Source organism: Equus quagga, chromosome 1, assembly GCF_021613505.1.
Source record: "Equus quagga isolate Etosha38 chromosome 1, UCLA_HA_Equagga_1.0, whole genome shotgun sequence".
Taxonomy (NCBI): domain Eukaryota; kingdom Metazoa; phylum Chordata; class Mammalia; order Perissodactyla; family Equidae; genus Equus; species Equus quagga.
In genome coordinates this window covers 71,192,511-71,336,689 of record NC_060267.1, presented here as the reverse complement: position 1 = coordinate 71,336,689, position 144,179 = coordinate 71,192,511, and positions in this window count along the sequence as shown.

Below are 144,179 nucleotides of genomic sequence, written 5' to 3'. Positions count from 1 at the left end.
CCAAAAGGAGACTCTCTATCTGAAACCACCACAGGCAGCTTGGTTTCTGGCTGAGGACAGGCTGGGGCGGGCAGAGCCGGAACTCAGATCTGAAACCATCCTATGGAAGAACCTAGCTCTTTTGGTGAGAGGTTCAGAGAGGGAGACCCAAGAGTGAGATCCTGAGGCAGCCCTCAACATGGCTCAAGGAGTGGAAATGTTCTAACATCTCTTTAGGAACACGGCTATGGCTTTCAGAAGCCATGAGCCAAAGGGTAGCACTGGGTCTGCCTGAAAAATCCACGGGAACCTGAAAAGAACCATCCACAGTGACACGAGAGCTTCACAAAGGGGTGGGGGACAAGATAAAAGGACAAAAATCTATAGCATTCTTGCATGTTAGCAAGAAACAGCTGTGAAAGTGTAAAGGGGCAAAGGAATCGATTTATAATACATAAAAATTTGGGATGAGCTTAAGAAGGTCAAATGAAGATACAAATTGTGATTGGGAGAAAATAAAAAGGAAATGAAAATTAAGGGGCCCATATTGTGGCAGGCCTTGTGTTTCACACCCCTTCCCTCCTTTCATTAGAATGAGACCCTCTGAGGTAAGCCTTATGATTCCGTGTGGTTCAGTGGGGACTAAGGCTCCAAGTGGTTAAATAACCCAGACAAGCTGGCAGGTGGCAGGACAGGATTCCTACCCAGGGATGGTCCAATTGGGAAGCCCAGATCTTTCCACCCAACTACCCCACTCAGAAGAAATAACTCACGTTCAGTCTATACTCACCCACCCAATAATGGCTATAGATCTGAAATGGGCCTTAACTCAAATATCAAATTTTCACCTTGTAGTACTTGGAAATGAATCTAAAGTTCATAGGAAATATAAATGCGTAAGAACACACACTAAAAAGAAAAAGCTGGAAAAATAAGCAATAATAGAAGAAGCAGACCTAACTAGGAGTTAAAGCAAATCACAAAGCAGTAATAATAGAAATTTACCATACTCAAAGAGTAATGAGCACGAATTTTCATAACAGAAAAAAGTACATAAGATTATCTGGTATATAATCAAGTAAGCTTCAAAACTAATTGAGATAATTAACTCATTTAATCAGTTATTTTATATAACTGGATCACAATTTGGAAATAAATTAATTTAGATTACACTTTATATGATATGAGAAAATAAGCCCCCGTTGGATTAGAAAGTAAACTATTAAAATAAGCCAGAGAAATAACAGAAGTAAAACAGAATATTTAACCACAATTTTGGAGGAATGTGTATTTGCTAAATAGCAAATACTAGCATAACTTTCAAAGGAATAAAAAATTCAACTCTATAACAGCTTCTCTTCAATAAGATGTAACTCTACTCAGTAAAAACAAATGTCGCTAAAGTAAAAGGAAAGCTATTTCTAAAACTATGGCACAGACGGTTTAATTTAATTTCTATACTGTATAGATCACCAGTACAATTAGGACCCCAGAGGGTAATGGGTAAATCTCAATTAGCACAAGGACAGTCCTACAGAGGAAATAAATGCCTTTCAACCTCAGAAAATAAAAATGTAAGGAAACACCACTGGATACATATTTTCTGACGGCACTGTGTTTTGGTTTTGTTCTTTTGGTAAACAGTATAATAACATACAACAAAATTCTTAACACTGCTTGTGCTCTTTGGGCCAGTAAATGTATCCTAGAAATTTATCCAAAGAAGAGAATCCAAAAGCATCAAAATCTATACACACAAAGATGTTCTTTGCAACATCACGTAAATGAGTGAAAAAGAAAAAAATAGAATCACTCATATTAAGGACCAACAAAAGTGAAATGTGAAATGGTTGTAATATAGTGGCTGGATGGACTATCAGCCGACATTATAAGATGATGTAACAACAACATCGTGTGGGGAAAGGAGTGTTCACAGGATGAATGTGGACTGAGGTTGCAAGCACACCCACACGCATGCAAATGGAAGAGGGCTGGCAGAGGCCACAGGTAATGGAAAGTTTAACGAAAGAGGAATATGATGAATGTTTTCCATACTTTGAACTCCCCTCACTATTGTTCTAATGAAGCTTTAGCCATATCTTAAAATCTGGTTGAAGCAAGGCATTGCTGAGCGCCCATGGGTCACCTGACAACGTGCTGGGACCTGACTGCCCAGGACAGGCAGTCCACCTCCAACACAAGTGAGAGCATTGCTCTGGGACTCAGTCCCTATTAGCAAACGTGTCCGCATTAGTTTCCTAGGGTTGCTGTGACAGAGGGCCACAAACTGAGTGGCTTTAACAATGGAAATTTACTCTCTGACAATTCTGGAGGCTAGAAGGCTAAAATCAAGGGGTCAGCAGGACCAGGACCCTCTGGACTCTGAATAGAATCCTTCCTTGCCTCTTCCTGGCTTCTGGTGGTGGCCAACAATCCTGGGTGTTCCTTCGCTTTCAGCTGCATCTCTTCAATCTCCACCTCTGTCGTCACACAGTATTCTCTCTTCACGTCTTCACATTGTCTTCTTATAAGGACACCAGTCGTTTTGGACTAAGGGCCCACCCTAATCCAGTATGACTTTATCTTACCTTGACTAATTGCATCCACAATGACCTTATTTCCAAAAAAGGTCACATTCCGTGAGGTACTGGGAGTAAGGACTTCGATATATCTTTTTTGAGGACACAATTCAATAGTGTCTAAGCTCATGAACTTCCAAATCTGACCTGGCCCATCTCCAAAAGAACCCACATGCTTATGAGCCTTATTCCTTCCATTCTCTCAATTCTCCTTCCATCGGTGTGATATAAGCAGGAAGTAGGGCAATAAAAACTAAATTGGGGGTCACCATTTTGCACCCAACCACAAACACTCCTTTCTGGAATTATCTTGGGAGGAAGATCTGAGGATTGACTTAAGTAATGACCTCAAGGAGGGTTTTCAAAGGAGCTCTCTGGCTTAGGGGTGGATGGCTATAGAGTTCTAAGCTGCTCTGTTAGTCTCTCATTTCTCTGGCCTCAGCAACATTTAAATAAAGTGAGCATGGGATTCACCCAAGATTTATCGCTACTGTGACTGGTTTCTGTCACCCTTAGCTTTGGGGACTTTGGAGGCCACCGTGTGGGGCAAAAGGCAGCAAGGAGTCCTCACCATGTGGCCTAGCATCAGCAGAAGCAGAGTAGAGGGTACCCTCAGGTTCTGAAAGCCTAGAAGTGTTCAGCAGAAATACAGAATTGTTTAGAGCTGACTCAAATCAATACTAGAGGCAAGTCCAAATGTTCTAGATAAGCTTTAAAAGGCTTCTAGAAGCAGATTCTTGAGCTCTGATGGAAATAAATTTCTTGCACTGTCATCTGTGTAGTTTCCCTTTACTGAGAAGATGAAGTTCAAACACTTGCGTGCCGTCATGGTTCATCCTCCACCGACCCCTCCAGCCTCAGATTTTACTCATACCTGGGTACTAGCTTGACTTTTCCTAAGCAGACCTTCTGACGCAGCACATCCATCACTTCGTACATGTGCTCCTTCCTGCCAGACGCTTCTCTGGCTTCTATGCCTCCAGGAGGGAGCTGCTGAAGCCCTGAGATTCTAAGGCCCCCGCTCCAATGCCGGTTCAACGAGCCCTCCGCTACACTTGCCAATGATCCTTTTCTCCATTCGTTTATTAAGTCCATTAACATGAAGTCAGCCATTGAATATTTATGTATGTGTTTATTTATTTGTGCCAGGCTCCCTCTGAAGGTTCTAGGGAAGAATTCTTCCTGCCTCTTCCTAGCTTCTGGCATTGCAGGCAACCCTTGGCATTCTTGGGCCTGCAGCTATATCCTCCGGTCTCTGCCTCTCACGTTGAGTGGCATTCTCCTCGCCCTTCTGTATGTCTTGGTTTCTCTGTGTCTCTATGTTCCATCTCCCTCTCCTTTCTTTTATAAAGATACCAGCCACTGGGTTAGGGGCCACTCTAATTCAGTAGGACTTCATCTTAAGTTTTTTTTTATTGAGGTGTAATTGACATACTACTGAATATTTATTGACTGCGGACAATGTGTCAGGGACTGTGCGTAACATGCGAAGATGAGTGGATGGGTGGATGGTTTATTCTGTGGACTCTCAGGCAGGGAGGAGTTTGGGCTTGTGGATAAAGAGTTAGAGGTTCGACTGGAGCTCTGTGGAACTGGAAGAAGGGGCAGTTACAGATCCAGCACACACCACAACAGGCGGCATTTGGGAGCCCCGTGTCATGACCGCAGTATGGCTCTCCATCCCAGGTCAGCCTTCCCTCTCCGTGTGGCCTGCAGCAGCCTGCCTATGAGAGGCTCCCTTTGGGGTGGGAGTTCTCCCACCTCAATGGGGAGTCCGGGAACAGAAGGCATTCCTGGGCCCAGCCTGTCCCCATCTGCGGCAGTGGCCAAACCAGATGGCCTGAAGAGGAACACAAAACCTCCGAGAGCAGCCTCCCCATCCTCCCTTGGGAAGCCCCGAATCCCTTCCAGAGGGATGCAGGAGCGCCCAGGGCCCTGCCTTTGCCATCTAGCAAGTGTCACTTCTTGCCTGAGGAGACAGGTTCCATTTCCTGAGCCCGGTTCTACATTGGAGAAATATCCCAACTTCAAAAGCCCCAGGGAAAGTTACTCATCCCTGGTCCTTTCAGGCCCATCTGTGCTTCTGTTAGGTTAGAACTTTTATTTCCTCCTGGCTCCTCTATTTTTGATTGCATATACTTCCTCTATTTGCTGCCCCCATGGTCCAGGCCACCCCCGACATATCACTTCCACAAGAGAAACAAGCAGAGGTAAGTGAACCACTTCTTCCTCGGTTCTCCCTCAGAGCTCTGCCCTCCCCTCCACCACTGCAAAAGCCATAGCTCACGGGGACTGCCGATTTCCCTGTCTCTCTGCCCCCTTGGACTGTGAGCTTCCCAGTGCAGGGACCCTGCTGCTCCGTCTCTGTCCCCTAAGCAGAGCCTGGTGCGTAGCACGTATAAGCACTGACTGCATGAAAAGAACAAACTGAAAGTTGGTTATGCCTATGTGTTCTGATACCTCCCTTGAATTCTCACTTACAGTCGCTCTGGGTGAATACAAATGGAAAAGGTACGGCCTACAATCCGTTGCTGTTCTCCTCAAGCTGCAGAATTTTCCCTTTCCAGACCTGTGTTCAGATGAACAAACTGTTGCACGAGAAATAAATGAATGAATGAGTGAATCACAGAAAGGCGAGACTGGACCGTCTCTTAGAGATCAGCTCAAACAACCTTCAGTGAGTAGTGGAGGGTCACTGAGACCCGAGGTCTGGCAGGGAGTCCCTGGCAGATTCAGGAGGAAAGTGTAAATCTCCAGATTCTCAGGCGCGGTGCCTCTTTTTATTCAAATCTCTGTGCAAAGACGTCCAGCCCATAGACGGTTGGGGTGGCGGGGGCATCCTCTAGCTAGATGCTCAGCTAGCGCTTCCCCACCTCCCCACCCAGGAGCTTGGCGGTGCCCAGGCGTACCACTGATGCTATCCAGGATGCTGCAATTTCCCGATACAATCAAATAATGTTTGCAAAGGACATCTGAAAAAATGTCAGGAGCACATGCACGAACGAATGCACGGCGCTCTGTCTTGCCAGCCTCTCAGCTTCCCTTGCCTAGGGCCACCCCGAGTCGGTGCTTCCTCCTGCCCAAGGAGGCAGAGAGAAACCTGAAGTTCCTGCGGGGAGTTGGGCCACAAATGCAGGAGGAACGCTTTCCTCACTGATATTTCAAGACTATTTCACAATCGCCAAACCACTGGCCACATGCAATCTCTGGCTGAGAAGCAAAAAGTGCAAGTTTGGATTGTGTGTGTAAGTGTATTAAAACACAAATAATAAGGTTTGAAGGAAACTCAGACAGCCAACAGAATTCCCTGTAATAGCAGTGTGGGTTTTGGCCAAAGGAATATGTTTGGGGCAGAGAGAAGAGATGCTGATTGAAGTCAAGAGCCATTTGTTAGATCGCCAGATACAAAAACAAAAAAATCTCCCCAAAGCAAGCACAAAATCTGATATACAGACACAGAATTATGTTTCTCAAACACAAGCAAATAAATGTTGAATTAAAAGGAAAACTGGAAATAGCATTGTTTTTACCCTCAGCATTTAACATTTTGGGGTGCTATGATATCACAAATTGAAAGATCAAAAACAAAGATTTTACCAAGATAATGAGACCAAAAATTAACAAGATTTTTGTTTGTTCATTTGCTTGTTTTTTTTTTTAAATTCTTTGCTAAAGGAATAGAGAGAACAGTATACTTCCAAGGTAGGCTTGCCAAAAGAAAACACAAGCCACTCAGATAAATTTGAATTTCAGATATACAATAAATACTTTTCGAGCATAAGTATGTCTGAAATTGAAATTTATCTGTGTGGCCTGTACTTTTACTTGCTAAATCTGGCAATCTACCATCAAGTTTCCAGCCGGTAAGCACGAGTACTTTATTCTGGAAGACTACGACCATCTCTGTATCTCTTTCAATCTTTCCCACAGAGTCAGGCCTAGAAGCTGATCTAGTCCAATGTCCTTATTTTACAGATAAGAAAACTGAGGTCAGAGAGAGGAAGTGACTTACTCAAGGTCACATGAAGATTCAGTGGTTCACCCTGGACACAAACCCAGTCTCTTTGTCCCAGTTTGGTTTGCCACAAAGACAGAAGCTCAAGGTACCGTAGGGACATCTACAGAGGTCCATCCAAAGTTCCAAGCACTCCAGGATCAAGCAGATGTAAAAATAAGCTATCTAAGGTCCTCAGGCTCATTCACTTCGAAATGTTAGGTGAAAAGCTGAAGAATCGTGAATTTCAGCACTTTTTAAATGCCCAGAACCTATGACTAAAATGAAATTGCATATAAAATCCAGTGTATAAAATAAATTAGAACTAAAACTGCTATGCTTGAATCAGGTTTAGGGTGGCAGCCCACATGGCCCTTCCTGTGTCTGCTAAAGCATCCCAAAATTATGTTGGTGGATTCTCTTGAGTTCCATCAAGGGCCATGGAATAACCATTAGTGCCATGGAGCAAGCACACGCTTTGGATTCCGAAACTTCACCACCACCAACCTTGAGTCAAACACTAACTTCTCTGAGTCTCAATTTCCTCATCACTCAAATAGAAAAAACAACAATTACTAATACCAAGATGGCATTGCATGCGCTAACGTATACGTACGTGCCTTGGATGCTGTAGGGCACTGTACCAGAAGGAGGGCATCCAGGTGTTTGTTTTTATGTAGATGAAAGAAGATCTAGTAGAAAACTGGGTAGACTATTCGTTAGCTCTATTTTTGCTCTACTTATCAGTTCATTCCTTTGGTATCTTCTATTATTACTCCTCTTGAGATCTTAGGGATGATTCTGACGGGTGCGCTGTGGCTCTTGATAATGGATTCTAAAGTTCTGAGCTGTCAGATTATGACCACAATGTCTGTGAAGCCTGGCCAGGGAAACAAAGGCTATGGTGAATCTTTGGCCTTTCCAGGCAGTTGAGACCACATTCCCTGCCCAGAAACCTCAGTTGCTATAACCCCTCAACCCTCCAGTATCTCAGGTGATTTTGTGAGAAGTCCAAAGCTCTTGGTTTCTCGGAAGACATTGGATGTCCTAAGAACATCTGGTTCATATGTATCACAAAGCCTGGGTCCACATAGAAGGGCACCCTCTGACCAGTCTGTCAAGGATGGACTCACCCAGAGCTATGTCCAATGGTGCTGTGCTTGCTGCAATACACTCCCTCCCCAGACCATCGTCTGGCCATGCACGTTTTCCACTGACCCATAGTGAGATCTCTTGGACGTTATCCTTCTTCATTTCAACTCAACATTTGTCATTCTAGAACATTCTAGGTTCTAGTCCCTTGCTTCCTAAGAACACAACCTTAAGGAAACCTTGAGAAACAGAAACCCAGAGGAGCCGGCTCGGACTAGGAAGGTAAAATATTTGTGTATCCTCAGGCAAGTCAAGTCTTCTCTTTGCGCTTTGGTTTCTATGAAAGAGTACAGAATTGCCTACCTCACTTGGCGACTGAGAAGCTAACAATGATGGGCATATTCAGAATGATCTGTAAAACACTATTCAGATGTCAGCTTTTGTATTTCTACTGGCATTTGGGGCTTTAATCAATTCTATATTCTCCCATCCTAAAGCCTAGTAGAAAGTAATTGATTGATAAATACTTGGTTCTCATTAAAGTGAACTCCTGGTACCAGTAAGATTAAAATATTTACAGTAATACACAAAAAGATTGACATTTCAAATTTTATGCCTGTTGATGCTTTGAATAATGAGATCTGCTCTTCCTGCAATAGTGGGCATATTTTTCCAAATGAAAGGTTTACTAGGTCAGAGTTCCTTCTTTGGTGCTGGTTTTCTAGTGCAAGAGAGAAAAACATAAAGGACTGTTCTTCATTTGGCAGCAGAAGTGATGAGGAGATGACCAGGATAGCTGAGTCCCCAATGCAAGTGTGAGGAGGTAGAAATGTGCATGAATTTGCTTCTTCTCAATAGATCCAATAGCTAGGGCTTTGTCAGACTGAGAATGAAAAGAAATGAATCTAGAAGCCTCTACTGAAAATCCTTTGCCCTGGCCCCTGAAGTCTTAAATCCCTTACATATGAGGAATCCTTGAGTGTTTTTCTCAGAGGCATGTTTACATTTGAGGATAAGTATAAATAAGGCTATAATGCTGTTTAGAATTTTCCAGTTACCAGAAAGTGCAAAGATCTGCTCTCGCTAGACGTGTAGACTTGTAGACATGGGATGGATGAGTTCACGAGGAAATTTTGAGGCAGGGCCACATGAGATGACTACTTACAAATTCCTCGAATTTTGAGGTTGAAGAACTGGACTCAAAAAATTTATCTTCTTTAACAAAAAGTAAAGGGGCGTTTATGAGAACAAGTTGTGAAAGAAAGGGCGAGATAAAGAATGTGGAGAAAACTTAGTCTTATGAAAGTACTTCCATTTCAGATTCTTAGACTGTGCTAATGGAGTCTATATCCCAGGACCTAGTTCCATCCCGCAGTCCTGTCTGAGTGTCACCTCATCCTCTCCAGAGAGGCCAGGCTTATCTTGTCAAAAGGACGCTAGACCTCTTAGAGTTGAAAGCTGTCTAGGACTGCCATTAGCCATGTCGCCTCTATGCTTTCGAGTTTGGGAGTTTGGACAGAATTCTCCTATCCATGATTTCATTTCCTCCTCTCTGTCACCCTAGGAATGAATATTGTCACATTTGTACCTCATAGCCCCGATAAGAAGACCAGCCATAGCCTGCCTGCACAAGAAGGGGAAAAACTATTTGCAATTATGAAATAATATTTAAACTACTTAGGATAAACGGAGTGAAGAAATTTCCTGTCACATTTTTGCTTTTGGAAAACAGCATTTCCAGAGAATAAGCAGAACTAAAACTAAATATTAATTGCCTAATAACCACGGTTTTAACTGGATGGAATTTTATGAGGTGCCCAAATTGGACATGCCATGTTTCTAGGTGAAAGGACAGAAAATTGCCATTTTGATTGTTTTTCTCAATAGATTCTAGTCCTTTCATTAATCTTTATTAATGGGATGGGTAGGAAATGGAAAGCAAATCTAAAAGGATGCGTAAATTGCTCAGAATTAGAGAAATGTGACATGTAAATAAAAGTTCCCCCACTACTCACCCCAACCCCTACCCAAGTCTGTCTTGTTTAGGGAATAGAGTCATTTTTCTCCATTAAGCCAGCTCTATCGAAAATGTCAGCATGGAAATGGAGCCACTGTGGGCAAGCCCACAGTGTAAGAGCTTGCAAATAAATTGCTGTGATCTGAGCCATTTCTACTGAGGATAGAATGAAGAGGCTGTGCTGGTTGCTTGGCACCCACGTGGGTACACACTCGTGACATGGACTTCCCTGGAACTCTAGCATAACCGAAGTGCTTATCCACCCCGTCGTTTCATAGATAAGGAAATAGGGGTTGAGAGAGTGAATGGCCTTAACTGGGCATAGCAGCTCTGGGGCCAGAATCAACGGCTGTATTTCCAGCTCAGACTGTAGTGTGGTTTAGGGGGTGTGTGTGTATGTGTGTGTTGAGGTGAGCAGCCAGGGCCAGAAAAGAATTCTTTGGGAGGTGAAACTTATCTGTGTCTCCAATGGTAAGCAGAAGTTACAAAGGTAGGGCAGAGTGAGGGGTCAGAAATTTACTGAAAGAGAAGAGTTACAAAGTGTGAGAAGTCTGGTGTGGAAGGGACTGTGGGAAGTTCAGTTTGTCTGTGGAAGTGGGTGGAGATTGGAGAGAAATGGGCAGGAGCCGGATTGAGACCCTCACAGTCATTAACTCCCTCCACCTACTCTGTGCAGATACTGGCTCCTAGGGAGTATGGTCGAATCCCCACCAGCTGTCCATCACACTGGGATCACACCCGCTCTCTGGGTGTCCCCTGCCTCCTGAGCACCAGCACTTCTCAGATCTCTATCTCCATCTAGACTGGATCTTCCCCTTGAGGGCCCTGCCCACCTCTCTCCATCCGCTCTTCCACAAGAATAGGACAGGTTACCAGACATAGAAGGAAATGGGGACGGAGGCATTGGGGAGACAGGCAGTGAGAGGAGGAGAGCTGTGCATTCCCGCTCCTTTAAGAGTCATGCCCTGGGAGAGTGGTCCTAGCAGATATGCGACCCCTTCCACCCTTCAGGGATTTATTCATAGTTTCAAAAGAGTAGAAACCAAGGGGATCACAGGAGCTTCAGGCCTGCCATGGCTGACTTGTGGAGCAGGGCTGAAGTTTATGGGGTTTCTTTGCAGGGCTTGTCTCCTGCTCCTATCCAGCCCCTAAATACTGCCCTCCACCTCAACCCCAAGGCAAGCAGGATGGTCAGACCTCACCCAGGCATCAGTATTTGGTGCCTGTATCATTGTGGTTGGGCTGCTGGTGAAAGATACAAGGAGTTCTCTGGAGCTGACGGCTGCTCCCCACTCCAGATGGCGCCCCCTTGTAGACGTGGTCTTCAGAAATAGACCCATCCTTTCGACTTCGGAAACAGCAGCACTGTGTTTACTCACTGTCATTGATAATTTGAAATTTTTGGGTGGAGGGCATTTGATTGCTTTGGGGAAAACAAAGAGTTACAAAAAGGCTGCAATTGGATTGATTTCACCTTTTCTGGAGTTGGCTAGTACTGGCTCACGAGAGCGGAATATGAACATCTCTTCTCAACTCTGTGGTCAATGATGTCAACTTGGTGGCTTGAAGTCAGCTACCGTGGGAGTATTTGCCCTATGAGTAGTGGCACATACTTCAGATCATTTTTTTGGACTCGGGGGAAGGGCATGGCTTGGGGTAGGATTTGGCTGACCAGCCCACCGCTGGTTTCGTCTCACTCCTGGGAAGAACCACACAAAGCCAACACTGAGCAGAAAACTAACCTCCTTGCACAGATAAAGTGCAGAATTCCAGTATTTTGGAATGGCCTGAAAAGCGAGAAACATCACACCTCTAACAAGCTCTCCCCTCACAACTTTGGAACAGACATCATTTTTCTTTTTCCTCCGTGATAGAGATTCTTTTCAGAGGACAAGAGCAAGACCTGAATCTGGAAGCAGAAGGCACAGGTTTTAAGTCCGAGCCTCACCATTCATTAGGTACATGCGCTCTTGGGTTAGTCTTTGAGCCTCAGTTTCCACATCTCTAAAGCGAGGTTGACAAACTACTTCCCAACCCGATCATGAAGACTGAACAAAACAACAGGCATTAAATATAGAGCACTGGGCAAACATCAGATTGTAAGATGAATAACAGAGGTTAGAAAATGTGGGGACCATCTTGCCAACTAAACGAAGAGTTCCTCTCTTCCTTCGAGGAGAATCCCAACCCTCCATGTGGGTTTAACGTTGCTCCAGTATTGACCTGGCACTTTCATCTGCATGAGCCATTGTGGTCGGTGCCCACTCAGCATGAGAGCTGTGAAACAATCCTGGGCAGGTGGGGGAGACTTCGTTGGCTTCCTTTGCCCTCTCCGCTGGTGGTGCCAGTGATGACTCCCTAAGGAGCTGTCACAGCCGGATGTTGGCAGGCATGACAGCTCTAGAAACTTTTCCAGCTGTAACATCTTTGATCACTGGGAATTCTCGAGACTCGTGAGGAAGCGAATCTCATTAACTGTGCTGTAAGCACGCTTTCTTCCTCTAAGATCTCTGGAGAGAGGATTGTCTGTTGCTGGGAGTCCTAAAAGAATGAATCCTAGCAGAAGGTCTGAGGGCAGCGTTCTGGTTATTATTGCTGCATAACAAATTACTCCAACACTGAAGTGGCTTAAAATAACCATTTTAGCATACTCTCAGATTCTATGGGCTGGGGTTTGAAAAGGGAAGAGACTTAACCCTGTTCCCCAATGTCTAAAGCTTCAGCCGGGAAAAACTCAAAGGTTGGGGTGACTCAGCAGCCAAGGACTAGAATCATCTGGAAGCATCTTGACTCACATGTCTAACTGTTGGCAGGGACCTCAGCTGGGGCTATCAGCCCAGAGAGCCTACACACGTCCTCTCCATGCGGCCTGGGCTTCCCCATAGCATGGCAGCCTCAGGGTTCTTAAACATCCACTCAGGGCTCCAAAGGCAAATGTCCCAGCTTCCAAGATGGAGCCCACCTCACTTCCCAGTCCCACCTTTTTATGACCTGGCCTCAGAAGTCACTCAGCGTCACTTCTGCAGCATTCTATTCCTTCCGAGCAAGTTGGGAGCCCTGCCCAGATTCAAGGGGAGGGGAATTATGTCCCACACTTGATGGGAAAGTGGCAAGGTAATAATAGAAAAGCGTGTGGAGTAGGAGGTAATGTTGGTGCCATCCTTGGAAAATACAACTTGTCCCAGGTAGCAATAGAGCGTTCTCACTCAGCGACTTCACCTTCCCTTCTGTGTAATGTGGACAGCTACAGCTTGATGTCTGCCCTCGGTCTTGACTGGGTTCTGCTCCTCTCCAAGCCCAAGGCTGGGTCAGGTCCATCACTCCTTTGTGATGTTCCCATTGAAAGGATTTTGCAAGCAGCTCAGGGGCCAAAGCCGTGACCTGTTCGTCTGGAATCTTCCATCTACATGCTGCTCTTGGCACAGAATGGAGCCCAGAAATAGTTATTGGATAGGAATTATTAAGTTAGTCAGATCTTATGGAATATAATAATAATTTTAATAAACCCTTCTATAGTGCTCCTTATGTGCCAGGTACTGCTCTAAATGTTTTAGGGAAGTTAACTCATTTAATTCCTTAAGGAGCTTAGAAGGGGGGCTGGTGTTATCCCCATTTTACAGATCAGGAAGCTGAGGCACAGGCCTCAGTGACTGGCCCAAGATCACTCAGCTAACAAGTGGCAAAGCCAAGATTTGGACCCCAGCCTGCCCTTCATCCGCTATGCCATACAGCCTCCCAGGGTACGGGGAGCCCTTGTCCCACTAACAGGCTGTCGAGGCTCCCCCTGTGATTCTGCCACCTCTTTGGGCACCAACAAGTTCTTGCCCCTTTCTGGGTGTCCATGTCTTCATCAGTAGCTCAAAGGGGCTGTCCCAGATTTCTCAGGGCCTCCAGGCCTGCTAGGCGCTATGTCTTCACAGGGGGACTAAATCGAAAGCTGATTTATGATAAGAAGCTTTCATGGTCCTCTAGAAAGAGCTTAATGGGGACTCGCAAAAGTTACTGAGGACCCAAAGTCCTGGGACAAAAAGCTGTAAACGAGAATACAGCATTCATTTCAGGAATGTATGCTGAGCACCGACTGGCGCCAGATGCAATGTTCGCAGGGGGATATGACAGCGAGTAAGAGATGCACAGGCCCGCCGTCACGGAGCTAAGAGCCGGGGGATAAGGGTGGGGACAGGGACCCACTGACCAGAACGGGGAATTACAGGGGAGACTGAGTATGATACTTGGGGTGCCAAGAGCCAGCATAGCCACGGGACCTAGCTTTGAGAGGAAGCTCAGAAGTGACAGGATTCTCAATTTGTGAGCCTGGCCAGCCCTGAGACTGTTTCCCAGGACTGCTCAGAGCACCGCCCAAGAGGGAATCAGCTGAGACACGACTTTGGTCCACGTTGTCTTTTCTTGACACCAACTGCTTGCCTGGCCTACACTCACTGCCCGGCCAGCAAAGAGAACGAGGGCAAATGACCCCCAGTGAGATTCTGATCCCTCCCTCATTTCAATAGTGCAGAACGTGGTGGAATGTGTGGAAGCGTTTCTTCCCTCAGAATGGCCATCGCCAGCCAGGTGCTTGTCCACTTAAAAAGGGACGAAGGACGAGCAAGAAGGCCTGGCAACATGGGCCTGCAGTGGAGAAGCAACGGGCCAGGAAGAAGCTACAAATTGGAGCCTCCAGCCCGAGCTGCCTGCGGTTGGCTCTGATGGGGCTGACTGCCCCGTCAAAAGCCAGCGCACAGGAGACTTGGTGAAAGCTAAATGCCTTCCATTTGTTCCGCCCAGCAGGGCGATTAGGAGCACACGGAAAGAATTTGGGTGTCAGATTTTTATCCCCAAAGCCTCACTCAGATAGCATATTTTGCTTACATAGCAATCTGCTTCTGATAGGATTTCCCTCCCATTTTTAAAACTCTTCTGCTTCAAGGCTTGCAGGAGCAAAGCTCTGATTTCTTTTTCTTCATCTCTTCTCTCTTCCGCCTTTGCAACAATGGTGGCACCATTTTCTCAGCTCCTGCTAGGCGGAGACCCCTCCCTGCCCTCAGTTCTTCTGAACAACACTTTTTGAGATCAGTATCACCATGCTCCCTCATAAATGAGGCTGTACCAGTTCAGAGAGGCAAAGTCACTGACCCAAGTTCACACAGCGGGGTGGTGGCAGACTCAGGGGGTGTGAAGCCACAGGCCCCACCCTGCCATGCTGCCTCCCACCCCAGTAAGTGCTACAGAAACTCTAAGTCGCTAGAATCCTGGCATTTCACCCAAGCTGCTTCAATTTATCATTCCTACGCTTAATCACTCACTACAGATGTGTTAACCTTGGTTTGGGAGCATTTTCAAGTAGTTTTGTAAGCTTCTCTAAAACATTTTAAATTTTCCCTTTAATTTTTCTGAGTTTCACACGGAGTCAGAGTTTTGTTGTTGTTTAATATATAGCGGGGTTTGGGATTATCCTCTTGTCGTTTTATTTGGTATCACTGAGAACTTGCCACATCTACTTCAAGGGAATAAAATGATACCAGAATAGATTTATGGAAAATGAAAACAGGAACTGGCGAAGTCGGCGCTATTTCACAATTGTTTGCTAAAGGAGTTTGCAACACTCGAATCGAGTTGCTTTATTATTTTTTTGTTGTTGTTATTCTGTTTCAAATGAATGATTAGTCTGAATTTAAAACATTTGGAACTTGCTGGAGTGCCAGGTACCCAGCCGGGAGGAGGAAAAGGAAAACTGAAAAATCCAAGGATTAGAAACTTGCATCTGACTTGAAGCCGGCTCTGCTCCCATTTCCCCTAAATTGGGAAGCTGATTTCTCTGTAACCTCAACAAGCTGGAGCTGCCTCTTTAGAGAACAGAAAGAACAATATCCCCTTTTAAAGAGAAGCTGCTCCTGCTGTGGTTTAGGGGCTACCCCTCTGCTTCATAGTCTGTGGACGGACCCTGGTGAGCCTTTGAAATGTCTCTGAACCTCAGTGTCATCATCGTGAGTCCACACTACGTTTACCAGAGACTGACCTGCCCCACGTGAGACAAGTAGGCGAAAGAGGTTTTTTTTTTTCTTTTTCGAGGAAGATTAGCCCTGAGCTAACATCTGCCAATCGTCCTCTTTCTGCACGTTCAAATGAAAGTTTCAACAGAACTAATTTTAATCAGATCCCAGCAAATGTAGCCTCTATGATAAGACTTCATTTCTAAGATTCCAGGAATTTGTGATGACTCAGTCAAGGGTTTGGCTTGAAATGACCTTTGATACTAAAGGGGAAAAAATAGACTCGCTTTGTCATTCATTCAACAAACCTTGAGTGCCTTTTACAAAGAAGCTTAAACAGAAGCCTTCAGATAAGGAGGAACTTAAGCATTTTAGAAGCACTATTTACACAGGCTTTTCACATGGTAAATAATTCATTTACTAGGAATGGGTGGGAAACTGCTCTGCAAACAGTTAAGGCTATAGAACCTGAGAGGCTCACTTTATCCATCATTTTGGCCTCTTCCTTACAGCGGATCCTGGAGATCTCTCTCGTTCATCTTTGACTGCCTAAGTTAGGCCTGCATGAAGAGTTTAAAATTGTCAAGAACATTTTAAAGTCATACACTCTATTCATTTGTGGCATCTATTTTGGTGTAGACTTTCTCCAGTTCTTCGGAAGCAGTAAGATTTTGCAGTTCCCGGAGTGAAGGCCTTCTCCGCGAGGGTGCCTGGAGGCAAGGATTCACCCGCTTTGCAAAGATCTGAAGCTTCCTGGAGGGTCTCAGTTGGACCTGCTGGGGCTGAATTATCTTAACACGTTAGGTGCCCGAGCAGCCTGCCCACCCTGATTTGTTCCACCCACAGCCCACACAGGCCCTGGCTTTTTAGGGGATATTTGGAGGTCCCGGGCCACCTGAGGCTTCCTGTCCTCACCTGGGCTTCTCCTCATCCGTCTGCTTCCTGGGTGAGGGTGGAGATACACCTAGAGGAGCGTCCTAGCAAGTGGGTGCTGAGGTAGGCTGCTCCTCAGAGGGGTACCCCGGAGTTCGGGAAAAAGCTCTTCCTTGAAAGGCCCCTGGGAACTGGGGTGACCAGGACATAAAGAGGATGCACAGTTTTCTAAGCTTTTGCCAAGAGGCAGTGGGCTGCAGAAGAAAAAGAGCACAGGCCTTTGGGATTATAAAGCAAGGTGCTTCCACCGAGCTCTCATTTCACTTAATCTCTGGAAGCCTCAGTTGCCTCATCTGTAAAATGGGGATATTAATAACTCTGACAGGTTTATTGGGAAGACTAAATCAAGTAACTACTGTCTGTAAAGAAACAAGGACTATATCTGTGCAGAATAGTGGGCCTAAAAATGTGGTTACCACCAGGCCCATGACAGGCTCAGTCGTAAATGATGATGCAAGCCTGGGGCAGCATGAGCTGGCTAGTATCTTCCGAAGCAGTGGGGACAATGGGAGACAACCCGCTGCCCGGGAAGCTTCCTGCCCTGGCCTTTTTCTGTACCTCCCTGCCTATCTTCCCCACTCTGCAGCTTATTCCAGGCACTGTCTGCCTCCCACACTGGGAATCTTCTCCGTGTTTTCATTCTGCCATCCTTGCCAAGTCTTTGTCCAAAGGTCATCAGACAAGGGCCCTGCCATCGTTCTCAGTGAGCACTCCTCACGTCTCACCCTCTCTCCTGGGCTACAATCCTGCCTCTTCTCTGGGCTCCCTGCCTCTGACCCTTCTCCCCACCGACACCCTCCATCTCTACAAACCACAGATCTTATCAAGCCTCCCCTTTATAATCTCTGGAATGCGGTGCATGTACCCAGTGAGGTGGTGAGGCTGATCCACTGAGTACAGACAGACAAATGTTAGAACTTTATTTACGCACATTTCATATCTCATTCATTTTCACTTCTATCCGTGTGTTTTATAACATATTTTGAGCCAACACTTACTGAGTACTTCGCACATGCTGAGTCCCATTGTACTTATTCTGTTAGCTCAAACGATCATCACGACCACCCTGGGTTACCACCCGCATTTTAAAGATGAGGAAACTGACGCAGAGCTATGTCAGGTCACAGCCACTAAATGGCTGAACTTCTGCTCTAAGAATTATTCCAGTATCATCATACATGTGCATAATTTGTAATTAAATAAACATGCACAAATTGGAACTGAATGCTTGAAATAATTTTTTGCTATGGTTGTACAATTTTAAAAGTTTGGATTCAATCTATACGCTTGATCTTGGCTTCCCAGAGCTGTTATGATCTGGCTCCTGCCTACCTCTGCCCTCTTCTTTCTAGAGGCTTCTGCCCATTCCAGAAACACAAGGCTTCAGGCCTCCAGACCTCTGCTGGCCTGTTTTGTCTCTGACCAGCATGACCTTCCCTCAGGACCTGTCAGCACAGGTGAGAGTTGGACCGTAGGGGAAAATTTGTGCTTTCATGGGAAACCCTGTGTTGTCTACAGAGAAACCTGCTTATCTGATTGATTCTATGGGACCTATTTTACAACCCTGGAAATTGTAGATAACCGATAGCAAGGCAAAATAATTCTTGTTTGTGGACATGTAAATTCTGTCCTATCTACAGAGGTTCCATTGACTTTTCTCGCGACCGTGAAAGAAGCTGATTTTGCCTCTATTTGCATATTCATTTCAATATTCCCCATCTGTACACGTGCCAGTCCTTTGGACTCTCCTTTGAATTGGTTGTACTATCTGCCTGCTCCCCTCACTGATCGATGAATTAAATGAAAGCTTTAGCACATGTCTCTTTTCTATCTGTTTGAGAGTCACGATGTTGTCCTTGTTTGAAAATAATCATTTAGTACAAGTCAGGTCTGACCCAGAGCCCGTGCTCTTTACTCTCATCTCATTCACTCAAACTTTCACTGAATGCCTGTTTAGTGCAGGCCCTGTGGGGAGTGCATGGGATCAGGGATGAGTCAAACATGGTCCCTGCTACCCAGTGACTCCAAGTCAGGCTAATCGGGGAGGCATGACGACACAGACAAAAACTGTGGAGTCAAAGTGAGGAGTCCCCAGCCTCAATTGGGAACACAGAGAAAGTTTCCCAAGAATCAAGGTAATAATTAATAGAACAAGTTAATCCCATTACAACAAATACTAGAATTCTATCCAAAAACATTGGACAAAATATAATTTTATGTTGAACATTACTTGGATTAAGTGAAGTAAACCTTGGTTTCTCTGGTTTCTCATGAGATGTGTTAGTGATGCTATTTGGCTTGCACTGTACTTCAAATAATACTGTACTTGAAATAATACTGTATCCTTTTCCAAAGTCCATAGTTCCATATTCCCAAATCCCATGTACAGGGCTGATTAGCTGGAGTTATTCAAACAATAGTCAGTCATCAAACAGCCATCCCCATGAAAAGGAAGATACACATCTACACAACAATGACCATGCAGCTTTCCTGACACCTGACAAAAGGAATGAGAGCATGTGTGAATCTGAAATCAAAACTAAGACATACACATGTTTAACTGAGCTTTGGATTGGTTATCCATGTGCAAGTATGTCTTTCCACCAAGTCAACTGATTTCATTCATCTTTGTATTCCAAGTGACTTACCCAATTCATTCATTCATTCATTCATTCATCCAGCATTCATTCATTCTCAAATCTCCACTGAATGCCTGCTTGGATCTATAGGAATCTGAGGGGGTAAATGATGAGAAAGACTCAGTTTTTGTCCTCGAAAGGCTCATAGCCTGTGGACAGGGATGAGGGTGGGCCCATGTGAAATACTCATAATGCAATTTAATTCGTGTTATGATATAGGTTATATTCAAAGTGCCGTGAGAACAGAGGCGATAGTGATAACTTATGAGAAAGGAGATATTGTGAGGAGGCAGAGAAGTTTCCATCAGAAGGAAGACACAGGCTAGGTTGGACTAGAAAAATCCAAAATGCCAGCTCCCTCCCATCTTCAGGAGCATGTGTGTCGAGAGCGTTGTTAAAGGGTAATTTTCAAAAAGCAAAAAACATGACTTTCCTACAAATATAAAACAAACAGTGTCAAAGATTTCACTGAACTCTTTAATAAGCTGTTAAAACCAATTCAAATGAGAATTTACAGAGCTAGATGTCTGTGGGCAATTTAAAAAATTTAAGAATAAGATTCCAGACTTGACATAAAACTGGTCAATAAACAGTAACCTTTGGGTTATTGACAGAGGGGATCCTGACCACGTTATACTTATCCCTGGGTTCAGGAAGCTGGGTGAACGTCCCACTGGAGACTGCCTGCCTTGGGACTCGAGTCAAGCTTGAATAATCCTGGCGGGAAGCTGTTTAGATGATAAATGGTCTTATCCATTCGTGTTCTTTTCCTTCTTCCTGTATTTTACTCGAGGGGTGTAACGGAAATTTGTAGGAAGGAAAGAAGTATTTCAGCATTTGGTATTCAGGGAAGAAGAGCACATCCTATTTTAAGGTCCGTGGTGTCGTGGCGTCATAAAAATAATCCGCAACTTGGAAGTAGGCAAAAGAACATCCTGGGTTTTCTTTCAGTGAAGTTCTGGTCTTTGGCTTCTTGGCTGTCTGTTGACTAGGCTAGTTTAAATTCTGTAAGTGCCGAGGTTAGCTCGTAGATTTTTTTTTTTTTTGGTAGGCATGCAAAATTTCTGACTGTATTAATCTCACATAGTTCACGCTACAGTGACCTTAGTGGTGTTTCACCAGCAGTGGGTTTGCCCAGTTTGGGGTTTTTCCGAGTCAACTGCAGCAGCCGCGGCAGGACCAACAGAACAAGCTGATTTGCCAGATCTCACTGAGGTTCTCTCTCCCCAGAGCTTTGAGGAGGTTCAGACCAGCACAGGATGAGAAAGAGACTGGTGTTTTTAGGAAACAAAAAGAAGTTTGCTACTACAGACAAGTAGTTTTGGGCATAGGGACGATGGGGCAAAGTGGTATGAAGAAGTCTGTGAGTTGTGTTAAGGAGCATGTAGATTCCTGATTCTGGATTCGAATGAAAGGCAAAGGATGACCTCAGAGGGGTTTAAGCCAGACAGAGACATGGTCCTCTCTGCATGTCAGCGTGACTGCTCTGAAAGATTGGAGTCAGGAGACTCAACAGCAGGCACGGGAATTATTCAGAACTGGATGAAGAGGGCTTGGGTATTTTAGAGAAAGATGGAAGTGGCGGAATTCGCAGAGTTGGTAACCAATTCTTGTGAGGAGTGACAGAAAAGAAGAGTTGAGAATCTCTCTTAGTATTCGATCTGAGTGTCTGCGAAGAAGGTCGTGCCATTTTTTAAAAAATAGGAGCAGCTTTAGGAAAAAGGGTTGAAGATGGTGAATTTAGTCCTAGATATAGTGAGCTCCGAGTAGGGGCTGAGGAAACTCAATGAACTGGATGGATTCAGGGGGTCCACTGGGTCTCTGTTTTCCATCATGAGCCTGCACAACTGCACATGGGAATAACGTGTCCCCTCGGAAGTATTTATAGAAGCAACACAACCTAAGGCTCACGTCACCACAATTCCGGCAGAATGTGAAGCTTCCAGCTTCCTTTTAGTCAGTTCTTCATGAGGATTTGAATACTTGCTGCATGTCCGGCATGTGCCGGGATGCCGAGGTTACTCAGACGTATTCTTTGTCCACTGAAAGTCTATAGTATCCAAGAAGTTAGCAATATCAGAAGAGCATGGAGGGTGGAGGGGAGCACGAGAGTCACAGAGAGGAGCCCACCCACCTCCTAGCTGTAGGAAGCCACTCTCTCCAGGGGCACGAGGTCAGCTGGCCACAGGGTTTATGAGCTGCCTTCATCTAATAAGTCACTCATAGGAGGAAGGGGAGAAAGTAACTAAAAATAAAGCGGTTACTGATCTGAGTATTTTGCAACGTTCTTTGGATCATTTTAAGGAACAAGTCCCTGTATTCTTGCAGGAAGAACTTAGAAATCAGCAGCCATAGATGATTTGAATCATAAAATGTTTAAGACATGAACCAGGCTTCTAGAAATCCTTCAGCCTTTACTTCTCCTTAAAGGAAAGAGAGAACTTAATTTTCCTTTTCCCTTCTGCCTTCTCTCTCTGTCCCCCCTCCCCCCAAGTCTCCCTCTCATCTTCTTTTCTCTCTGTCTCCCTCTCATCTTCTCTTTTCTGTCTCTCCTCTTTCTTTCTCTCTGGAACACAGGTACTAAGGATTAAATTAATTCGATCCCATAATATCACCAAAGGTACAGGTTCAGGTACAAGGTCTCAAACCTTCTAAAGGCTGCATATCTTTTCCAAAAGCCCTTATTGGAGGGAGGTGAGACTCCCCAATTATCCATCTTTCAATCTCTCAAAGGCTGCCCCATCCATGGAGACTCCTCCCAAGTGGACATGATCCTCCTTCCTTGAAGCTTACATAGAGCCTGTCCTGCATCTCTCTTTCTTCTCTGCTTCTTATATAACCTGCAAGGACAGTCAGGTTCACTGCTGCCTCCCTAGGGCATCATTCCAGGAATGCAGCAGGTGCTCAATAGTTTTTGATGGATGTAGGAATTTGTCACCAAATCGTCAACACCCATCACCATGCTGACCACCTGGTGGGCTCTCAATAGAATGAACGCATGAGCATAAACTCATCTTTTCTCTCTGATTAACAGGTATTAGGAACTGGATGAGTCATGACTGTATGGTTCTCTTTCCTTCCCCCCTCCCCCCCCAACCCCCCCCCCCCCAGCCTAGTTCAGCATTTTGTAAATGGATAGTCCTAGGCATATACTTTAAAAAATTATTTTGATGAGGAACTTTCACATAAATCTAAAATTATTCCAAAATACAAATTGATTCTAAAAATTAATTTGATTTTCCTTTGGAAATATTTTTCTACCAGTTAACCACCAGAACACTTGGGAAGTTTTTATAGCTGTTTCCATTGAGAACTCTGCTTTTTATTTAACAATTTACGTATATTTATTTGAAAAACATTTATATAGCACTCATCATGTACCAAGAACCATTCTGGGTCCTTTATAAATGTAACTCGTTGAATCCTCATAACAGCTCTGGAGTATGGTTATAGGTAGTAGTAGTCTCTTTTCACAAATGAAAATGAGGCATAGAGAAACTAGATAATAGGTAGTCATCAGAAGGCCCAAAACAGCATAAAGTCTGGTCTTAAGATGGCACTCCTTTCCTGGAACTTCTTTTCTCATGAGTTAAGAGATGGTCTTGTCCATACTGAACAATGCAGGATATGAGGGTCAGTCCCTGGAGGTCCCTTGACCAAAGGCAATACCACACGGCTCAGAGAGTAAGTCCACCGGGTTTGCTTTCCACGGACGAAAGAATGATCTCTCTTTCCATCAGTCTGCTCCTGAAGCCAGCTTCGTGTCCATCCTTAGCTGCTTAGCCCAGGTCAAAGTCAAGCCAGGCTGACAGTCAAGTCACCGCTTTATTCTCATTAGTCTGGGCAAGAGCCTAATTCATCTTCACACCACATATATTATATCTTTTTCCAGCTTTCTGAGTCGGCTCATCCATTCCCAAATGTTTTCACTACTCCTTTTATGCTGACCACTCTCCCCAATTTCTGTCTCCAAACTTCTCTCCTGACATCTAGTTCTGCACTTTCCCATGCCCTGTTTTACAGATGAGAACACCGTCCCCTTGGTCACCCAAGCTGCCTTCATGGCCTTCTCTCTCACCTCCTGCACCAACCCAACTCTCCTATCACATCCTCCCACCTTGACATTACTAGGTCGCAGAGAAGTTGCTTCTGGGTCTACACTGACTGTCAAGGTCATGGATTCTTCATGCCATAAGCTTGTTTTCAAATCTGATCTAAAATGAATCTGTACAACTTTTCTCAAAATTTGCTTTTTGATTGACAAACATTTACATAAACTGAACTGCACAGATCTTGTGTATAATTAGATGAGTTTTAAGAAATACAGAGTCATGAAATATACACATCAATCAAGAATTAGAACATTACCATCAGCCTGGAATGTTCCCTCAGGCCTCTTCCAGTCAGTCCCCGTCTCTCCTCTTATAGACAACTGTTGTCCCACTGTCTCTCACCAAAGATTCAACTTGCGACCTTCAATTTCATGTAAATGGAATCATACAGTATTGCTTTCTTTTTGTCTGGCTTCTTTCAATCAAAATGTTTTTGAGATTAATCTTTCTTGTTTCTTATATCATTACTTTATTCTTTTTTATTCCTGAGTAGTATTCCATTGTATGAAGATACCATAGTTTGTTTATCCATTCTCCTGTTGATGGACATTTGAGTTGTTTCCAGTTCTGTGCTACTATGAATAAAGCCACTGAAAAAATTCTTTTATAAGTCTTTTGTGAACATATGTTTTTGCTTCTCTTAGGTAAATATCCTTTCCAAGTGTCTGATTTTGCTACCACCAACTTATCAAACTCATTTTGCGTGTTACATGTTTTCAGTGTCTCTCTACTGGCACGAAGTCCCAGACCAAGTTTTTAAGAACCACCCTCACAAGAAATCTATGAAAGAGCCAGAATTAACACCAACACTCAGAGGAGTAAAGGGACTGGCTGAAGGTTGTCGCCCAAGGGACAAACAAAACTGGAAGACAGAGTTTCTAATCCCAGGCCTATCTCATTTGTTTTTGAGAAGAGTAATGCTGCCAGTAGTATGTGTATTTGGGAGCATCCCAATCCCGTTCTTGGAAGAGCCTTCAAGTTAGCCTACTTTTCTTTCCCCCAAGCATCTCAGGGCCCTCAGTCTAGCCCAAAAGTTGAGAGTCCACAAAGGGCAGAAACCTCAAGTCCAATACCCATTTTCCTGCGTCATCCTCTTGCTACTCCTGGCAAATAAATATTAACTGGCCTCCTCAGGATATTCCAGCATTCTCTATTCTGTGATAACCCTGCCTTGGAGGAGAGGGTATAGATATATAGATGTTTGAGCCATTGAAATGTAATTCACCTGGTGCTGGAGTCAATTCAGCGAAAACTTTTGAGTGTCTGTTTTATACTAGATGCAGGGCACACAACAATGCCAAAGGTCCAATCTTGAGTTTCAGAGAACTGACAGCCTAGTGAATGTAGATGGATTAGTACATACTGCAAACAAAAGAGGCCTTGGCACCAGCTGTTAATTGTGGGGTAAGACTCCCTTTCTAGAGGAGTTGAGACTGGAAGTTTTCTTCGAGGTGGTAGCGTTTGTGATAATCCTTGAAAGTTGACATACTAGACTTCGATACTTGGAAATGGAATAGCGTGAGCAAAGTCTCAGAGATGGAAGAATGCAATTCAGATGAGGACAGTGACCAGCAGAGTGTGGTTGGAGTCCAAGGCCCATTCAAGGCAATAGTGAAAGAGAGGGTGGGGAGGTTGGCTGATTGGGATCAGGTCACTGAGGGCCCCCAAGGCCAGGCTCCATAGAGTTTGACCTTTCCTGATGGGAACCGGTAAACAGATCACGTTTAGGAAGATGCTGGAGAATTGAGAAGACGGACTGTGGAGGAGGAGAAAAAGAAGAGCAAGGAGCCAAAAAGAAGAGCCATCTGACGACAGATGATGCAGGCCTAGATGCAGGGCGGGGACAGCGGGGGAAAAGGCACAAAGTGAGAGACTTTGCAGAGAAAGTGATGTCTTCATGGACAATGTCAGCAGAGCAGAAAAGAATGGGGCAGCCCTAGGGAGAGAAGTACTCACCATGGAAAGTGGTGACATGGGACAAGCTTGAGATAAGCGGTGATGGAGACGTGGCCAGGGCTCGCTTTAGGGGAAGTGGTACATGCATGGGAGGTGAGTACACTTCACCATGGGGCCCAAAGCAAGCAGGCCTGACAAGGTTGGCAATAATGTTGTTTGTTTGGTTTTGGTTTTGTTTTTTAAAGTCTGTGTTGGGCAAACAGCATCGCAGACTCCTGGGAGCAAAAACAAAGGCAATGTCTCTTAAGGTTTAATCACTTCCTACAACAAAAATTAAAATTGGGAGAGCGTATTCCTTCCCTCCTCAGATCCTCTTCTAGAGGAAAGGGTACCTAGAGCTGGGGAACTGGGAGACCTGAGTGCTGGCGTTGCCACTTAATGAGACCTTGAGTAACTCATTTGTGACATTCCCTGTGGCCCTTGGTTTCCTTCATCATTGTCATACCTGCCTTACTATTCTCACAGACTTGTTTGAAGATCAAAGGATAATGCAAACGAATGAAGTTTCAGAAAGTATAGTATGGAGTGCTTTTCAAATATAAGATGCTCCTTCTTGTTGTATGCTGTCTGCCACTGTCTGGCAGGAAGGGAGAGTTAATAAGGTGACCATCCCTTTACACCTGCACCTTTGTTGCTAGTGCTGTGGCATTGATTCCGACCCTAGCGACACTTCCTCTCACCTTCTGGTACTCCAGCAGACAATGCTCCACTGTTATTCACAGGGTTTTCATGGCCAATTTTTTGCAAGTGGGTGGCCAGTTCCCTCTTCCTAGTCTGTCTTACTCTGGAAGCTCCAATGAAACCTGTCCACCATGGATGACCCTGCTGGTATTTGAAATACCAGTGGCAGAGCTTTCAGCATCACGGCAACAAGCAGCCACTACAGTATGACAACAGACAGATGGGTGGAGTGGTTCCCAGATCAGGAAAAGAACCCAGGCTGCGGCAGTGGGAGTGCCGATCTTAAACACTAGACCACCAGGGCGGCTACACCAGCACCTAGAAAAGGTAAAAACATCACTGGCGAGATCTTGTTTGGCCCAAGAAAATTGAAATGCATAGTATCTGTTGACCCAAAAGCATGACACATTTTATAGTACATTTCTAAGTAGCAATTTTCCACAAAAAAGAACAATGTCCCTTGGCTTGAGGGTTTTTAGTAAGACCTATTTATTTTTCCCTCTTAAAGAACTTCTAAGGATTTCTGGAAACACCAAATTATCGTTGAATCCTTTCATTTCCTACTAATTATCCACAAAAGTACTTCTGACTAATATAATAGGCTGTAACTTTCTGAGAAACGTTGAGCATTCATTTGGACGAATGCTTCCGGAAGGAGCATGGGACATGGGACATGAGGCGAAAGGGCGTTCGTAGGCTTCCCATCCCGCCATCATGTAGAGGCTCCCACCTAAAGGGGCATTCTGATGGAAAGAGGCTTTTTTACAAAAGGGGCAAACATCTCATGGGGAAAGAAAACCAGACCATGTGCTGGGGCTGGAAAGTTCTCGACTTCATCTGTCACACGCACTGTAGAGCACATACACTATCCCACCATCACCACCCCTGAAAAGACCCTGTGGCCCATTCACATGGGAACTAAACCAGGTTCCTGCGTTCCAGGCATTCACAGAGTTTCTCGGGGTTATTGCCAAGCAAGCCGTTGACCATTTATTTCTGCTCGAAAGAGCCTTAGTTCTGGGAACTTCCGGTTCGATTTCATTTTCAATCAACAAGGAGGTGACTTCATTGCTTCAACATCCGATCAATAAGATTATTCTGCCACTTTGTGCCAGACGCACTGTCCTAGGCCCTGGGGAGTCAGGCTAGATACAGTCGCTGCCTCATGGTGCCTACAGCCCAGCCTATTAAATTGGCTGGGTTCAAGAGCAAGACGGGATCATTGAGAATCCTTTCTATTTTCACATTTCACACTTTCCGAATGCCGCAGGTCTAGCAGGTTTGTTTCCATTTGTTTGTTTGTTTGTTTTTCAAATTCGTCTTGACTACTTTGCCAACTCAGAATGAAATAAGCAATTGAGATAGAATCAGGTTGACTTGACCCATGTGTACAGAGAAGCTGAACAATTAGAGCTCCCAAAATCTGAACGGGAGCCAGGAGGTTCTGTTCTGCTGCCTATCGTGGTCAGACGAACCTAAACCCTCCAGAAATCTAACTACCCTTCGCCAGCTCAGCAGAGGCTTCAGGTTACAACACATGGGAAGGCAGAGCACAAATAATTCTACGATAAAAAATGTTTGGTGAGAGATGAGAAAGAAACGTTTTAAGTGAACGTTGGGCAAAGCCTCCCAAACCCATGTGAAGGATACACAGGAGAATCCTTCTCAAGGTTGAATTGGTGACCAGACCCATTTTACCCTCCCTCGGAAAAACTGGCATTGATTAGTGCGTGTGACTGCATGAGCTATTTGGAGCTTTAGTTTTTATTCCAAGAAACTGGCAGCGTCTCTCACCACTGATCTCCCCAAATTGATGGATGGTAGCAATTACGGAGAGTTATTTATGTAATGTGTGGTAATAGCAGCACACGTCGGCTGTCACTTTGACCCAGACAGCCCCTTGCCCAATTATAAAGAAACCCTATCACAGAGCTGCCTTCAACAAGGGGCCAGAGAAAGAAAAAAAAATCTCTTCACCCCACCTCTCAAGGAAATAGAAACTTCGGAGGCCTTACAGAAAATAATGCCTCTTTGGTAGGAAAACTTAACAGTATGGTTCAATATTAATTTGTTGTGGTGGTTTAGCAGTCCATCTGGGCATTTATTCCTGCCTGTTCTTGTAGCAAACAAAGATTATTAACTTAAAGACTAAACCCCATTCTTTCACTCAATGTTTATGCTTAAGGACTCGACTGTGTGTTAAGTACAAAGTGTCGGTCTCGTCCCTAGAGGGATGCAAAGATGAACTACAGCTCCTGTGCTCCGGAAGCCAGGTGCCTGGCGTCTTTAAGATGAGAACAGAAATAATAACCATAATAATCACAGCTGTCACTTATTGAGCACCTGCTGGGTACCACGCATTGCACTAGGTGCTTTAACACACGCTCCCTTCTGACCCTGGGATCGGATCGTCTCCTCTCTGCCCTCTCGCCTTTAATCATCGAGTTCTGTACTTTCCTTGAGCGTGGGGTGTGCTCCTGCCTAGGGGTCTTGCGCTGATTCCCCTATCTGGACTTGTCTTCGCCCAGAGGTCCATGTCTCACTCCCTCACCTCATTTAGGTTTCTGCTCAAACATCCTTTTATTTAGCAGGCCTTCCCCGACCGCCCCAGATGGACCAGCAGCATCTGCATCCTTACCCCACTTACTTGTCTTTAGAGCACATGTCCCTCCTGACAAATTACAGATCCCTTTGAAATTGACCTGGAACCAGATAGTGGTGACAGTTGCACAACATTGTGATATCATAAAAACCACTGAATTGCATATTTTAAAAGGGTAAATGTTATAGTATGTGAATTATATCACAATACATCTGTTTAATAAAATTATAGAATGAAAATCATTTATTGTCTCTTTCTTCCCCTCTAGGAGGCAAAAGCAGCACTTCGCTCTCTCCCCAGTTTTATTCTTGAGGCTTAGAGAAGCATTGAGCACAGAATAGTCATTCAATGAATATTTGCTGAATGAATACATGAGAAGGAACCTTGAAAATTAAAAAAAGCATTGATTTGCCACAAGGATGTTAGAATTTTTTATTCCATCGATGATCAGTTTCTTCTGGAAGTCAGATCGGGATAACTTCTGGCAGTTTGTCTGCCTCTCAAAGAATTAGTTGGGCTTTTAGGTGGCTTTTCTTTTTCTTCTTTTTTTTTCAGTCAGTTACAATGTTATCAAACTGAGAAGTAAAAAGAACACTTAACCGATAGGCATTTCTAAATTCGCACACTAGCTCTGCCAATTACAGTGTGTGACCTCGATGAAATAACTTCTTCTTCTTGAACCTCAGTTTCCACATCTGTAAAATGGGGATCATAATATCCCACTGAGTTTTATGAGTATTGAATAACAGAATATACACAGAATATTTTAGGAGCTTCTGGCTGTATAATAAGGAGCCAAGAAATGTTATCATAGCTGCCAGAGCAGTAGTGACAGACCTTGAGAATCTCAAATTTAATCTGAAGGTGCAATAGCCTCAAAAAAAAAATCCTGCTTCTCAGGTAGTGTGAACCTGGATTTCAAATCAACAAGAAAACGCCATGATTGCATGATTGCCCTTGAACTGCGTGTCTAGTTAATCCCCGCCTCGCCTCCCATCTTCATGAATGCAGACCTCTCTGCTTCCATACAGTGGGCATTGCTCAGCACAGAAGAATGGAGTGAGTGTTGGCTTTCCAGTCAGACAGAGCCAGGTTTGAACCTGAGGTCCGCCTAATTGTAACCTTGAGCAAGAAGCTTGATCGGTCCAATCCTCAATTTCCTTGTTCATTCGAGAGGAATTATATGCAACTCTCTCTCTCTCTTTCCCTCTCTCTGGTTGAGTCAAAGTGAAATGAAGTAACAGACATGCAAACACAGTGCACAATCCTAATAATATATATGCCTTCTATTCCCTACCCTTGCTCTCTGGATGTCAGCTTTAAGAACTATTCAGAAATGCTTTCTTTCATTCATCCATTCAATCATTCAATATTTAATGAGTATCTATTCTGTGTGAGATGCTTGGCTTGGAGGAAACAAGGGTTTATAAGACAGATGTGATCATTCAATCACTCCCCTTGCAGAGCAGAGTCTGCAAGTCTCAGGCGAAAGAACCTTCTACCCTGCCCTTGGGGCACATCCCGAGAGGAGCCCAGGACCCAGGCTCTGTATGAGTAAGCAGCCCACTTGTCCTGCCTCTTAATCCCTCTCCATGGTACCAGAACTCTAGGAGTTTGAATTCCTAGAAGCAGGAACCTTTAGCCACAGCCCCCTGGTGACACAAATGAACTAAGGCCAACCATCTCTCTAGCTCCCCAGAGTTTTGGATTCCTTGAAAAGACAAAATCTGGTCCCGGGCCCCAAAGGCCAGTGGTCCAAGAAGCTGGGCTGCCCTTAGGCAGAGCCCCAGTCTCAGGCAGCATCAAAGGAACACCAGATTAATCATCCACACGTGGAAATAGTATCCAGCTATTATTAGAATGACAAAGAACCCCTGTGGATGTTCAACATTTCAGTGGACTTTCTGTGCAACACTGAGGTTTTCATTTAAAGAGGAGTTTTTCCTTCTTCCGTGGACCAATAGCCTCACTGGAGACAGAGGTATTAATCTTCCTGGGTAATAAGGTGATTAAAGCTTGAAGTAGAATGGGCAGAATTGGACTCCCTGACTCTCCTTGTAAAAAGTGCTGTGCAAATATCAGGGCACTTTTATTGCTTGCCCGTAATCACAGTTTGATGGGAGGAACACATCCCTCCTTCCAGGAGTTGCTGCCTGCCCTGTGCTTGGGAAAGAAACAGAGCCCACCCCCAGTCCTTGTCATCAGCTTTGACAGTGTGTCCTTTAAAGATGACTCTTCAGGCTGTCACAAATTTCCACTGCTAGGTAACATCCGGAGCCTATAAATTTAGATGCTTAGAGCTGTGAGGGTTTATGCTCTCACTGTCTGGATATAACATTTGCCACGTGGATCAATTTCTCTCTTAAAAACATCAGATTCTTTCGTATCTAAAACAAATTCTTTTACAATGTATCATCACATACACTATCTCATTTAATTTTTATAACAATCCTGTGAGATAGGTATACTCCTTTTTATAGAGGAAGAAACCAAAATTTAGGAATTTTATAAGGAATAAAGTCGAATGCAAATCTAGGTCCTCAGATTTCAAATCCAGTATTTATCATCTACTCCACAACTTTCCTGCAACATTTTCCTGGAGCCTTCTTGGAAATTAAATATATGCAATAAATAAACTCATATATGATTGCTCTTACTTTATGGGCAATAATGAGAAACCAAGGTACACCTTAGCCATGCTGCAGCAGAGGACAAAACTCACTCCTTTTCTCTGCCTAGCCCTTTTGCCCTAATCCTGAAGATTTAAAGCGGTTTTAATGAATTGAACCTTCTTTGGAATGCTCAACCTCCATCTGAAAAATCTGTATTGATTCTGCGATTCTGTTTTCAGCATTTGTAAGTGAATCACTGCAAGGCCAAGAGAGATCCCTGGGGAGGGAAATGATCTGGGGCTCCCAACCACAGCCAGAACCGCTTATGAAAGGCGGGCTTTCTTGAGGAGTGCCCATGGGGCCAGCCAAGTTCCATTGTAGCATAAGAGCACATACACACACGTTTTCTCTTTCTTCATGGTTTTAGGCAATAGGGAGGTTCTGAAGAGTTGCTTGAAATCACATGTTCATCAAGTCACTCAATACATAGTTGTAACGGGGAAAATCTTTTGGGGGAAATAGATAATCATCTTTTTCTCCCCTCCTCACTCCACGCTTCTTTCTGTGCGATTTTTCCACTATTCACATCTGTTCCCATTCTGAAATCTCTCTCTTTACCTATTGGCTCCTGAATTTCCTAGATTGCATGGTTATAGAAGAATGAAACAGAGGACTTTTAAGTTGCTGCATTCCTGGTTCGGACAGTTAGACCAGGTCTACACGTTCAGGAAGCCAATATTTGTATGCCCTCCCCGGGATTCAGCCCAGAGAAGAGCGGCACCCACAAAGCTCAAAGCTGATGGACAGCAGAGATCAGGCACCCCATAATCTGACCGTCTAACCCAAAATGCAAAGTATGTGGGAGAGTCTGGAGGAATCTGCTGGAGAGTGGGTTTATTGACAGCCCCTGTGAACACTCCTTTTCTTCCTACTTCCTAAATGCACCATGGTCAAGGCTCAGAAGCAAGGATTAAGGAAAACACTTTCAAGGAGGAGAAGGAAATGCCATGCCCACTGCTACCCCAGTGCCTCACTTTATGACTAAGGAGCGTAATCAGATGCCCAACAAGCCCAGCGCCAGTGACTGAAAGGTTGTGATGGCCTTTGGCTCCTACAGAGTTCCGGCGTTCCTGAAGCCCCCAGCTGTCCCCTGGAAACTTCAGAGTAAGTGTGGCATGGGGCTGAGGACACAGGCTCAGAATCGAATTGCCTCAGTCTGAATTCCAACTCCACCTCTTATTAGCTACCTGACCTTGAGAGTAATAACAGTGTCAACCTCACAGGGTTGTGAAGATTGCATGAATTAACATGTGTAAAGTATTTGGAAGAGTCCCCAGGACATAGTAAGTATTTCATAAACATGAGCAGACTGAAGTGGAGCAATTCTGAGGAAGCTGGGGTGGAGCCCACAGCCTTGTCTGTTGGGATTTTCCTCCTTGTCCCTCTCTAAGAGGCCCAGCCCCCAAACTGAGTCTTCTCTTAGAAGAGTCATTTGCTTGGGTTAATCACCCACTGGGAAGTCCTTTGTAGGGGGCTGGGGGGACGGCTTTCTAAATCCCTACTCGGTTTTCACCCTTGCAAATTCCCTCATGCCATATTCTACACCTAACTGTGGCCTCCTTTCCCGCTCCCATCACCTGATCCTATTTACTGAGAAGTGAATGTAGCTTTCTTCATTTTCCAACCTGAAACTACTATCATTTAATTTTGTTCAGATAGTCCAGGACCGTGGTGATGAAAAACAGAAAGCATTTCAGTAATACTGCATTTCTTTTTACTAAGAAAACAAAATGCAACATGCACACACTTGTCTTTATTTAAAACCTCTTCCATAGCGTATCTGAAATCTGTGACAGCTTTTCCTGCTCAATATTTAAAACCAGCTTAATCCTCCTTTTAAAGGAAAGCTTCCCTAAGCACCAGCAATTCACCACCAGAGTCAAAATGAGGGAAGATGTGGAAATAGCTCCAACCAGCAACAAGTCCTCTCAACATATGTGTGCTACTCAGCATAGTGTAGCAAAAAGAACACGGATTGAAAACCAAAAGACTTGGACTTTTCAGGTCATTGTTTCCAAATTTATAATTTGCTGTGTGACATTGGATATGGAACTTTGTCTCTCTGGAACTCAGCTTTTCAGCTTCAAAACAAGGCACTTAAACTGGAACATTGGTCCTTCCTTCCTTCCATCCTTCTTTTTTCCTCTTCTTTTTTCCCTCTTTTCATTTTCCTCCTCTCCTTTCCATTCTTCTCCTTTTTCTTCTTCTTCTCTCTTTCTTCCTTTTTTTTCCTTTCTTTCAAGCAATAGAAGCCACCACTGCCATTAAATGAAATCTCATCCAGTTGGCCAACATGTTAGACATGAAGTGGCGTTGCTTTTCCTGACGCTCCCCTCATTGGTCTCCTCTTTGCCTTCAGGAGTGCCTCTGCTAGCAGCCTGGGTCTCCTCAGAACCTAGTTTTAAAAAAAGAAAAGAAAAACACTGAATTAAGGGATGAGAAACCATACTGTACTGTGCAAAGTGCAGGTGCTTTGGAATAAGACAGACCTCAGTCCAAATCCTCCTCATGTCCTCTCTTACCAGAGTGTGGCTATGGAAGAGTCCTTTTACATGAGCTGCTCCTTGAACCCTCATTTCTTCATCTGTAAAATGGGAATAACAATATCTACTGAATAAGCTTACTGTGAGGATTAAATGGAAGAATGTCTGTATTAAAGGGTGAGTTAAATTTCTAGCATGTAATAGAACTCAGTAAATATTAACCTATTGTTATTGCTGGGAAAACTGAAGGTTCCACCCGACACCTGTAGTCCTGTTATAATTACTAACAGCACATCATTTCACTCTTAAAAGGTCCTGATTTGGACAATAAATCATATGCCTATTTATGACCATCTCCTAAAGTCATCTCTCCAGTTTTGATTCTGGGGCTTTCAAAACATGCATGAGTCTGTTGGTTGGGTCTTAGAATCCCACAAAGGGCCACAGACAACTTCTTAACGTTAAAGCACTTGAATGCGGTTGGTGTCATTGCAGAGGAAGGTAGGCAGCTCACAGACATAGAGGAAATGTTTAATGCTTTCTCACTTCACCAGGGAAGAAGTCCCCTCAACCCAATAACTGGCAAATTCCACAGGCAAACCCAACTGGACTCGGGATGGACAAGAGTATTGAAGAAATCCAGCTCCGCAGGAAAGCCAGCGTTTGCTCATGTTAAGAGGACCCATGTTTGGAGTAAGCAATTCCTCATTCATTTCGTGTCTCCTGCAATCCCGGTGTTCCTTTCCTTGTCGAACACAGGCATGCACAATTCACTCACACTGTTGGGAAATGAAACACTTGAACTGTAAACTCAGAGCTGGGAATAAGGGAACACTGATCTTAGAGTGTATTCTGACACCAAGAAAATGTGAGTGTCTGAGTGGGCATTGTGTGTTTCTGTGTACTTTGTGGCTATAATCAAGCAAATCCATCAGGAGCCAACAAACGCTGGTGGACTCTTTTTAGAGTTAGTGATTCTGTTTGAAACCATTGGCTTATTTGCAGGACTGACTAGTCTCGTCATTAAAAGCTAACCACTTCACAATCGGATTTAGCCTTCTACATCAGCCTTGAGAACAAGAGGGCAATCACAAGCATCACTTATCACTTTGGCAGGCTCAGCAAACAGCACTTGGGAGTGTTAACAGCCCTTAATAAGGACTCTCACTGCTGTTACTTAAACAAACAGGCATTAAGATGAGGAAGACAATGGGTGGCCCATCTCCATATTGACTGATGGTTATCGGTCTTGGCCTCAGCTGACTTTGTGCACATTCCACCCAGCACTTCCTGGTGAGAGCTAGTGGGATTTGCCACCTGGAAATAGAGGCCTTACTGTTTAAACCCCAAATTGAAATGCGTGGTTGTCAATAGATGTTGTGCCACTTTCAAATTTTAGAGGTAATTTGGAGGTGGAATTGGGATATTTAAATATTGCCATTTCTGGAATATTTTCATGGCATAGCATCAGTGGGGCAGAAAGTTCAGAAAAATCAATGACCCATAGTAACTGTATCTGTGAACAGCTACTCATCTTCCTAGGAGGGGGAGGAAGGGCTTGTGTTGGTGGAAGGGGCTGGTGGGCAAGACAAAGGTTTTCCTGCAAATGACCAAGCTGTTTTACAGCTGGATCTGCTCTCAAAGCTGGCCTGCTGTTAGCTCTGTTTTAAATGACCTGGAGTTCAACAGGGGTGATTAAAACTGTCCACTCTCTCCTTTTTGTCTACAACTGATAAAACCCCACCCATTCTCCGAGGTCCACCTCAAATATCACCACCTCCCTGAGGAAGTTTTTTTCTTTCCGCCCTTTCCTAACTCCAGGGGGAAGTTCTCTTTTCCCCTCTAAATTGCCACAAAACAAACCTCAGCTGCCATGAGTCACTTGAGTGGCTTGTTAAATGCAGGTACCTCTACTCCAGTGACTAGAAATCCACCTGCATATTTGAATTGCCTGGGGCCCGCTGTCTTAAAATGCCCTCCAGGTGATTCCTATATGCAGATGAAGTTGAGAACCACTGCTCTTCTCCAAAGAGATTCCGATTCTGTTCTCTACCTGGGTAGGGTCTGAGAGAATTTCAATTCTTAACCAGCATCCTGGGGCAGGGGATTCCGGTTCACACTGGAGAAATACCACGATGCCCCTTGGATTCTAAATGGGGCCTGATAAGTCACAGATTAATATTGCCTTATAAGGAGCATACATCCTGGAAACTGAGGGATCCTTTTGTTTTCTAAGCATTCCGATGCCATTTACATATACAGGATTGGAGGTAAACGCTGTGGCAGCGATCAGTTGTTCTACTTCATGAAAAAGAGAAAGAGTGGGGGAGGTGGGATGGAGGAAACTGAGGCCAACAAGGCTGGAAAGGGGAAAGCCCCAAACCCATGACTCTGGCCCGTGGCCGTGTCCTAGAACCAACTGTGAGGGATGAACATTTTGCGGGAGAATGTTGTAAATTGTTTGCTCCAAGATGTTCAGAACAATCCCCCTCCTCCCTCTCGCCTTGGAAATCTTGAGTAAAGAGGTGCTGGAAGCCTTCTCCACATTGGCAAGGGCGGAAACAAGGAGATGAGCTGGAGAAGCAGAGAAAGAGGATGAAGGAGAGCTCACATCTGGCTTACACGTGTGGGCCTCATTTCCTAACGCAGCCTGCTACACAGAACAGGTGTTCAACAAGTATTTGTGAAACAAATGAAATAACTACTGGGAAAAAGCTCAGAAGGAAGACCACGGTTCCTGCCACCGCAGAGGACCGACAAGGGTAGAAAGAGAAACGAAGTGGCCTTTTCCTTATCGGTTTGCAAAGGCAAATGCTGACCTTCTCCACTTCAAGCTAACACAGTACACAAGTGTCTGCCCAGCAAAAGCAGGCAAACTTGAAGCTCATTGAGTCAAAGAACTATCCATGTGACAGCTTGGCTTTTGGGTGTTTGACCATTGTTACTATTTTGGAAAGTTTCGGTTAAAAACATTAAAGAAGGCATTCAAAATACACAGGGAAATACCACATGCCACCTATCCTGATGTGCACGGCATTGATCTAAAAGTGAGTAGGGGCGTCCATATGACACCCAGCTGGTTGAGTGGAATTTTGCCCTGAGTCTCGTCTGTTCTAAGGCAAAGTCACAGACAGAGCCTTGGGGTTCTACTTACAGTTCAGGTTCACACAGCTCGGCAGCAACTCTTCTCTTCTGCAAGTTTTTTACTTTGCTTAGAAATTATACATATTTCTGAACCAACAGAGTTCTCTTTTATGTCTTGAGAAACAACTGTCCTTTTACTAGCACTGCCTTATAGGGAGACCTAACGAAGAACCAGGAGCGAGGACTTTCTTTCTCCAGGGCTCTTGAGGTGGGTGGATAGCCTTTGCTTTTGTCTGCCCAGGATCCTTACTGCCTTTGGAGAACTCTTTTCTTCATTCTGTGTCATCCCAGCAGAGGTACCAGTCTCCACATCTACCAGCATCCTCTTCCTGATCACAGGGTAGGTCATGTGACTCCAGATTAGCCGATCTGAGTGCTCCGTGCCTCTAGCAACAGTGATTGGTCCAGGTGTATTTGTCTATTCTAAGCAAGGCCAATCAAAGTCTTGCCTGGATAGATAAATGGACACTGGAAGATAATATAATGGAAAACATGTGAATCTGGAGCTGCAGGTCCCCAAAGCCTGTCCATAAGATAGAGCCAATACCCAGAAAGACACTGAGCTAAGGGGCTAAGAGAGGCTGGGCCCTGGTGTCATGGTGGAAACTCCTGAATCCAGCTGTACCTGAAGGTAGACCATCCTTGGACTTGCCAGATACACAATATTTCATTTGTTTGTTTGCTCGTTTATGCTTAAGTTTGGTTTCTATAATTTACAATGGAAAATGTTGCAATGAATGTAAATGGATATGAAATGTTTGTATTCAAGTAACCTTCATGAAGCAAAACGGAATCATCACTGCAGTTATTAACTGAACACCCATCCGCAGTCAACACTTGTACCAGGACGGTAAGTGTATATCTCATTTGAACTGCTCACGTAACAGATGAAGACATCGCAGACTGAGAGAGGATGCTTGAAGTTGACAAAAATCACTGAGCTCATCAATGAGAGGTGGGGATCCTAATCCACAGCTCAGTTTACATTCATTGCTGTTTGTGCTCCCAAAGGAGGAGTGTAGAGGGCAGCCTAACTATTTGCCGTTAGCAACTCTTCTGTGCCTATTTAGTTAACAGAATGCCAGCACTTCCCTGGAAGCTTAGCCCTCAGCACAGTTCCTTTTGTCCTTCCCAAGGCTCTGAGCTTCCAGTCCAGGCTCCTGAGGGAGGCAGAGCCCAGCTCGTAAACCCAGTGGCAAGGCCTCCCTCCCTACTGGTCAGCTGGGCTGCCCGTACCACGTGCCAGGCAATTGGAAGAGGCCTGCTCTGCCATTAGCACTTGCTGGCTGAAAGGTAAGTGGGGACAAACACCAAGACCGTGAGTTTCATCCAGGACCAGCCACTTTCTTCATCCGCAGGGAGCCTGTCCAGCCTTTGCTAAAGAGGGGAGCCGAGGAGTGAGATGACTGATACATTGGAAACAGGATGTGAGCATATCCAAGCTCATCCTCTGCCCCCATATTTGACTAACTTTGCTCATCTTCCTACTCCCTCTCCTACTTCCCCTTGGAAGTGGCAGGGGAATAATAATAGCCTCAGAAATGCAGCCCAGAGGCCCATTAATGAAGGTTGCCCTTATTTGAATGTCAATTCTCATTCCCAGCTGTGAAAAATGCATGGCTTCCCTTATGTAAATTCCCACTCCAAGTTTTGAAAAATACATGGGTATAGCTCTACCATTCATTGCCTCGGTGACTTTGGGCAACTTTCGTAGTCTCTCTGAGCCTCACTTTCCTCTTCTGAAAATGGGAATGATGCCACCTACCTAAAGGTATCACAAGAATTGCGCACGGTGCGTGCCACGACTGCTCCTGATGTGGTGCATGTGGCAGATGCTCCAAAATGGTAAATATTGGCAGGGTTTCCCAAGAGTGGTCACGAGAACAAATTTAATCCTGGCTCCTCTGCCTTTTCTTGAGTTGCTGCCTATTAAATAACCAACTTCTTCCAAATGGGGAAGGAAGTGAGAAAAGGCTTTCCCATTTTCCGTATTTCAGGACTACTGAATCCCCACGGATAATCCCTGGCCACAGTTGGATAGATGGAGCAGAGTTATCCTAAGGCCACAGAATTACTACCCAGCCTGATAAACAACTGTGTGAACGACCGTGGTGCTAAAGTTAACTGTGGGCTAGTCGCAAGTGCTATGGTGATACAGGAAATGTCTTGGAAAGCACGTGTGGCGGTCTTGGGTTTCAGGTACTGCCCCTCCACCTCCAACTGAAAACACAGGAGTTGGGTGCAGTGGATGAGAAGGAGACGAGAGGTTCCAAACACTTCCTAAGTTCACAGCCATTTTTGCTGCTCCACCTATGCTGTCAAGGCCCAGGAGGGTACCCCACACATCCACCTCTGGGATGGAGGGGTCACCCAGGCTCTAGACAATCACGCGGGCACTCAACCTCAGGGCAAAGCCTGCTCTAGGACTACTCCGCTGTTCCTTGTGTGGACCAGGAGGGTGGGGTCCTGGGAAGAGGGGTCCCCTCTATGAATATTTCTGTCAAAGCAGAAGTGCCAAGCATCAGGCATCAACTTTCAATCCTTAATATATGCTATGAACCTCCCAGGGATCTTGTTAAAATGCAGATTCCCATTCAGCAGGTCTGGGGCGGGCCTGAGACTCTGCATTTCTAACAAACTGCCAGGTGACGCTGATGCTGCCAGCCCAGCAACCACATTTTGAATAGCAAGGCCCTAGGGCGTGGGAAGTTCACAGTAAATGTTTGCTAAGTAATTAGTAATAGATAAATTGATGAATGAAGACAGAAGTGAATAAAACAGGGGGAAAAGGCCAAACTGGGGTTAGAGACTAAGGCTCAGAGTCCCATACTTGAAATTTATCCCCCGACACGTTCCTTTTGGTTCTTTTTGCTCTGTCTCCCTCTCCTTGGTGACAGGGCATAGAGAGATCAATGTCACTGCCTCTTGTGTACTCTCTGAGCCTCAGCGTCCAAAGCTATACAGTGGGAATGACACTGTCTATCTTACAGTTGTTGCAAGGACTCAGTGGACCATAAGAGGAGCTCAAGAAATGGTGGCTATTGACTATTATTCACATGAATTAACCTGAAGCGATAACAATGTCTTCTCCTCCATGTAGAAAGAACAGGGGGTAGAAATATTGCTTGTTTATCTATGTGCTGGCACTGCCCTGAAGTGTTGGAGGTCCATAGCGTTATGCCAATTTCATAGATGGGGAAACTGAGCCCCTTAGAACTTAGAAAGAATAAGTCACTTTTATCCAAGGTCACAAAGCTGAGGAAATGGGTCTGATTCCAAAGCCACACTCTTTCCCCACCATCCTTCCTCCCCTGACTATGGGCACCACGCCCCACCTGAACACAGTGCTCCACAGTCCGAGGCGCTGGGTATTAGCTGTCAAGGCTCCAATTCCTTCCTTGGCGGTGAAGCAGGCAGCCTGTTTACACGACACGGGGCTGGGATGGCAAAGTCCTCAGTGCCTGTTTGTCTGCTTTTGCCTTCTCCTCTCACTCAGACCTTGAGTGAGTCAGTTCTGGTCAAGTCCAAGGACAATCTGTGCCGAGCTCACTCTCCAACTTACCGGGAAGGTGTCTGAAGCCCTGAAGGTCACTGGGTGAAAGTGTCAAAGCAGACAGACAGATGACCTCTCGCCTCCTTGCAGGAGGGAGCTGTTTGCTGAGCAAAGGGTTCAAGGGCATCCTCTCCAAGTCTCAAACAGACCTGAATCACTGCCCCCGCTTTCCAACCACAGATGTTTTCTTGCTCATAGCCAGCTTCCAAAGGGGGCAGGATCTGCCCGGTTGAGCTCTAGAAGAGACTGGGAGGAAAGAAATGTGAATGTGACATGTTGTTTTTGCCACTATAAACCAGACTCCCTGGTCCCTAGCCCAAACCTGCCTCATGTTCCCCCTCCTATGGCAGAGATGGCTAACCGCTCCCCAGAGATTCCTGCTCCCCTTCCATGGAGTGGAATTGTCACTGGGATGTGGCTGCCTTGTCAGTGATCCCACTTCCCAGCACCCTTTGCTTCTTGGGGAGTCATGTGACTGCTTCTCACCAATGAGCAGAAGTGATGTGTGTCCCTCCTGGGCTGAGGCGTGTCTTCTGAACCATCTCTTTCCTCATCCTAAAGAGAAAGAAGCCACAGATAAAAGTCATTTGGGTCCCTGACTCACCGTGTAGAAGGCTTCCTGATGACCAAGAACACCCACATAGATGGCTTGGTGAGGGAGAAATAAAGCTTTATTATTTTGAAGCCACTGAAACTTTCAGATTTGTTTGTTACAGCAATTAACATGTGTTAGCACATTCCAGGGTTGAGATAGCTGCATAAACTCTGATTGGACCCTTGGCACTGTGTGCACAACACTGTGCTCAGAACTTCATCATCAGAATCTCATGGAAACCTCAGGTGATTCTGGCAGATAATCACCATCCCCATTTTAAACTGTAGAAATCTTGGTTCTGAGCTATGAAATTATTTGTTCTGGGTCATATAGCTAAGAAGTGGCAGACATAGGATTCAAACAAATTTCTGTCTGACGATAGATGCAAGAAGCCTTCCCTTTTGCCACTCTAGACAAAATAGAGGTCCATCAGAAAGAGCATCTTTTCATTGTCGGCCCTGGGCAAGAGTCCACAATCTGAACTCGTTTATTGGTGGATTCCTGTTTTACAGACCCCATCCCAGGTCTGGGGAAGATGAGGACGGGAAGGAAGAGTGAAAATCGATTCCTCATCGCTCTTATCTGCCAGCCATGGGACAAAGGGAGCCCTCAGAGGGATAGAAATACCCTTCCCAAACCCTCTCACCTCAGCCTGGTACAGACCCCGAAAAGCAGCAGCAAACTTGGTTGAAGTCCCTTTGGAGCGGAATATAATTTTTTAAAGTGAATCTTAAACTTGCAGTTGGCAGGCCATAGTGAAATAGAGTTCCAGTGAATTTCCCAACTGAGGTGACTCAAAACTATTTAAACTAAAATTTGCAAATGTGGCCAAATTGTGAAGTGTGAATTATGCTGTAGTGAGATTCGATCCAGGCTCCCCGAGGACAGCTCTAGAGGACACTTATGACACTGGCAATAATGTTGTACTCAAGTGGAAAAAATAATAAGCTTGGAGTAAGAAGCTGGGGGTCCAAGACCTGACTCCCTGGCTTATGTGTCTGGAGCAAGACACAACCTTTCAGAACCACAGCTTCCTGTTTCTGAAAAAGAGTGTAGGCGTGGGGAAGAGGTTATCTTATCTCCTTCACAATGTTTTCAGGAGACTTCTGTATCTTTTTCTTCTTAATGCTCAGCATCTTCAGGCCTCAGCATCTTGTACCTGAACTATCGCAATAGGCCGCTGGAGTGGGGAGAAAGTGGTTCCAGCGCCTTCTGCTCCTCCTCGTTCCTCATTGTACCCAGTGAGATCGCCCTCCTGCTTGAACCCATCAAGAGTTCCCTACCATCGTCAGGATAAAATCCAAGCTCATTAGACTGCCATTGCAAGTATTCCATGATATAACCCTGACCGTTTCTATCGTATATTCTTTTACTCTGATTCTTCATCCTACACTTGACCCCAGTGACACTTCCTCATACATCTTCCTGCCATTCACTGCTTTCAACTCCCCTGATATGCTCTTCCCTGTCCTATTTGTTACAAGTTCAAACCTTCTCCATCTTTCAAGGCTGGCGTCAGTACAACCTCTTCTAGAAAGCCTTTCCTGGTGTCAGCAACTGTTCCAGCTCCCTCTTCTGAGCTCAGGCAGCAGGATTTATTAGGCCTTGATTTCTTTGAAACTTGTTGATTCATTATTTGATTCTATTTCTTATCTCCCCGCCCATCTCCTTAGAAAATGAACACCACCTGCTTCATCTATACATTCTCCAGCACCAAGAATTGCGCCTGATACAAGGTTGGCATTTGGTAAGTTTACTATGTTAATTCAAAATCATAAGTCAAGGAAAGATTCAGAAAAGGTAGTTGATAAGAGGGAATAAGAGTAAGACATAGTGAAGTAAAAAGTCAACCCTGACACTCATGGCTGAACACAGGAAAAGGTTCCCTCTTGCTCTATTCAGAGTCTCTCATGGGTTAGGCATCCCCCCAGAGCAGCACTTCTCCAGCCAGTGATGCGGGGATCAAGCCTCCTTCCATCCTTCAAGGGTCTCTGCCATCACAAATGCTTTGCTTCAAGTTGTGTAGATATGGTTGCGAGATCATGGAAGTCTGCACAGGACATTTTATGGCCATGCTGGAATTGATGTACATTCTTCCTACTTGAAGTATTGCCAGTGAAACCAACAGCACTGGCATCATCTGAGAGTTTGTTGAAATGCGGAATCATGGGCCCCTACCCCAGACCTGCTCAGTCAGGGTCTGCCATTTTAACAAGATCCCCAGGTGGTGGAGTGCGCGTATTACAGTGTGAGAAATACTAGTGGACATCACTTCTGCCCATGTTCAATTGGCAAGAACTCAGCCATAAGGCCCAAACTAACTGTAAGGGGGGCTGGAAAAATTTATCCTACCCCGATGCCTAGAAAGAGGACATGGGTTTTGCTAGCCATAGACGTGGCCACAAGCAGCGTAAGATGGAATAGATCCATTCCTACTTTCAGGTCAACCAAGTCATATAGTAACTTTGTCCCTTGGTTACCTGCTCAGCAATAACAGAGGATGGAGTGTCTACGCATGGTTGAATAAGGGTCAGGCTGTTTCAAGATGGCAGAAACCAGCAAAAGGGCAGGGACTTCCGATATATCTGTAGAGAGGTGGAAGCCAGGTGAAAAGGCACGTTTAAAAAACCTTTCAACCAATGAAGTTGAAAGAATATTTAAACAGTTAATGTACTCTGAAGAAAAGAGCTTTCCCCTGCTCCCACCAATGGTCATCCAGCCAGTGCAAAGGCCTTAAGCAGCCACAGTAGCAATCTGGAACAATCCATTGTTCGTTTTCTGTGAAGTTTTGACCTATTAAATCCAACTGTTTTCACCGTTTCCATTGGTCGTTGTTTCTGGCTCTCATTAGTTGAAATTTATTTTAATTATCCTGTGACTACTTTTTCCAGAATACAAGGATTTGCGGTTCACATATTTTCATCTTTTCTTTATGACTGGTTAATTAGCCACCACTGAGTGGGGGATGAGGAGTGGAGGAAAGTTTTAAAAGTCCTTTTTCATGTAAATGTGTAGACCCCTTAACAAGAAAACTCAGAGGTCCTTTGAAATATTTGTGCTTGATGGCGTTTTACTTGGGAAATACTGTTAAGCCAGCTCTGATCTTAAGTTGTAAATCATTTCATTAAGATAAAAAAGAGGGGCCGGCCCGGTGGCACAGTGGTTAAGTGTGCATGTCCTGCTTCAGCGGCCCGGGGTTTGCCAGTTCGGATCCCGGGTGTGGACATGGCACCGCTTGGCAAGCCATGCTGCGGCAGGCGTCCCACATATAAAGTAGAGGAAGATGGGCATGGATGCTAGCTCAGGGCCAGTCTTCCTCAGCAAAAAGAGGGGGATTGGCAGCAGATGTTAGCTCAGGGCTGATCTTCCTCAAAAAATAAAAGTAATAAAAAGAAGAAAGAAAAGAAAAGAAAACGTAGTATTTCATAATATGGATTAGCTTCATCTTGCCTGTGCCAGACACGGGAAAATTCAACCCCAAAGTAATCAAAATCTCCCCATCAACACCGCACATCTGACTTTTATAGCAGAACATCCCTTGTCCAAATATATTGTACTTTTATTTTTGCGCCACAGGGAAATAAATGATTTAGAGACTCAATAGGAAAAGAGAATAAATCCTTAAAAGGTATGTATTGTGGAAAGCATTTCTAGTGCTGAGTATAAATTGGCATTTCATGTCCACTCATATGATTTAATATCAGGAGTCAGTGTGCTGTTGCATAATTCACTTGTGAGCTGCGAGAGCGAATGCGTAATATACATGTGTATGCCATCAGTCATGGGATAATTTCTGCATTTTTTAAGGGCTGTAGGGCTGTGCGTCTTTTCTCTTCCTTTTGCTTTCATCTGAGGCTACGCCGCCTCTCTTAACGAACCACCTCTCTTATGGCTTCAACAACCAGGCTGCTAACTTCCAAGTCTTTCTCTCCAGTATTCCCCTTGGACTTGAGCTTCATGCTTATGGAACCAATGCAATGTTGGACACCTCTATTTCCAGAAGGACCCCAAATTTTCCTGTCCTAAAACTGACTCACCGTCTTGTCCCAAAACTTCTTATTCCTTCTTGTATTGTCTAAGAAAGTATTCAAATACTGGCTGAATTATCAAGGGAGAGAAAGATTCATTCTTTGTTTTCCGCATTTTTACTTCCACAGAGTTAATATGATCCTTTATATACCCCACCTCATCCCTCCAAAAAAACTTGAAGTGACTTAAAAAAGATTTCCGATACAACGAGCATGGTCAGAGAAATCACGGGAATGGCAAAATAGTTAGAAAAGTTGAATGCAGCCAGAGGAAGACTGATGCCCAGTACTCGCTAGCAGAAGTTGGACACAAATTTGGTTCTGAATTTGCTGAAAGCTACAGCAAAGTGGGAAACATTTATCAAGAATGTGTGAGTCATAGCGTCAGATTCGAGTCAAGTCAGCTGTTCGAGAGGAGCGTGATTTATTACAGAACAGAAGAAATGCCAGCAAACGCGGGTGGTATGGACTTTCATCCAGGATGACTGAGACCAAATGAAACCTCCTTTGTTACATATCTTGTCTATTTAACAACTAGGTAATTGACAATGGACTAAGGTAAATACCTTAGTGAATACCTAAGTGAACCTTTGCTTGGGGACTGTCTGAAAAAGAGTGGAAGTAGGCAAAGAACCGCCTCATCTCCACCACCTTCTCTGCTTCTCTGTGATGCTAGGGAGCCTCCTAAAAATGAAATGGTAGTTCGATATAAAGTACATTTCACTGAATCAGGGGCCTTCGTGGTCTGGCTTCAATGTCATCTCTTGCCTTGTGGTCTTCACACCGTCAATGCTGCATCCCTTGCTGCTCCCCAAACAGACAGCAGACTCACCCCTCAAGCCTTGGCTTGTGCTGTTTCCCCTACAAAGCATATTCTTACCCCAGTTCTCTGTCTCGGATTCCCATCCATTCCAGACAACACAAAACCCATTTCTTCTGTAAACTTTTCCCCAACTTCACAACTGGTCGAGAACCTCCTTTAGGCTCCTATACCACATATGTGTCCCTTGGCCACAGCATTGATCCACAGTGTACCAAGATTTCCTAAGTGGCTGCTTCCACATGTTAACAAGTTCATATTTATTGAGTGCTTACTATGTATGAAGCACTGAGCTAGATGCCCTAATAAATGTCATTTTCCTTGAGTCTTGTGTTAGTGTTCTGTCGCTGAGGAACAAATCAATAACAGCACTTAGCAACCTTAAGCAATAAGCATTTGTTATCTAGGTTTCTGTGGGCCGGGAATGTGGATGTGGTATAGCTGAGTGCTGGTGACTCAGGGCTGCTCATGAGGCTGCAGTCAAGCAGTTGGCCAGGGCTGTGGTATCCTCTGAAGGCTGGAAACTTAGGAATGGATACATGGGGAGTCATTTTACTATGCTTTCCTTTTGTGTGTTTGAAATTTTTCATAATTGAAAAGTAAAATAAAATCCAAAGAGACATAAAATTTTTAAGTCGGATTAGGAGAGAAGAAGAAAATATGGGGGAAATACTTCAGTGAATCCCCACAATACCTCTTTGAAGGAGGTTTTAATATCCCTGCTTACAGATGAGGAAACTGAGCCTCATTGAGATTAGAAGGTTCTAGAACTGGGATTCATAGTCATGTCTGTTTAGCTCTAAAGCCAACATTTTCCCCACTATACCACACTAACATATACAAATGTTATCTCTTTATCTGAGATCCTTAGGTTGCACTGGATTCTGGAAATACATGAGGTTACATTAATGCCCACCTTACAATGACTCTCAGCCTTCACCATTCCCCAGTTAAAGTCTGCCCCCTTAACCCCTATGTTGAGCACATATTGGGCACCAGGATTTAATATCAAGTTATCTTCACAATAATCCTCATAAGTATTGTTACCCCGCTTTTCCAAACAGAGAAATGAACTCAGAGACATGAAGTCACACCTCAAGTCACACAGCTGGATGAGCTGGAGTTCAGATTTGAATCCAGGGTCATCGGACCACAAAATGATCACTCTTTCTGCTGGTAAGACCACTATTTTATTTATTTATTTTTTTGAGGAATATTAGCCCTGAGCTAACACCTGCTGCCATCCCCCTCTTTTTGCTGAGGAAGACTGGCCCTGAGCTAACATCTGTGCCCATCTTCCTCTACTTTATATGTGGGACGCCTACCACAGCATGGCATGCCAAGTGGTGCCATGTCCACACCTGGGATCCAAACCAATGAATCCCAGGCCGCCGAAGTAAAACATGTGAACTTAACCGTTGCACCACTGGGCTGGCCCTGAGGACCACCATTTTAGAATGGTGATCTTATTAACAGGAAAAAAAAAAAAATCTAGGACAGCAGTACGGTGGCCTGAGTTGTAAGCCACTTTTCTTGGTGATTACAAGCCAGATCTTTCTCAGATTGCTCACCCTCTCCTGGTCATAGTCTTCACACCAGTAGAGGAGAAGTCTGGTCTCAATATCCCATAAGGTGGGTTTGCAAACTCTAGGTCAGACCCATTAGCAAATTAATCAACAGGGTCACCATAAACATTAGAAAGAAAAGGAAAAAAATTTCAGAGTAACAATGAACATTGTTTGATGGCAGACGCACACATATGCACACATACACAGAAATACATACAGGTATGTGTGTGTGTGTGTGTGTGCATCACTGGGTCACAATATAAGATCAATTTGCCACTGTTGGCTGCTGTCAAGAGTTTGAAAGTTACTGCTTTAAGGCACCTTTCAGGCTTGGGACTTCGGGCTGAGCTGGGTCTGAAAATTTGTGAACGCAAACCCCCTCTTTTCCTGGAGACTGTAGACCAATGGAAAAAAGGGAACTTTAGAACCAGCCAGACTTGGACTTGAACCTGAGCTTTTCCGTTTCTGACTGTATGCCCTTGGGCAAGTCGTTTCACCTCTTTTGGCTGAAGTTTCATCATCTGTAAACTTTAAGTAATAACGCCCATCTTATAGGGTAATAATGAGCCTTAAATGAGAAAATGGAAACACTTAGCAGAGTTCATAGCACACTTAATGCTCAAAAAAATGTTAATTAGGATTATGATTATTAATTTTAATATTTTTATTATGACCACTATCATTATTTTCAAATTGCATTGAAATTGTTTGTTTACATGTCTCTTCCTAAACTGGACTCACAAAAAAAATCCAAGGTATTCTTTATCAGTATATTTCCAAAGCAAATTTTATTCAGTTCAAATGGATTGTGTTGACAGTGTCTCCAAAGTTAGAACTAGGAGCAGAATATATAAAAAAAACCACTCCACACATCTCCCAACAAATTTAAGAGGACTTTCCTTCACTTAAGAGCTCTTTGAAAAGACAATGCACTGTCCTGGGAAGTAATAAGGCCGGCTAAGCACTGGGAGGCGTTTTATCATTATGAGGTGAGATCACCCACATCATTTTATTTCAATCTCACAACCACACTGCAAGGGAAAGATTATTCTCATGCCCCATTCTAAAGATGTGCAAACTGAACCTCAAAGAGGTACAATGACTTGCCTGATAGAACCATGACTGTCGACTTTGAGCTCCATGTTCTTTCTCTTGCATCAGTGATTCTTAAATATTAGGTGGTATGCAAGAATAACCATGGATTTGGTCAAAAATGTTACCAAGCCCCACTCCCACAGATTCTGACTTAGTTCCTCCATTGTGGAGAACAGGAATTGGCTTTTTAACAAGCACCTACACGTGATTCCGATCCGGGCGGTCAGAAAAAAGTCTACTCGTCTCATCCACTGGGTCTCTTAAAGAAAGCTGCTCTCAAGCAAGAGCTGTGTTTCTGTAGCCTGGAGAACCCATTAGTACATTTGCCGAAGACTGTTCTCAGTTACGATGGGCACATGGGGAGCTGGAATCTGGGAGTCCCAGCCTTCATTTTGCTAATGGTTTCGTTTTGCCTCTTGACCAAGCCTTAGGCCTTAGTGCTGACAGAGGTGAGAGGAGCATTTTTGGATTACCCGTCCTTGCTGACCAACAGTGCATGCCCCAGCTGTGTCTACACTACACTGTGGTGGGGACGGCACAGATGCCAGAGCGCTGAAGGGCTTTGGGAGGGGAAGTTCTATCCTCTGGGAAGTCATCTTCTACCCCTTCAGGCAGAGTCGGAGCTCCCAACCACGGCCCCCGCATCGTTCACGTACAGAGTAGTGTAATTGTTCATTTACAAGCCTGCCTCCTGGAAGAAGAGGCGACGGGAGGGTGGGCAGAGAGATCATACCTCATTCATCTTTCTATCCCCAGTGCCCAGTGCAGGCTATCAGCAGATGCTCACTGAGTGTGTCAACGAGCGAATGAATGCAGAGCAGCCAGAATTACGACTTACTCTTATTACAGTGTTTCATAAAAGTTTTCTAATTACTTTTGTCTTATTCTAGTCATTAGGTTTGACCACTTCTAGAATGCAGAGGAAAAGGTCTTTTTTTTTCTTTTTTTGACCACTATAGAAACTTCTTTTATTTTTCTTGGAATACTTTAAAAACATAAAAAAGAGCACTTTTTGTGAAGCTATAAAAATGATGAAAAATAAACTCTGTGGTTTGTGAGACATGAAACACCATAAACTGTTTTGAAAAGATAATTTTACTGGAAACAATATATTTGGAAACTAATTTGCCATCTCAATTGCCAAACCTTGGCCTTCTGATCCCCTAGAGGAATATGGGGTATGAGGCTTTGTGGTGCGACCAACAACCAACATTTCGCAGAATGCTTTTCCCAGGACAGGTCCTGTGCACACAGGGTCTAGTTCAGTGTTCGAATGGCATCCTCTCAGCTGCCCTCCTATGGAGGGGGTGCCATTCTCATTTCACAGCTGCAGTGCCCAATGTTCAGAAATCACGCAGCCGGTGAGAAGTGGAGCTGGGTTCAAACCCGTGTCCTTCTGAGTCTCCATCCCATGGGCTGCGTGTAATACCCAGGCTTCTCTCAGTTCGGAGGAGCCGTCACAAAGCACTTTCAAGGAACTCTACTCTAATACAGACCAATGGAAATCCAGGCCGGAGAAAACACCTTCCCTCCTCAAAAAGCCCTCTTGACACCTTTCTCAGTCTCCCCTGCCAAGACGTTTTAACAGGAACCATGCTCTTTTGAGGAAGAGGCTGAGAATGTCACATGCTTTGAACTGCATAAAACATGCAAAATTGTCTGATAGCTGTAGCATCTTTGGCCGGAAGCCCTGAAGTCATGTGGACACCCAGAAAAATTAGGCTGTGACAAATAGAACATAATTAAGGAATAAATGTTCATCAAATAAAATTTGGCATGAATGGAAAATAGAATAAAGAAAAGTGCCCATCATATACCACCCAGAGACTGTAAAGCATTTGACTAACATTTACATGGAGACATATCTGGAATCATAGCACTTAGCATGTGATCTTTTTGTTTTTCCACTTAGCATTTAAACAGACGCGTTTCCCACGCTTTGACGTCGTCTCCATGGGCTTTACTGGGTGCATAATACTCCCATCAAGGAAATGCCCATTAATCATTCTTTTTCTGTTACATATTTAGGTTATATCTAGTTGTTCATTGCTCTACGTAATTCTGCAATGAACAGCTTTGAAAAATAAAGCTTTTAGAAAACTTCATGATCCTGACATTAGGATATATCCCCAGAAATGGAACTGTAGGTCTATTAGGTATTAACGTCACATCAATTGCCAAATGCTGTCCGAGAGCTTGTACTGTCCTGACCGTCATCAGCAGGGCATGTCCCTTCCCTGTACCCAGGGCTACCTTCCCCAGTGTGTGACCTGTACTGCTGCGTGGAGCCCCGCCCTCGGAAGGGCTCCATGTTTGGTTTAATGCTCTCTTGGCATCATCTTGAAATTATTAATCATTTTATCTTTGAACATGTGTTTGTAAGTAAAATCTGATAGAACACAGGAACAGGCAGGTGAGCAGAAGAGATATGGGGAACACGTGTGTCTGCCATTCCTTGCTGCCCGTTCCCAATAGTGTCGGCCATGCTCACGAGTCCACAATTCCGGTGGACCTGCAACGTGAGGGAGTTAGGCTAGGCTCAAAGCAAGTGCAAGGTAAGCGTGTTACTTCTACACCTGAATAAACTGGAGGGACAAGGGTGCTGACTGTGCTAAGAGGCCGTGCTTTTTATTAGAACCAGAACTTGCTTCGCACGACCAACCAGGCTTGCCATATGTTTTAGCCAACCCCTTAGTTCGGTTTCCTTTTAGCCTGTCCTTATTCATCAGTGAGCCAAAGGGAGAGAATGGCGGTAGAATGTGCACATATCAAGAAGTGAATTAGAAACAGTCGAGTGAGTTTTGTGCGGTATTTGCAGTGTTCTGGGAAGAATGAAAGGTATAGGCACGTACAAACTACAGAACACAAATTTCGAACGGAACAAATACAGAATGTAATTTCCATGATTCCCCGTGTGCGTTTGCCTCCTCTTTCTAAATGAATCCAGTCACTTCGAGGGAGGCAGAGCAGGATTGCACTAAGAGCAATCTGCTTTCTTCCTTCTCTCCGCCCTTCTCTAACTACCTTCTGCCTCAACAGCCGGCTGATGGCTTTTTGCACAATCTAATCGGTGGCCAGCCGCCCAGGCTGTCTTCTCCAGATAGTGATGGATTAACAGCAGTGTTGGTTTGGGGCTAGTATTTGGTAAAAGGCAAATGGACCAATATTTCTTTATGGCCATGTGCTCTATAATGCCTCCGTTCTTTATTTACTTGCTGGCTGGTAAATTTTTACAGCCTTGTTCTGCCAAATATTGCTCTCCTTTGGATTAAAGCCTCATTTCTGAAGTATAGCTTTTGGACTTTGAACTGCAGTAAAGTCACTCTTGCTCTTATGAGTTGACTCTTCCTTGTAAAACTACCAAGTGTTCCTTCTAAGGTCATCATTTTATATATCTATTGTTGCCAGTGCGCAAAATCCCCTTGGGTTGATAACCCATAGCCTGGAGGAGAACAAGACTAACCTCTGAGGCGGTTGTTTGCAAACGCAGCTGCCCTTTCCAAGGAACTGAGGACCTTTATGAGGTGGGGATGCCTGGCTCTCCCCCCACAATTCTGCCTCAGTTGGTCTGGGGTGCATCCTGGGCATCGAAAGTTTTCAAAGCTTTCTGGAAGTGATTCTATGTACAGCCCCCGTTTTGGAACTGCTTAGAGCCACTGCTCTAAGATCTCATTTGTTTAAATTCCCAGGAGGAAATACACACGGCCACTGTGTCAGAACCTCACCTCCCTATCGGTAGGATTCAGGGAGTCACTGTGGAGCCCCTGCTGTCTAACAGGCCTAAGACGAGCCCCTGTGAGAATGGCAAAGAAGAATAAGATACCCTCCCAGCCCAGAGCAGCTTTCGGGATGGAGGGCAGGTGAGAAAGTCAGGAGAGTTTCTAGAACAGGAGCCAATAGGATGCCGTACACATACTTTGCCTCTGGAAGGGGACTTCCAGGACCCTGTGCTGATGCTGCCTTAGGAGGAAAAGCAAAAACGGTCACAAGCAACGAGCTCCCAGGGCAGGGACAACATCTTGTTTCACCTTGTGTCCCAACTGACCAATGCAATGCTGGCACATAGTAGGTGGTCATCAACAAATGCCTGAAGAATAAGTGAATGGCCTGATTTATAGCACAGGATGCTTGAAGGACCCAAACCAAAAAGATGGGAAAACTATGTCTGAGCCAGATCGTGCAGGCCTGGAAAGTTCTCGAGCTGGGCAGTGCCATCGTCTGAGCCCGTCAAGAAATAAATCTGGCAGTAGATGCTTTGGCTGGAGAATAAACCTGGAGATGGTTTAGGAAGCAAGAGCCCAGGAGGGGGCTCATGAGGACCTGAACTAAGCCAGGGGAAGTGGGGATAAAGCGGGAAGTCGTGCTAAGAGGTTGTTCGCTGATGTGCTTAGGGAAGCAGCCTGACCTCGGGCTTCTCACCCGTATCCTCTCCTACCCTGACGGCCCAGAGCACCTCAACTGCTCCCATGGCCCCCTAGCCTGACTCTTTCGGCAGAATGCACACAGAGACAAGCAACTGCTTCCCGGTCCTTCCCCAGTCAGTCCCTCGGCGCCCCTAGAGCTCTCCTATGGTGGTAAGAGTTGGTGCCACTGATTGAATACGCACTGTGTGACAGACTATAGTAGACACGTTTGGGATGTCTGCCCAACTTTGACCGTGCATCCACAGCCCCAGCTGAAAAGATGAGCTGTCCAAGAGAGGCGCTGGGTTTGACTCCTGCTCTTTGTTAGTTACCTGGGTGAGTTAGATAACCTTGCAGCGCCTTCATCATTTAGAAGACAGGACTCCCACGAGTGTCTGCCTCAGGGGGTCACTGTCAGAGCTAACAGAGGGAACGCTTGGGAGGCCTGGACATGATGCCTGGCCCCGAGGAAGTGCTATATTCGATGTCTCCACTCCTTCTTCATTTCACTCCTCCTCTTGCAGACTGCCAGGGGCACACTGACTCCTCGGTGAAAAGACAGCTAAGCATACCCTTGTTCAGGGCTTCTTAGCCTGACTCTGAGAAACACGGGGCTTTTCAGACCTGAGAGCCACAGCTCAGGGAGTCAGTGCAGGAACAAGGCTGGAAAAGCTCTTCTCCCCCAGATTTTCAGGCTGAAAGCCCCTTCAAGATTATGGAATCCAACCTCCCATTTGATGGACTCTGGCACCTGACCCAGAGGAGAGCAGCCACGTGCCAGCACCTTTGGGTGCTCAGGGAGATTCCATCAACCAGACAGGAGGAGACGCGAGGCTGCCCAGGGTGTGGTGTGTCCAGCCCCGCTCCCTGCCCAGCCCAGCCCACCAGCCTCGAGGGAAAGGGCTATCTGGAAGAACAGACCCAGTGCCAAGCTGGGAGGCTGTTTTATTTCCCTCCAGCTTGAGGGGCAGAGGTGCCAAAAATCTCTCTAGAAAACTTTGTTCGCAGGAGAGTTTTTAACTAACTGACTCAATGACTGTGCCCATCTCCTGTGGGCACTCAGATCTACAGATTTTATCCAGAATCACCTTAAACCTTCTTCCCCATACAAAATAATCATCTTCACTAAGAAAGACAAGACAGAAAATGTTCGATTTAATTTTTTAATAAAAATGCTCCTTTTTCACAGCTACTCAGTCACTAAATATCAACACATACAAAACAGGGAGAGAAAGAGAAGGCAGTCAAGATTAGCAATTGCTCTTTCTCCAGCAGATTAGATTAACGAAAAAATTCCTATCTTTGTCCAGACTATCCATGATGGTTCATTTTATGTGTCAACTTGACTGGGCCATGGGGTGCTCAGATATTTGTTTAAACATTATTCTGGGGGTGTCTGTGAGGGTGTTTCTGGATGATAGGAACATTCTACTCAGTAGACTGAGTAAAGCAGATTGCCCTCCCCCAGGTAGGTGGGCCTTATCTAATCTGTTGAAGGCCGGAAACGAAAGCTAAGTAAAGGAGAACTCAGGGTCTCTGCTTCACTGTCTTTGGGCTGGGACATCGGTCCCCTCGTGCCTTTGGACTCAGTCTCGGCCTGGAATTTCCACCATCACTCTCCTGGCTCTCCAGCTTACCAAGTGCACTACTTGAGAATTCTCAGCCTCCATAACTACATAAGCCAGTTCCCAGCTTTATCTATCTATCTATCTATCTATCTATCTATCTATCTATCTATCTCTATCTCCTATTGGTCATGTTTCTCTGGAGAACCCAGACTGATACACCATCACAAAGGGCTTTGCATGCACATTCACATTTAATGCTCATGACAGTCTTCAGGGGAGGACACGGTAGTGACAGTGTATGTGTTCGTCTCTTTGGGCTGCCATAAGAAAATACCGTAGATGACAGAAAGCATTTCTCACAGTCTGGAGGCTGGGACATCCAAGATCAAGGTGCTGGACAATTGGGTTCCTGGTGATACACATTTGTCTTCCTGGCTTCCTGCCTTCTCGCTGTGACCTCACATGGAGAGAGAATCTGCAAGCTCTCTGGGGTCTCTTCTTATAAGGGTACTAATCTCATCATGAGGACCCTACCCTCATGACCTCACTAATCCTAATTACCTCCAAAGGCCCCATCTCCAAATACCATCACATTGGGGGTCAGGACTTCAACATAAGAATTTTGGAGGAGACAAACTTTAAGTGGATAACAGTATGTCTCCCATTTTACAGATGAGAACACAGAGGCTTGGAAAAGTGAGGTCACTTGCCAAAGGTCACAAGCTTGTAAGTGCAAGAGTCAGAACCTGAGCCAACATCTCTCCCGCAGCTGCCATTCTTTCGATCTCTCCTTTTAGCTAGCTCTTCTAACATATAGCAAGGACCTTATCTTTAGTAATAGCCAGTAAACATACGAAAAGTTGCTCAAACTTACTAGTTATCTGGGAGTACTCATTAAAACGACAGTAAGACTTTATTTTTCAGTCGTCAAATTGGCAAAAATTAAAAGACTAATAATATCTAGTGTCAGTGGGGCAGAGGGAAAGGCGTGCTCTTAAATGCTGCTCGCAGGAACGCACATCGGTAGACTGTTTTGAGGACAATTTGGCAGTATCTATAAAAATTTTAAATGCGCGTTATCTTTGATCAAGCAATTTTAGTTCTTGATACCCACCTCAGGAAAACACTTTCACATGGGTACAAAGAGGTATACGCTGCATTTTCTGGTAGCAATGAAACACTGGAGGACCGTATTACCTATTAGGAGGGAATGGTTAAAAGGACCATGGGGCATCCAAACTATGGCATCTGCGAAACCATCCAAAAAAATGTGGCTGATCTGTGTATTCTGACAGAGAATGTTTGTTTTTTTTTTTAAGATTTTATTTTATTTCCTTTTTCTCCCCAAAGCCCCCCCGTACATGGTTGTATATTCTTCGTTGTGGGTCCTTCTAGTTGTGGCATGTGGGACGCTGCCTCAGCGTGGTATGACGAGCAGTGCCATGTCTGCGCCCAGTATTCGAACCAACGAAACACTGGGCCGCCTGCAGCAGAGCGCGCGAACTTAACCACTCGGCCACGGGGCCAGCCCCTGACAGAGAATGTTTTATTCAGTAAAACAAGCAAACTGTGGAGTATGTATAGCATAATTCTATTTGTGAGACCAAAAAAGGTACCATAATGTCTATATTATATGTATATAATGTCAAAAAAAAATCAAGGACACGTTCATATGAGGGAAAAGGGGAGCAAAAGAGAGCAATGTATTGACTGAGATGTCACAGTTAGAATACATTCATGTTATTGTTGGTATCATTATAATAAATAAATCCATAAATAAAACATGGAAAAGAAGGTGCTTTTCTTCACAATATTCCCTTTTTTCTTCCTCTAAGAACAACCTCGTGCGGTAGACAGAGTAGGATGATTGCCTCAAATTCTAAGTGAGAAATCAGAGAGTCTGAGAGGAGAAGGAACTTGTATGATGCAACAGAATGGGTCAGTGACAAAGCCAGGACTAGAATCTAGTCTTTTGACTCCAGTTCCAGTGCTCCTGGGTTGCAGCCCCTGCTTCATTCAGCTTCTGCAGCCTTCATGCCATCTTGCCCACCATCAAAGGAAGCCATCAACCCATCCATTCAAGAGAACCTCCAACTCTTAAGGAGTTAGAAGATTTCAAAGCTGTTCCTCTCCCACTTCCATTTTTAAAGAACCGCTGGGGTTGGGGGCCAGCATCCTCTAAATATCTACTTGAAACCTGCAGGTTCAGTGTTGCGAAGGACTCGTCTGATGTTCCATCCGATTTCTATCCAAATAAATCTCGTTTTGCTGATGTCTGTAAAGTCTGACTTTATAGCAGAGAGCTCTCCTAGAACTCTGTCTTTAATAAAAGGGGAAAGAAGTGGAACTACTAATTTAGTTTCTTTAAAAGGCATGTATTTTCATGCACATTAAGTCCATCTGTTGGTGAAATGGATGCCTTTGCACAGTGTATAATTTGATAAAACCCAAAAGAACTCAGAGCTCCCAGCTTGAAGCAGAAATAGAGAAAGTGGCTGGGAACCTGACTAAAGTGGAGAAATCCACCAAACACTATTTTTAGAACTCAAAACTGATTTAAAAAAAAAAATGCCCATCATGGAGAAAGATTAGTGTTCTCAGTGTAAGAGCCTCTCGGCACATTTGAATTGCTTTAGGGACCAACATCAAAGGGCCCACTGTCTCTGCAGCTCATTTATTGGGGAGATCTTTTTCATGGCACTGTGCAACATCAGAACACCTCGCTTCCTACCTTCCCACTGTCCAATAGCTCCCCACCAGCTGCAAAGAGCTTATAAACTAGCAGCCACACTTTATTTGCTGGTGAAAAGTGTTTTAAAACTTGAAACAGTGACAACATTTAAACCTTGACATTTCACATTAAAAATCAGAAATTTCACAGAGAACGATCAGAAATCAGGATTCTGATTTCTCTTGAAAAATTAGGAGATCTGGCCATGTTGGGTCCAAATTCCTACAGAGCACTAATGGGCTGATGCTGGGTAGCAGAGGCATAATATAGACAGCATTCACTTTCTGATTTGCCGCAATCCCCACCTGGACCTGCCTGGCCCCTATAGACAGTTGAAGTTGCAACACCCGGTCTGGAATATTAAAGTCTGAACTTCTCAGAAGGACATGCAAGGTCCTTCACCACTGACTTCCGGCCACCTCCTCCATCCTCATCCTCTCCCAGCTCTTTACGCTTTTACTTAGTCAGTAAACCTTCATTGATCACTACATGAACCAGGCTGTGTGCTAAGTGGGTACAGTGATGAATAAAATGCAAGTATCAGTCAGGGTCCCAGCAGATGGCACACACAAACTAGGACAATTCGAGCAGGACTGGTCGACTAGTAGGGAAAACACAACATAGTGCGGTACCCTGAGCCTAGAAACGTCAAGACTATTACTATCTCTAGGCCTGAAGGGAGAGGGCTGCTTACCTGGAGGGAAGCTATGACCTTCTGCTAGGAATGCAGCCAGCCCAGGGTAACCCTGCAGAGCAAGAGCGAAGGGAAAGATCACCTGGTGTTACTCTCCTCTCTACCTCTGATCTTCTGAGGGAACTCCTCCATTGACTAGAGCCAGAAGTAAGGGCAAGGAGGCCTCTTGATGCAGTGCATATGGGTCAGCTTCCCTGGACAGAAAACAGGGCAGAGAAAGGGCAGAGTGGATCCGAGGTGCAAACAGAAGACACTGAGCCAACCTCACTCTGTCCTTCAAGGAACATACAGTCTAATAAGGAAAAGGGCAAGCTCAATAAACGCCAGGGCAGTCGTGGCAGGCTACTGGGGCTCAGAGGAGATAACTACCCAGGCAGAGGTAGCCTCCCAGGAAACAGTGGCCTCAGAGCTGAGATACAAATCGTTGAAGAACAAGGAGTTAGCCAGATAGAGGTGAGGGGGGAGAGGCGGGCTGTCCCAGGAGAGGGAGCATCCCATTGCTCAGGCTTTGTGGGCTCTGTAGGCTCAATCCCCTGGGTCACTCAATGTTCCCCCAATGTCTCTGGCTCTTTTCACCTACATGCCTGTGCGTAGACCCTTCCTCTGCTGGAAGAGCTTTCCCCACCCCCTCTGAGAAACTATCTCATCCTCATCCTCTCCAAGCAATTCCACTTCTGCATGTACCCGATAGAAATGCGAACATATATGCACCAAAAGACATGCATTAGGAGGCTCACAACAGCAGTACGCCTAGTAACCAAACATGCATCAACAGATCACAGATCAATGAATGATGATATATCCACAGAACAGAACACTATACGGCAATGAAAATGTGTGATCTACAACTGTGTGCAAAAATATGAAACATCGCAAATATAACGAGTGAGAGAAACTAGACGTAAAAGAGTACATTCCATCAGATTGCATTGGTAAAAAGTTCAAAAACAGGCAAAATCAATTTATGATTTTAGAATTCAGAATAGTAGTTACTCTTTGGGGGCGTGGTAGTTACCACAAGGAAGCGTAAGATGGGGGTTTCTGTGTTGCTAACAATGTTCTGTTTCATGAGCTGAGTACTGGATGCATGCGTTCAGGAAAATTCATTGAGCTGTACACCTATGAAATGTACACTTGTCTTCATGCGATATTTTAAGCCACCTGCTCTGGGAAACCTTCCCAGGTTATTAAATAACAAGAGCTTTATGTCCAAAGCGCTCAGAAAACCTTTCTGTAAAACTCACCCAAGACATCTAAAAACCATTGAGGTAAGAGTAATGACTCAGGAGCCCCAGACCTGCCTTGATTTACCTGGTGATCTTGGACAAATTCCGACCACTCTCTTGGCTCCCATCTACTGCTTTAACATAATGCAATGGAGCAGATGGGCTTCTGGTTCTTTCCAATGATCAAGGGTTTTATAGGCATCTGAGATCAATGGGTTATCCAGCATTTTCTGAACTTCCTTGCCAGTCCTGGACAATCTCTGCTCATAAAACAACTCTGAGGAGCCAGCCCTGTGGCCAAGTGGTTAAGTTCACATGCTCTGCTTCGGCTGCCCAGGGTTTCGCTAGTTTGGATCCTGGGCAAAGACCTAGCCCGGCTCATCAGGCCATGCTGAGGCAGCGTCCCACATGCCACAACTAGAAGAACCTACGACTAGAATATACAACTATGTACTGGGGGGGCTTTGGGGAGAAGAAGGAAAAATTTTTTTAAAAAATAAAAAAATAACAAACAACTCTGAAACGGCTGGACTCGCAGCTGAGGGTCTCCCAATTTTCTCATCAAGGAGGGACCCTGTAACAAATTTTCTCCCATGAGCCCCACATGATGAAAGAAGATGCAATTTTAAAAAAAAAAGATGTTTATTGTATAACGACCTATTTGTTTTAATCAAGACATTTATGTATAGCTGTCATGTATAGCTGCCAACCCGACCTTGTGACCAGGATGAGATAACCAATGTTCCTCCAATGGGTTGTGTCATTCCTGCTCAAAACAGAGTAATATGATAATTTAGTTCACACGGGAAGATCCATAGCAGGGGCTCAATGTAGGATTTCCATTATGAATTTTATGATACAGAAATTCACTCAGGAGACCTTATTTCCTTTTCTCAAATCTTTCAAGATGGCACCCCAAGGTCAGGGCCACTGTGTTCGTTCCTCATCCCATAGACTGAAAAGACTTTGGGTTTTGTCTTCAGATATTTCTTCGTACTACTTTCCTGACTTCTTTTCAGTAAGGATCTCAGAACAATATGGCTTTGTGATGCTACATAGACCAAGTGAAATGAAATATGGTTATTTTAATAATACTAATACCAGCCGCCATTTCTGTTGCATGTCTTGCATATGCTTCTCCCAGCCTAGGCGCCTTACATGGGTTCACGTGGGCTGTAGTATCAGCATGTGTTCAAATCCCACCTTTGATCCTTCCTGGCCCAGTGACCTTAAGTGAGTAGGTACTTAAGCTCTCTGATTCCCCATTTCCATCTCGATAGAATGGGACTTCTAACACAGTTAGGTCACTGAGTTATTGGGAGGATAAAATGCACATAATCCATGCAAGCACGTGACCAGAGCTTGGGGCATTGGAAGTGCTCAAGGACGTTAGCTGTTGACAGCCGTTCTACCTTCTTCTCAACAACCCTTTCAAGAGAGCAGCCTTATCCCCATCTTGTAAAGGGGGAACTGAGACTCAGAGACTTGCCCAAGACCACAGAGTGACTGAATGGCAAATCCAAGATTTTTTTTTTTTGAGGAAGACTAGCCCTGAGCTAACATCTACCACCAATCCTCCTCCTTTTGCTGAGGAAGCCTGGTCCTGAGCTAACATCCGTGCCCATCTTCCTCTACTTTATATGTGGGATGCCTGCCACAGCATGGTTTGCCAAGTGGTGCCATGTCTGCACCCGGGAACCGAACTGACGAACCCCGGGCCGCCCAAGTGGAACGTGCGAACTTAACCGCAGAGCCACCAGGCTGGCCCCCAGATCCAAGAATTTTAACCCAAGTTGTCCTTGATGCCAAAACCTGTCCTTCTCCACTAGTCACTCCTGTACTGTCACAGATGTGGCTGAACGCCTCAGGAGTAGCTTTTACTCCCTTATAAACATCAATTATTTTTGAGAGAAAAGATGTTTTAATTATTTTACTTAATTACTTGAAAGAAAAAAATAACATTAGGTAAGTCTTTAGTCCTTGTCAAAAAAACTAAATATTTCCCCAAGTTCCTTTTTTATGGATCCATTCAAGATTGTCAGCCCTAATTTTGTGACTTTTGCCAATCTTGCTGCAGGTATTAGCAAAAGGCTCAGAGAACACTAGCCCAGCTGTGTGACCTTGGGTACCTCCTTTCCCTCTCAAGTCGACTTCAGTTTCTCCTTATGCAGAACAGAGCAGCCCCTGCAGCTTTGTCATGGAAGCCACTCTTCTGACATCATCCCAGGGCCTTTCACACACGTGAGCAGCTGGGCTTCAAACATTTGATTCCTGCCCTGTCTTCCTGAACTATACCCTTTCTTCCTTACCCCTGTCAGAGGGGGGAAAAAAAAGAATCCAACATCTGTTTTCACACCATGGCTGGGAACTCATTCCTAAAACGTTTTTTCATACTTGACCAGAGGGCATTTTGTCACGAGTAACAGGATCCGTCCCCTGCTCTCTGGCCTCCTCTGCACTTTGCTGATAAAACAGCAGCGAATGTGCTGATGCGCATTTCCGGGAATCGAAGCTTCTCCCTGGCCCAGGCCAGCGCTGCTGTCTTCTCAGAGGCAGGTGCCAGGGCCCGGAACCCGCAAGGCCTTCCCAGGCGAGCCGGCCAAGTCACTGTCCTCTGGGCTCTCTTCCCTCCACACCAGCATCTCCTTCAGGCCCCTGCAGACAGGGACTGGTCACTGTTGGAGCCACAGATGAAACATCCTTCTCCCTGGCTCCCCGGTCACTAGGCCAGTTGGGGGAGAAGGGCCCTTCCTGCTAGTGTCTGCATCTCCCAGTCTTGGGGAGAGCTAAGCACACCTTCACTGCCAGCAATGGCTCAGGAGAGGTGCTGCCACTCACTCCCAGTGTGACCCTTGAAGAGACCTCTTAACTTCTCTGGACCTCCATAATAGCTAATATTTATAGAACTCTTACTATGTCCTAGGCAGTGTTCTAGTTACTTTTTAGAGGAATCAATTCATATTTAGGCAGATCAACAATCTTACATCATGTGTGATTAGTTTTATTGTTACCTGACTTGACGGATGAGGAAACGAAGCCATCAAGAGGTTGTATAGTTCATCTAAGACCAGACAGACACATGCCGGATTTCAAACAAGGCCCTCAGGCCCCAGGAGGGCTTGCTCTCACCACTAGGCAAGCTGTCCCCAAACGCTGTGATCTCAGGACAATTTTACAGTCTTCAAAATCATTGAGGATCCCAAAGAGCTTTTGTTTCTGTGGGTTACATGAATCACCATATTAGAAATTAAAACTGAGAAACGTTTGAAGCCCAAGAATACACAGCACACGTTCCATTAGTCATAGGGCAACGACGTCATCCCACATCTAGTTGCCTCCAGAAAGCTCTACCATACGCCCAAGAGAGAATGACTGAGAACAAAGCAAATGATATCTTAGTATTATTACAAAAACTGTTTTGACCGATGAAGCCCCTGAAAGGTTGTCAGGGTCTCCCAGGGGGTCCCCAGTCCACGCTTTGAAAACTGACCCACTACGCTGCCTGCATCACCTTACCAGAACATGGGCTGAAGAATGTCTTCCCTACCTTTCTCACAGGGTGACAGTCCCGTTAGTAAATATCTATTGCGCACCGATCACGTATGAGGCACAACGCTGGGCGCTGGGATACAGCGCTGATTAACAAGCACATCCCTGCCCTCGTGAAGCCTCCAGTCCAGCGGAGGAGACAGACATGAAGCAAAACACCCTTCCAGTAAGGAATTTTAAACTATAAAAACGAATAGGAAAGAAAAAAATGGGACCACAAATCAGAGACACAATGTAGTTTGTAAGGTCAGGGAAGGTTTTCCTGAGGAAGTGGCGGATCTTGCTGAGGACTTTGAAAACTATAACTATGCTTTGCAAGAAGAAACTGTTGGCGGTCTCCTTCTAATAAGAGTTTGGGCTCCAGCCAAGCCTCCCCTCTTCCTACTCCTTCTGTTCCCAGAACCACCTAGCTAAACCTTTTCAGTCCAAAGACTCTTGCCCTTGGCTCCTGGCTATTTCAGATGAGAAACCCTTCCCTCCCAGCACTGGGTACCAACATGACTGCTCCCAAGGCACACGTGTGGTGGCAGAAGTGGGTGGCCAGGGAGAGAGGAGGCAACCCAGGGAGGGAAAAGGACTCCGGCTTTGGGCTCTAGTCCTGGTCTCAGGCTCTCCTCTTCCTATCCACGTGACCCTAGTGGGTAGGAAGCCTTTGTTCTGGACTCAGCATCCTCAGCCATACACATGAAAAATAACAACACCCCCTTCGCATGGTTAAGGTGATAATCAAGTGAGTCGATGTGTGTGAAACACCTCATGAATGCACAATCTATAAAGAAACGCACAAATATAAAGTGCCGTGTGAGCATAGCAATAATGACGATATTTAATTAGAACCTGACCATGAGACATATTGGACGAAGCAGCTTTATTTGTGTTGCCCTCAGTTGCATGTTGAACTCCACGCTTAAATATAGGCCATTTCAAAGAAAGTCTATAATTCAAAATATATATGTTCTTTGAAGGATGCATGGTGGTTTTTTCCCTTTTTCTAAATGCGGAGCCACAAACGCAAAAGGACAGCTGTAATTTCTTCAAAGCAAAAGTCTCGGTGATTCAGAGCTTGCCGTTGCTCATCGTTTTCATCTTCCTAAAACCGAACCCTCTTACAAGGTCCACTGGGGCATTTGGTAGAAGGCACACGGCCCTGGGAATCAGGCACTGGGGCTCATCCCAGCTCAGCCACCAGCTCACTGAGGGCTTTTGAACAAGTGTCTTCTCTTGTTTGGGCCACAGTGTTTACATCTATGAAATGGGTAGAGAGACAGCAGAGGACTTTAACTCTATCAATATTTTCCAAATTTTTTTTGGCTATATCAATGTTTCTTCCCTAAGGAGAAGATTTTAGGAATCACAGGCTTGAGGGAAAATCACTTAGTAAAAAGGGTAATCACTTTTCATTCTCCTCTTATCCTTCTCCCCTTGGTGCTCGTGTGTCCTCAGCAGCTCTCTACAGTTGCTGTTTTCCTCTTTAACAGAACATTTCTTAGGAAAGGCTTCAGCTGGCAAGAAGAGCTAGAATTTAATTTCACTATTTTGTTATCGTCGTGCGTGCCTTGCTTAACTTGTACTTTAGCAAGTAACTCTATTTTGGTTTTCATTTATCACAGCGATACAAAGTTTCCTTTGTAAATAAGTTCATTTTAGTTTTAACAAGTGAGTTATTAAAAAAAAATGTAGCAGATGTTACAGGAAGCATATGGCTCTGGCAACAAGCATGTGGCTGTGACTGTCTCCGTCGCGGGGTGTTCTCACGGTCCCCCATTCCTTTATTGTCCAGGCTCCCTGGGTGCTGAAGTTGTGCTAAACAGACTCTGGGTTGGGGATGGAGAGGTCCAGGTGGCTCAGGAGTTTTGTTCTGCCACAAGCATGTCGACTCTCCAAGAATAGTCCTACTTAGAGCGTGGGGAGCGCTCTGGCTGTGGCTTAGCTGTTCTCAGAAGAAATTACCGTAATCATGAGTTCTGGATGGTGTAAGAGTTTACAAGACGCTTCCTTTCCTTGCATATGAGCTCAGGAATCCTCAGCACACGCCTCCAATTTAGGTAAGATTTCTGACTTCATTCTACAGGTGAGGAAACAGGCTCAGAAGCTGAAATGACTGAAGAAGTCACACACCTAGAAAGAGGCAGAATGAGGACTTTAAATCTGCATCTTTTTTCTTTTTTTTTTGAGGAAGATTAGCCCTGAGCTAACATCTGCTGCCAATCCTCCTCTTTTTGCTGAGGAAGACTGGCCCTGAGCTAACATCTGTGCCCATCTTCCTCCACTTTATATGTGGGACGCCTGCCACAGCCTGGCTTGATAAGCAGTGCGTAGGTCCACACCCAGGATCTGAACCAGCGAACCCTGGGCCACCGAAGCGGAATGTGTGAACTTAACCGCTGCGCCACCGGACCAGCCTCTAAATCTGCATCTTTTATTATCAAAATTCATGCTCTTTCAACTTCAAATGGTGCTAAAGAAGGTTTGGAAATAAATCAGGAAGATGAGCCCATACATTTTTTTGGTTATAAATAGCCCAGTACTATATGAATAGTCCCCTACTTTGGAACACATATATTGTATCCAATAAATGAACAACCTTATAGCTAAACCTTTGTGTACTTCTATGAAGTGTTTCTAAGATAGATTTCTAAAATTCTAACCCCTGTGTCAAAAACTAAATGCACATCTTTAAGGCCCTTGACACATATTGCCAAAATGCCCCTCAGGAAGGTCGCCCCAATCAATTCACATGACCCCAGCATGAGCAAGAGTGCCCCTTCTCTTACACTTACCCTAATTCTGAGTATTTTAATTAAATTTCTTAAAATAGGAGAGAAATGACACTGCAGCGTTTTCATTAGTATTTCTTCGATTACTAGTGAAGTTAAACATGCTCCACCTGCTCATTGACCATTTGGATTTACTTTTGGAAACTTTACACTCAAGTTCATTGTTTACTTTTTCAATATTTTATACATTAAGCATTCAGGACAAGGACAAAGTTCCCAGAAACTCTCTGGGCCCTAGTTTTCCTAACTGTGAAGTGGTTTTGGAGGAAATGCTCTCAAGTTCCCCTCCACTCTGATCTTAACTGGGATAGACATAGCATCGATGTTGCTGAGAGCCTGGGCATACTTTCTAGACTAGAGTCTCAGCCCAACCAGCCCTTCCCACTGATCCCAATAAAGATGGTCCGGGCTGCCCAATGTGCTGGGCCACCTCTGCCAGAAGCAACACCATAAATCTGCTTCCCCGAAAGGGACCCCCGCACCCATGACCCACGATCGTTTATTGAGGCAGTAACTGTCTTTCGCATCCACATTAAACAAAATTATTTCTAATTTAAGAAGTGATTTTGTTCCCGTTACCTTCGCTTTTAATGACTCTTCCCTCTCCTTACATCCCTGCCAAGCCCTCGAGCTCTCCCGTCCTTGGGAAAGCAGACAAGCAGAAGGTGGACTTGACCATCTCCGTGACAACCAGAGGTGACGTTCCTGACATGTCTGTGAAAGAGCACATCCCAGCTTGTAAGTAGAGAACTGCGAAGCCTTAAGAGAAACCTCATACCTGCCTTTGCAAAAAGAGTGGCTGGAAAGATTGATTTCTTATTATAGACTTCCTTTAATGATGGCTATTATTAAGTTAGAAAAAAATTTCGTTTTTCATCTTGGGTGTGTGTCTGGTTAGGATGAATTTCACTTCGTTGAAAATGCAGGAAGTTGAAATTCCTCCAAATTGATCATTTCTTGAAAATGAAAATGTAAGTCTGGAATGGTAATGAGGAAAGTACTGGGAGTGCATATCTCAATGCACTGGGGAGGCTCACATAATATGTCTCATTTCACGTCTTCCAGGAGGAGGAGGAGTGGCACATTTCAGCCTTGGCCTCCATCTATGTTCCATGTCCCATTCTTTCAACTGGGCTGACCCACCCGCACATCACGCTCACGATGCCTGATGAAAGTGAGCTGCTTTCGGAGCTCACGGAGTGGCCCCAGCCTCGGTGTGCTTGCCACCTGCTCCCCATCTTTCTGCACCCCCGGCTCTCATAGAGGCAGTGCCCTTCCTCATCATCTACGGTATCGTTTCTAACTTTGCCAACCTCATGTTCTGGAAACTCTCGATGTCCCAGTCCTCCTCATCCCCACGCCCCTCCCCACCACGCCCAAACTCTCCATAGAGGGAAGAATGAGAAGATGTCGACACATTCCCTGTCCTGTCTTTGAAGCAGGAAAATCTGGCGGAGCTGAGCGTGCGTGCTTTGCTAAATCATCGCATAGTTGCATTTGAACCAAACTGTTGGTTTGCCCAATGTCTGTCCCAGCCTCCTTCTGTGCATTTCCGATCACAGAATCAAAAGCTAAAAAGGATATTTCCCAACCTGGAACTTGTCTTCTAGCACTTTCAATAATTTTTAAGCTTCCATTTCCCTATATTATTTTTCTGCTTAAACTAACTAGAATATTGTCTATTGTCTGCCACTGAATCCTGACCAGTACACCTCCTCTCCTGTAACTGACGTTTAACATAGATTTTAATTTTATAAAATACTGTCTCAGAATTTTTTTTCTTCTTTCATTGGAGCCTCATAAAGCCCCTAGGATGGGCTATGCATGTCACTAGACCCATTTTTTCATATGATTAAACTGAGGCTCAAGGTGGCAAAGGGACCTGCTCAATATCCTGTCGCTAGAAAACGGGAGAACAATGCAAACCCAGATTTTCGGATTCCAGATCTCAAGCTCTTTCCTTGTTATCACGTAACCTCAGAACCCAGCAGTTTCAGACAGGGCATCCTTGGCATAAACGTTCTCCTTCAGGCGGAACTGTGGACGTGCTTAACACAGAACAGAGTTGGTTGTCTGGCCAAGCTGGCACAGGGACTGGTGCCAGAGAGGCTTGATTTAAGCCCCAGCTCTGCACTGCCCTATACTGACGGTGTGATATTACTCCATTTATTTAAACTTTTTTGAGCCTCAGTTTTCTGATCTGTAAAATGGAGACAATAGGCTAATGTGATGAGTAAATAAAATAATTGATGTACTATGTCTAGCACCGTGCCTGACTCATAATAAATATCCAATAATTCAATGGCTCTCACCATGTGGGACCTTGCACTGAAACAGGCTTGGTAAGAAAGCCAGGCCAGTGGGAGAGCACTGGGGGAGGAGACCTGGCCATCACCACCAGGAGTCCTCTGCATGACCTTTAGTCCCCTGCAAGCCTCCCCTTTCTCCCCCAGGTGGACTCGAGGCTCCCTCCCTGGGGCTCCCACAGCACTTGAATTGTGCCTCCATTAAGGAACAGATCACAATGCAGTCGTGTTCCATTTGCATGTCTATCTCCCCAGCAGCCTGCAAGCATTGTGGGAGCAAGCACTGGTCCTCTCGTCTCTCTATTTGTAGGCATGGACAGTGCCTAACACAAAGCAGGCACTTACCTATTAAATGTGGTTGAGTCAATGAATGAATGAATGAATGAATAAACGAAGGTGACATCATTGTGGAACTTTGAGGCAACATCACTCTACAGAGGAGAGGGATCTATGGCCTTACTGATAGCGATCCTCCCCTCTCCTATCCTTAAAGCCTCTCCGAGTTTTCACAATTTCATAAAAATATGATCGAAAGAGACTATTGCGTCACAGAAATGCAAAATCTTAAAATTTATACACTCAGTGTAATTTATAAGAAGAATTATTGTTGCTAATTAATTGTTCCAACCCAAGATTATAAATTTTTTTAAATGAGTAGCTGCCTATGACTACCTCGTAAAGTATTCATAAGATGCTAAATGATGAAGTTGTCTTCTTTTTCCCTTTTTTCCTTCATCTATTTAACCTCTTTCCATTATCAGTTTCTACCTGTGTAAAATAAAATATATAAATAAATAGCATTTAGTGAGCACTTACTATGTGATATTCAATATTGCAAGAACTTTACACAGATTAATGCTTCTAGTCTTTATCACAACAACCTGTGAGGTCGATTTCATTATTACCACTATTTCAGAAATGAGGAAATGGATGCACAGAGAGGTTAAATAACTTGCCTGAGGTCACTCAGCGGAGCGGCCCAGCAGAGCTGCGAACCCACGAGCCCATTAACTCCAGGGCCTCTGGCCTTAACCGCTGCTCAATACAGTTTATTCTCTTTCTCAGCATTTAACAAGAACACGTACAACGAAGGTAACCAGTTACAAAATTCTTCCCGGTATTTGGTCTCACTGGCCATAGCTTTGAAAGGACTTCCCTTGGTATCTCTAATGGGAAGTTTTATTTTACTTGAAGGGGCAAAAGGTGGGCTAACCTCGTCCGTGCCTCTGATGGACGCCTCAGCTTTGGTCTGGTCGTCCGGGAGCCATATTGCAGAGAATAAACTCTGTCCTAGAGAGGAGAGACAGGCGGAGGAACAAGCAGGTTTGGATACCTCTTTTAGCTCTGCCCACCCCTCACCCTGCTTGAGGGGAAAGAGAAGGAGGGAGAGTTACGTCTATTGAATGCCTAGTGTATTACAACATGCGTAATTTTGCTAGGTTCCTAGCCTTACAAGGTCTGTATAATTTCCCCCGTTTTATAGGCGAGGGAGCTGACCTCAGAGAGGTTAAGTGACTCACCCAAGGTCACCCAGAGAGTAAATTGTGGCACTGACTTTGGAACCCCGGTCCATCCGACTCCGGAGCCCAAGCCTGCCATTCACAGTGCCAAGCGAGACGTTCCTCAGCCTCTTGCTCCATCAGGGTATGCTGAGGGATTGTGGGATTTGGCTGCCTGTGGAGCTCTGTTCCATCTTTCCATGGATGTGAGGCTGTGCAGTTGGCGCAATTCGTGTGGGAAGAAAGCTCCTTCAGCCAAGGTGTTACCCTCACCCACCCCAGGATCAGAGTGAGAGAGAAGATGCTGGAATTTTGCCTGCCTCCATATTGGCCTTGAAGAGGCGGATGGCTGAGATATACTTCGGAACCACTGTGGATGCCATTTGGGCACCTTCTGACTCTGAAGAGTTCATTCCTGCAGGTGAAAATATTGGGGGCCATCAGATGAAAGCTCCAAATTCATAGTCCCTTTACGAAAATCATCCTAATGACAAACTGGTGAACAAGCTGATAGAAGGAGAGCCGAGAGGGGGAAAGGAACCAGATGATGTTCTTCGAAAATTAAAAATCCCCCAGCAATTTTTTTCCAGGTTTCCAACCCCAGCTTCACAGAAATCACCTGCTGTTATCTTTGGGCAGTGACCTGACCTTCCTGGTCAGGGTGTTAATAATACCCATCACAGGGTGTGGTAGCCTTAACACACCACCCAGCATACAGTAGGAGCTCAATAAATGGTACCTTCCTTCTCTCTTCCCTTCCATCTCTAAGGATGGGAAAGTTGGAGTCAAAAGGAGGTCGGGGTGAGCAGGAGTCCTCTGAGCCTTGTAGCCATGACTATGGTGAGAATGGGGAAGACGATGGCGTGGTGATGATGATGAGGCAGCAGCGATGAGGAGCACAGCATCTCTGACTTCCAGCATCCTAGCTTGGAAGCCTTCTGGCGTCTTCCCCTAGAAGTGGGTCTGGCTCCTGGAGCCTTTCGTTGCCTGTTGCACCCAATGAGATGGAGGCATCACCTGGTGATGGGGGGTTGAGAATGAGAAAGTGGCCGGACATTAGTCCCAGCCCACAGCGTGGCAGGTAAGAGGGAGTGTTCTGGAGTCAGACAGCCCACATTCCGGTCTCTGCTCTCCTGTTTTCTGCTTTGGCCTCTATCACCTCAGGCAAGTCAGCTCATGTCACCAAATCTCAGACGCCCCATTTTAAAAATGAATATAATGATAATCTGTACCTCAAAATATTACTGAGACGGTTAAATTGAGTGAGAAAATTATGTAAAGCACTTAGTATGGTGCCGTTCACTTAGAAAGCCCTCAGAGATTGCACTGATGCTCCTATTACTGTTTTTTTATCTTAAGGATTGTGGTAGGGCTCCCGCAAAGTTTTGACTTTTGTGCAACTCTTTTCCTGCTGTTTGAAAACTCTCTCTGACAGAATTCCGCATTGTAGCCCAAATCAAGTTAAGGCTGCCAAACATCTAAGGTGGAGTTGAAGTCACTGCCACTCACAGGACCACCTTGAGCCTCAGTTTCTTCATCCGTAACCCAGAGATGCTCTGGACACTGCAGGGTTATTGGAAGATTCCACGAGACAGTGGGTGGAAAGTGGCCAGCACTGGGCTTGGCACAGAGGAACGCTCGAGAAATGGGAGTTCCCTTTCTTTTCCTGCTCCCCCCCTGGGAAAGTGCAGAAAGGGAGGTTAAGGACCCCCTGGGGCTTCTCTGGCCACCTGACCGGAGGGAGAGCCGGGGTGGAGAGCAGGAAGGGGGTGGTGTGGTGTGGAGCGGGTCAGCTTCTTTCTCCTCTGTGACCCAGCAATCTGGAAACAGACTCCCCATCTGCCCTGCGGTTCTCCCTCCCGGCCAGCCCACAGCAGCCCTTTCCAGAACAATGGCAGGATACAGGCCTGCGCTTACCTGCAATGGCATGCAGGCCTTTGGGCCAGGCTGGGTTGGATCTGGCCAAGCGGGGCTGGTCTCTGGCACTCAGAGGTCCAGCAGCCCAGCATCTAACGAGGGAACCCCCGGTGAGGCCCTGGAATTGTCACCCTCTGGCTCACCAGGAAGGCCCAGGAGTTAATCCTGAGGAGTGTGGCTCCTGAGGGTTCCCTGGAGCCCTGATCTGAGGGGTTTCACACCCACGCATCTCCCTTCCTCTCACCCTGGGCCAGAGCTACTGTTTAGATTCCCGGAGTCCCCTAAGAGACCTTTGCCAGACCTGTGCTGTTCCTGATGACAATATAATAAGCTGCCATTTTTTTCCTGAGCCCCTACTGTGTGCCGGGCAGAACACAAAATACACTCAATCCTCGCGATATTTCTGGATTCCTTATTTGCAAAATTCACCTACTCCACTAATTTTTTTTTTCTTTTTCTCCCCAAAGCCCCGCAGGACGTAGTTGTCCATTCCAGTTGAGAGTGCCTCTGGTTGTGACATGTGGGACACCACCTCAGCATGGCCTGATGAGCGGTGCCAAGTCCGCGCCCAGGATCCTAATCAGCGAAACCCTGGGCCACCAAAGTGGAGCGTGCAAACTTAACCACTCGGCCATGGGGTAGGCCCCTAAAATTTTTTTTTGTAACCCCTAAATCAATCTTTGGGGCATTTTTTTCCCTTCTGCAGTCCTTCACAGACATGCTCAAAGCAGCAAAAAATTTGAGTGCCTGGGTGCACAGGTTTCCAGCTGAGATCGAGCAAGGTGATGCTCTGCCCTCTGGTTCCAGCTCTCATGCTGTAAACAAGCCCTTTTGGCAGCCTACGTGCTGCCGTACTTTTCACATTGGGGGGCTTCTTCTTGGTAATTTTGCTGTTTAAGATGGCCTCCAAGCATAGTGTAAAGTGCTGTCTGGTGTTCTAAGCACAAGAAGGCTTCGATGTGCCCTCCATTAAATAAGCTTTGTTCAAGCTGAGAAACAGTGTACTGTCCGTAGTCCAATATTGATGAACCCTGATATATAGTAAATATGGCATCTCTATGAGGTTACGCACTGATCCGTTGATGAAAATGGTGTGATCAGAGGCTCACAAGCGCCCAACCCTGTAGTTCCCCTGGGAGCAATGGCTTAGTAGTCACTAATTAAGTGTTTTTGGTGACTTTATGAAAGACAACTACTGCAAAAAGTGACAGTTTACTGTATTTGTAATGTACCACGGAGATAAATATTATGGACTTTCCTAAGGTCAGCCTGCTCAAAAGTGGCTGAGCTGGGCTCCCACCTGTCTGTCTCCAAGGCTCACATCCTTCTTACCACACTGGGCTGCTGCACGGTCTCTCCTTCCCAGTGGGCCGGTGCAACTCTCACACCCACAGGAACAGGCTGTGTGAGCAGGCCCAGAGTGCTGGGAGACGGCCTGGTCCTCGCTTTAGGGGGGAGCTGAAGCCCAAAGAGGGCAGGTGTTGGGCCCGAGGGCATATGGCACAAGAGCACATGGTGGCAAGGGCAATTGGCAGTGAGGGCATATGGCGGCACCCAGGCCTAGGGCAAACTTTGCATTCTTGGTCCTTGCCAGTCCCCCACCCTTTGTGAAGTAGTCTTGGCTCCTAAGATCTCATTTGGAAGTTTCCCAGAAACCTTTCTTTGGAGAAAATTAGGCTTTTTTTTTTTTAAGATTTTATTTTTTCCTTTTTCTCCCCAAAGCCCCCTGGTACATAGTTGTATATTCTTCGTTGTGGGTCCTTCTAGTTGTGGCATGTGGGACGCTGCCTCAGCGTGGTTTGATGAGCAGTGTCATGTCCGCACCCAGGATTCGAACCAACGAAACACTGGGCCGCCTGCAGCGGAGCGCGCGAACTTAACCGCTTGGCCACAGGGCCAGCCCCCAATACTCCACTTTTTTGCTGAAGAAGATTGGCCCAGAGCGAACATCCATGCTCATCTTCATCTACTTTGTATGTGGGACTCCTGCCACAGCATAGTTTGGCAAGAGATGCGTACGTCTGCAACAGGGATCTGAACTGCGCCACTGGGCCACCCAGGAAAAGAAAGATTTTTAAAAAAGGAAACTGATATCTGTCAAGCATCTACCCTGTGCCAGGTGTTATTTATTTATTCTCACAACTCTGAGAGGCACAGAGTATTCCTCCTGGAATGGTCCTTATAGAACCTGCTCCCCTGCACCCTCGGCGTTAGCCTCCGCACACACCGGAGGCTGCTTCATGTGACGCAAACACATGCGACTTTCTTTTTAGTGCGTCATTGGAGTATACTTGGCCCAAGTGCAGGGCAAGATGGAGAGGCAAAAAGTCAACGCCCCAGGAGTGCCCTCAGACAATGGTGGGTGGATGCTGTGGGTAAAAAGTCCAGCCGTCTCACCTCTCAGTTGGGATAGCCCTCAGTGGCGTGCCACACTGTCACCCAGGGTTCCCAGCAGGACTGAGCTCCGGTCACCCGTAACGGTAGCCAGCTTGATAGTGTTTCCTTCCCTCCTGTCCCAGATCTCTTCCCTCTTAGTGTTTCCTGGGATCTCCTCCCAAATAAGCTACTTACATTCAAATAACAGCTTTCCACTCAAGTGAATAACGTTCCTGGGACATGGAAGGGAGGTGGTAAAGGCGGTAACTCGATTCCAGATGGTTCAATACCTGTTGCTGTGTCTTCCTCAACACACCGCCACCCCTGGGAGGGCAAAGACTCATATGAGGTGCCTGGGTGACTTGAAACAAGGGAGATCGAGATGAAGAATTTACCACCAGACAGCGACAAACATTAGGTGATGGCTGCGTGCCATGCAACATGGTAGGCCCTCCAAAATTGGGTTCTGAGCAAAAGATTGAAAAACAAAGAAACAACATTTTTATGCAGATCAGCTGTGTTCCAGTCATCCTGCTAAATGACTTTGACAAGACTTACGGACATGATTTCTTTTGCTCCTCTTGGTATATGGAAGTAGATATTACAGATGGGTCTCAGAAAGGTTAACGCAGGCAACACTGCATGGCAGTATTGTGACTTAGTACCAGATATCTGACTCTGAGCTTTTCCTCTTCCCCTTATCTGCCCCATCTCTAAGACTGCCCACATGAAATGGAGAGCTATTAGGGAATGGAGCACATAGTAGGGCAGCACCATCTCTCAAATTCTGCTCTCTGGGCAGCTGTAGATGCTATAAGGCAGGCATGACTGCAGCTCTATAATCCTTAACATGAACTAGATTCCCCTAGAGGCCGATTCCTCTGCCACTTACTTGTCAGAGGAAGCTACATTAGTTATCCATTATTCTGTAACAAATTACCCACAAAATGGCAGCTCAAACAAACACATATATTTATCTCACAGTCTCCATGGGTCAGGAGTCCCGGCATGATTTAGCTCTGCTCAGGGTCTCACAAGGCTACAGTCAAGATGCTGACTGGGCTGTGTTCTCATCCGGAAGCTTGAGTGGAGAAGACTGTGCTTCCAAGCTCATTCAAGCTGTTGGCAGAATTCATTTCATTATAGATGTATCACTGAGGACCTCAGCTTTCAATAGGTGTCAGCTGGAGGCCAACACAGGTCCTAGAAGCCACCCACGGTTCCCTGCCTCATGGCCCTCTCCATAGGCAGTTTACAACATGGCAGTTTGCACCCCAAGGCCAGTAGGAGAACCTCTCCCTCCAGTCTACTCCAGTGGAGTCCACTCCACATGATGGAGTCATGATACAATGAAACATAATCCTAGGAGTGACATCCCATCACCTTGGACGTGTGATGGATAGATTTGTTATTTGTGTTACCATCATCATTTGTAATTAACATTATTTATTATAGTTACTCTAATTCAGTATTCTGAAACGTAGTACTAAGATTTCATTTCCTTTTGCATACAAACCTTCCATAGTTTCCAATGCCCATGGAATAAAATCCAAGTTCCCAAGCCTGGTGTTCGTGCCCCCCTGTTATCTTCCTGGCTTCATCTTTGCCCACTCCTGGCTCTTCTCCGATGGTGCCTAACTCTTTACCTCCTTTCAGCACATGCAGCCCCTCTGCCTGGCCTGCCTTTTGCTTTCCACTCAGTCAAGTTCATGTGCACATCTTTGCAAAGCCATCGGGAAGATGACCTTAGCTCTCCCAGGGCCCACTCAGCCTCTCCCTTCTCTGGGTTCCATAGTTTTGTGCACGTGCCTCTTTACACTGCTGGTCACACATATGGTATAATTTCATCAGACAGTGTGTTCCAGTTCACCTCTGAATTCCAGGACTTGGCACAGATTAGGCACCTATAAATCATGCTGAGTGAATACATAATCAAAATGGTTAACAGCAACTTTTCTTTTTTGGTCCCTTAAGGTTCGCAACGTATATGAAGCTGATGCGGGCAAGTCTGGAGTGAAGGCATTGGGCAAATGACAGAGAGACCAGCTGGATGACCCTAGCAGGCCCAGAGCAGTTTGGAACAGGATGTCCTCTTCTTCTAGACTGGCAGGCTCCAGAAAGAAGCCAGGGCTCGGCTCAAGAGCCCTGGGCTCAGCACTTCCCGTATTCACTACTGCTATTCTTGGTGCTCCTCTTCCCCAAAGCCTGCTTCCATATTTTCAGGTCTTTGAATGTTGCAGCCAAACCGCTGCTGTATTCTGAAAGCAGAACCAAAACACACCACCGGCCACCAGCCACCGCTCCACACTGACTTCCTGCTCCCGGGGCTCCACTCCTGCCTCCCGCCCCTCATCCGCTCTCCGCCCCGGCAGCCACGTTAGCTTTCTACACACTGCCCGCCTCCTCCACGCTCCTCCAGCCTCCTCCAGCCCGGCTCTCGCTCTTAGAAGCCTGTTGCTTGCCACTGCCCTCCTTGTGGAATCACTTCCCCATTCGAATTCTTTGTGTCTCTCTTCCATTTATTCCGGGGAAGCCTGTTCCAAAAGTCAGTTGTGACTTCTGTGGGTTAAAGGCGAGGATTAAAAATAGGAAGGAGTTACCATTTCTGTCACTGTAGTTCCTTAGCCAGGAAAGGGACACAAAGGTGGCATGTCCTGGCCGAGCAAAGAGGCCGCTAAAAGTGGCCGTGCCAGCCAGGTCCCTGGGAAAGGTGGTCAGAAAAAACCACGACCCACCAAGGGGTTGAGGATGGGTTTCAGTTTCTCATGAAACTTAAGGGATATTAAATATGCCTATTTTATAGGTGGTTGCTCTCAATTTTGAGTCTAACTGAAATCGACGAAGGTGACTAGGGAAGGGAGAGAGAGACAGACTTGTGACCCGAGACAAGTGACGTAAAACTTGGCGAGGCCAAGGTTCTCCTAAAAATGAGAAGGACAGGTCCTCTACTTGGGATGACTGAGGGAGTTAAATGAGGTAATATTTAAAGTGACTAACAGCATATATTCCTTAGAAGTCCCCCCAAACAAAACCAATGACTTTCTCCGTTAAAATCGCCGTTGATGCCATCCGTGGAGGCCCCTGGGAGGTGGGCAGATTCTCTGGAGCTACCCTGGCTGGAATGCATTTGGTACATTCAGGGTGCTGCCATCAGAGGCCTCGCTCACGCAGGCCTGCCGCCAGTCCAGCCTCAGGGGTGGTAAGTGGCCCGGAGCCAGCATCCTCAGCAACTTCAGGAGCTGCCGAGATGGGGTGACTTTGATGTGAAGCCAAAGGAAGACGTGTTGCAATTAGCTAAATGATTCAAGTCCCCCACAAAATTCAGAGAACAACAGGTGGCTTGCAAATTCTAAATTCCCTGCCTACCGCTCCCCATGACACCAGCTAGGCTTTCGGTTCCCCATCGAGTCCTGCGGTCTCACACCTCGGTGCCTTCACACATGCTTGAGTCTCTGCCTAGAATTCCTTTCCCTCCTCTCTGTAGCTGCCCAGAAAATTCCCCCTAATGTACTGGGGTCTCACACCTCCGGCCCCTCCTCCAGGAAACCATCTTTGCCGGTCCCTCCCCAACGCTCTCTACAGGTGTCATTTCCACTTCATTCTATTGGTCAAAGAAGTCATAAAGCCAATCTGGATTCAAAGGGAAGAGAGGAATAGATTTTACTTCTCGGGGGGTAAAGGGTGTGCATGCACACAGAGGGAACGAATTGACGGCAGCCATTTTGGAGGCAAGCTACCACAGGTAATGCTGTTTCTCGATTTGGGTGTTGGTTACAGGCTATACTCAGTTTTTGAAAATTTACCAAGCTGTATACTCATGAGCTGTGCCCTTTTCTACATGTACGGATGCCACGGACTAAGCAAAGCTTCAGTTTGTGTCCCCCAAAATTCATGTTGAAACTTCGTCCCCAATGTGATGGTATTTGGAGGTGGGGCCTTTGAGAGGTGACTGGGATGAGTGCCCTTATAAAAGATGCCCCAGAGAGCCCCCTCGCCCCTCCCACATGTGCGCTCACAGTGAGAAGATGCCCGTCTGTGAACCAGGAGCAGGCCCTCATCAGACGTTCAATCAGCTGGCGCCTTGATCTTGGACTTCCAGCCTCCAGAACTGTTAGAACTAAAATTTCTGTGGTTTAAGCTGCCCCGTCTATGGTGTTCTGTTACAGCAGCCTGAAAGGACTAAGACAATATGATTTTAATAAGAAGTTTAAATTTAGAAAGAATTATCAAGCAGAATGAGCCTGGGAAGAGGCTGGTCCCATTTGGGCCCCTGTGTGCCTCATGGGGACTCTTGCTTCACCTCCCTTTCCCAGCCCTGTGTTCGCGGGCCACATGGGTGTGAACTTTCAGGCTTGTCTCCCTGTGAGGTCCTCAGTTTTAACAAGGAAGGAAAGCAACAAGTGCCTCCCTGTGTTACTGTGAGGGAGAACGAGACAACCCGAGAGAAAACTCCCAGCGTAGCCTCAATTCTCGGGCACTAAACTTCGTTTCACCTCTAACACTGCTTCAGACCCCCAACTCCTTAACTGCCAAGAAGCTTGGCAGCTAAGACTTCCTGGAAGGCCTAAGAGGGGTCCAGAGAGAGCTTTCCACCGTGTCCCCATGGTCCTCACCTTGTGAGCAGAGAAAGGGGTCCCTTTTCAGGCACCTGTGCCCTGTGGGCTCGGGGAGCGGGCGCGGGGGTGTAGCGCCGGGTCAGAAGCCAATGAAAACACTCTGCAGCTGCCAGAGCAAGACCAAAGTCCCCAAGCGGAGTGACAAGTGAATCACCTCGACTCATGCTTAGTCACTGCAAGGTACTTTCCACACGGACACATGGAGATGGTTACCAAAGAAATGTCTGCTGGCCACTCTCGCATCAGCTCAAAGAAAATGTTGTTGTAACCTTTACTTTGGAGCGGGGGGGAAAAATAGCATCACTCTCCCTTTTCCTTTCCTTTTCTTTTTGGAGAGAGATTTGTTGGCGAAAGAGTTGAAGTGGTTGTTTTTGTTTACCCTGGAGAAACGTTTCCAGATAGCTCTGAATCCCGGGCCTTGTGTATGTGGCAGGCCCTCGAGTCTTAAGCACTTAATGTCTAAGTGTGTAAACAACCCCCTTAGAGGGGACTGTCACAGCCCATCCAGATTCCGGGGGGCCTCCCATCATGCTCTCTGATCACCAGCAGAGTCCTGCAGGCTCTGAGGAGTGAGAGAGCAGGAGGGTTGCAATGCCACCTCTGGCCCGGACTGTCAGTATAAACTAGGGTATGGTATTCCAACTTCCTGAGCCCCCTGCTTCCTCATTAATAATCATGAGGATTAGTAATACTTACCCACAAAGTGGCTATGAGAATTAAATGAGGTGGTGTGTAGGAGCACCCCAAACAATGCTTGGCACTCACATAGTAGTTGATTAGTTAAAATGAATTATTCCCTCCCTCCCTCTCTCGTGATTCTTCCTTCATTATTTCTCTTTCCATCTTTCTCTTTTAAAATTTCCTCTTTCTCTTTCTTCCCTCCACTCCAAACGTAATCAACCCTCAATTCTTTCCTCCCCTCTCTGCCTGCTTTTTTCTTTTTTTGCCTTGTTTTCAAGTCTCAACCCCCCTCCCACACACAACCCCCCCCGGCACTCACAGCCATTCCTCTGGCTGGTACAGCCTTGGCAGGGTGGCTATTGAACACTAGCCAAATTCTGGTTTAAAAACACTGCGCTTCTTGGCCAGACTCTCTCTCCTTGCAAACGAGGGGGATGTTTCAGGCACGGGAAGTCTTCCCATTCATTTAGGCACCAAGGAAAAAAATAGCAACGCCTCAGTGTGTGGCCGTAGGTGGACAGCGATGTGAGGCTCTGGGTATTGACAGAAATAAATCTGGTGTTTCTGAAAATTGTGAAACATGCGCAGTAAATGTGTCATCCCAGCAAAAGTGAGTCAGTCCCCAGGCCTGGGCCCAAATCTGGCTGTATTCACCTTCTAAATAGAAAGTATATTCCTGGCCAGCCTAACATTAGCAAATTGGCGGTCAATGAGAGTGGAGAGAGAGAGGCAGAAGAGGAGACAAGCGAATCTATACTTCCCAAGAAGTTTGACTGGAAAAATGAAGTTTTCTCTCTGTGATTTTTTAAAACATTCTTCCTTTTCCCTTCATTCCTTTTCTCTCTATCCTGCCACCTGCCCCAAGCTTTTCCTTCCATCATTATCTTAGCACAAACTTCTAGAGCGACCTTTGAATGTAGGACCACAACCTCGATGGGCAAATGGATAAAGAAGATGTGGTGTGTGTGTGTGTGTGTATATATATATACACACACAATGGAATATTACTCAGCTGTAAAAAAGAAGGAAATCTTGCCCTTTGCAACAGTGTGGATGGACCTTGAGGGCATTATGCTAAGTGAAATAAGTCAGACAGAGAAAGACAAATACTGTGTGGTCTCACTTATATGTGGAATAAGAAAAAAACTGAGCTCATAGATACAGAAGACAGATTGGTGGTTGCCAGAGGTGGGGGTGAAATGAGTGAAAGACATCAAAAGGTACAAACTTCTGGTTATAAAAGAAACAAGTCACAGAGATGAAATGCACAGCTTGGTGACTATAGTTAGCGATACTGTATTGCACATTTGAAAGTTGCTAAGAGAGTGAATCTTAAAAGTTCTCATCACAAGAAAAAAAACTGTATAATTGGGTATGGTGACGGATATTAACCAGACTTGTTGTGGTGATCATTCCACGATATGTACAAATATCAAATCGTTATGTTACACATCTGAAATTAATATGTCATATGTCAATTATACCTCAATTAAAAAAATTTAATTATTGAATATTAAAGATTTTCATTTCAATTTAAATATAAATTTTCAATTTAAAGAAAAAGAAAAAAGAAATGAGGAGCACAGGGGCTGGCCCTGTGGCCGAGTGGTTGAGTTCATGTGCTCCACTTCAGTGGTCCGGGGTTATGTCGGTTCGGACCCTGGGCGCGGACATGGCACCACTCATCACGCCATGCTGAGGCAGCGCCCCACACAGCACAACCAGAGGCACTCACAACTAGAATATACAACTGTGTACTGGGGGGCTTTGGGGAGAAGAGGAAGAAAAGAAAAAAAGAAAAAAAGAAGATTGGCAACAGGTGTTAGCTCAGGCGCCAATCTTTAAAAAAACAAAAGAGGGAAGTTGAAAAATGGTTAAAAAGAAAAAAGAAATGAGGACCACAAATTTGCCTTGAGACAGCCTGGGATAACTGGATGCTGTAGGCTTTGGCGTAAGATAGGCCTGGGTTCAAATCCTGATTCCACCTCCGACTAGCTGTGGAGTGTGCTTTGGGGGAGGGCGTTAGAAAACTTGGGTAAATTTCTAACCTTTCTTGAGGCTTAGCGTCACTTTAATCAAACCGGAACATCCTGCCTCTTTCCCTGTGGAGACTGAAAAAGGTAACATCAGCAGGGCCCAGCCCATGGCAGGTGCCCATCACATCTGAGTCGCCTTTCTCTTCCTTTCCCTACGACGGTAAGTGTCCAGAATGCCAGTGCCTCTTCATTCCCTCGTTTTCTGCACACACAGGGCTGCCCCTTCTGGAGGGTATGAGCACCAAGCCTATGTGAGCAGCAGTGACAGCAGCCACTGCCACACCAGCTTTGCCCCTCTGCTCCAGACACAGATTCTGGAGAAAAGAAGCAACCCAGGGCCCAGGGCCTCCCGTGCCAGCATCCCTGGCAAGAACAGATGCCTGAGTCACGTGGCTCCACGATGCCAGAGGAAGTGATGCAACCACCCTCCAGCTTTGGGTCAGCCAAGGAGGAAAGTGTCCTGTTACAGCGTGGGTGTGGCGGGCTTCAGAGCTCCAGGCCTGGACCCTGATCCAAACCCACAGCAAAGGGGCGGCAGGAGATCCTGCCTCTGTGCATCTACTGCCTGCTGTTAACCCTCATGGTGCACCACCATCCGGGCCCCACAACGCAAGTCATCTCTGGCCCTTGGCTTCTCCCTTCCACTTGCTCCAACTTCTAAGTTGCCCTCACTACAAACATCTGTTTCCTTTTGCCTGGACCTTGTGGGGAACAGCTATTCTATTGACTTCATAGGCATAGCAGGAATATAATTGAATTCAATTATAATAACTACACTCATTAAAAACCTATGTAATGTTCATTAAGCAGCCTAGGCAATACGCAATTAATAGCATTAACATATGAATTGTGCATTGGGTCACTAATATGAACATTATGTATAATGTTCAATGTATGTATTAATTACAGCACATACCAGAAAAACACAGCATTCAAAGCTTGCAAGCCCGTCCCAGTTATAAACTCTTTTGATCTCATACAAACCCCTTTTATGGAACAGCTTTTTTATTAATTGGAACATTTGCTTTTTGGCTCCTTGCACAAAGATGGCTGTTGGAGAGAAAGGACTCTGAGAAGGTTGTTAGCGCTGGAGTTGAGTAAACCTGAGAAGCCGGTGTTGGAGCTTATCCTGGAGAAGGGCTGTGACCTTGAAGGCAGAGTTCAGACTTCTGGGTTCTATTCTAGCCTCTGCCAAGACTTCTTCTGCCAATCACTACCACCTCCAGTGGGACATCCATTATCTGGGAAATGGGCATAATAGCACTTGACATCACCAGGACATTAAATAGATTATCTCATTAGGGAGACTAACATGCTTTGGAAATACAGGACAGCAGTAGCATTGAGCATCACCACCAGAAAACTCCCAGAGGAAAACTTCTCTACTAAGGAAAAGTACCTGCTCTGAGACACCCAGCCTGCCCTTGACATACGTAGTTTTATCCGATGGCACTTCACCTTGATGAGCAGGCATCAGTAATGGCCGCCCTTTGAGCGGAGTTCCCTCATGGTTTCTCCTCAAAGCACATTCTTGGCATTGCCTGGTGCCTGGAGTTACTACCTCCATGTTAGAGAATTGAAAAGTGAGGCCCTGGTGACTGAAGTGAATTATGCAAGGTCACCTTGGAAGGCCTCCTCGGCATGAAGGGGATGATGGGAAATGGACAGAGAGGCATGTGTCCCAACTCCTTGTGGTTGGTTTCTGACTGTGCACCCAGCCTTCATCCCCTTGGCTGAAGCGAGCCAAGTGCTGAACCCTCAAATGCCTCATTCTTCTCCCTATCTGTTGCTGCCTATCAGGAAAGCCCTGGGGATCCCACCTCTAAAGGATCTGTTGATCCATGCCTTGTTCCCCTCCAGCATTCATTTGAGTATTCATGGACCACCTTCTCTAAACCAGCCACTATGCTGAACAACGGGGCTAAAACACAAGCAAGTCATGCCCTGCTTTCAAGGAGCTGCGCGACAGGGTCTTCGTTCAGGCCTTGGCTCCCTGTTCAACTATGGATAACATACTGGATTCTGTTTTGAATCTTACCTCCTTCCAATCCAGCCTTCCACCAGAAAGTACTTTCTCAAATACAAAGCTGGCCTCATACTCACGGCCCTGCTTGAATCTCTTCGTGGATTCCTATCACTTACAGAATAAAGTTGAAATGAATTTACTTGGTATTCGACGCCCATCAGGATGTGCTTTCATCTCTTCGGTCTCCTCTTCTCTACTACCTGCCACATGTACCAAGATGAGTGGATTTCCCACCTAAGACTTCTTCCCATTCCCACAGGGTGACTTACAGTCCCTTCCATTAAGAAGTGGATTGTCTCTCTTGAATCGCAGTCGGCAGTGTGGCAGACGTGAAGCCAGTAAAGACTTGAAAAACGCTGTGTCTTGGGCTTGCCCTTTCCTGCTACTGGCCCCTTCTGCCGCCATGTTTACAAACCCCAGCTAGACTCCTTGAGGACAGAGCCCACAGGGAAAGAGATCTCAGCTGAGGCCCCAGACATGCAGGTAACACCATCTTAGATCATCCAGCTACAGCTGACCTGGCTCAGACCAGAAGAACTCAGGCAACCCACCAAATCATTTTAAAAAATGGTGAATGTTGGTTGTTCTACGTCACTAAGTTTGGGGTTTGTTTGTTATACAGCAAAAGCTGACTGATACAAATTCACAAATGCGCATGCTCTTTTTGCTCTCCTGCTCTACCACACACTGTTCCCTTTGACTGAAGCATGATTCTGCCTCTTCCCATCCCCAAACGTACGTCTAGTCTGCTCACTGGATGTTCAGATTTTACCAGGTGGAGACAAAGAGAGGGATCCCCATAGAAAGAAGAGAATGAACAGACGTTTACATTGGCTAAGCACGTTGCTCTCACTTTCCTAGCCTCTCTTATGCTCATCCTCCTGGGTGGGCAAAGAGCTCTCAATGGCGTACGTATGTCCTTTTCTTTCTCTCAACACCCATGAGACACTGGGCATCTCTCAGAACACCCATGAGACACTGGGCATCTCTCAGAGCACAGACTAAAACCCACGGAACACCAAGGCTGGGCCTGCTCTGGACTCATCCTCCTCACCGTCACCCTCATCCCCAGGCCGCTTCGTCCCACTCACGGGCCCAGGAGAGCACTCTGCTTAGCACAGGTGCTTGGCTCATCACTAAGTTTCTTGAAAAGACCCAAACCAAGGTCACCTCCTCCATGAAGCCTTCCCCAACACCCCAAGCCAAGTTGCTTCCTCTCCCCACTCAGAGCTCCCAGATCCCTTTGTGCTTAAAGCACTTCTTGGGGATAATTCATTTACCTGTCTATCCTCCACCACTCCCCCTGCCAGCACACAAACAGCGTGAGCCACCCCTGTGCCTCCCTTATCTTTGTGTCCGCACACAGTAGAGTCACAAAGAATTGGTCAAACTAATAAATTAATCCATCACAGAAGCAGCTCTGGGAGTCCTGTAGAAGAAAGATCAAGTGGTCTGGAGTTAGACAGATCTGAAGTTAGTCCTTTGCTTTTGCATTTTCAAGTAGAGTGGCCTTGGGCAAGCCACTTAACCCTTTAAATCTTCAGTCACCACGGGCGTAGGTGAGTCTGTGAGGGAGTGAGTGAGAAAGATCATAATCCTCTCTTCAAAGGATGATCTTGACGATTCATGAGATATTTTGCCTGAAATACCTGGCCCACAGGCTGGCACCTGGTAGACCCTCAAGCCAATTTCTGGTCATCTTCTCCCTTCTATCCATGTAGCCATGGGTTCTCCTGGCCTCTCTGGGAAGGTAAGGTCGGGCAGCTCCTCTAACAGCCAAATGGGCTCCAGGCCATGGCTGCTTCTTGGATTGTAGGACTGTCTCTCCCATATCATGTGGGTGTCCTGGGATGGAAGGAAAAGCGACCTCACGTGGGCCCAGCATCCGCTTTGCGCTGGTGCTTACATATTTTATCTCACCTCTTTGTCCTCTAGGAACGGAAGTGAGATGGTGCCTGCTAGTGTGGTTTGTGAACTGTCAATCAGGATGCAAATTTTCCTTGTTACTTTTCTAAGAGGAAATAAAGCCCTAGGTAAAGAACTCGGGGCTCGCCCCACTCCCTTCACCCCACCCTTCCAGAGTCTAAACCTGCAGAGGACAAAAGGCCCTGGTCAGGCTCGGTATTGGAAACGGTGTTGGAAGAGGACAACCGATTCATGCTCATTCATTCATTCCTTCCCTCCTTCATTCTCACACACACACTCACTCACTCACTGAGGCACTCGTTGATTCGTTCTCTAAATACGTATGCCGTGAGCGTTCCGTGCCAGGCTCCATGCCTGGAGCAGGCGGAACAGATCACTATGACTCAGTTGTTCTCTGCCCTAGAGCAGTTGAGTTCTCGTTGACTTCTCTGCTGTGCTGTGTGCATGTATGAGGGCAGGCATGAAAGCAGCTCATTGCCACGTGCGATGTGCCTTCTAAGCCCACCATGGGGACTCCAAAGACAGAATGACCCTTCGTGTGAGGCTGGAGTGGGGACATGAACTGCGGACGACAGAGATGAGTACAGAGAGGACATCGGATTGTGGAGATCTAGACAGCCACTCCAAAAAGTGCTTTCTTCACCCCTGGCAGACAGGAGCCACTGAAAGCCTTAAAGCAAAGAATCGCCTGAAGTTCTCACCTAGGTCCTTCTCCGGCTGCCCCGGTGACTAGAGCCGAAGTTATTGACATCCTGGTTCTACCGAGCAGTCCTGTGCATGACTTGGGCAAGTCACTTTATTGTCTTTGAACCTCCACATGGGAAACACCAGCATGGCGGACCCTGCTCACCGGGGAGTTGAGCCATAATTTAAAGCAGTTACAGCTCAATGGTTAAGCCGGAAGGCTCAGGGGTCCGGCTCAGTGGACGTTCCAATTCTGTTATTTTGGGACCAATTAACTGCTTGGATTCTCAGTTTTCCCGCCTCTAAAATGGGCTTGTTCACATTTCCCTTGTGATAATGCATGTAAGACTAACAGTGCTGGCACATGGTAAGCAGATAATACATGATATTATTGTCATTATATCTTTATTAATATTGCTAGGATAACTGCCTGACACCTGGAGTTCCATCAGAACTACAAGGTCATTCCGTGTTCTTGCCTCACACGCTCCCCACGACCTCAGGCCAAACCCCAATTCCAGGCCCAGGCCGTGCCCCCTCCCAGAGTTCCGGGGCACACTTTGAGATGACAAGTTCTGCTGAAGAAAACCCAGCTGCGTGGTTTTCATATCGAAGAGAAAAAACACAAAATGCAAAACATTTGTCGGAACACACCGGTTTGTGTCCAGGGACTTCCTCCACATCTGTGGGCCTTTCTGCAGCTCTCCTGGCCCGTCTGCCACCAGGACACTTCCCAGCAGACATCGCTGGTGCCCCAGCCAGGCTCCTTCCAAGGAGAGGGCCTGGGAAGGCCCTGCCAGGGACATACGCGCCCCAGGCCGAGCTGCGCCCTGCTTCCCGGCCTCACAGGCCCACAGGGAAGGTGAAGGAATCTTTGGGCTGTGGCCAGGGTTCCGAGGAAGAAGCCGTGATCAACTCCAGAACAGGAGACGGGAGGTTCCCTCACTGCCCTGGGCCGCCTGCTGCCTGCTCCTCTGGAGGGAGAAGCTCCCCTCTCGGAAGCCAGAGCACCCTCTCTCTACCACACCTCCTGGCCCATTCTGCTCTCCCATCTGGGCAGCGCTGCAACTTGACCCTACTTCTGCCCTGGGGAAGGGCACCCCATCCTCACAGCGCAGAAGGGAGAGGATGCTGGCCCCACCGCTGGAGATCCTGGAGGCAGGAACTGCTCAGACTCACCACCGTGTGCTGGAAGCTGATGACACAGCTCCCAGCACGTAGGAGACACTCCAAAAATGATAATTAAGCAATTTATCAGGTTCCTGAGCAGTTACATGGGGAGGGTGGGGCCGAAGAGATTAACCCTCACTCAGTACCAGCCAGGACCAGGTGCTATATTATCTCATTTAATTCTCAGGCTAACCCTGCAAAGTAGGTCTCGTTAGCCTCACTTGGCAGCCGCTTTGTAGAACTGAGGCTCAGAGAGGCTAAACAAGTTGAGTGCAGTTCCAGGGGTAGAAAGTGACAGCGCAGCGACAGGAACCAGGTCTGTGTGACTCCAAGGCTTTCCCGTGGCAGCCCCTGCTGCTCAGAAAAAGGGGATGTAGGGCTCCAAATTGATAAGCCTTCAGCTTCCAGACTTTGCCCGCAGAGTGCTGCCCAGCACGGCTCCAGGCAGGTGGAGGGAGATGGAGAAGAGATCACGGACGTCCAAGGCCCTGCCTTTCTATCCGGAACACAGTTTAAGGAGAAAATGCAGAAAAAGGAGAAAGGAAGTGATGAAGAGCGGGAGTGGGCAGGGGCATAGGGCATACCATGAATGTCATCAGTGAGCCAGCACAAAAGGGCTTCAAATATCCGGGGCCATACAAATACAAGGCACTAATCCCTCTCATCCCAGCGGAGGTCAGGAGGACTCCATGCTGGAGGGGCCTCTGAAATCCAGATCCAGGGAGTAAAGCAATGACAATAAAAATGGGAGCTGCCATTTATAAATTGCCTACACTCTCCAGATCCTGGGCAAGGCAGCATACATATATAATTATATGTAGTCTCCATAGCAAGTGCAAGAGATGTGAGCTATGATCCCATTTTACAGATGGGGAAACTGAGGCTCAGATCAGGTAACTGACTTTGTAAGGAACTGTGCTGGTAAGTGGCACAGTCAGAATTCATACCCACGTCTACCTGATTCCAGTGCCTGTGCTCTTTCGTAAACCCCAGAGGCTGCAGGGGCCAGGCAGGTTCCACCAATAAGGACAGAGCGTGGGGGGCACAAGGGGAGTGGTGGAGGCTGCAGAAGGCTGGAGAGCTCATGCTCTGTCTACGGGGCAGCTGCTCCTCGGCTTCAGCCAGTTCTCGCCATTTGAGAATGTGCACCCAGCGTGGCCAGATATTCTCATTTCAAAATAAGCCAGATATCATTTCTACGTCTGGGTGTCAAATCCAACACATAAATATTGGGGATTAATTTAAAAAAAATTTTAAATGCTTGGCAGTCTAAACAAAGCCTGCCTGAGAGACAGATACGGCCCCCGGGTCACCGTTTTGCAATCTTTGCACGACAGTGTGGGTGGAAGAGAACACCCCGTCCTCAGAGAGGCTCAAGCATATTCTGTTCCACCGACCAGAGGGGCGGTGAAGATGCAGTTGGAGGCCAAGCTGCTGAGGAAGGACTTTTAAGATTCCAAGCCTGAGACTGCGTGAATCCACGAATTGGCAGGATGGAAACAGACAGCTGCCCCCAGCAAGGAGGTTAGGAGCAAAGGTATGGAGCCAGGAACAGTCCTTTCATTATCTCTGTCTCCCAGCAACAAAACCTTCTCTGGCTGCCCATTGTCCCCTAACCTTGGCATTCAGGGATAGCTCCGCTCTAGCCAGAGAGATAGACTCTCCCACCTGCCCAGGCCTTGCGTCTCCTCCTCTCTAGGCCACTTCTCTGAATGCTCATCATGCTCATCATATTAGCTACTCAACCTAGACGACCAGAGGATGGTTGCCTGTCACGTGTCTTTTCTCTCCAACCGGTTCATAAACACCTGCATATTTATTCCCCATGTGTCCAATGCACCCCCACTGCATATAGAGCTCTGCGCAGGCATTCAGAATACCACCGTGGACAAGACGGTACACTCAGAGCTCCTCTGAGATGCACCACTGTCTGGTCCAGGCCTGGCCATGCAGGAGATACTCAGGAGAGACTCGCTAAATGGGAACGAAGTTGATGAAACGCTGACACCTCTGACCACCCCGTCTTTCTCTCTCCAAGTGCCTGCATCTCCTCCGGCCCAGAAACACCCAGGCCTGTTGATTCTCCCTTGGTGCGAGTCTGTGGTAGGCATTAGAAGGGGCAAGTGGGGAAAAGCCCTGGGAAGCTGTGAAGGAAGTAGTCAAAGGTGGTGTCGATTTTTTTTTTTGATGTTCTCACTCCCCCACCAACCACAGCAAAGGCCCCACTCCCAGACACACGCCTCCTGAAGCTGGAAGCCGGACTTGCCTCTGCTGTGGCAGGTAGCCCCGAGGTGGCTGCCAGGGCCCGTGGGTGGAGTACGAACAGCCCCAACCCTGCTTCCAGGAGACCGACAGCCAACAGCTCACCCCCTGGGCACCCAGCCAGGTTCCCTTCAAGCCGAGGCCGGAGCACATGGGCCCTAATCAACTGAAACCCCGACCCTTCCTTCTGCAAACAGCCTCGCAGTCAGTGGCAGGGCGGGCCAGCAGGCACGGCCCCTCTCCCTGACCGCCCCGTGCAGCTCCACCCAGAAGGCGCTGGCCCGGGACCCTCACCCCAGCCAACGTCAGCTGGGTCTTCGGGAAGGGCTGTCAGCCGCCTGCGGGACAAGGACGGGGGAGCTCCAGGTCAGGGGAGGATGCTGACTCCGCTGGAGTCCCGCCCTTGCTTCCTCCAGACCTCAGCTCAAATGCCACCTTATGGGGAGGCCTGCCCCCACCTCCCGCAGTTATGCACACGGCCCCGTCACCCCGCCTGTGCCCCTGGCTGGGCTTTCTGTTCCTTTATAGGAATTTTTTACCACTTGATAGAGCGGGATGTATCTCTTTGTGGGAAACTCACTAGAATGAAAGTTCTATGAGGACAGGGAGCTTTCTGTCCTGTTTACGACCATATCCCAAGTCCGTAGCTCCCAGTAGGTACCAGGACATGACTGAGGGAGAAAGGGAGGGAGGGAGGGAGGGCGAGTAGAAAGGAGAAAGGGTTTGTAGAGAGGGAGGGCCCTGGTGAGCTCCCTCTCTTCCTGTTGGCATCTCTCCATCAGAACTGGAGTTATGGCCTTCCAGGAAAAATGACTCTGCCTGCCATTTTTTAAACTACCCTTTAACCGGCGCCTGCTCCGTACCAGGCAGTACAGATGCCTGATGGCATCCGTCTTCTCAACAGCTCTGAGGTCTATGTCGTTGCTTTGATTCAGGCTTCCTCAACCTCAGCGCCATTGACATCCGGGGCCAGATAATTCTTTGCTGTGGGGCTGTCCTGTGCATCCCAGTTGAGCAGCATCCCTGGCCTCTCCCCACCAGACACGGGTAGTACCCCACCCTCCTTTGGGACAACCAAAAATTACCTCCAGACATTGTTAAGTGTCTCCTGGGGGCAAAATCGCCCCCCTCGAGAAGCTGTGTGTTAATTCTACAGATGAGGAAAGCGAGGCCCAGAAAAGCGAGGTCTGTTGCCCGGTGCTGCCTCCGCCGAGGCAGGAATTCACCCCAGCTCTGTCTGGCTTCAAAGCCACTGTTCTCCGTGTTCCACCAGGCCACTTTCCCTGGCAGGGCAGGGCTGACTGCCCCGGGGACTGTTACTCGGAAGACCCAGGGCCTCTGCCCAGGCCCTGCTGGTGTCCCAGCAACGACAGAGCGAGGCCTCTGACGTGCGAGCCCAAGCAGCCTCAAAAACACTTACTCACACCCTGGCCGCGCCTGGAAAGCATCATCAGCGATAAATCATATCTCTCAAGTATCTGTGATTTCCGAGGCCAGCCAAGATTTCCCTTTCGTGACAAATATTTGCTCTGAGATTCCTTGCCCCCTTGAAAAGGACACACAAGGCACAAGGAGAGCCCCGGGGCTGGTCTGCTCAGTGTAAGCCCTGACATCTCTGGTCAGCCCTCCCTCCCCACCAGCCCATCCAGAGCTGGGCTCTCGCCCGGGCATGCCTCTTCCCTCCATTGCTTCTCGTCGTGAATCCCCAGCTTTCTGTTTTGGTTTTTGGTTTGTGTTTTCTCAGACGGGTTTCTGCATTGGAGATGTCCACTCACTCAGATGAGTCCTGCGTTAAGTCACTGTGAAGGGGAGGGGAGGGCAGACAATGGAAGCACACAGAGCTGGGGCTGACGAGGGTGGAGTTCAAGTCGACTTGAACCTGCTACAGGAAAGTTACTCCACCCTCCTCAGGCCCCTCTGCACTACAAGGAGATTGGCCAGGCTTCTCAGCCTCCATAACTTCTAGCTCTTCACCCTGTGGGCCCTTAGTCTCCCCTACTCTTCCCTAGGCCCCACTCAGGCTGAACCCATTTACTTGCTTTTAAACATAATTTTGCACATGTAATCATCTTTATAAGGAATGCTTTTCCCTCTTCACTTCCCAGAAAACTCCTATTCACGCTCTGAAACCCAATGTAAATATCCCTTCCTTTGCCAACCCCCCTGCTCCAACTCAGGCTGAGTTCATCCCTCCATCTCTGGGATCCCTCAGCAGCCTGTACAGACATCAGTTTAACTTGGTTTACACTCTCTTAGAGATATATGTGTAATGAGAGTCCAGGGCAAAAGCTGAGTCAGCAAGCAGAGCTCGTAGCAGAGACATGAAAAGATATGCAGGTTATTTTCCTCCAGTGCCTTCCTTGCTACCCAGCTTGTTTTCCCTTGGTCCGCCAGCATGGATGACTTTCACAGGTGCATCTTATAGATGAACTTACAAGACTTCTAGGAAGTTTTCTAACATTCAAAGACCCTCAGGCTTTTTTATTCTAGGTTCTGAAGTAGGTAACATGGGCCACCATTTCCTATGACAACAATCTGGGTTCTGGGTACAGTTGGGTGCCAGGCTCATTGAGTTACCAAAACTGAAGTGGGTTCCCTCCTGGTGAGTTAAATCAGGCTCTCCACCAGAAGTAGCTGTCTCACAAAGTAAAGTGTATTTGTGGCAAGTAGGAGACTGTGTGGAATCATTTCCGCAGTCTCGGTGTCCCCGAACAAAGGGAAGCAGGGACATTTATTTTGGATGGGGGTTGAATATTCAAAAGGGAGAAGTATGCTTCCACATACACTGCAGGTTATGGCAACGAGGCCTAAGCGCCTCCTGGAGAGATCTGAGCATTAAAAATAAGGCAAAGGTCAGGGCCGGCCCAGTGGCTCAGCGGTTAAGTTCACAGGATCCGCCTCGAGGGTTCGCTGGTTCGGATCCCGGGTGCAGACATGGCACCGCTTGGTACGCCATGCTGTGGTAGGCGTCCCACGTATAAAGTAGAAGAAGATGGGCACGGATGTTAGCTCAGGGCTAATCTCTCTCTCAAAAAAAATGCACTAATAAATAAACATTAAAAAAAGAAAATAAGGGAGGGGCTGGCCCCATGGCCAAGTGGTTAAGTTCGCTCGCTCCGCTGCAGGCGGCCCAGTGTTTCATAGGCCCGAATCCTGGGCGTGGACATGGCACTGCTCATTAAACCACGCTGAGGCAGCATCCCACATGCCACAACTAGAAGGACCCACCACGAAGAATATACAACTATGTACCGGGGGGCTTTGGGGAGAAAAAGGAAAAAAATAAAATCTTTAAAAAAAAATCATAAAATAAGGGAAAGGTCTATAGGGGTAACTCTTGTGGTGAGGTTTGGCCTGGTTCAGGGTGGTTGGTGACTGCATCTCCTTAACATAACAAAAGGAAAAAGAACAATTTGGAAAAACAGTTAAATTACCCAAACCCACCCTTGAGTTCTTGGGGCATCTAGTTGGTGACAATTGAAGGCACCTGACTAAGAGTCAGTCTCTTTCCTCTTGGTGTAAAAAGGTGGAGGGCGCGGAGTGCAATCCAGGGTGACACAGAGAGCAGAAAGCTGGCGCCCACCTGGGCAAGTCAGCCTCCAGCCACAAATCCTCACCTCCCCCGCGGCCACCTGTATGCCAGCTGGGATACACTCCTCTTGTGCTCCGGTCCTGGTGCAGGGACAGAAGAGCAGGTCAACAGGCCTGCCTCAGGTGCCCAGAGCTAGCTCCCCGTCCTCCAGTGAAGTCCTGACATGTCATGCCCCACCCTGCGAGAGTGCCCCATCCCCTTCCTAAACTTGTGTGGCCAGTGACAACCAATGTACGAGGTCCCTTATGGAGGCTGGGTTTGCAGATCTGCAGTGCTGTGCTCAGATGGCAGGCATGCTGGGAAGAGCACAGAGGTGCACTCCTGTTCCATTATCTCCCCACGGCCCTGAGTTTATTAGATGGCAAATATATTTGGAATGTTGCCCTACTGTGATCATTCAGGAGGGGGCTCCAAGCCCCACTCAGGAGCTACGAGGTTGTTAAGGAATAGAAAACCCAGAAACGTGTATTTGATGGTAGAGATGGGACTAAGGACAATGTGGGTAAACAACGCAGGGACAGGTGGCATAGGTACTGAGTGACGAATTCAGGAGTTTGGTCAGAATTCTTTAGACAGTTTGCAGCCAGAGGGATGGTATGATTCTAACCTGGTCTCAGAAAGTTCACCCCAGCAGCCAGCAGCAAGGCGAGGATAGGCCAAAGGGGCGGAGCCAGAAGCCAGGACACAGAGAGGGTCTATAGCTGCCAAGGACTTGGACTGGCACAGGAGCTGTGCAAATTGGGATAAAGGGGCCAATTTGAAAAGTATGGAATCAATCAAATCAGCAGGACTTGGTAATTCATTAAACTGGATGGTTGAAGAGGAGAGTCAGTAAGATGGGTGCCCTGGCGTGGGTAACTAGGTGGGTGGTGGTGCCATTAACGAAGACAAGGACCAGAGCAGGAGGGACTGACAGTGGGAGTCAGGGCAGGTGGGGAGGACAGGGGAGGTAACGGTATGGGTCTACTGAGTCAGAGCTGCCTGGGCAACATCCAGTGACTATAGGGGGTCTAAACCTCAGGGCAGAAGTGGAGGCTGGAAAAACAGTGCAGAAGTTGTTACGTCCACAGAAAAAGAGGCATCTGCCCAGGGAGAGTGGAGAAAGAGAAGAGGGCCCTGGAGCAGAGCATGTGGACTTGCAGCCTGGAAGGGAAAGTCAAGAGGAGAGGGCTCAGCAAGGTAGAGAGAGGGAAGAGATGGGAGTGAGGTCAGCAGGAAGGCCAAGTCAGAAACAGCCAGCAGCGCACCTGGCCCCGGGACGAGGTCCTCAGTGTTGGCAATTTCCGCTCACTGGCAATAATGCAGACGATCATAGCTGCCATTGACTCGTACTAAACCAAATGGTAAGCACTTTCCCTCGAGAGCTTAGCCACCGGGAGGTAGATACTATCACTATCCCATTTTAAAGATAAGGGGAATGGAGCACAAAGGGATTAATAAGTGTGGGTGATACCCCGGTTGATAGATGGAGAAACTGAGCGCAGGATGATCGGATAGAGCGCATATTAGGCAAGCGGGTACCTGAGCCACTGGCAAAGAAGTGAACATCGTCCCCAGGCCCAAACCCCTGCTCCACACACCAGCTGCTGCTGCGGGACAGGCTGTCGCTCGCCTGCCAGGGAGCCCAGAGCACTCAGCACCAGACAGCAAGCTCATCTCACCTCCAGATCCAAGGGCCGAGAGAAAGCCTCCCCTGGCTGCCAGACTGTGATTGCAAAACGACTGCTGATGATTTAACTGTAAATGAATCTGAAACATACGGACTGAATTTCCCTTGAACTACACATTAAATTTTTCATTTAATTAAAAAGAAAAGGCTCTGTTGAAAAATCGTGAAGAAGAAAAACAAGGTGGTAATTGTGTGGGAGTCAAAGGGTATGGAAAGCAGGGAGCTGGTCGAGAGAAGCTTTCCACATCGTCCAAGTGCAAAGCAAGTGAGAGATTTTACGAAGCACTGCGAATTTCTTCTGCCTGGGGAGCCGGGGGATGAGGAGGAGGGCAGCCCCTCCCGACACGGACAGCCAGCTTGGGGTGGCCAATGACAGGCAAAGAGAAGCAGCTTGGGAAAGAGGAAGCCACAGATACAAGGTGGGCTATGTGGGTGCCTATACAAGTAACCAGCTGGGAAAGAAGGAATATATATATATATACACACATGCACATATTTATGTATATGAACCATCTTTTCTTTATGTAGCTGTAAGAATATATATGTAATTTAAATGATTTAAACAGCCATTCTATATATAAAATTAAATTAAATATATATATATACCATTTAAATTTTATTTTATTTTTTTTGAGAAAGATTAGCCCTGAGCTAACATCTACTGTCAACTCTCCTCTTTATTGCTGAGGAAAACTGGCCCTGAGCTAACACCCATGCCCATCTTCCTGTACTTTATATGTGGGACGCTTGCGACAGCCTGGCTTGCCAAGCCATGCGTAGGTCCCCACCCGGGATCCGAACCAGCAAACCCCGGGCTGCTGAAGTAGAACGTGCGAACTTAACCGCTGCGCCACTGGGCCAACCTCCCATTTAAATTTTATATATGGAATGGTTCTGTCCCAAGAAGTTACTTGGAAATACATATATTCTTATAGCTACGTAAAGAGAAGATGGTTCATATACATATATGTGCGTGGATACATATGTGCACATATATATATACATAAATTCAAATGTATATATTTGTATATACTATATACAGTGTAAAACTTTAATGTTCGTAGATGTTCTAAACAGACATTTTCTAAAAATATGTATTTTAAATATATATTATAAAAATATATGTGGTGTAGGAGCCGGTCCAGTGGCACAGCAGTTAAGTTTGCATATTCTGCTTCAGAGGCCCGGGGTTCACCGGTTCGGATCCCAGGTGCAGACATGGCACCGCTTGGCATGCCATGCTGTGGCAGGCGTCCCACATATAAAGTAGAGGAAGATGGGCAGGGATGTTAGCTCAGGGCCAGTCTTCCTCAGCAAAAAGAGGAGGATTGGCAGCAGATGTTAGCCCAGGGCTAATCTTCCTCAAAAAAAAAGGGGAAAAAAATTGCATATATATGTGGTGTGAACAGCTATGTGTATATTCTAAAACAAAGCACAGAGGGAACAGAAACCTATAGGAGAGCAGTGGGAGCTTGATAAACCTCACCCAGCTCCCAGTCTCAATCCCTGGGATCTGGGAAGGGCTGGAGATAGCTATTGGGATTTTAGAGCTGTGCTTCCGGTGGCCTCTGAGCCAGGCTGTTCAACTCAAGATCATATGAAAAGCTGGCTCCCTCAGCGGGGCTGACCTAGACACGCGGGAAGGGAGCCCGTCACCACGCAGAACAAGGAGCTCCTGCCACTGCCCCAGAGGTCCTCAACATCTTCACACCTGGCATCTTCTATAACCAGAAGTTTCCAGATCATTCGCCGTGTACAACTTCATCTCCCGGAAGTCACAATTACTAGCTGAAAACTTCCAAGAGGATGAAAAGAATCCCCCAACCTAAACAAAAACAAAAATCCCCTTTGCCAGAGAAAGACCACCGGCTCAGAAGCTCCAGTTTGAAATTACGAGGAGCCCAGAACTACAGTCCAGACTTTTTAGTGGTGGCGGTGGTTTATTTCATGTTTTTCCTTTCCGGTAAATTCTACAATCCTGTTCTGTTTTACTTTCTCTCCTCTCCTAACCCCTCAGTGCTGTTAGGAAATAGTTTTGGGAAACACTTGTTCAAAACACAACAGCAGAAAATGGGTTCGCAGCCAATCTGTTTTTCAAAAGAACTATTTGGCAGCGCTGAGGCCGATTACTACGCTGGTACAAACCTCGACTGCGGGGTTACAGATGTCAGCCCTGTGCGTATGCAGAAATATGCACAACAACAACTGGAATTTCCATCCTAACGCCTGGCCCTACCAACATTGCAAAATGCTGGCAAGGAGGAGACAGACCATTCGCTCCCAGGCTTTCCCCTGAGCGGAGGGGGGCCCAAGCGAGTTACAATTCAGTGGTCAATAAGGACTGGAAATTCCTTGACTCAACCCAAATAAACTGGAACCTTCCATGCATCTCTGTTGAAAATGGCTTCCTTTCGGGAGAGCCCTGTCAGAAAAAGGGTTTGGGAATCTTTGCCAAGGCTGCGATGGGAGGGATCCCCAGCTCTGCCAGCTCTTCTTCCGGCGGCGCAAGGCAAGAGTTAACCCTTGAGAGGATGCAGGACGGGAAACGATGCTGTGCTGCTCTCAAGAGCTCTGACTCAGGAGCCAACTGCATCAGCTCAAACCTCAGCTCTAAACATACTTGTTATGGGGCTGTGGACAAGTTACTTAAGCTCCTGTGCCTCAGTGGCCCCACCTACAAAATGGGCATTATAATAATTCTAACTCTCTTGGAAGGACCGTATGAGGACTAAATGTGATGAACATCACAGGGAGTTGGCACAGTGCCCGAAGCATAGTAAGTTCCCAACAGATGGTAGTTATTTTTGTTGTTGTTAGTTTCAGCTCCCCAAAATAAAAAAGCAGGAAAAATCGGCTATGCCTAAATTGGCACGAGCAAAAATTTTCCAAGAATCATGTCCATAAACCTCTTCTTGTAAGCACCATAGGAATATGGAGACTCCACTCGAAATCACGCTATACTTATGTCACCTGCTTGCTAATTCATCGACGGATTCATTCCCACATTCATTTAACATTAGCACCGAGGGGTGGCAATTTGAATAAGATGTCATTCCTACTCTAACAGGATTCATAGTCCAGTTCGGGGGGATAGACTGGACAGAAGGATGTTACAAGGCACAGCCACCTGCCCACATTCTAAATAGGAGGGTCCACAGAAGGAGAAGCAGTGAGTTTTGACTTAAAGAGCCTGGGAAGGCTTCATGCTGGAGCGGCCTCAGGTTTAGGCTCGAAGACAAGCAGGATATCAATAGTTACAGAGGGAAGGCACTCTGAGCAAAGAAAGGGGTCAGAATAGAGGCTCAGAGGCACGAGAAGGCCTCACAACCTTAGCAGAGAGCAAGTCGTCAGGGTGCTGGGCCCGTGGTGCTTGTCACGGTGAGAACTGAGGCCAGAAATGCAAACAGGAGCCAGATAATGGAAGAGCCCAATGTCCTGCTCAGGGAGTGGCAGTCCCTCCTGGGGGCAAAAGGGAAGAAATACAGGTCAACTTGATTCCACCTTGTCAATTTTGGCTCAGCTCCGACATTCCCTGTCACAGGGCACTTTCCCTAACACCCCCTCTCGCCCTCAGCCTGTTAAGTACCCTCTCTCCTGTGGCACTCACGACGTGCCAGGAGACTCATCAGCCACGTCATCTTCTCCTCTAGGTCAAGTTCTCCTCGAAGGCAGGGCTGACACGAGTCTTGTGCATCATTGTACCCCCAGTGCTAGCATACAGGCACCATTCAGAGATCAGATACATGAATGGGTGAGAGAGTGAAGGAATGAATGAATCAATCAATCAATCAATCAATAAGGGAAGACGATAATTCTAAGTCATCAGCAAGAGACCTGTTGGGAGGCACCAGTACTGGCCCCAGGTAATTTCCTTGAACGACGCTATCTGTGCAGCACAAAGACCCCAGCAGAGAAACAAGTGTCTAAGCAGATAATCAGTCTGTCTTCATCGTGAAGGTATGTGTCGGTGCTGAGATCTGAGGATCCCCAGGAAGAGCTAGCACTCTTTTTGCCAGAGATCCGTGGAGCTAGAGGTCAACTCGTACCCTGTCAGAGTGACAAGTATATTGACATGGTAACATAGTGTCGATTACCCATGGAAATGGGCCATGGGGAAACTTGCATAAGCACAGCCCGTAGAAAGTAGGCTTTTAGCCTTGTTTTTACAACCCAACTTTTCAGCAAACAGGGACCCAGAACAGAACGGGAAGGGAAAGGAATGCTGATTAGAATCCCGTGATATTCCAGGTATTGTGCTAAGTCCTTCACACACAGTCTCAGAAAGTAGGTAGTAGTATCTCCATTTTACAGTTAGGGATCCTGCGGCTCAGAGAGGGCAAGAAACTTTTCCAAAGCCACACAGCTACTAAGAATGAAGGATGGGAACTGAACCCAGATTTGCTGACTCCAAAACCTGTGCTCTTGCTTTTGAATCACACTGGTCTTCTTCTCGTTCATGCTGTCACGGGATCACTCCAATTCCCAGCATAAGCCGTCCATTTCTCAAAGGAAATCTTAAACTGCTCTTTTCATTATCATTTGGCAACGGCACACAGTTCTTCAGGGAAAGCAGGGAGCCCAGGATGAAGATTCTGCCCACGGATTATCTTAAATTGCTTGCATTTCCTTGAAGAATGCTGGGCACTGCCAATAGCTCTGGTCTGGTTTCCAGCAGTGGCCAGGGCCTTGTTTAGCCAAGAGGCTCTGAGAATCGATTGGCTGTGGTCTCTCTGATGGCTGACGCCGACAGATGCTATGAGTCACAAGTCGCCATCTGTCCATGACACTCAGCCTTCCAGGAGCCTCCGGAGCTCCCCCGGCCTGAAGAATCGGCGCTGGCTCCATGCGGGCACTGCCATGGCGAATCCTAGGCACCAGTGGAATGCTGGCCGACCAGTGGGAAAACTTCAGCAGGCTTTGGGGACAGGGGATGCTAAACCACAGAGTGGAAGATAAGGGGACACAGTGCTCTTCTGGAGACCAAAGTCACAGCCAGGGCCCCCAAGCAAAGGGCCTGACCCCAAAAGACACTGAATGTGTAGGAAAAGGGTGAATAGGCAGCTTGGTCAAAGTTGAGAGTTAGCAAGAAAAACACCAGCTTTGACATGGCTTGAGAGAACAGGGAAATGGAGACTGCGTCTTGAGCACATCGTGCCACCCGGAAGTAGAAAGGATGCTGGAATTGAAATTGGGAAACTGCACTCACCCTTGGCCTTACCACTTACAAATTGGGTCACCTTCGGCAATCAGGTCCTCTCGTTGCACCTCAATGTCTACATCTGTGAAATGGGAATAGTGCCAGATTCCTCCAAAGAGTTCCAGGAAGAATTAAACAAGGTAATGACGCGAAACACCTAGCATGAATCTTGGCCCTTATAGGCGCACAGTAAATACCAGCTCCATGGGACCCTCCCCTCTTACTCTGTGCTGGAGTTACATCACCTCTATCAAGTATTTTTCTGATACTGTTCTTGCATCAGAAAAACACTTGAAATAAAATCCTGAGCCAAATAAACACCCAGTGAAGGCATTTCTTTCGCACAAGTTGTGATCTGCTCCGTGGGCAGCAGTGAAATCCCCGCTGGTCTGTGAATACCCTTTCAGAGAACAACCCCAGCCCTGGTCACACACCAGCTCGCTCACTCCCCTCCTGCTTCTGGCCTAGTTTCTCTCCAGTGAGTAATATCTGCCTTGGCCTGACTTCTCTGTTGCTATATGTACAACCACAGAAAACACTGTCAACGCCAAAGCATTCTAGCTCTTTCCCAATGCCGTGTAGCGAAAAGAAGGATTTCTTCCAAACTCAAGGGTCATCTCATAACTGATGAGTCAACAGGATCCTGACATTCCTCACGCTTCCATTGTTCTGTCCAAGATTCCTGTGCTTGCGTGCATATGTATAAATTTGCTAGAAACAGTTCTCAAATTTCCTTGGACTTCTATAAGTCAAACAAATCATCTTATGGCTCCCCATGATTCCCCTTCATTTGGCTGAGATGAGCAGAATCCCCTTCAAGAGATTTCTAAAATGTCTTCAGTTGGCTGTCACGATAAGGGTGTTAATGGTCATCAAAAGGTAGAAATTCTTGTGGGGATTTCAGTAGCTAAGGATACCATCTAATAAGTGTGTCAAAATTTTCAAACCAAAGTAGAGACTCAACAATGTTGTCAATTTGGTTTGCTCTGAATTGATATGAGGACTTTGAGGGGGTATATCCCATGCGGCTGGCAAAGTCTGGTTTTAAACCTTCCAGCTATAAGATGCTCTTGACCAGAGTCTTCCTAACTTGGCCTCAAAAGAGTTCATGCTCTGCGAAATCTTGCCAAATCTAACTAGTTTACCATCACTACTTAATTGCCACCTCTAACCACCCCATACCTAAACAGGTTTGCAAACCTGCCATGGTAGGCCATATTTCCTAGACTGGTACTCATGGCCCTCCATAACCTGCCTCCAGTCTTCCTCTTCAGTCCCATTTCCAGTTTCTCCTCCTTCTCTGGACCTTACTCTGTAGCTGCATTGTTTAAGCAGGATATAACAACTGCAGAAACAAACAACCCCACAATCTCAGTGATCTAACCAATGGATTTTTTTCTAGTTCACTTCAGAGTCCAGTGGGTGGTTGACTGGGTGCCTGCTCTCCACACTCATTCAGAGACCCTGGCTCCATCCAACTTATGGTTCTATTATCCTCTTGTTCCTTGGAGTTCTCTTCATTAAGCCAGAGGAACTGGAAATAGAGAGTGTGGGGGATTGTACACAGTTCACTGGCTGGGACTTAGTCACATAGTCCTGCCTAACTGCAAGGGAGGCCGGGAAGTATAGTGTAGCTGTGTATCTAAGAGAAAAAGGAAAAGGGATTTGGTGAACACATGCATTGTCCCTGCCACACACATCAGGTAGTTTGGCATCCTCAAATTGCTCTGCTTCACATTCTTCAGTAATTTTTAAGTACTATACCCTCGGCTTCATCCCTGCATTTCCCCACCTCGGACCCAGGTCAATGTGTATTCCTACTCATCCTTTTCTAGAAGGTCACAGCATCCTCCCACACCTCAGGCAGTTTGTTGCCTCCTCCTGCTCTTCCCACCATCACTCCGACCACCACCACCCATCCCTACGGCGTTCTACAGCTGTCTGGTGATGTTTCTACCTTCTACCTAGACTGTGAACTCTGGAAGAGCAGGGAGCATGCCTATTCACGTCTGCATCCCCAGGACCCAGCACTGCACCTGAGGCCCACTTGGCATGCTGCAAATATTAGTTGAATTGTGGAAAGAGACCAAAAGACACGGTTTCCTAACACTGCATGAAACGGAGTCCATGATGGTGGACCCGTCATTCTGAGACCTTTCCAGAATAACTGGAATAACTTCATTTACTAGAGCCCTCCGAAAAAGTGTCTTGAAAAAGAAGTGGGGAGAACCAAGCATTACCAGGTTGGGAGAAGTGTGCTGTGAGAGGCCACTGGCTGGTCTTGAGGGCGGCCTTGAGCAGATGCCTGAAGGACCCCAAGAGTCTGAGATGAGCAGCACCCAATGGGAAGAGAGAAAGCCACCAACTGGAAGGTGACAAGAAGAGCTGGCTCTGTTGGAGACTATGAGAAAGCTCCTCAACCCAGGGGAAGGAAGAAGAAGGATGCTGTGGCACTCCCATAAACAGGAGCGTGAAGATAGGAATCTCAGTCCAAAAACTCCGATGGGAGGGAAAGAGCACAATCCTTTACACAAACCACCTTAGTTTTGATCCTGAGCTCCCTCAGGAGGCAAGAAAGGCAATCCCACCTTTCTTCAGGACCCCTCCATCCCCTGAGGCTGTGCCAGTCAGTCGAGGGTCTCACTTGGTACCAAGGGGCTATGGAGGTCCTTCTGTAGTTATAAATGGTTTGTCCAGAGTACTTTCTCCTGAGACCTCCCCCATCATCTAGCCTGCAGGGTCCCTTTGGGTCTAACACCCCGCTGTGGGGCGACACGTTCTCTGGCTATGGGAGCCCCAGGTACACTGCCAGCCTCCTGGGTGAATCTCTCTTTCATCTAGGGAAATCCTTCTCTCCTCAAACCCTGTATCCCCTGGCCACACCAGGAGCCTGCCTTCCGCTGTCAGGATGGGTTTTATCCAGCAGAATGTGGACATAAACCTGTCTCAAAAACCTAAATTGAGGGGCCAGCCTGGTGGTGTAGTTATTGGGTGTGCGCGCTCCACTTCTGTGGCCAGGGTTCGCGAGTTCAGATCCCAGGCACAGACACATGCACCCGCTTATCAGGCCATGCTGTGGCAAGCGTCCCGCATATAAAGTAGAGGAAGATGGGCACAGATGCTAGCTCAGGGAAACTCCAAAAAGGGGAGGATTGGTGGCAGATGTTAGCTCAGAGCTAATCTTCCTCAAAAACAAACAAACAAACAAAACCCTAAATTGAATTAATTTCAAAATTTAAGTCAGGAGTTTTTTTTTCTTAATTTTTTATTGAGTTCTTAATAGTTTACATCAATGTGAAATTTCAGTTGTACATTATTCCTTGTCTGTCACCATATAAGTGCCCCCCTTCATCCCCTGTGCCCACCCCCTTCCCCTGGTAACCACTGAACTGTCTTCTTTGTCCATGTGTTTGTTTATATTCCACATATGAGTGAAATCATGCAGTATATGTCTTTCTCTGTCTGGTTTATTTCGCTTAACAGAATTCCCTCCAGGTCCATCCGTGTTCTTGTAAATGGCATGATTTTGTCTTTTTTATGGCTGAGTAGTATTCCATTGTATATATATACCACATCTTCTTTACCCAATCATCAGTCAATGGACACTTGGATTGTTTCCATGTCTTGGCTATCGTGAATAGTGCTGCAATGAATTGTCAGGAGATTTTATACAGAGGTCCAGTAGTGTCTCTTTGAAAATTTCAAAGATCTAGCATCGCTCGAGCCAGAAATGTAGCTGACTGCTCTGTTCAGACAGAGCGTGCATTCTTCATTTTGCCACGACTCCTCCACCATCACTGATTATTTTTACGCCCCACCTGTTTGTCTGTATTTTGCTCTTATCTCACCTACCTAACCCCTGCAGGAATTTGGTTTTTCAACACTTAGTTTAAGCCGCAAACCTCCAATTGTGAGCCTCCTGCTGCCAACCTCTGAGATGAGGGAGCACAGATTTCTACCTCCTTGCATAGGAGAAAGTGAGAGACGAAGAAAAAAAGGAAAATCCAGGGAGATAAAAACAAATTAATATTTTAAGTTATCCTGCCTCAGGAGTATTCACTAGGATCATGCTGGGGGCACAAAAACATATCTCTGGGCTTCTTAGGTCTCTTGAAGCCCACCTCCCTTGAAGCGAAAGGAGCGAGTGAAACATTCATATGCCACCATCCTCCCAATGTGACCAAAGGACCGATGTCTACAATACCTGAGGCCAATGAGGCCCCAAATTGCAGTGAAGCTCAGGGGCAGTAGAAGGACCCGACAGGGTGGTGTCTTGGGAGAGAGGGAGGTCTCGGTGTCTAGAAAGTGCTAGGATAGGACCTGGCACATACTGGGCATCCAGTCAATGGGCATCTTCATTACGTTAAAAGTCAAAACACCAAAACCTTATTTAATTCTCACACTAACCCTGCATGACCAGCAGAGATATCCCTGTGTCACTGGTGGAGAAACTGAGGCTTCAGGAGATGAAGTTAACTTGTCCATGTTCCCAAAGCTTGTGGGGGTAGAGAGAGGATTTAGGTCAGAGAGTCTAGACGGAATTCTTTACATTGTTTCCGTCCAGTGAAAGAACCAATGCCTCCAATGGGCTTGGGGGTCCCAGATATTCTGAGCTGGGAGAGGGGAGCACCAGCGAGAGAGCCCTCGACATCCGGATGGGGAGCACCCAATGAGGAGAAGCAGCCAGCAAGCAGCCAGGCAGGGCTAAGAGTACAGACTCGAACTGGAAGGCTCGGGTGTAAATCCATGTTCTGGCCCTTTCTACCAGTGTGATGTGGAGCGCGTTACTTAACTTCTACATGTCTCAGTTTTCCCTTGACAGTTTCCCCATCTGTGAAATAGGGGTAGTGATAGTATCGCCATCAGAGACTTGCTGAATGCTTCCAAGGAGCTGGAATTTGCAATGAACTAAGTCAGTGCCTAGGACAGAGTGAGCGCTGTAAAGTGATGTTGACTCTGTGTCCTGTGTCACAGCATCAGGCAAGCCCGCACTTTGCCCTTGGATAATGTTGCTCAGCACAATTACCGCACCCTCCTGTACGTCTCTGCCCGGTGCTCTCCTGGGACAGAGGCTGTCTCCAGAGCGTTGCCCTCTGCAAAGCCCCTTGGATGTGGCTGGGGCTTTCCTTCACCATGCTCTCCTCCTCTATTCTTCACACTCTGAAGTGCCGAGCCACCCATGGCAGATCCAAAGCAGGGGCCGACCCGTGTTATCAACGCCAACACAGCATTCAGTTCCAATGACTCCTTTTCAGCTTGCATGGACGCAGGACTGCCTCAGCGAATGAGAAGCACAGGCAGGGTTTTCGAAGTGTGCGAAATTCAGCAGCTGGAGAGACCGTGGGGGAGGTTGGTGGGGGGCAGGGGAAAAGGCACAGCACTTCTTGGGCGAGGCAGATACGGGACATTCACGCAGGCATCTGAGGGCTGAGGGAAGGATTCTGTAGCAGGAGAATGCAGCAGGCACTGGCACAGTGTTGGCAGGCGAGGTCAGGGAGAAGAGCCTTCTGAAAGCAGATAATCTGCTATGGGGACAAAAGCTGAGGGACATGGGGAAGCAGGGCCTCAGCAGCTCACTTACAGGCCAGGGGAGACCCGGGGGGTGGCGACCACAGAGACGGGGGGAGTGGAGGGCCCTCTCTGCCCATCCCTAATCTTCTCGTCTATCCGGGTACTTTAGTGGTCTAGATTTTAGAGTCTGGTTTTAGGCATCAAGTTCAAGGATGTTGCGACTCAGATCTTCCGTGTGCTAGCTGTGTGACCTCGAGCATGTAGTCTCTGACATATAGGGCTGCTGTATAAAGATTCAGTCAGTTAATCCAAATTAAGCTCTTGGAAGCACAGAGCAAGTTATATATCAACTATTATAGTTATTACGGTCTCTCAAGGGCCTCTGATATGGAGCTCATCTTCTGATTTCCTGACCTTGCTAGCTGACCTCCCTGACTCCACTTTTCTCTCCTTCCAGTGGTTTCTCTGGGCTGCAGACTGACTGCCTTCGCTTCCCCGGTCATAGGACTCCTTTGCCTAGAGTCTTCCAATGGCTTCCAGAAGGCACTGCATCTTGGCTAGGCTGTGTGCTTGCTGTTCTCTCAGCAGGGAATGCCTTCCTTAACTGGTTGGCAAAGACTTCCTCATGAACCCCGTCTCATCCTTCTGAGCCACTTCTAGATTCTCTGCCTCCGTCGGATCTCCAGTGATGGCCCTTTGTGCAGTTACTGGAATCATCCTGTAGACCGGTTGGCCCAGAGCACACCTTGGTTAATGCAGTTCTCGTACTCCCTGCCAATCTCTCCATCCAGCTTGCCTCCTACTACATCATAATCTCCCTCCAGGCAGAAGCTATGCCCTGGGGACTTCATATCCCCAGCAGCAGCTTAAAGTCCAGCATACAGCAAGTGCTCGGTGAATATTAGTTAAATGAGTGCAAGAATGAATGAATGAATGGATGAATGAATGGTTTACTACTTGGCTTCTCCCTACAGTCACATTTCTGGCTCTGCAAGGACCCCTGAGTGTTCCTGTAGCCAGAACGCAGGGCTTGGCTTTCTGGGGTCTTGGTTGCCCTTGACACTAAAAACTATTGCCTCCATGGGACTCTTACCATTTCCTAGGAAGGTGAATTTCCATTATTCATGTCCATGAAAAAATAATCTATAAAAGAGAAGGGGATCAAAAAGGATCATATTTGAAAACATAGTATCTAATTTCTTTGTGGTTGGAGAGGAAAGTGGGTTATTTTTTTAAAGTCAGAAATGGTCTTTGGACATCAGAAGAAGGTCCCCTAAAGCATGACTTCCTGGTGCCCAAAAGCAATTGCCCGCTGCTGTACTGCTGCTGCCACCGCCGTCTGTTTGTGGCCCAACACAGCAGCTGCGCACAATCGCAGAGACCGTAAAACCAAGACTTCGTACCTGTGTCACGTGGACTTGGATTCTTGCATCCCCTGGCATGGCCGAGGCGGTCATTTCTTCTCCAGGACGGAGTTGTGGTTAATATGGGAATACAAGCAATAGAAGCTAAAGCAAAGGAGACTCAACTACTGGGCAATGAAGGTCTCACTATGTGCTGGTCACATTATACACGCGATCTTATTTACTTTCACAAGTAGAACGGCAAGTCAACAAGACAGAGGGTCAATCCCCACTTGCCCAAAGTCTCCTCACTAGTAAGTAGTGGACACGCAATTTGAAACCACACCAATCTGGCTCTAAATCCTCTGTTCTAAGCTCTTTCCTTGGAACCATTGGACAATTTGATGAGCTCTCTCTGTCTGAAAAGCCTTAAATGCTTAATATCGTTTTTTGGTTTTGAGTATCAACCACTTGTGGAGAACTTACTGTATGCCAAGCACTATTCTCAAATCACCCTGGGAGAGATGGACCCTGTAAGAGCTCCATTTTACAGGGGAGAAAGCTTACCAGCTGGGTGACAGAAGTTGTTTCTTCAGCCAAGACCTCTGCTGGTCTGGACCACAAGCAAATCCACGACCCGGAGGAAGGAGACAGAAGAGCAAGGACTGAGCTTGTCTGCAACACATATGTGTTTTCACTCTTTCTGTCCAGCTTGTCTTATCTGTCCACCGTGCTGGCGTCCCGTTTGTAGACAGAAACACATTTGAGCGGGCCTTTCATCTGCCTTCTCCGGATCCTCCTCACACAGTCGTTCTTGCGGCACCCCCCAGAAGTCACATACTGTTCTCCCATTTTTCCAGATGAAAAAACTGAGATGAGGGGAAGAGTCGGAGACCACACAGGGAGCAAAGCCCACAGCTTCCAGGGAGGGGCCCGGAATTCCAGGCCGAGGGGCCTTCTTATAAACTCATCTGTTCCCCTGACTCAGCCCCCTCCCGCAACAGACCCCACTGCCTGCGAGACGCGCAGATCAGCACTTTGACTCACCATAGTGAGAGGTGTGGACGCTGCTTCAGTGAGGCAGCCACAGGCCCCTCTTGGACAGTTCCGACTGTAAACTGTAGAGCTGTGTCAGGTAAGATGGAAGTTGAGACTAGGAATGCCAGGACGGTTGCTGAGCTGAGCCCAGGAGCAGCTGTTTTTCCTCCACCCAAAGAAAGATGGAGACCTTTATATATGAAGCTGCTTGTTTGGCAAAACTGAACTTTCAAAATCCAGATCTAACCAAGCACCTCCTCTCCTTGAGGTCTTTGGGGGTTTCAACCTACTTCAGTTACCATCAAGATTATGTCCAAGCGGTTCAGCTGGGTGTCCGGAGCTGGCCTCAGTCTGCCTCCTCAGCCTCATCGCCCTGCCCTCCTCCACGTGGACACTGTGCTTCTATCAGGACAAACAGCTCACCCAGCCCCAAGCACTCCACGCTGCCCAGGAACTCACGCTCTTTGCTCTTGCCTTTCCCCATCCAAGAAATTCATAGGCTCCCTTCTAGAACCAGGGAACGTGTCCTCAAGCCTCAAGACTGATGCTTGAACATCCCCTTATCCCTAACATGCCACCCAACCACCGTCATTACAACTCAGTGAAATCCACACCCATCGTCCTTTGTGCTCCCCTGCCTCCCAGCTCACACACACACACACACACACACACACAGAGGTCTCCCCACTCTGGCATTTAGTACTTCTTCATTTGCCCGTCTCCCCTCTAGACTGGGAGCCCTCAGGGGCAGACACTGGGTCCAAGCAGACTTCAATTTCCCCACATCAGCCCAGGGCTGACTCTGGGCTCCACTTAGTGAGTCTGTGAAAAGGTTGGACCAGCAGTCCTTTTCTCATGGGTAGACGGAGATCAGGGATATTCTCCTCTCTGCCGAACATACAGGCTGTGTGTTGAGAGAGAGGGAGGGAGAGAAGGAAGCCAAGTGCCTTGGATATAATAGTTCTATCTCTTGGATGAAGATTCTTGATGTCTGGCACTAAACTGTATGTCCCGCTTCAGGAGGAGAGGTGACTCAATTTTAGCACTGTCCAAAATGACTCCCTTTTCTGGTCTGCTATCACACGCACTGCATATCCAATCTTTTATCACGTCCTGTGGGTCCACTGATAAAATACATCTTGAACCCAAATACTTCTCCCTGTTTCCAGCGCTGCCACATCGTTCTGGGCCACCCCGTCTTTAACATGGTTTGTCGCTGTTGCCACCGAATTGTTCTGCTTGCTCCTGACTTTGCCTTCCTGCAACCCACTCTCGACCCTGCAGCCAGAGGAGGGTTTTTACAAGCTGAAAATCAGATCATGTTTTTCTGCCACTCAAAACCTTCCAGTGGCTTCCACTCCCGTGCAGAATAAGATCCAAACTCTTTCCCGCAGCCTGCAAGGCCCTTATAATCTAGCTCCGGCCGCCTCTCTGACCTCACTCTCTCCTTCTCTCACTCTGCTCCAGACACACTGGCCTCTGTGACATCCAAAAGATACCCAAATCATTCCTGACTTGGCACCTTTGTGATTGTCCTCCTTTCTGCCCAGAATGTTCTTCCCCTGGAAATCCAGTGTCTCTTACTCCTCATTAGCCAAGTCTCTTCTCAAATTTCACTTCCTTACAGCAGGCCTTCTTGATCACGCTTTCTAAAACAGCATGCCTCCATCCCGCCATCCTTTTCCTCTATTTCTTCTTCAGCTCAGTCGTCCTCACCTGAAATTGTATTGTACATTGGGTTCTCATATTCCTGGTCTGACTCTTGCACTTGAATGACAACTCCATGAGAGGCAGTGGAGCTGGTCATCTTTTTACTGTGGAAATCCCAGTCTCCGGAACAGAGCTTAGAACGTAGTAGGCCCTCAATAAATATTTGTTGAGTGAATGAACAAATGAGAAATTTAAAAAATGAATGCAATGTATATTTTTGGAGAAACTTCTGAATCTAAACTTCACTAGTGACAGACTGGATGATGCTTGACAAATGACATAAGTCTCTGAAGCTTAGTTGCATCACGTGGATTTTTGAGGATTGAGATAGGGTACTGGAGGGAGGGTGTAGTTATAAAGGGCCAACGTGACAGATCCTTGTGATGCTGGAACAGCTGTGTAACTTGAGAACAGCAGCAAATACAACAACTAGACACGCGATAAAATTGCATTAAACTAAATACACATAAATGAGTACAAGTAAAACTGGAGAAATATGAATACAATTGGTAGATGGCATCAATGTCAGTATCCTATTGTGATGTCATACTATAGATTTGCAGGATGATACCATTGGTGGAAACAGTATATGGGATCTGCATTTTTTTTTACAACTACATGTGAATCTGTAATTATCTCAAAAATTTCAATTAAATATTAAATTAACTTAAAGTAAGTTAATTAAAATGGGGTGGTCTGTGCATTGAAGCGTTCAGCTCACAGTCCAGCACAGAGCATCTACTAACCACGAGTCCCTGCTCCCAAATGCTTATTTCACCTTCTATTGGCTTCGTCCATGTTCTATCACTGAAAGTGATTTATGTCTCACTGTTAGTCCCTGCAGAGCCAAGCCATAGCCCTGACTGAGAGATACAGCTTCAGGCTCCATTTTGCCCTGGTGGAACATTTCTTATAAAGGTGCACATTCTACCAGCGGGCACGCCGTAGTGCATGTGTACGAGTGTGCACACGTGTGTGTGTGTGTGAAAGAAAGAGAGAGTGTGAGAGGTATATTGAGTCAGGTGGGGAATTGGGGTTTGGTACCTGCTGAACAATTAGTGACCTCTGGCCATCCCTGTGCCTTTTCCTAACCACTGCCAAGTTGTTGTGACCCTTTCAAGGGACTTCTGTCTCAGGTTTTCTGCCTTGCCCTGGGAATCTTGGTACAGAATTCATCATGGTTAGCCAGGTCCTCCTATCCTGCAAAGCCCTGCCATATTTCTCCTCCAAGATCCCCGCCCCATAACACAGTCTGGAGCCCCCCACCCAGAGTCTCGACCTGACTCTTCACCTACCCCCCCAAACTGAAGACCCTTGAATTTGGCCAACGCGTCCTTCTTGGAAAGCTTGAATCAGGCTTGCGTTTACCAGTTTCCTTTTCACTTTCATTTGACTCCCTTGGCCACTGATTCCAGGAAGAACTGCATCCCACAGTGAGGGCCAATCATAAAGGCTGGCGAGGTCCCTCCCTCCAGTTCTACCTGTTCCCATCTCTTCTCCTTCTCTACAGCCCATGACCGAGGTTAAAGGTTAAAGTCGCCGAGGTCCCGAATACTGACCGTGAGTCAGGCTATCTGATAAGTGCTGGGTGTTCAGAGAACAATAAGATACATTTCCCTCCCTTGAGGCTCATACAGGCTCATGCAGCAGAGGGAGGAGAGAACACAAGATTCCAAAAACTGGATACGGAGGTGTAACAAAATGCTGTGGGAGGATAAGAGAAGGAAGGAGAGCCTAAGCCTGACTAAAGACGTCAGGGAAGGGAGCTGAGACTTGCAAGATGTGCAAGGACTAGACAAGGAGACAGGTGAGCAAGGGCTTTTTAAGGGAAAGGATCAACAGGGGCAAAGGCCTTGGTCAGCACGGTTGTTTCTGGAAACACCAGGATGTTCACATGGCTGGAGTGTGAATTACAAAGGATTAGAGTCTGGAGCTGAAGTTGAGAGAAAGGCAGGCAAGGACCAGATCATGGACAACCTGGGGGCGCCCTGATCAGGAGCTTAGATTTCTAACTCGAAAACCAATGAAGAGGGGAATTAGTGCAGTAACTTCTAGATTAAAAAAAAAAAAAAGCCAACTTGGACACAGGTTATCTGGAGATGCTGGTAAATCGCTCTACACGATCCCATAAACAGCTGAATTTTACCTGGGTGGTGGTTAACCTGGGTCACATGACTTCCAACAAACTCCATACGTTACTGGGAGGCTATTGCTTAACAGAATCGCTCTTCTGGACTGCTGGGGCATAAAAAGATAGGAGCTACAGGTGAATCGCCATGACTCCTTAGCTATAAATTCGCAGAGAGAACAACAGAGTGACTCATGGAGAAGGCACTTCTGCCATGGAGTGCCTTCTCAAGATAGCCATCATCGCCAAGAAAAAGCCATATCCTTGTGGCATGCGGCCAGTGTATCCAGGCATCTGTTCAGCAGATGCTCGTCCCTCAGACTGGATACAACTGGCTTCATTACTTCCTGATTCACTGCCTATAGAGGGGAGAACAGCACAGGCATTGGGGCCGGTCACATCTGTAGTCACATCCCGGGTCTACCACTTACCAACTGTTTCATCAGGGACAAGGGACTCTCGAGCCTCAGTTTCCCCACCTGTAACACGGAAATAATCATCCTTGCCTCAGAGTGTTGTTAAATAATTTAAAACAAGGAAAACACCTAGAAAACAAGAGATTCTCAAAGAGAGAGATAGGTATTATTATTGCTGGAGGTCAAGTGCTGTTTTCAGCCCAGATCTGGAGAGCGAGGCACTGAAGACCTCAGAGAGCCAAGCTTCCTCCCAGCCACGTGGCTGTATGTCATTCCAGGGCATGCAGTGGCGGAGCCAAGGAGGAGCTGGCAAGTGGCTGGTCTTCCTGGCATGAGCATCTGCCTTCCTCCGGCTGTCTGGCTCACCATTCAGCTATGGAGATGACTGCCCATCCCTTGGATGACACTTTTATCACTGCCAAGGAGCTTGCCAAGGGACCTGAGGTTGGAGGACTGAAGGGCAATCCTGGGAAGAAAATATTTGCACAAATCCATTTAGAAGTCCGAAGTTCCAGTGCTGTCGCTTCAGAGAGGTAACAGAAGCAAATATCTCCCGAGTCCACTGCAAATGGACTCAACCCGGCAGGAAAATGCAAGGAAGGGAAATTAGTAGATATCAAGCAGCTACTATATGTCAGTGTAACCCACCTAATCTTTGGCCGGGATCGACTCAAAGGCATTAGTCCTAAAATAATTTGAAGTCCTGATATCAGGGAATGTTAAATATGTCACATAGGAAGCATAGTTGGGCTACCAAGGTGTTATGTCCATAGATCAGCAGGGAGCCATTCTTCCTGCCAATGGGACTCAAATGCTCTCCCTAGGGTCACAGGAGAGAATAGTCGCGCTGAAGCAGGACATATCCTTCCAGAAAGAGTGTAGACCAGAGTGTTTAAATCACGAAAAGACGGCTCCCTAGATCCATTGTCAACAGTCAGAGGACACAGCCAGCGTTTTAGAGAGAACATTAGAGGGAAAATGCAGGTTCCACAGAAGTCAAGTGAAAAAGAGGAAGCACTTTCCGAATCTCCTTTGAGGGCCCGGCCGGGTGGCCCAGCAGTTAAGTTCGCACGTTCCACTTTGGCGGCCCAGGGTTTGCCGGTTCAGATCCCGGGTGTGGACGTGGCACCGTTTGGCAAGCCATGCTGTGGTAGGCATCCCACATATAAAGTGGAGGAAGATGGGCACGGATGTTAGCTCAGGGCCACTCTTCCTCAGCAAAAAGAGGAGGATTGACAGCAGATGTTAGCTCAGGGCTAATCTTTCTAAAAAAAATTAAAAATAAATTTTAAAAAAAAAGAATCTCCTTTGAGTAAATCCTTAAGCGAAGACTGACAACCGTCCATGATTAGTGATAAAGATTCCGGAGGAAGAGGCGGGTGTCTCAGTATCTACTGCCTGGGATAAGATGGCATGGGACATACCAGAGGGCCCCCGTGAGAAGAAGAATCAACATGGATCAGAGCTGACTCCTCACCCACACTGAGCAAGCTCCAGTTCCTAGAGGACACCAGACAGAATCTAACACCAGTGCCTAGTGTATAGCCCTTGTGATTAGTTGACACTACAGTCATATAGAGACTCTCCGTTGCCTTCATTATTATTATTATTATTACTGTTGTTGTTGTCATTATTATTATCATTATCATTACAGAATATGGACTCAGTCACCAAGTCATTGTCAACAAATCCTCTGTCACCTTCAAAAAGTCTTAAGTCAAAGAACTGCTCTAGGTACTGATTGAAAAAAGATTCCCAGCTTGGAAAGACCCTACCTCACTTTGAGAATCAAGATTCTGGTGCTCAGTGTGGATAAAGGCAGATAAGCAATTTTCTTAGAGACACAGGCCAGGGCCATACCTATTTCTCTCTAGATGTGTTGCATGTTACACCAAGACTGTGCTCGTTTCAGAGTTGGGACAGACGTGGAAGCACTCTGCTCAGATCTCCCTTCAAGAAAGAACTTGCTGAGCCAGCCGGGTGGCACAGCGGTTAAGTTTGCACATCCCGCTTCGGCAGCCCAGGGTTCGCCAGTTCAGATCCCAGATGCGGACCCACACACTACTTGGTAAGCCCATGCTGTGGCAGGTGTCCCACATAAGATAGAGGAAGATGGGCAGGGATATTAGCTCAGGGCCAGTCTTCCTCAGCAAAAAGGGGAGGATTGGCAGTGGATGTTAGCTCAGGGCTAATCTTCCTCAAAAGAAAAAAAAAGAAAGAAAGAACTTGCCATTCAGGTGGTAGGAGAGAAGGAAGCTGAAGCCAATCGCTTCCAGCCATACACTTTCAGGTTGTACCCTGGCTTTCAGGTCAAGGTCACGTTCTTCTTGGCTATCCTCTAGCCAATGACTGGGTGAGATGGGCCATTTCTACCCAACATGGGATTCCTTTCACGGGTAATCTGTGCTCCAGAGCAGCCAGTTGGGTTGGGTTGAGCTGGCGGAGACTTAGTGAAGTCTGAAATGTGGCCGGAGGCTCTCTTTGTCTTGCTGTTCCCTCTTTCCTTTTGTAGATGTCAGATTCGCATCTTGGTCTGAAGGCTTTTTCTGCCCAATTCTGCTTCCTCCTCTTATTATCTGTCACAAGCAGCACCCTCCCCAGTAAACTGCTTCTATCCCAACTCCATCTCGTGGGCTCCTTCCAGAGGATCCAACTGAAAAACGTCTTACCCTGTTTACCATCACCACCACTTTGAAAAGTAGGTGGTAATCTCCTTATTGCACAAATTAGGAGATTGAGGATCAGAAAAGCAGATGGGGGAGCTGTATTTCAAACCCAAGTCGGCTTGACCTGGGGAAAAAAAATCGGGAGGTAACATTTCCTATTCAAATTGTCAATAGAAAGGAAAATTTTGCTAGTGTTATCTTACCCTGAGCAAAGAGAAGACAAGAACCCAGATGAAGTAAGATAAGGGTTCTTTGGCCCCGCTGGAGATTTGTCTGGGGAAAGGGGAATTCTGTGCTGAGCCATGGCCTTGAGGCTTTTGAGAAAGAGCGGTACCATCCTGACAAGCACAAATTTCTGTACATGAGCCCTTTTGGCAATCTGTTGACACCTACAGACCCCTCCTCAGAGTAATATTTTTAAATGCATCAAATAAAATATATAAGATTACAAGGGAAGCCAATTATGTTAAAATAAAGCTATAAAAGATTTTTAAGTCTGCAATATGGTAATATATGTGCTTTTCTATTAATGTATTAAATAAGATCTAGCAGCAGTTCTTATAAGTATCATAATTTTGAAATTAAAAGATATTTTCAGATATCTACAACAACCCCAAGGTGATATAAAAAAATCCATGATTTATATTGGTGACAAAGTCACAGATTATGCTAATATTACTGTGGTTTGTTGCTTATATTTGTAATTGAAAAACACACTAAACTTCAGTTAGAGATTAGATTAGATAAAGATGTAATTTATTCCCATACAAATTCATGAACCCTAGATTAAGAAGCACGTCAATAAATTCTGGTAACGCCTGACAAACAGGTGGTAAATTCTAACTCACTCAAAACTTTATAATCCTTCCCAAATAGGCAGAATGTAGACCCTTAGAGAAGGGCCAATGAGCTCTAGGAGCCAATAAAGGATCCCCAAGAATAAGTTATAGCAAGCAACCCTGTGTGTTTTTGTGAGAGGATCAGAGACTAACAGCTTGGGGAGCCCTGTATATAGTCAGACTATATCTGAAAGGTCCTTGACCCAAACTCTCATGATATCTCTTAGTTAAGACAAAGAGAGACAAGCGGGACAACAACGCAGTTGGTTGACTTCCTAGCCGGTTCAGCCACAGTCTCCAAAGGGTCAAAGCCAAGCTGGAGAGTGTGTTCTGATCGCATCCTGGAGGACTCAGCCCTCAGCCCCAGCTGCTCCAACAGTTGTTTGCAGAGACTTGGATGGGAACCTAGAAAACCAGCTGAGCCAATTCTCACAAGAAGCCAAGAGGCTTGGTCAATATTCTGGATAGCACAGTCAAAATCCAAAGTGATGCTAGGGAGCCAGAAAAAAAAATGAACAAAATTTCTCAGGAAGGAATTCAATAAGGATGGATGCAAAGTCAGACATTGAGATTTACAAGTACAACTGCAGGTGCGGAGGACGGGGTCGGGGAGCGTTGGCGAGCAGTTGCTAAAGACTTTGGGATGCTCTGTCTGTCACAGACGTAAGCCTGGGCTACTCTAGTCTGAAAGCTGTTGTCCAGAGTGAGAGGTGAGACTCCTTCTCTTCCCTAAGCTGGATGGCCGAAAGCCAGAGTGGGGGTGATTTGGGGTGTATGCTGCCCTAGAAGGCAGACTCAAAGGGCTTGTAACAAACAGGATTGCACTCATAGGAGAGGGGAAGGCCCCAAACTCTACAACACAGGAGGAGTGGGTTAAGCCACCACCAGCATTTGGTCTGATAAAGACCACGTTTGGAAGGAAGAGGACAGGGAGGTAAAATCATATCTCAATTTTTCTCAAAGGTCATTACGTAGAACCAGGGTCAGCAAATATTTTCCAGAAAGGGCCCAATAGCAAATATTTTCTACTTTGCAGACCTGAGGCACCTCAGATTTCTGTCACTGCTACACTCTGCGCTTATATGCAAAAGCAGCCCTAGACAATCCGTAAATGAGTGGGCATGGCTGTGTTCTAACAAAACGTTATTTACAAAATCTGCTGGAGGGTCAGATTCAGCCAGCGGGACACAGGGACATCCGTAGTTTGCAGACCCCAATGCAGAAGGAGGAAACTCACATTTGCTTGGAGTCTCCCCTGTGCCACGCATCTGCACATTCACTCACTGATTTCTCGGAGAACCCCTTCAAGGTAGGTACTATCTCCCCATTTTTATAGACAGGAAAACTGAGACTCCACATGCTCCTGTACGTGTATACTTCCTGTACGAGTTATTAAGAAAATAGGCCCAAACCCCACAGCTGTCATGTGATAGCCGTAGGATTCTACACGGTTCCATCACAGCACTCCCTTGAGGACTGAGGGCGGGGATGTACATCTGACATGAGTCATCCCCCGAGTGATAGCAAGTAGTACATCTGGAAGGCCCACCAAGTCCTAGAAGCATCCTGAGAAACGCAAAGACCCTGATTCCAGTCACGAGGAGCAGACCTGGGTCACTGGGTTGAAAGCTGTGATGAAGTGACCTGTGGCACCCACTCTTTATGGGAACAAACCAGCTAAGGGTTTTTCCATTACTTTAAGGATTTTTTTAATTAGATGATTCATTAAACGCAGAGGCACTTTCCATGGCACCACTTGCCACAGCACTTCCTGCCGAGAACAGAGTCGGAGGCAAGTGTCCCTGAATAGCAGCTGTAGCATTAGCGTTAGAGACAGGCAATGACACCTCCTCCCTGTCGGGACAGGATTGCTTTTCCCCCTCCCCTCTCCCTTCCTCCTTCACTGTACATCCCTTGGAAGGCTCCCCGTAGCTCTCCAGCCAACCACGGGTAGTCCTTCCCTCCTCTGTACTGTATCCACGCTGCCATTATCACACCTACGAGCACAACTATTTCTCCGACAGACCATCCCGTGACACCAGCTGCACGTCGCTTGTCACTGTGTCCCAGCGCTCAGACAGTGCCTGATGTTTTAGACTTGCTCAATAATAGTCCATTTCAGCGACCTTCACTTAAACATGTTTCCACCAAATGCACTCACCCACATTTCCCATTTAACTTCCATGGCAATCATTTAACAAACCATCCGCTGTCCGACTTTATAGATGAAAGAAATGGAAGCTCCAAAAGGTGCCTAGATTGAGGCACAAAGAACCGATGGTGCCTGCTGGAAGCCAGGCCAGCTCTTCCTATGCTCCCTAAGTTCAGTGTCATTCCTCCACCTCAGGCCAGGGGGAATATTTACAAGGAGATCAGCCGTGTCGCCAGCCTGCACAGCTTTTCTATAGTGACTACCGGAGGAGATTGATTTTTTTTCTGTTTCAAATCAATGTGGAAAGGCCACTTTTAGAGTATAAACTAACTGGACAGTCTGCCCTGCACCCACTCTGCCATTTTATTGTAAGAATCACCCTCCTCACGAGGATTTCTTGATCAGTGCCTTTATAGACCCCACACAGAATGAAGAAGAAAGCCAGGCTCTGAAGTCAGACAGGCCGGTGATTAAATCCTGGTTCTGCCATTTATCAGCTGCATGTCTTGAAGCAGACTGCTTAATCTCCAAGGACCTTAATTTCCTCAGCTGTGAAATGGGGTTAAGGATGCCTACTTTGTACGCTTCTGAGATTAAGAGAAATAATGGCCAGAAAAAAGCATTTGTAAAATATTTATGTAGATGAGATACATAGATGATAGATTGATGACAGATAGATGGATAGATAGATAGCAGCATGTAATATTAAGCTTATTTTGTCACTCGAGAAATTGAACGTTAGGAGTTTAAGAAGAGAAGTAATGATACCCTCATAAACAACTATCCTCCTTCTGGATGAGAGACCTGAGACTCAGAGATATTAGATAACTTGCCTAATGGCACACAGCTAATAATTGACCTGGTCTCATCATCTAGCCTGCACTTACTTACATGATGCGCTTACATAGTACTCTCAATGAGCATTTGCAGCCTAATTAAAGAATGATAGGATATGGTCTAAAAACCCAGCAGCACAATTCAGTGCAGTTCTCTGGTCTTCTTCAGGCAGGGCCATTCTCGTGGCACCTCGTTGGGATCAACAGTCTTACATGAGTTTTAGTGACTCCACTGGGTGTCGTCTCCACAGCCCTGAGAACTAACTTAACTCATTGTCTACATTCTTATCAAATAAGAGAGGCTGGAGCTCAAGAAATTAGGAATTTTAACCACTCCAATCTAATGTTTATGACTCTTCTTCAACAAGTAAGGTCGAGTTCTCTTGCCCTGGGAATATTACAGAAATAGAATTCCACATGGTGATGTTCAATAGACCATCAGTTCTCCTCTAGTTTAATATTACAGAAGTAGGTTGAGTTCTATAAACATAGAGAGACCTGATGGTTTAATAGAAAGAGCACTGGACACCGTGTTAGGAGACGCGGGTTCAAATTTCCGTCCCTATGAACTTTAGGCATGCATCTTAGCCTCTTTGCCTCTATTTCTTCATTTATAAAATGGGAAGAAACATACTTGCCCCTCTTCATTATAATAGTGAGGATTAAGCGGGATTCTGGATGTCAAAGTGCCTGTCTTGATACTTAGCACATAGAAAGTGCTTAATAAATATTTATCCATTTGATGGAATGCACATGCGGTGTCTGGCATAGTACACATGCATAAGATGCTATCCATTCCATCCGATCCCAGCATTATACCCAGACCCTAGAAAGCACTTAATAAATGTTTATTCACTCAATGGAATACTTACCTAATGACTGGCATAGTAGTTGCTTAATAAATGTTCATTCATTCAGTGGAATTCTAGCACTTAGTTGACACTCAATAAATGTTGGTTGAATCCAAGCAGGGAAAATGGAATTGTATTCATTTAATGAGATTTTGCAATCCCATAAATGTTGTATGTTGCTGCCAGTGCTTTACAAAGCGAATCAACCATTGCTGAAAAATCCTCAGCTTGTGCTGGTTAACAAAGCATCATAAACTATTCTCCAAACATACAGCATTCCATGAATGTGCCATAATAACATTGGTAATGCTAAACACCGCCTGGGCCCCAAACAAGCGGCAGGAGAGTGCAGCATATGAATCAATTTAGAAGTCAACAAAGGATTCATCTTCACAGAGACAAATGTCTTGTGACAATCCTTCCTATCCTTGCCCAGAGCTCAGCTTGACAATTGCTCTGGCAGATCTTGGAGCCATTGGACCCCGAGGAAAATTTCCTAAGTGTAGGTAGAGACTGTCAGGAATTAGAAATGCACATATACAAGTGTGTGCATATGTGAGAGTGTGCGTATATATAAAACCTTCTTTTAAAGGATTCATCTTTGAAAGTTTTGCTTTATTTAGGTACTTTGCAATGGTAAGGCAATTCCTTTGGGAAAAAGGAAGTGGCTTTTAATAGTATAATTTCTCCTTTTAGAGACCACATTCTCTAGAATGACCAGCAAGCAAAGACTTTAAAGATAGGAGGGAGAGATGGCTTCAACAGGCATTTGGTTTCCCCAGTTAATCAGAAGCCCAGGAGGGAAAGATGAACTCTATGATTCCTTTGCAGAGTAAGTGAGTGACCCTGAAGTTTAGTTCTGAAGAATGTGTACAAGTTCTCTTGGCAGAAAAGGTGGAGGAAAAGCATTTCAGGTCTGAAAGGGAAAGTGGTGTTTAAGGCATGGCAAGGAGTTCGATATGGCTGGGCATCAGGTGTGTGGGGCCAAGGGGTCAGTAGCAGTAAGGAGATCATTAAGCCACGGTCTGTGACCTGTATAGAATACTATGCTTCTATCTCTTTTATGACACTTACCTCTACCTGTCTTATTTTAAAGTTGGTTGTTTATTATGGGTTTTTTCTCTACTTCCTTCTTCCAGTCTGTAATTCCTTGAGACCAGGATGTGTGTGTTTTTACCTTTATTCATATCTGCAAGTCTGGCTTAGCATATTACCCAAAATAAGTACAAAACAAGTTCCAAAGTAAATAAAAAGCAATGGCACCCTTCTGGAAATTAATGTCTGTTGCCTACTATCCAATCCTCCTTTATATACAAAGTCAGTGTGCTAGTTAGGAGTCAATACAGGAAAAAGAGGTCCCTCCAGGTATTTTAAACAGAAGGGCCTTTAATACAGGGAATGAGGTGCTTATATAACCCTTGGAAGGCTGGAGGAGCCAGTCCTGGGAGCTCCTGGCTCAAACGCACACCTCCAATGCTAATTCAGAGATCAGCATGCTGCTGCTGCTACTGCTACTCATTTGAACTACCAACGTCTCTCATTCTCAATAGCCAGTGACAACATTACATGCCCTAAATCTGAGTCAGTCCACAGATATGCACCTGTCTATGACCTGACTTGTTGGCAGCAATGACAACAGGACTGTGGCTTCCAACTCACTTCCAGTTCCCAGGTCTCCTGAAATTTCATCTCATTGGTGGAACCTAATTTGCCTCCAGTACTCTGACCACGAGGGAGTCGGGAAGATGTAGTTTTTAGCCTTCCAGCCCCCGGGGTAAAGAAATGTCCTAAGAAGGAGGTGGGAATGGATGCCTGGTTCTGATTAAAGATATCCAGCACAGTCAAGGACAACTCGAACCATTGCCTGCTTCATACACGAAGGATGTTCTCTTAAAACAAACAAACAACAACTCCTTTTAGCCTGGATAAAATCTCACAAGAAAAGAAAAGATTTTTTTCGTAGCCTTATTTTTTAGCTAAAAAGAAAGACACTGCTTTATTTCCCTCTCTTTCTTCTTCCTCTCTCTTTGTCTTCCCTTCTCTTTCCTTTCCTTCCTGAACAATTCAGTCCTGGACCCATTAGTTGGGACAAAGCAGGTCCAGCTGCTGCTGGGAAAGCCATGGTGGTCAAGATAGGGTGTCAGAGCCTCAGTCTGTAGAAGGGCAGCCTGACATGAGGTGTCAGCTCCCGAGCGGGGTCAGCAGGGACTCTGTGTGGGGCACAGCCCAGTGTGGCATGTCACTGCCTGGGCAGGGAACAAAGAGCATCCATATGGGCAAATGGCCCAAAAGGGGGGACTTAAAGCCCAAGAAAGGTGAGGAGAATGTCCATGTGGGGGATGGCCCAGGGCAGGGTGTCAACCTGAGCTGGGGTGAGGACGTCCTCCACACAGGGGGAGGGGATAGCAGCAGAAACGGAAGGTGGGTTACACACAGGGGGACTGATCCAGCAGTAAATATGTTAGGGATAATCAAGCCAGGTTTTTCACTGCTGGAGAAGGGAGTCACAGCCTGGAAAAGGAGAAAACTAGGCTGTATCCTGTGGTGTTAGTCTAGCATTAGAAGTAGGAGTGTGAACACATGATTTTCAATATATAGGTAGACAGATGGAAAAATAAATATAAATGTACATGTGAATTGGTGTGTGTGTGTTTCCTGGCTCTGGCCACACAAAGGACCTGGCAACAGTGACTCCCCAACGTCAATATGCACAACTAGCACCCAAATCTTGACTTTTAACTAAGATTCTGCACTAAAGGGACCACAGTTCCGTGGAGAAATGGCCCCAGGATTGGGGCAGTGGAAGCACAAGATGAAACTGGAGCACCTTGGGCCAGAAAGCAAGGAAAGACTCAGAGAATGATGAGGACGTGTCAAAAGGACACACAAGCCAGATTGAAAGGACTCCCATTGGCCAAATCTGGGACACTTTGAACATCAAAATAAATAATGATAGCAAAGGATTATAACTCATTGAATAAAATAGGAAGCCATGAGTCCAACTGATAAACAACTTAAAAAGTGAACATTTGATGGGGCTGGCCCCGTGGCCGAGTGGTTAAGTTCGCGCACTCCGCTGCAGGCGGCCCAGTGTTTCGTTGGTTCGAATCCTGGGCGCGGACATGGCACTGCTCATCAGACCACGCTGAGGCAGCGTCTCACATGCCACAACTAGAAGAACCCACAACGAAGAATACACAACTATGTACCGGGGGGCTTTGGGGAGAAAAAGGAAAAAATAAAATCTTTAAAAAAAATTTAAAAAAAAAAGTGAACATTTGATAAAGAACAGAATATTTAAATGGTTTCAAAGTGTCGCCCCACAAATTCACAAGGGGAAAAAAAGTAACTTTGCAGTGGAAGAAGCCTGGAAAATGCCAGCTTAGAAAGTGATCGCAATGAACACCACCAGTGTTGGGACAACCTGGAATCCCACGTCACATGATGAGATGCAGTGAGAAGAACATCATTGCTTCTGTGATATCCGCTGAAGAGACCTGATAACTAAGGACAATGGTTCTAAGTGGAGTCTCTAGAAGGACTAACAGGACATTATTGGGACAATTGGTGAAACCTGAATGGGGTCTGAGGATTAGATAATAGTATTGTGTAGATGTCAATTTCCTGATTTGAATGTTTGCAGTGTGGTTATGTAGGAGAATATTCTTATTTGTAGGAAATACCCACTTAAGTATTTGAAGGTCATAGGACAACAGATTGGTAACTTATTTCCAAATAATTTAGAAGGAGAAAAGTTCTTTGCATTGTACTTGCAACTCTTCTGTAAGTTTGTGAATATTTCCAAATAAAATTTATTTTTCAAAAATAAGTACCCAACCTCCAGGAGAACCCAAGTTTATAAAATCAATAACTCAGAATTTCACCTGTCTTGCAGTTTCAAAAGAACTCCATTTAAACTATCCAAACTAGGTGAGAGTCCATTTTAATTCACATTGGATCTGGGAAATATAAAATGAGACTCTCTTGATGAATTTTCTGGAACATGCCACATTCCTGGAGGCTGGGTCAGATATACACCCACCTCTAACCTTCCAGCGTCTGTCATAACGTATAGAGAGAAAACTTGGTTCTGAGTATGAAGACCCAGAAGCTGAATGTCATTTTCACCGCTTCCTAAATATGTTACTTTGGACAATCGCATAGCCTCCCTAAATCTTGGTTTCCTTAACTATGAAATGGAGATAATAATATTTACTTCACAGCATTGTTGGAAGAATTAAATACAATAATGGGTGTGAACCTGCCTACATAATGATTGGCATAGGAGCACAAGGATCTTTGTTTTGTTTGTAATTGCGCAACAATTTAATCTTATATAACCCAACACGTTCCTTTGACCTTGACATAATTTCTCCTGCTTAGAGTTGGACACATTTGCCATTTACTCACTCGCTCTCACTCGTTTATGCACTTAACGTTTGACAAATACTTATTGAGAACCTACTGTACAAAGTCCTGTGTTCCAAGTCAGAAAGAATCAACTTCAAGTTACCATTTTTTTTCCTACAGAGAGGAAGATGCAATGGAAAACCACGCTTTACATACAGCTGTGAATTATGAATTTAAATCAGTTTAATAATCCAACCAAGGGTGTGTTTGCATTTCGTTCCCTCTCTCTTATTGTAGCTCTTGAATCCACCCACTTCTCCATCACATACATATTTATCTTCCAAAGTGTTCTGAAAGATTTCCAAGGGAGAGAGCAAGACACCAGGAATGCGGCTGACCTCTGCCTCCCCCTGGGAATTATGTCACTCCTTGATTTAATTCCTCCTGACATTCTCTCCATTGTGCTTTCTGCTCTTCATCAAAATACGTCCCTCTCAGAAAACGAATGTACTTATTGACGATCCAGGACGATCTTGGAAACGGTTGCGACTGGTCCTGGGTAGAGTTAAAAAAAAAAAAAAAAAAGAAGAGACTTGCTTCTGTAGCATAAAAGCGTTGGTTCTCTGAGATCCAAAATCTCAGGGGTTTCTCTCCCAATCCCACTTAGGCAAAGTAGAGAGTTTATTTTCCATTTTTAGGCCATTGGCAATTTTGTTTGCTCAAGCTTAATTGTTCCCGGATACTGAGAGGGTACACAAGGTAACAGTGTGTTTGATTTTAATGACTCTTTTGGCCTTGATTTAACATCCTCGCTAAAGAAGCTACCAACGCACACACATGCAAATAGACAGAGGGGGTTGTGGGCTTTTTTTTTTTTTTTTTTCTGAAGAAATTCACGTGGAGGTGAAATGCAGATAAAACCCAGCTCTGCAGCCCATGCTTTTTATGTCAGTTGACAGTTCTTGGTCACTAATCGCGACATCACAAGCACAGAAGTGACTAGAGCGCGCAGCTTCTCTGTCAGAGCAGAGCTCACAGTAGCAGCGTCCTCAGCCAGCCAGGGGAGAATCCACAGCCCTCTCCATTCCTGCGTCTCCCTCTCACCCCTCAGGCCCCTGCAATCCGACTTCCGCCTCCACCGTTTTCTCCGAAACGGAGACCAGTGGCACCGTCCTGGGGGCACCCAGCTCCCCGACCGTGCAAAGACAGAACAATCGTAACTGCCAGAAATGCGGCAGAACTTTCAGAAGTACATGAAATCAGCTACGTACATTGTGAAATAACTGTTCTGTGACAGCATCAAATCTTGCAGCCGAGGTCCCCTTGAGAAGGGTGGCGACCTCCACCCACCCCACCCGACTGGCGCTTTAGTCCCGTCGCTGTGCAGCGTGCACCCACAGCCCGCTCATCCCGGGACCAAAGGGCCTCATCTCGGTCCCCGCCGCAGCACCTGGCGCAGGCGGCTTCCTCCTGGAAACCCTCTCCTTCCCTCCCTGGACTGCCCCCTCCCCTCCACTGCGTCCTCCCTCCACCGCTTCCCCCTGCGCCTCTCTGGCCCCGCCCCCTCTCGTGCTTTCCTTTTCGGGCTCCTCTTTCTCAGCCCTCCCTTCAAAAGTTGGTGTAACCCAAACGTAGGGAAGGGGAAGGGAAAGCAAAATGCCAGCCATATCAGAATCTCTGAGATAGGAGAAGTAAATTTTGAAAAAGCATATTCAATAGTGTGACAATATCTAATAAAGGAAAGATGTCTATTTTTTAAATACAAATCCTTGAAGGTAAAGCTCAGTAGAATCTCCGTGGTTGTGAAGACACATGAATGAAGCAATGAGTCTTAGCTGCGCCCACGACCCACAGAGTTCTATCAGTTTGTTCCTCTGGTTTTGTGTTTTTTTTGGGGGGGGGAGGGGATATGTTTACCAAAATAGTATGCGCGTTGTGTTGAGGCTGAGAAACGCAGCTCTCAATAACCTCATCGACTCCCACGTCTTCGATTCTACATATAAGCTGACAACTCCCAATGCTCTATCTCCGTCCCAGATCTCTCTAGGGAGCCTCTGATCCACGTATGGACTGCCTGCTAGATGTTTCCACCTATGAGTCTCAACCCTAGCCAGGCTGAAGGTGAGCCCACCACCCTCCCCACAGCCATATCAGAATCTCAGGTGCTGCGGCGGGGACAGAGATGAGGCCCTTTGGTCCCGGGATGAGCAGGCTGTGGGTGCGCGCTGCACAGCGACGGAACTAAAGCGCCAGTCGGGTGGGGTGGGTGGAGGTCGCCACCCTTCTCAAGGGGACCTCGGCTGCAAGATTTGATGCTGTCACAGAACAGTTATTTCACAATGTACGTAGCTGATTTCATGTACTTCTGAAAGTTCTGCCGCACCACCCTGCTCCCATCTCCGTGCATGACACCACTGTCTGCCCCATCACCCAGGCCAGGGTCTGGGGATGCCCCCGTTGCCCTTGTTCTTCCCGTACAAGGGTCACTTCTAAAACATCTCATCTCCATCTTCTCCTCTCCTCCACAGCAGACACTGCCTCGGCTCAGGCTGTCCCTCCAGGGTCTCTTAGGAGATGACAGCCTCCAAACTGGGTTCCTCGGCTTCCAATTCTCCTTCTTGCCCATCTCCCACATTGTTGGAAAATGTCCCATCTGAGATACAGACCTAAACAGCTCACTCACTTGCTCGCTAAACACACTCTGGTGGTTCCCTGTTGCTTATACAATAAAAGTTAATGTCCTGAGAACAACCATGGAAGGCTCATCGAAGTAGGGTCAATGCTACCTCCCCTGCTTTTTTCTCTGCCAGCCTTCCTTCAAATTCTACTTTCCAGCCACTTTATTTCCCCCATCCCCCATGCTCCTTCCCACTTGCAAACTTTTATGCGCAGTTACGTCTGCCCAGAATTCCTGCTCCCCAGTGAGCAAGCTACATAGTGAACTCCTATGCTTCCTGCAGAACCCAACCGAGTGTCCCCTTCTTGCAGAGCCTTTTCAAACTCTTCCAGGGAAAAATAATTGTTCTCTCCATTGTTTTCCTGCTGCATTTCCTCTGGGCTTCTTTAAGCCTTTATCAGTTTGTAAATTTAATTACTTAAATTAGTGTCTGACTGTTCTGACAGTAGGTTAGTGTCTACCTTCCCCTGTATACCATGACCTTTTGGAGTGCAGAAGCTGAAATAGCATATACATCTAGATTTCCCCAGAATCTAACACGGAGCCTGGTACAGAGTAGATGCTGAATGAATAAATAATGAACTCAGGATGCCTGCTGCCTTTTCTCAGCATTGTTGTCCTCTCAAGTCATCTGGGACGTAATAGGACCAGACAGGGCAGCAAAGGATTGCAGTAAATTTCCATTAGCTCTCTAAGGCTGCATAACAAATTACCCCAAACTTAGTGGCTTAAAAAATCAGTCATCATTTATGATCTCTCTGTGGATAGGGAATTCGGACAGGGCATTCATCCCTTCCTCCTCATGTCTGAGGCCTCAACTGGAAAACTCAAAGGCTGGGGGCTGGAATTATCTGAAGTCTTGTTTACTCACATGTTGACATTGACTGTCAGCTGGGGTTTAGCTAAGACTGTCAGCCAGAACACTTCCATGCGGCTTCTCCCTGTGGCCTGAGCTTCTTCACAACACGGTGATGGATTTCCAGGACAAGTGGCCTAAGAGTGAGAAAGAAACAGGTGGAAACCATATTGCTTTTTACGACCTAGCTTTGGAAGTCATGCAGCCTCACTTCTCCCACTTTCTGTACATCCTGTTGCTTAAGGCAATTTTACAAAGGTCTATCTAGGTCCAAGAGGATGGGACACGTAGTCCACTTATTGATGGAAGAGTGTTAATATCACATTGTAGGATGGCATATAGATGGGTGTGGCCATATTTAGAAAATATCTGCCCTGCTCTTCTTCAAGGAACGCCGCCCTCTCTTGTTCCGTGGGCACTGGCTTCAATCTCATAAGGCACGAGCAGCACATTACACAAATAACCCAAAATGGCTCCCCAAGTTTATTATGAGCATTGGTGTTCTGAATCTCAGATGGGAGCTTTCCATTCGATTAGCAAGAGCCCCAAACCCTCAGGGACATACACTGTGCTAAGAGGATTAAAGGGAATTATGTTGGATCCATTTATTCACTCACAAAAGACCAGCCCTGTAGATGAATCCGATATATTCCCTGTCTTCCAGAAGCAGATATACTCCAAACCACTGCTCCTCGCTACACTCCACCATCATCCTTGAACCAAGTTAGTGCACTTCCACTTTCTTTTCCCCTTGAGATGGAACCTTGATTCGATATGTAAAATGGACTCTGAAGATGTGCCCAGTGATGCCTGTGTCTGGGGACAAACCCAATTTAGGCTTCCAAGTTGAGGCTCTCTATCGCACAAGGAAGAATTCAATAACCACCACAAAAACGAAATGGATAAAATATGATTAGTTGGGGCCAGCCTGGTGGTATAGTGGTTTGGTTCATGCGCTCCACTTTGGTGGCCCAGGGTTCACAGGTTTGGATCCTAGGCACAGACCTAGCACAGCTCGTCAAGCCACACTGTGGCGGTGTCCCACATAGAAGAACTAGAAGGACTTGCAACTAGAATATGCAACTATGTACTGGGGCTTTGGGGAGAAAAATATACATATATATTATTAGTGATTGAAATGCGTAGATACTAGAGGACTCAGTTTCCTTGTGTGAGAAAACTTCAATCCAGGGGCCAAATCTTACCAGCAGCCTGCCTTTCTAAATAAAGTTTTATTAGAACACAGCCAGGCCCATTGAGTTAAGAATGGTCTATGGCTAATTTGATGGGCAGAGTTGAGTAGTTGCAACAGAGATCCTCTGGCCCCACAAAACCTAAAATGTTTATTATCTGGCCCTTTACGGAAAAAGTTTACTGACCTTGCTCTGGAGGTTAGACTAAATCTATTTACTTGTTTGTATAAATCATAACAGCTGCTGTTTATCATACATCCCCTATATGCCAGGCTCTATGCTAGGAATCCTTATGTGTGTTATCTTTAAACTTCATGTGGAACCACCAGGGAAATATCATTATCCTCATCTTGCAGATGGAGAAAACCAAGACTTGGAAGCATAGGATTTGCACAGAGCCACAATCAGTACATAGTTGAATTCAAACCCAGGTCACTAGGATTCCCAAGGCCATGCTCTTTTCTTCTCACCTGTCAAAAAAAAGGGGGGGGAATAGACTCTGATGCTTTCTGTCTGTCTGGGTGAGAAACAACTGCTGCTCTTGCTAGAATCTAGGAGCTACTGTACATACTTATTAGCCTAAGGAATCCTGCACTCGAGCAGAGCCACTTCTCCCCAATGACTGTTTGCACTGGAGGTGGTTCACCATCCAGAGAGGCAGAGATCACAGACGTTGCCCCTCGAAGCCCTTGGAATGAGCAGACAGATGCCACAGCATCTTCTGCCACACCGAAGCCCACAGCACGCCCTTCTGCCAGCTGAGAGAAGGCACTTGGCGTTACAAGACACGGAACTGTGGACACTCCACCGCTTCCCTCTGAGCTCCTCGACTCGGAGGGGTTGCACAGGCCATCTGGAGGACCAGAAAGAGCCCAGCCATGCCACGTAGCTTTTATCTGGCCAGCAGCCATTGCTGTAATGAAACTCCCTCTAGCGCTTGCCAAATTCTGTGCATCTCTGGTTCAGCTGGGGGCTGTGCGCCTGAGGGTGAGTCTCGCTTCTCCAGCTTCAGAGAGGTAGTCTGCCCTTACAAGGTGGGAGGGAGAGATGTTTGGGGGTTCAGAGCTCACAAGACCGCAAGGAATATGCCCTGATGTTCCCTGGAGACTCACCTATCACATCCTTATTTGCACTGGGACCCAAGTCCCCACTCTGCTAATGAAAAAGAGAGCACTGCCCACAGTAAATGGAAGTGGTTTTTGGTTGTTGCTGTTTTTGTTTGTTTTAATTCTCTCTCATTCATTACACACATATTTATTGAGCACCTGCTATGTGCCAGTTCTAGGCATTGAGGATAAGCAGTTAACTAAAGAGAGGAAATTCCCTCCCCTCAGTAATAATTATTGATGGTTATTATATGCCAGGCACTTTTCTAAAATCTGTCCAGGTAGTAACACATTTAGAACTCACAGCAACACTACGAGGCAGATAACTAGCATTGTCGCATTTCACGAAAGAAGAAAGTAAGGCACAGGAATGTTCATTCAGTCCACAAATACATTACTCACACACACACGCACATATACATACATACATAAGTACTATGTTAATAGTCACAATAACTGGCATGTATTCAGTTGGAGCCCTGAATTAAAAAAAAAAAAATCCTTGGGACCCAGCCCAGTGGCATAGTGGTTAAGTTCTTGTGCTCTGCTTCAGAGGCCCAGGGCTCACCAGTTTGGATCCTGGGCACAGACCTACACACCGCTCATCAGGCCGTGCTGTGGCAGCGTCCCACAGAGAAGAACTGAAGGACCTACAACTAGGATGCAACTATGTACTGGAGCTTTGGGGAGAAAAAAAAGAGAGCAATTTTGGCAACATATGTTAGCTCTTAACTTTAAGCCAATCTTTAAAAAAAAAAAAAAGCATTTAAAAAAGAAAAAAATCCTTAACCATACACGTTTACACACATTTCTGCTCATTGCACCATCCTTGCTAAGAAGGCTAGCTTATAGATGGTGAAGTCTCACAGAGGTTGAAGGGATTTGCACGAGGTCACACCGGCAGGTGTGGCCTGACTGTCATCCCAGTGCTTTTCCATGAAAGGACCAGACTAAGGGATGCTAGGAGTACCTTTCAGCTTCAGCACTTGTGGGATCAATTCCAGTGTGCCTTCCTCCCCAACCCTGCCCCATGTCCCCTCATTAGGACTCTTCCGGCCATGCCCGGCCTTCCAGCAAAAATTGAATGTCACTCAACCAACACAAAGTAAACTTAGAAACCTCATCGCCAGGAGGCGAAGGGGCTGAGAACCAGCCACCTGGCTTCAGGGTCACAAGACTTTGCTTTAGCTGGCAGGGCAGAACTTCCTCACCCAAACCAACACAGTGAAAGGCTGAGGGTTCCCATGGGAGGGTCACAAAGGCAAAGCCACCACTAGAGCATGTTTGCCTCCTTTTGTGAAAGGCACTGAGGGCCTGTGACTATCTGAGAGCCACAGCGGGAGCAAGACATCACCCACAAGGAGGAAGGGGGACAGCCTTGGAGAGAGCTAAAAGCCATGTGGGAGTGAAGACGAGGTGAGTGGGGAGCTAAGGATAGGATATTTGGCCCCAAAGGAAGTGTCCTTGAGAAGGAGAGGTGCTCAGAATCTATGAGGTCAGGCTTCCAGGGGGCCTGAGAACTGTACCCCAGTACCAGCCCTTCCCAGGGGTTTTAAACAGTAGTAATCCATTTAGGGCAAAAACAAACTTATTCATGCCAGATACCAGCTGAGGGGACGTTCTAAGAGTTGAGTGTGGCATCCCAATGTAAGATTCAATGTGCCCACCGTACAGATGGGTAGTGAAGACCAAAATGGATTTAGCTTACATTCTCAGTACGCATTTGTTCGGTCATTGATTGATTCAGAAAATATTTGTTGAGTATCAAGCATCATTCCTTGTTGCTGGGGATACAGAGGGGAATAAGGCATATCTCTGCTCAGCTCTGTGGGACGGACAAGCAAATACACAATGAAGCACAGTGCTGGGTGATGAGTGCTGGGACCGAGGGATGAGCAGGAGAAACACTGACTCTGGTGGGACCAGGAATGGAAGACTGTCAATACCCTCACACACTTCTTTGAGCTGTGTCACCTTCAGAAAGTTACTTAACCTCTTTATGCCTCAGTTCCTTGTCTGTAAAATGGAAGTAAAACCAATTCTTTCCTTGGATGTGTGTTGTGAGGCTTAAATGTTAATAGGCTAAGTTCGTAGAGCAGCCTCTGGTACCTCCTGAGTGCCATTTGAGAATTGTCATTATTAAGGGTTGACTATGAACTGGGTCCTGGTCTGAGTGTTTTACATGAATCAACAACCTACATGGTAGGACTCTTGTCATCTCTAATTTTACAGGTGCACGAGGAGAAAGAGGGAGGTTGCGTGATGAGGTTGCATAGCTTTTAAGTGCTGGGGCTGGCATTTGAACCCAGGCAGTCAGACTCCCAAGTCTGTGTTCTTGACCTAATATGACCCTGCCACGCTGACCCAGCACTGAATGGGGTCAGAAGAGTGGGAAGTCATTCCAGAAAATGTAACATTGGAGCTGGGTTTTGGTGATAATTGGCATTTGTCAGGAGTTAAGGGGGGTGGAATAGCAATGTGTCACCTGACACAAGGCTCAAGAGCATTGGTTTGGGAGTTAGAATCCCCGCTCCATCATTTGCCAGCAGTGTAACCTCCAATGAGTTGCTGTGAATCTGCACCTCAGTTTCCTCATGTGTCAAGTGAGGGTTACTCTTCCTACTTTGAGAGCTTGGATGAAGTACCAGTGAAGTGAACTCACAAATATAAAGCGCTTAGGATATTATCTGGCGCATAATGAGTGTGCAGTCCATGGGAGCTATTCTTTCCTAGCTTCACTCACGTCCACTGCCTCACATCCCTCTTGCTTTCACCCTTTCCCCTCCTGCCCCTAACTACAACCCCCTCCCATTCTCTTTATGGGACATTGGTGGTTAGCTTCACTCTGTCTCGCTTAATTTGCCCAGAAAATGCTCTCTCAGTTTTCATCACCTCTTCTAGGACATCTTTCACCATTTCCTTTGCTGGTTCCTCTTCCTCTGTCAACCCTCAAACCCTGGTGTTTCTGTAGGTTCCACGGTTGGTCGTCTCCTCTCTTCCCACTCTACACACTATCCCAGGTAATCTGCCCATCCATATACTGACAACTCCCAAATCTATGTCCAGAGTAGATGACTCTTTTGGGCTCCTGACCCACATTTCCATCTACCATCTCCACTTGGGTGTCCCAATGCTACATGTTCAAATTGGAACCATCCTTTTAATCCCCAAACCTGCTCTTCCTCCTAGTATCCCCATCTCAGCAACTGGCACCACCACCCACCCAGTTGCCCAAGCTAGAAACTGGGAGTTGTTCCAGAATCTTCTTGCCATTCCACCTCCACATGGAATTAGTCACCAAGTCTTGTTGATTTCACCTCTTCTGACACCTTCCCCTTCTCTCCAGCTCCACTGCCCCTTCCTAGTTCAGGCTCTCGTCGTGACTTTTATAGTTTTGCTGTGGTTTCCTCACAAAGCTCCTTCTCACCAGCGTTTGCCCTCTTTAATCCATCCTCTATATCAGAGGTTGACAAACTTTTTCTGTAAAGGATCAGATAGGAAATATTTTAGGCTTTGTGGCCATAAAGATCTCTGTCACAACTAGGCAACTCTGCCGTTGAAGAGCAAAAGCAGCGACAGACAACACAGAAATGAACGGGTGTGGCTGTGTTCCAGTGAGTTTTTTTTTAGAAAAGCAGGAGCTGGATGAATTTGGCCTATGAGCCAGAGTTTACCAACCCTCGTTCTAGATTTTTGCCAAAGTGGTCTTTCTAATAAGACTAAGGGCCCACATTATCCTCTCTTTAAAATCTCTTGTCAACCTCCCAGTGCTATCAAGATGAAGCCTAAAACCCTTAGTAAAGCTACGAGGTCCTCTGTGATCTGGTCTCTCCTTCTCCTTCTTCTGTCATTCATCAGACGTTCCCCATGCTTCAACTTTTCCCAACTACTACAAATCCTAGAGTATACTGCGACTTTTTTCACCTCTGTACTTCCACACATGCCGATCCTTCTGCCACAAAATGTTCTTCCTTCTCCTCAGTCATTTAGCAAACTGGCATTCGTTGCTCAAGATTCAACTTAAGTCTCATTTCCTACTTGAAGTCTCCCATCTCACAACTAGGAAGAAATAGGTTCTAGTGCTACATATTTCACTGACAAATTGGGAGGTCTTTGATGATAGAAACTGTGTCTCATCCATCTCACTTTTTTGATGGCTGAAGGAACCTTTGTTTTCATTTTACATAGGAGGAAACTGAGGCACGGGAGACCCATGTTGCCAACTCAAGGTCACATAACAAACAAGGCTCTACACTGGAACTGAAACCTGGGACACATGGACCCTGAATCCAAAACCTCTACTCTCTCTACTTCACTTTGAAGGTCAGAAAGTAAGATTATATTTGCCCAGTGTCTATCTATTTCAGAGCATGGAAATAATATCACTAGTTTTTCTCCCTATCCATGCAAGCCTTCAGCAGTGGAACAGGAGAAATGGGGCTCTGTGAGGATCCTCCAGGAGAAGCTACCCCACCTTTCTCTTTTCTCTTATTTTCAAGTCTTCTGGGAAGCAGCTGAATGCAGAGCAGAGGTTCCAAGTGTTGCTGCTGCCTCAACACTCTGAAGAGACTTCTTGGCATTCCCTAGCCAATTGGATGTGTCCTCTCCTGTTGTCGGCTCACTTTTCTGGTCCTTTCTGTGAGCATCCTTCACAAAGTAAGCCCTTCTGCAAGCAAATAAGCTTTCCTGCCATATCATATGTGCTCACAACACAATGGACAGGGAAGCTCCTGCTTTCCATGGTGATCTGTTCTCACGTCAAATGCATTACAGTACAGGGGGTACACACTGCACTTTGTGGTAAGGGTATTTGTTGTGAAAAAAGTAAAAAGGGAAACTTAAAACTCGAATTCATCGTTTCTTTTTGAATAAATAATCCAGAATTGCCTTGATTCCCATTAGCAATAGGATAAATGTTTTAAAAAAAAATCCTTCAAGGATTGACAGGTTCATGGGAAGGAAGGCAATGTCTCATCTTCAGGCACTTCGTTCTTAAATTTAAGCCTTCAAGGATGAGTGGGAACTGCCCTTGACCTTTAGCCTGTGGTTTCCAATCTGACTTCTACAGAATTCTAGGATTCCCCAGAGACCTTTAGGAGGTCAACAATAGTGAAGCATTCTCCACTAATTGTTGAAAATTTGCACCATGTCCTCTTGATTTCTGTATTGGGTTCCAGATAAAATTTCTGTTTTAAAAAGTACTTCTGCTGCTTATTGGAAAAAATTAAAAATAAAAACCATTACATTCAATTTGACAGGTTAAATTAATGGATCTGGAACATACCTAGGGGCCAACTTGGTGATCTGTAGATCACTAGTTATGTCAAAAAAATAATTGCAGAAGCAAATAAAAATCTGGAAATGTTTGCAAGATGATTGAGCAACAAACCCACTTGTAGCTTTCCATGCCACCCATCACATGCCACATGCCAGGAGCCTCAGCACTTTCCTCTTCATCACCTCCTTGGTCCCAGGCCCTTTGGCCCCACTTATCCCGGCACTGCGCTCTACCCTGCCCACTTCTTCTCCACTCTCTGCCTCTCTCTGTATATTCCCATTTGAGAGTTGACTTTCACACTTGATCTTGCTGCTCAGCCTAGTCTTCCCAGAGACACAAGCTTGACTTCCCTTAAACACGATTCTGGCTCTTGTGGCTGCCTCAGGCTGCCTTGGGTGATATATATTCTGGGTCCACTTATCCCCAAAACTTTGCCCTACAAATTAGGACTGGACGGGTCTCATTCAGCGTAGCAGCCCATGAGGACTAGTAGCCAAAACATAAATAAATCTCAAAACACATGACACCAAGCTCCTTCTAAATAGAGTTATGGAGTTATCATTACTCATTCAACAAAGATTAACTGTGCGCCTGTGATATGCCACACAATGTGCTGGGTCCTGAAGATTTAGAAGCTATGGCCACTGGCCACGAGATGTTCACAGTGTAATAGAGGAGACACAACATGTTCTGGCTGAAATGTCATAAAGCAGATCTTACAGTCCAAATTATTTGCCACAATTGCACACAAACATTAGAGTCTGGTGCCTACTCTTCTAGCCTAGTTTCTCCTCACTTTCCCAGCACTTCTTGAGCTCCAGCCACACAAAATCCCTCCCTTTCGATGGTCTTTCACAAGTCTGTGCGTTTGCCCATGCCCCTTCCTCTGCTGGAGTTGCTTTCTCCGCATCCTTTTCCAGTTGCCAAGTTCTCTCTTGCTCATCATGTATCATCCACATCTGTCTCATAGGTGAAGGTCCCCGATAGCTAGTAAGTCCTTGATAAATCTGAATGAATAAATGACAGGCCCAACTCAATGTTCTACCCTTCTGTGAAGCCTTCCCTGATTTTCTCAAGCAGAATTAGTCTGCTGCTCTCTCCATAATCTCATAACCCTTTGGTCACATCTTCATCAAAGAGCATATTATACTGTACAGTAGTCCTCCTTAGTCACATTTTGGCTTTCCATGGTTTCAGTAATCCGTGGTCAACACAGTCTGAAAATATTAAATGAAAATTTCCAGAAATAATTCGTAAGTTTTCAACTACGCACAATTCTGAGTAGTGCGATGAAATTTCACGCCTTCCTGCTCCATCCCACCTGGGACGTGAATCATTCTTATGTCCAGCGTATCCACCCTGTACATGCTACCCGCCCGTTAGTCATTTAGTAGCTGTCTCAGTTACCAGACTGACTGTACCGTATCGCAGTGCTTGTGTTCAAATAACCCTTATTTTACTTAATAATGGCCCCAAAGCTCAAGAGCAGTGATGCTGGCGGTTCAGATACACCAAAGAGAAACTGTAAAGTGCTTCCTTTGAGTGAAAAGGTGAACGTTCTCAACTTAATAGGGAAGGAAAAAAAATCGTATGATGAGATTGCTAATATCTACAATAACTTTTATTATGGGATATTGTTACAACTGTCGTATTTTATTAGTAGCTATTGTTGTTAATCTCTTATTGTGCTTAGTTTATAAATTAAACTTTATTGTAGGTATGTATAGATAGGAAAAAGCATAGTATATATAGGGTCACAGTGCTATCTGTGGTTTCAGGCCCTCATTGGGGGTCTTGGAATGTATCCCTCATGGGAAAGGGGGGACTTTCATACTAAAATTGATTTCTGTGCCTCATGTCCCAACTATCAATTCCTTAAGAGTAAAGATAGCATCTTAGATATGTTTGTGTGTATCACTCACTTCCCTAACATCTGTACCCCTCCCCTGGAATTATCACTTCCTGATACATATTTTCTGCTCAATGACTGATTGATAAAGCAATAAATACAAAAATGAATGAATGAATGAATAAGGCACATAAAACATGGCTCAGTCACAAAGAAGAGAAGATTCATTCTTACTAGGGAAGTCAAAAAAGCCTACATAAAGATAATGCCCGAGAATTGAGCCTTGAGATATTATTAGAAGTGTGCCTGCTAAACAGGAAAGAGGAGGGTGCTCCAAGAGAGGAAATAGTGTAAGCAAAGGTAAGGAGGAATGAAAGAATGTGACAGATTTGGGGAGGGATAGCTGCATTGATCTGGCTGGAGCTAAAGAGAAGTGGGCCAATATGGTGCTGGACAGGATGGTGGGGGAAGGGTCAAATGATGACGGTCCTGATGGCCCCTCTGAGGAGTATTGATTTTATCATGGGGCCAGTGGAGAGCCAGTACAGGTCATGGTCAGATATGCATGCTAGAAAGATAAATGTGGACTAATGATGTGCAAGACGTTGGAAGCCATGAGCCTCTTCGGAGGCTGCTGTCCTTGTCCTTGTCTAGTGGACTGATAGAGAGGATCTGGACTAAGACAGTGAATGTGGAGCTGGAGAGAAGGAATGGCTCAATAGATCCTCAGGAAATGACTCCACAGGCTCTCTCATTTTGCAGAAAAAGAAGCCCAGACACAGAAAGAAAGGAACCAATGAGAAAGTGAACTAAAAGAAGTGGAATCAGATCGTTAGCTGCTCTAAACTGCCACGGAATCAGTCTTCTAGAAGGAAATGGTGCAAACTCAGAAGTCAAGGAGTGTCACTGTGGACAGGGAACCCAACCAAGGAAAAATTCCCCCCACGTTTTGCAGGAGTTACAAGACTGGTGAGGAAAGCTGGGCTCTTGGCTGAGGTTCCGATTGAGCTGATGACCAAGAGCAACACGTGCATGACTAACAACCCCATAACAGGCCCTTCCTTACGAGCTGTAACGGGAGCCGCGCTGACAGATGTGACGGGCGTTCTCAGCAATCCTCAGGGAGTGACAACTGCAGAGCTCACTTACAAAAACAGGTGAGACTCATTCCTGAAATGTCCGAGCTGTTGGTGTGTGAGCGCGCTGAGTTCCTCCAGCATCCCGAAAGTTGCCTTTGCCCATTTGGAAGGGTGATCCTAGTACCTTCTTAGCTGCGAGACTTTGTGAGTGCCTCACAGCCCTGCTGGGGCTCACTTTCCTTATCTGTAAAACAGAGAGAACAGTACAAGCTACTTTGAAAGGTGATTGTGAGAAATTAATGAGAAAGTGGATGTGAAGCTAGCTTCTCAGGAAACCAAGAAGCACTCCAAATGTTTGGGTTCATATTATTCTTTTACAAGCCAGGAACTGTACCTGACACTTAGTTCTTCATATTTCTGAGAAAAATGTGGTCTGTTATGATTTGTGCAAACCATCCAAAGTATTAGCAATTTTTTTTCCTGATAGAGAATAATTTTTCTTAAAAGGGAAGTGATGCTTTGCTAATGGGAAACACACCAGAAAATTTGAGTGTGGTCTTCCCAAAGCCACTCAGAGACAGGATAGCCCGCCCACCAGCATCTGTGATGGCTCTCAATGGGCAGAAGGCAAATGGAGCTTACCATGAGGGAAGGAGACAAGACTTCTTCTGTAGCACATCTTCTCTCGAAAAGTTCCAAAGGAAGCCACCAATGGCTTGCCACATCTCTGCAAGAGCTTGGAAACTAAGAGGAGAAAGAGCAGCTGGACGTCTTAAAATGTGCCACCTCTGGTTAAAGATCGATACTTATGCGGGACGAATTGCAAAAATGTAGGCTAGGGAGAGCTGGGAAATGCTTTTTTTTTATCTTGTAATTATTCACCAGGTTGATTTTCCTTCGTGACAGTATTTTATGTTCATGGGTTTGTTTAGAAAACACTTCCATTCTCATTATTCTACATAGTCTTGACACTAAGCCATGAAGATGGATATTATTGTTATTGTTATGGCTTCCATTTAAGAGCTGAAGAAACTGAAGCTCCGTGTGCCATGCAGTCAATAGCAGGACTGTGACGCCTGACTCCCAGCCCAGCACTCTTCATGAACTCAACAAGACAGCAAGCTCCTTCTGTTTCTCATGGTGTCTAACCTACTGCTCCAAGTAGAGAATTGTAAGTGCTTCCTAATTCAACTATGTTCTTTGTTCACATAGGTATTCATTCCACACATATGAGGTGGGCATCAGAGAAGTGCTGCTGTGGATAATGAAGGATTTCTATGCACACTAAACTCTGCTTGAAACCTTGCGGGGGAGGGTGTGAGGAGAAGAAAGGGCAAGAGCCCCCTACCATTTTGGATCAAACCCATGGGAAGAAACATAAGCAGACACAGAATTTGAAGACAGTGGACTGGTAGCTGTTCGCATTGAAGGAAGAATGCTGTTGGGATAATGGAGGGGGCTTAGTCCACTTCCTCTAAGCCAGTGGCTTTCAGACTTTGGTGTGTAACAGAATCACCTGGAGAGCAACTGAAGGATGCTGAGCCTGAGCTCCATGAAGTAGGGTAGGACCTGGGCCTTGGTGTTTAGCCAGAGTTCCCCAGGTGATCTGACATGGACCAAAGTTTGAGGACCACTTTTCTACACAGATTTTTCTTAGGGATGAAACTCAATGGTCAATGGCTCTAAATTTTCCCTGCTCCTTCCCTGGCATGATAAATGGAATGAGCTTCCAGTGGAGGTCAGTTGTTGACCTCTGCCCCTTAGAGGTGTTGCCTATGTATGAAACCACAGGAGTCTGTGAAGGCTCCCGGTCTTGAGGCTTGAGGAGAGGGAAGCTGGTATGAGGTGAAACTCTCTGGGGCCTCCATCACCGCTGGGAAGGATACTGTTCCACCTCCACTCTTATGACGCCCTCCTCAACGCACACTTTTGCTCTTTAAACAATGTTTTTTTCCATGAACGTTGACTAAGCCGCTATCAGGTACCAAAAACTGAGTCAGTCCCAGAGATGAATCAGGCGAGTTCCTACCTTCAAGGACCTCCCAGGCTGGCGAAAGAGACCAGAGACCTGTGGAATAAGATCGTAAATGCTGGAAGAAAGGTGGGAGGCAGCAGAGGGAAGATTAACTCAGATGGGCCAGGAAAGGGTTCCTAGAGGAAGTAAGAGCTGAAAAGTACAAACAGACCAGGCGGGGAAGGGGAAGCAAGCTCTTGGTAGAGAAACCAGCTGGTGGCAAGGCCAGAGGGCTGCCCGGGGCCGAGCATAGATGAGAGACTGGTGTGCCTGATAGGCAGGGCGTGGGGAACAGAGAGGAGGAGAGGTGGGGCCAGGTGTGAAGGGCCTTGAATGCCACCCAGGAGAGTTTAGACTTCATTTTAGACAACTGAGAGCCCTCCTTTTTGTTACCTTCCTTCCCATTTGTTCTCCTCTCTGCTTTGCTCGACACCCCTTTAGGAGGCTAGAGAGGAGAGAAAAGCAGAGAAGGAAGGGAGTAGGGTACAAAGGGAGAAGGGAGAAAGGAAGAGAGACATTCCAGTTCCTGTTTTTGGCCCCATCTTGAAAGGCTGTTTCTTGTGTTTCATAAGGAGTTAGCAGTTTAATGATTCCTGGCCTCGCAAGAGACTTAAGTGCCCAACTGCCACCCTGGAGACCTGGGCTCAGCTCTGGATGGCACAGTTTAGGTAGAAGCAGTACAGCCTAGAGTGGTGGTTCCCAACCTCTTGGCCTCAAGGGCCATGACTTGCCCACCGTGGTCCTATTCCCACATGTAGCATCTATTGATTGAAAAAATATAAAAGGAAAAAAATCTGCTATTAATTCAGGAGCACTCTAGAGTAAATTTGTATTCATTCTATACAATAGCATCCACACGCTTGAAAATTCATATGTGCCCAATAACCAACAAAAAATGACAACACACATCGACAAATATGTGTAACATATGTGATAGGCTAAGGATTAATGCCTTAATATATAAAGAGTTCTTACAAATTAGTAAGAAAAAGACCAACAACTCAATAGGAAAAAAATGGATAGCAAAGGACATTTGCAACGGTATTCACAGAAAAAGAAATATAAATATCTTACTTTCTCTCATAATGAAAATATCTTTATATGTGGGATATCTTGTTTTTTAACCTGGTAGAGTATCAAAGACTAAAATGTTTAATACACATAGAGTAGAAAGGATGTGTCAGAAAATGCCACTTTCATTCCTCATTGGGAAAATGTAAATGGGAACAAAAGATTTGGAGGGCAATTTGCCTACACCTATCCAAATGTAAAATATACTAATGCTTGCACAGAAACTCCACTTCTAGAAATTTATGCTACTTATAAAATCGCATGTGTTCACAAGAACCTCCAATGAACCGGACTCAGTAAGGGGCAATTATAATACAACTTTTATGTTTTTTTTCACCCTGTGAACTTATTCACCTGGTCTAGCGGTTTAGCACAAAGTCTCTGAACAAATTTCTCTGAGAGTTTCTCCCTCCCTCAACTCAGGTCTGCCTCAAGTTTGGATGCCAGTTGTCGGGGAGGGAGGCGAGGTTATCTTCTCTCTTCCACCTCTCCTCTTCCCTCTCACCTCAGTACTTCCCCAGGATGGACCATATAAAGAGGAAAGAGGGAAAGGGGACAGAGTTTCCCATGGCTGGTCCTGCTGGGAGCGGGGGCTGCTGCCCTCTAGGCTGGGCGGCTTGTGTGGGTTTCCCAGATCGCCCATCCTTGGGAATGTCCACTAGCAATTCCCCAGATGCTAGTGAGGCCTCCTCCTGCCTGCTACTTTCAGCTTCTGGTTAGGTCCTGGGCTTCCAACAGCTCCCATTCTGTTCTTTGAGAAAGCCCTTTGGGAAGACTCTCTTTGAAGGTGGCTCTAGTCTCTTTCTCTCCTGCTGGCCCTTTTTTAGATCCACAGAATACAGGCTCTTTGGCCCATCTTTGATGGTGGAATGTCCCTTGCCCTCAACAGGGTGTTGCTGCTCTTTCTCTACCACCTCCGGCCAGCCCAGCGCAGCCTCTCCTTGCCAAACTCAGGTCCCGGGGACTGACGCCATGCTCTTTGAGAGGTCCCTCCAAGCCTTTCTAAGTTGGCTTAGTCCAGCCTACCCTTTCATGGGAGATGAGGGTGGAGAGGGGCAAGAGACACACTACAACTCTCCAAAGAAGGCATCCCTTCCCAGCCTGTCCAACCTCTGCCACCTCCCGACGGCTGGAGTCTGGTAACGGTCCACACTGGCAGATCAGGCTATGCAACCTCAGCAGGCCTCCTAGGTGGTCCAGCACCTGACTGAGGATGGGGGAGGGAGATATCCAGTGCTGACTGTATTATTTCTAGGGATTTGGAGCCTCAGCTAGAAACTGAGACTAAGGTCCCACTTTAACATCCTGTTATATGCGCATACCACATACATCATTTACGTCGTCATTTATAATAGGAAAAAATCACCTAAAGGTCTGGTAAGTAAATTATGGACCAACCGTATGATAATCTGCATATGTTATTATTGGAAATCCCACATGATATATTGTTAAGTAAAAAGAAAAAGCAGGACACAGAACACTGTGGTCTCCCATTCATATGTGAGTGGTTTTAAAGGGACATTTTGGTACAGACGAGGTTGTGTCCGCACAGACATTCTGGCGAGTGGGGTGGCGAGCAGACTTACTATTCATTGTATAACATTTTACCCTTTTTAAATTTTTACCATGATGCATTAGGTGTATAATTTTATGTGTAGGTTTAGGTATAAGTTATGCATAGGTTTTATGATTTTAAAACCTATTATTAAGAGAAAAAATAAAGACAAGCCTAGTGCATAGTGTTCTTTTTTAGAAAGCATTGGTTTTATTTACAAAAGCAATGTGCCTTTATTCAAACAATATAGAAATACATAAAAAAATAAAGAAGATATCCACAGAAACTACCGATAAAGGAAAAAACAGAAAATATATACCCCATAAAAATTTTTAAAATCCATCTCCCGCCCTCTCTCTGTCCTGCAAGGTTACCACTTATAACAGTTCAGTATATATCTTCTTCCAGGTGTTTCTCTATGACTTTATAACATGCATAATTTTCTTCAAACCAAAAAGGGAATTGCGCTCTATGGAATGTTCTTAAGCCTGATTTTTTTTTTCACTTTAAAATATACCTTGGACCACCTTCCAAGCCAAGGCATAGAGACCCACTCCGCTCCTCCTGCACTTTGAAATACTATACCTCTGTGTGTCCCCACCGTGTACACAGTTGACTTGACCATAACCTGAGCCTGCTGCTCCTTTAAGTGAAGCTGCGGTGACCACCGTCACACATGTTTGCTCACAATAACGCCATTCCCATCTGTTAGATCCCTTAGGTAGGATTGCTGGGACGTTAAAAATGTTGACAGACACTGCCGAAATTCCACACTGCTCCTCTCGCTGCCAGCCCCTCTCCCCACACCTCCTTCTTTGACGCGAGCTGCAGGAATATGAGCCACCTTCTTGACACAATCATAAACCACACCGAGAGACTCAAGCCCTGCAGACTGGGACCCATGGACCTCATTAGAGCTTCTCCTTTGGGGCATGACTATTCCTGCAGCTATGCAGCAGACGAAGTTGGAGAATGAAAAGGAATGTGTATTTATATTGCGCGAGCACAGATTAAATTCAGAATGAATCTGCACCATCATCACTAAGGTAAAATATAAATCATCCATGAAACATCTTGCTTTCACCCAGCAGCTTCAAGCTCTGCCCAGACTCTTTGTAGGATCCCTGTCCACTCTCTTCTGCCCTTAGGTCACCCTGTGGAAATTCTGCCACCTTACAGATAAGAGTCAATCACTGGGCCCATGAAGGTTCTGGACACCGGGTGAGACAGGAATGAAAGCCACTCAGTACGGAGAAGAAAACAGCCTGGGAGTGATGCAGGTAGTCATCAAAAATCTCAACAGGCTCCCCCAAGGATGGGGGAGCAGGCTAAGCATAGAATAAGAGCAAAAGTTTGAAGCAACCGGCAAGGAAGTTTTCAAGCTAGACAAGAGAGAACTTTCTAACAGTCAAAACTGTCCAGAGCTTCCAGGGAAAGCATGGCAGCAGCCGGGACTAGAGTCACTGACATTTCTAGAAGCCAAGGGGAGACAGAGGACAATGTGCTTGGCAGCATGAGCATATTGTCTGAAGAAGTCCAACTGGCTATCCCCAAGGAGCCACGACAGTCTACATTCATTTTATTATTTTGTGAAATGCCCCTACACCAGGACTTGGCCTACACTTTTCCATTTCAGAAACCTGATTTGATTAGAACAGGAAGAATAGATTAGTCTCTCACAGAAGATTCATATCAACCAAGCACAAAGAGATGGATGTAAAAACCAGCGTGTCAGCACATTCATTTATGATGAGAGACAGCCAGCAGGTAGACCAGAAACTCAAGTCATCCTTGTCAAACATCCTTTTCCTCTTGGCAGATGGACTCAATGGGGATAGCTGTGTCCATGGAGTTGTAATTCTCAAGTCTATTGGCCAAGACTGGCTTGGATGATACCAGGAGGGGCCCAGGCACCACTGTGACTTCCTTTAACCCCCACTTGCATGGATGATGAAACCTCCTTCAGAATGTTCCACACCATCTTTTAATACACAAAGACCTCAATCGTGTCAGTGAAAAGTCCTGCTGTTCTAGGAGATTCTTTTTAAAGTGACTTTGTGAATTTCCATTCTGGCTTATTGTATTTGAGTTTCATGTCTCAGCTGTCATAGGACAGGCCCTCTTCTGGTAAGAAAATGTCACTTGCATGAGGGGAGTAGAGGACATTCTTGTGCCCTGGGTCGCTGCAAACTGTACTGAGAGGCAGTAGAGAGTCGTAGCTAAG